Source organism: Alligator mississippiensis, chromosome 1, assembly GCF_030867095.1.
Source record: "Alligator mississippiensis isolate rAllMis1 chromosome 1, rAllMis1, whole genome shotgun sequence".
In the NCBI taxonomy this organism is placed as follows: domain Eukaryota; kingdom Metazoa; phylum Chordata; order Crocodylia; family Alligatoridae; genus Alligator; species Alligator mississippiensis.
The window spans coordinates 465,601,233-465,743,821 of NC_081824.1; the positions used below are offsets into that span (position 1 = coordinate 465,601,233).

Here is a 142,589-nt window from a genome sequence, read left to right on the forward strand (position 1 = left end):
TTATAGTCTTTGCCCGTGGCCACCGGGCTCCTGGGACGGGGTACTCACTCAGACCTCCATGCCCCTGGGCTTCTGTCCTCGAGCCAGCGTTCAGCACAGACCGGTGGGATGGGAGACAGCTTTATCTTTATTAGGAACAGGATTCAGCAATGCACGCGCTCACAGCTTGCGGGGAGAACAACAACAACCCACCACCCGCACACCGCACCCACCGGGCATCGGGGGGAAGCACTGGAGCGTGCCACCGCAGGCCCCTTCCAGGCGCGCGCCGTGGACCGCATCCCCCTTCTTCACTCTGGGAGCTCCCTCTCCCGTAGCTGAAAGTCTACCAGCGGCTACTTTAACTGGGAACATTTCAGGACTGCGGAGCTAGAGGTTGCTAGCACTTGGCTCACCAAAGGGGTCTGGATCCCATTACATAAACCTTCTACTTCACAGGCAACCTCACCTCCCATTCACTCTTAGTTTCCGTGGTGCCATCAGGTGTCTCCGTGGGTACTGGTGGATCCTCTGAAATGTAACGAAACTCTTGCTCTCGGTGATCTGGTTTCACTTCCGATGCTTGTTCTGCTGCCGTCTCCTGGGGCGCATCAACTTGTTCTGCTGCTACTGAGGACTGATCTTTCCTTAAGTGTCTTCTGTTTCTCCTGTAGACATTACTGCTGGGAGTTTTTACCACGTAGGAACGTGGTTCATCTGCGACCACGTGGATTCCTGGAACGTCCCCAAAAGCGCTCGTGGTTCTTCTGTGGGAATACTTCGCTAGCCGACTCGACACCAAAGGGAAGGCGACTGAAGTGGTACGCAGCTCAGCTGATTCCTCGTCCGGTTTGACTTGCCCGTAGCCGTCCTCTTCATCAAGAACGGTAAACAGCTTTTTACCTGACGAGCTCTTTTGCACATCCTCTACAGCGGGAATAGAAAAGTGCTGCCTCGATACTGCCTCGTTGAGGTCTCGTGGGTATAAACCAAGCGGTAGCGAACCATCCTTCTCTTGTGCGATCATGAGGCTATTGACCCAGGGTGTGTGGGCTTAGTCACCTTCATAAGGACTCTCATAGCTTCCAGCGTTTCGAGGGCAGTCTTCTACGTGCCTAGGGTTGCACAGGGAATTTTTCTACACCCGTGCACCGCTGGTGGTACTGCCGGGTCGACACAGATGTGGTAGGTACCGGGAAATTGGCCCACCCCTTCGAAAACGTCCGGACATAGTTTGAGAAGGTCCGCCTTGGTTGTGGGTATTGCCAGGGCCATTCCGTGGACTCGTCTGATGAGGTCTCACGTGGTGCATGCCACCCTACCAGGTCTTGGTGGGTCACTGTTGTCGGTTAGGTAGAAAGGTACATCAGATTCATTAGCACCAGATTTGCAGCCTGCAATGCCTGCACCTTTTGGTTTCATGGGTGCACCGCCAAACACAACTAATGTAACATGAGTTTGAGCCTTGCATAGTTCTCCCTGCAAAGCCTTTGCTACAGCTACTGGAATAGCGTTTGCCTCCGCTCCAGTATCTAACTTCCAATAAGCCGGCAAGCCAGTGGTCGTGGCTGTGCTATACCAGGGGTGTAAGTTGTAGCCGTGTTGGTCTAAGGACATAGGCAGACAAGGTTCCTTGGGTGAATTTGGTATCTTTTATTAGACCAACCCAAATAGCTGGAGAATAGTTATTAAGCAAGCTTTCGAGTTCAAAATCCCTTCATCAGGCTAAGGAGGTTTCAGCAGTTGGCGTGTGCTCTTCCTGGATGGGATGAAAAGTCAAGAAGCCAGGGGCTGGGCTGGGCTGGGGAGTCAGTGGCCAGGCAGACTGTAACGTATCAAAACTCCTGTGCTATACCTGCGCTATACCAGGCACTCTGCTTATCAACGGTCGGTGAGTGCTGCTTGGCAGACACTGCGCCCATATAGAGGGTACTGACTCCTTTTGCAGATTTTGGAGCCTCTCCCTTTGATTTGCACATTTCTGCAAAGTGGTTCGCTCCAGAGCATTTGTAACACGTTTCTCCAATAGCTGGGCAGGATCTAGGCTTGCGTGTGCTTCCGCATCGTTTGCAAACTTTGCCCTTTGCAGCTTGATGGCCCTCCTGTGAAGCAAACTGCACCGGTGGTTTGCTTTGCTTTTGCAAAGTGCTATGGCAGCTTTGCTTCTGCTCAACTGTATGCAAGCTTGCTTCTGCAGAGAGCTTTTGGTCTGCAGATATCCCCAGCCTGTGCTAGGGTGAGGGAGGGGTTTTCCAGCAGCCTTTCCCTGAGTTTGCAGTCAGTTATGCTGCAAACAAGCCTGTCCCTCAACATAACATCCTCAGCAGACCCAAATTCACAATGCTGTGCTCTGCTTCTGAGCTCTGTAACAAAATCATCTCTGCCTGCAGCCTCCGTGTAGCGAAGCTGCCAGAACCGATACCTTTCAAAAACTGATACCTCTTTTCTGGGTTCATTTCTCTTGAATGCTGCAAGCACCTCTGCCAGGGTTTTGTTACCAGGGTCTGCAAACACCCCTGCCATGGCGGTGTTGTAAATGTTTAGGCCTTTATACCCTCTGCCTCTTGCCCGGCCTTTGCGACTGCAAGGTGTAATCGTAGCTTCTGCTCCCACCTCCTCCAGTTCTCCCCAGGATTTCCAGCGGAGGACAATGCTGGCGGAGGTTTGAAATGCTCCATATTTCTGCCTTCTGAATGAAAGCTGTAACCCCCTTAATCAGGCTGCTGGTGACGCCACCGAGAGGCAGGTCACTTCTGACACCATCTAGCGTTGCCCTTGGCCACGGGGTCCCTGGGACGGGGTACTCACTCAGACCTCCACGCCCCTGGGCTTCTGTCCTCGAGTCAGCGTTCAGCAGAGCGACTGGTGGGACGGCAAACAGCTTCATCTTTATTAGCAACAGGACTCAGCAACACACACGCTCACGGCTTGCGGGGGGGAGAACAACAACCACGACCACCCGCACACCGCACCCACCGGGCATCGGGGGGGAAGGACTGGAGCGTGCCACCGCAGGCCCCTTCCAGGCGCACGCCATGTACCGCAGCCATCCCCAGCATCCTCTGGCCCCGTGAGCCTGCACGACACCCCTCCCGCAACGTCTCCTGCCCAGCGAGTGCAAGGCACCGCGGTGCCCCTGCCCACCCAGGCAGTCCAGAGGCATGCCCAGATTCATTGCCCCCGTCTCTCGCTGGCTGCCAACCGGAGACAGAGGCGCCAGATTTGCAAGGAAGCCTCAGCCCCACGATGGCAGCGTCTCGCATCAACCCTCTCCAGTCCAGCGGGGCCCTGCTCCCAGCGACAGCTCTCTTAGCGGCACACAGGCACGCTGGGAGTCCTTCCCCAGGGGCAGGGTTCAAAGGGGCAGCTGCTATTAAGCTCTAATCCCTGAGGAGGAAGGGAAGGCGCGTCACTCGTCTATGCAAATGTGCTTAAACGCTGCGTGTAAACGTGTTTCAACTGCGCTTGAACGCTCTTAAATCGCCGAGTGTGAACGCACCTAATTGCATTTGAACACGCCTCATTGAGCGTGAACATGCGTTAACTGCTGCCTGTGAACGAGCTGAGGATTGAACCAGAGCAAAACCTTTCCAGTTTCGCGTGTGGGGCCTCTCCTCTGCTTCATCTCGGTTGCTCTCAGCGAGCTCACGCCTAACAACAGTTAGACCGCTCGCTGCGGCGCGTGAACAGGCTTTGCTGTTTGTGTGCACACACTTCGTTGTGTGACCGCGTGCTTCACTGCTGTGTGTGAACGTACTTCATCACGCAGGGTGAATGAGCTTTGTCACCGAGCGTGAACACGCATCAACGCTGCGCAGGAACGAACCGAGAACAACTCGAATGCAGCGACACCTTTCCAGTTTGGGGCGCGGAGCCTGTGCTTTGCCTCGTTTGAATCGTGCCCAGCGTGCTCGCACCCGACCGTCAGACGAGAGCCCCGCTCCCTCGGCTGTCACAAGCAGCCTCCGGCCCCAGGGAAAACTCCTTCCGGCAATGCCGCCCCCCCGGGGCCCACAGCACTGGCATCTGCCTTGCTCATGTTCCCGTCCCCTCACCGCCTCCCTGCCTCTCTCGCCTCCGCGCTGGCTGTTGGAGCACAGGAAGCGGAGACGAGACGCTCTCGGCAGGAAGGCGGAGAAACGCCCCAGCGTGATGACGACATCCTGACTTGAACCCTGCCCCGGCACTGCTCTCCTCCGAACCGCAGCGCGTGGCTTCTGCCCAGCCCTGCTTCGTCCAGGGAGACGCGGGATGGACGCGGGAGGCTGCCCCCGCACAGGAAAACTGCCCGTCTTGGAACGTGCTGCCAACAAAGGGCTCGTTAAATCCCCAGCGGGAACGGACCGACCGTCAGGAGCCCTCCGTGGGATAAGAGGCTGTCAGCATGCCCGCTGCAAGCACCGCGGCACTGCTAGCGCCGTAAGCCATGCCCAGCGCTATCGGTGATAACGCCAGTCCGGAAACACTCCTGGGAGCCTTGAAGACGTGTGGAGCTTGTCAGTTCAGGGGCTGCTGCTAACAAATGCAACAGCCGCAGCAGCAATGCAATGGCACAACTAGCAATGGTTGTGGGGCTGGCAATACTAAATAGCGTGTAATGTCAACGGGAACGCTTTGTCACACGCTCCGAGAAGTCGCACGTTACGGTGTCCTAAATAGCAGTGCTGACCCGCCCTGTGGTTTGCCGACAGAAAAACATGCGATCTCCCCAAAAGTCTAGACCCACTTCACACGTATCGGGGGAGGGAAAAGCCATGAGAAGCTTATCATATAATAGAAAAAATCAGCTCTAAGGACATGTGCTGTAAGAGGTACTTTTCAAATGTAAATCGTGGAACTCACCAGGCTGCGTAGATGAAAACAGGATACTTTCCCCACAGTCATCTTAACGGGTACGCTTGTTTTACCGTCAGGATCAACCTAGGAGATGTTTCGAAAAAGGAGTAAGAAAAGGAAAACTCAACGAGAACTCAAATGAATATAGGGACAGCACATAAGGAGAGTAAACCACGGAAAGCCAACCAGTTACGGCCATCTGACTGGCGGCCTGTGGGCTGCGTGCAGCTCCCACGCTCCCAGTCCCGAGTCTGCTTGCCCCATCGCTTCGCTGCTGCTGCTGCCACCAAAATCCCCTTCCCTAACCCAGCATCTGCTTCCTGCGTGCCCACTTCCCCCCGCCACCCCTTCTGCACTAGGGCCAAGGCAGGGCGGCACAGTCCTGGTGCAAGGGAGTCTGTGGCCGGGGAGGTCCTGCAGACCCCTTTCAGCTCGTGCAGGAGGCGGCTCTGGTGGGCATGCAGCCCCTACAGCATGCGGATAGGGGGGCTGCAGCCCCAGCCACTCAGAAACTGGACGGCTCTGTTGTCAAACAAGACGTTTCAGGAAGCAGCGGTTCTAAACAGAGAGCAGTTACTGGAAAACAAAGGGTAGGGAAGGGAGGAAAAAGAAAGGGGTGTGAAGCGAGCTAGCTTACAAAAGCTTACGCACCTCTGATTGACTTAGTCTAGGAGGTGAAAGCCTACCCTGCCCTGTAGCATGAGTCTTTCGATGTAGAAACAACGTAACAGAAGCATCTACAAAGCCCCAGCTGAAAAGGAGCTATAAGAGGGGGTGGCAACCTCCAACCCACAGGCTTAATCTGGCCCACAAAGAGGTCTGATCTGGTACGTGGGATCCGTCACACAGGGTTGAGCGGCGCTGCCCCTCCGCTCCGCAGCAGCGCGCTCCGCGACCGACCCTGCTGCTCTACCGCAGCGGTTCTCAGTTCGCGGGTTGTGTCCCAAAAGGGGGTCACAAGTGCCTATGAAAGGGTCACGAACAAACTTTAAAACTGGATCAACAAACTTTAAGAGTGGATTGTCTTTTAATGGAGGAAAACGTGGACAAAGGTGGTTTTTCCCTTGCAGGCTGGCAGAGGTCCAGGGATGCTGGTGGACTGTGTGTTAATATGAATCTGGAGAGGGTCTGGGTCAGAAGTACAATAAACCAATTTAATCTAAATCAGTTAAAGTCTAATACTACATCCATCCAGGCTTATTTTAAACCCGTTTCGGCAATCTTGAAAGTGGCTTATGTGCACCATCCTTCTGTTGTGTTCCAGATCTGAACCTGTTTCCAATCTCTTAGACCAGCTTGTGTGTAATTTCTGTCCCAAGCCTAACAGAGGAGTCAAGAATTTAACAGCTAACGACACTACTTGCTTGAAGAACATACCAAAAGCATCCAGCAAATGTACTTGTGCAAAGCGTTTGCACGTAACAATATACGTTTATATTTCATGCCTTTGAATGGATACGTTCCTTAGGGAACATGTGCACATTTGATTTTTCAGCAATGAAGTTCTTCAAAACTAAGATGGGAGCCAGGTTGTTCCCTCCAGCCTGTGCAAAGTGGAGGATGAATGCCCCGATCTCTCTGCCAGGGGCCACAGAACGGTAAATCTAGTATTAAGTAACATCAGCATCAACCACTCTTCGGCCAACTGACTACCAAGCAAGGAAGCTGCTCAGACGTAACCCACTTGTTTCTCCAAATCATTTCAATTTGTTGCAGTTTACCTGCGGGGAACAGGCTAGAGAGTCATCCTTCCTCCATGCATGAACTGCCCAGGAGCTCATCCACTGGGAAAAGACAGGGAGACACACACTACTCCTGCCATGCCTCAAGGGGAATTCCCTTTGGCTAAAAACAGACCCAGGACTCTTCCTCCCCCTCTTGGCTCCCTCAAGAGTCTTTCATTTGGGGATCCTAGAGGTAAAGTTCCCCACTCCCTACCATAAGTACCTGTGACCTGAGATAACAGGACTCCTGGGACAACTGTGACTAATCCATGCTAATTTTCATTCAAGCCTCATGTTTAAATGACTTCTCCCTCACTCCCCTTTTGATAGGAGTTAAAGACCAGTGATAAAGCCCTTGTTTGCTTTCTGCCTTAGGTACTTACTAGTGCTCCTCTCTCACTGCACCTTTGAGGAGCCTGGAGCATTAGCTAACAGAAGAGGTTCTGCAGACTAAACAAAGTGTAGGATTTTGCAGGCAGCATGTGTGCACACGCACACACATGCACACGCACACGCAAGCTTGCAAGGTTTTCCAGCATAGCTCCAGCAGAAGGACACTGTCAAAAAGTGGGATGCAAGGAAGGGGGAGGAAATACAGAGAATTGCACGGTCTGTGGATTCCACAAGCTCAAAATGCATGATATTTCTTCACTATAATTGAGCCGGTATTGTTCCAAGGACTAACTTAGGAAAAACAGGTGCAAAAGAAAGACCGATTCCTAAAGTGAACTGAAATTATTTCCTCCTCCGTAAGTTAACAAAAATAAAAGGAAAGAAGAAATGCCTTTCAACTGCAGTTTTGACTGTAGCATAACAAACTTCACAGGTGGCCGTGATGTTTCAGCCTAGAGAGAGTGAGGACTATTTTTACAAAGAATGATGTTATGTCTGAAATATAACTGCCTCATCATTGCTGCAGATATACATTGCTCCTTGTGATGCCCCTACTATAGCACTGCTATATGTCAAAATGGTGAAATATGCCCCCCAAATTTAATGAGAATATTTACATACTGTATTAGCAGGGGTGCAATACCTCAGCTTTGCATAATATTTCAGAAAGTTTTAACCTCTACAGACTAAAAGAAACAGACATAAGGACAGTTCTTAAAAAGCCACTCCTGTGCCCCTGGCTCTGGCACAAACTCTTCTAGTTTCTATGCGATGCTCTGTGCAAGCACGTAGACTGTAACATTTGTGTCATTACATACTCTACCCAGGGTCGCAGATGTCTGTGTATAACACAGTACAGTCCTCAATCTGCATATCCCGCACAGACGGAACGAAGTAAACAGCCCATTTTTCAAAAGTACATAAAATATGGTATTGAGAGTTCTTTGCTTTAATGTCAAAAGCTACTGAAAGAGGAAAAGTGCTCTTTACCAGACAAGCTTTCTTTTTGCAGAGATCACATCCACTATTCCTTCCTTGGAAGAAATCTGGGCAGGGTGGCACACTGGAGACTACCTGGTTCAATGACGCAGCAGCTTTCCTTCTTGGGATGCAACGAAGGCACTTACAGAAAGCAAGGGCTCTAAATAAAAGAGAATTTAAATATAAACGTTAGACTGAGGTACATTGAAAGGCTCAGTAGAGAGAAACAAGGTGAACAGGGGCAGCAAACAGGGCAAAGGAGACAAGGGAAGAAGAGCCAGGCACCTGACCCTAACTCCTGGAAGCAACATGAGCTGGGGCTGCCTGTACGTCTGGGCACGTGCTCTAAGGAGCTGGGAGTGCTGCAAGCTGGGGGACTGCTACCTCTGTCTGACAAGTCTTAACAAGGCCCAGGAGGGGAGAAAAGGATACTCTGCGTGACCAGGGGCAGCGAACGGGGCAGTCTGCAAACAGTTCATAAGTCAGTTTGCAGGTTTCAATGTGACGGTGCCGGGTGTGCACACTGCACAGTACAGTCTTTGTAACAAGACTAAGAGCGGTGTAACTGTAAAAGTGTGGTTTGGACTGTCAAGCGAACCATAGCAGTCACAAGGCAGGCTGTCAGAGCAGTGCTTCCCAAACTTTTCCTCAGCGCGATCCATTTATGGCCCCATTCCTCAGCATGACCCCCTCACTCCCCACCCATAGCCCCCCACCCCTGCCACCCCATCCCGCTGATGTTTCAAGCCCATTTGGGGTCGTGACCTACAGTTTGGGAACCACTGTGTTAGAGGTACAGTTATATAGATATGTATCTATTTATATATAGAAATAATATGTTTTTTTAAAGTTAGTTCACAGGTCAGTTTGCCCCCCGTTCTTTAAAGGGGAGCCTTTAATGTAAGACCTTTCTTTAATTGAGAGTACCTAATCTATTTAGTGTAAGTCGCTAAAACACAGCAATTAGACCAGTTCTTGTGCTCCTTGCTTAACTGGAGTCCAGAGCGAGAGGGAAGCTGGAGGCGGCGTTTGCTAGGTAATTTATCTGGAAACTCTCCCTCACCTTCCTTCACCGTAAACTTGGAGAGAGGAAGCGGGTTAGCAGGGGAAAGGGAAGCTTTTGGGACCAAGGAGCAGCACAGAGGCCAGTTTACAAGGCAGGTTGCTAGGAAAGGTCTGGTTGGAAAGAGGGGCGAGCAGAGAGAGGTAGCGGATTAAGAAACCCAGCGACACGGCTGGAAGACATCAAAATCCCCGAGCCACTGCCACTGCCAGCTCTCTCTGGGCTCCTACCTGTGAGGTGTCCACCCAGGCAGGAGCGCTCACCATCTACCCCACGGGGTTTGCCGCTGGCAGGTTCCTTTCGGTGACAGCGAGATGGGGGAGCCTGTGATGTGAGCCGCGCGTTCAGGTGGTGCCCCTCGGGAAGCAGGCGAGAGAGCTACAGGAGGAGGTGGCGAGGCTCCAAAGCATCCTCCACCATGACAACTTCATCAATTTGATGCTTGAGGATACTTCTACTGTGGTGACAAGACTGCCAAGGGCGGCACTGGAGAAGGAAGAGGACTTGAACGCCAAGGAAGGCAGAAGCTGAAAGCTTGTGACCTCTTGCAGCAAGGAGAAATATTCACGCCCACCTGCAGCGGTTTGCCTGGAGAAGAGACACGAAGCCCCAGCAGCAGAGGAGGAGCATGTTCCATCGGTGGCAGAGGCCAGGCCAAGCCTTTCCAAGAGAGGGAGGGTCGAGACCACTGCCACCAAGAGGAAGTGAAGGGTGGGGGTGGTTGGAGACTCCCTCCTCCAGGGGAAGGAGGCATCCGTCTGCCAGCCTGACCTGTTGTCTCAGGAGCTCTGCTGCTTCCCTGGAGCCTGGACCTGAGTGGTCACGGAGGAGTTACCCACACTCATCCAGCCCTCTGGCTATCTCCATGCCGCTCATCCATGTAGGCACCCGTGATACTGCCAGGGGCGACCTTGAGCAGATCAAAAGTGACTCCAGGGCTCTGGGTGCCAGGGTGAAGAGGAAGGGGACTCGGGTGGTGTTCTCCTCAATACCACTGGTCAAAGGGAAGGGCCTGATCGGAAGCAGACGCATCTTGCAGATCAATGCATGGCGACACAGATAGTGACACCAGCAGGGCTTTGGCTTCTTCAACCAAGGGAAGTTGTTCCAAGAAGGATTGCTAGGGAGACACAGGACGAAGAGAGGGAACGACATATTTGCAGACGGGCTCGCTAACCTAGCGAGGAAGGCTTTAACATTTAAACTCTGTGCGCTGGAGGATGGAGACCAAAGCCCTGAGGTAAGTGGGGAAGCAGGTGACCTGGAGGAAGTGCAAGAAAAAGGAGGCAAAAGGAAAGCCTCTCATTCTTCCTGAGAAAGCAGAGCAATCAGCTAGGTCCTCAGGTGTCTGTACACACATGCATGAAGCTTGGGAAATAAGCAATACGACTTGGAAGTCCTTGCAGTCACAGAACCATGACAAGACTGGAATAACAGAGTTGGTGGGACGGCTCGCACGACTGGAGCACTGCAATGGATGGATATAAACTGTTCAGGAAGGACAGGCAGCGGAGGAGAGACGGAGGAATTGCACATGCACAAGTATCTGTACAACGGCTCAAAGCTCCGGTCTGAAACTGGAGCTAGGTCTGTAGGAAGTCTCTGGGTTCGGGTCAGAGGGAAGAGCAACACGAGTGATGTCATGGTGGGTGTCTGCTACAGACCGCCAGACCAGCAGGAAGTGGTGGATGAGGCTTTCTTCAAACAGCGAGCGGATTTACCAATCGCAGGCCACGGTTCTCATGGGGGATTTCAATCCCCGACATCTGCTGGGAAGGCAATACAGCAGCGCACAGGCACACCAGGAAAGTGCTGGAGAGTGCCGGGGACAACCTCCTGGTGCAAGCGGTGCAGAGGCCAAGTAGGGGCCATGCTCTTCCTGACCTCCTGCTGACAAACTGAGAAGAATTGGTGGGGACTCAATCAGTGAATGGCACCGCGGGCAGCACCAACCACGAGATGACTGAGTTCAGGATCAGGAGGCAGACAGGCAGCAGGGTACGAACCCCGCCCTTCAGAAAAGCAGACTTCCCTTCACTCAGGAACTCCTGATGGGCGGGCTCCCCTGGGAGGCCAATCGGAAAGTAAAAGGAGTCCAGGAGAGCTGGCTGTATTTTAAAGAAACCTGACAGAGGGCACAGGAATAAACCATCTCAATGCGCAGAAAGACTAGCAAGAACGGCAGACGACCAGGTCGGCTTAGCAGGGAACTCTCAGCACGCTAAAACACAAAAAGGCAGCGTGCAAGAAGTAGAAAGTTGGACCAATGACTAGGAAGGAGCATAACAGTACTGCTTGGCATGCAGGGACGAAATCAGGAGGGCCAAAGCACACCTGGAGTTGCACCTCATGAGGGGCTCGGACTAGACGACCTCCCGAGGTCCCTTCCAACCCTCATTTTCTCTGATTCTGTGAACTCTTCCACTGCAGTTTCATCCACCAGTTTTGTTCAAATGATCGAAAAGACTAGAGACAAATTGTTTCCCGTTACAAAAGCTGCGCTGGCTTGTCCCCCTTTTTTTATCTGTTTACTTCTTCAAACAGTTGAAGATAGCGCTCGTCTATGGATTATGGGTTTATAATTGCCAGGACCATCATTCAGCCCTGTTTTAAAAGTAAGGTATAGTTTACAACCCTCTGTTATAATAGGTGATTTTAATGAGACTGTATTTTTCTTAGGAGAGAGGCAAGAGTTTCTTAGGGTGATATTTTTTACTGGATCCACTGTGTAGTTAAGATCAAGTTAGACAAGCTTTTAAATGCCAGACAATCTCAGTCATTTCATTCTTTACAGCTCCTGAATGAATGCTACGTGCTACTAATGATTTAATGGTCTTTAATATACCGCTTTATTCTAGCACTTGATCTCCTGGCACCAAAATCTCCAAACTCATCTCCTCCATATTATCTAAAAGGAGTAACAGAAACCTTGACATCCTTTGGGATGAGAACTGATGAGCAGAAGTTGTTTTATTTTATTTCTTTTTAATTCTCTCTCTTCCTTAATTGCTCCCTATAGTGCCAGGTAGCGTGCAGGAGTGGGAGCCACCCCTTCCCTCCCTGCCACCCTCGGACGATGCACCCTCTTTATCGGTGCATCTTACTGCTAGTACATCATCAATAATAAATGTACAGTTTTGAAAATATCAATCATGACAGAGCACAATTTCAGAACTCTATAATTAACAAAGGTTGATAAAATAGTCTTGCATGTTAACACCAAAACCTTGGTGAAGCTATTCATTAAGAGCACAGCACAACACGTATTTAGGAGGTTACACTCAAACCTAATGTACGCTTGGTATCACCAAAAGGACAACTGAATCCCATCCACTATTAAACTGGTCAACTGACATATCTGGAGGGGGAAAAAGTTAAAATACAAGATTATTTTTTGTTCTTATTTGAAAATGAGCAGTCTCTCAGCTAATACATTCTGATTTTTTTGAACTGTAACTTGAAAGCAAAAGTACTAATTAATAGCTGATTATGAAAAATCTTTATGAGGAAAATTTGGAGAAAGAGCAGCACAAGAACTACAACTTTGACAAACAGGATGTTAATATGCAGGCCAAGTGTCTGTTTAATTCGCATTTTTACTTGAAAGGTTATAAGAAAAGTTCCTACACATCAAAAGCTACTCAGCACAGCTCACAAAGACATTCTCAAGGACCCAGAGGGACGGCCTTCCATCTTCAGCTCCCTCGGTGCAAAAATGAAGTTTCTGTCCTACCTATGGGGACTTTTTACCATCTTGTACCATCTACACTTTTCCCAGAGCCTAATGAAGGGACTTTGATCCCGAAAGCCTGCAGAAAAGGACAGTTTTCTTGCCATTTTCCAGTTGGTCTAATAAAAGGTATCATTTTGGAACCCAGAGTTCTAGTTTTTTGTATATAAGAAAAGTTAGCAACTTTGCAGTCATATATGAAAGCCTAGAGGTACAATAAGACAGCTTGTGATTTGCACCACTTAGCAGCACTGTGAGCGATCATATAAACTAGAGGTGCACTGATACCTTGGTCTGATATCGGATCGGTACCAGTACAAAGAAAACTGGCTGTATCGGATATTGGCCCGATGGGGCTGATTAATTGGCTGATAAATGCCTGTGCTGTGTGCAGTCACAGCACAGCACTCAGGAAGCAAGAAGCACAGCTGGCAGCGTGGAGAGCTGCCTTCAGCTGGCAAGTCCGGTGTGGTGGAAGGGGAGGGAAGCGGCATGCGGGGGGCAGATCAAGGCTCTTGCTGGTGATGGAGGGGGCGGGGGCAGGTGCTGTCCAGGCGGGGTGGAGAGGGGGAGCTGCGCTTGTGGTGGGGGGAGGTGGCTCCCACTGCTACCTGCACTCTGGGAGGGCACGGGCAGGGGGGTGCCCCTTGGATCTGTGCACGGCAGGGTGGGCTGCAGCCGGGGCTGCGTGGAGCTCTTCTCGGTGGAGGCTGGGCTCGGAGAGGGCGCCGGCGGCATTGGGTGGATGCAGCATCCTCCCCAAATTTCACCACCGCTGTGCTCCCAGTGCCACCGCTGCCAGCAGCCCAACGCAGGCCCCGGTTTTCCCGGTGCGTGGGTGGAGGTGGGGCGTTGAGCCAGGGCTGCACCGAGGGCTGGCGGTGGTGGTGCTGGAAGCGGAGCCCTGGCAAAATTTGGGCTGGATGCAGCATCCTCCCAGCGCTGCCAGCACCCACTCCAAGCCTAGCCCCTGCCAAGAAGAGCCCCACGCGGTCCTGGCTGCAGCCTGCCCCATCCCACACAGATCCAGGGGGGCACATGTCCCCCCCGGTGCCCTCCCGGGTTGCAAGCAGCGGTGACAGCTGGCCCCCCATCACAAGCTGTGGCTCCGTCCCCTCCACCCTGCTTGGGCAGCACCTCCCTCTGCCTCCTCCCTCACCACAGGCGGCGTTGATCTGCACCCCCGCCACGCCCCTTCTCCTTCCCCTTCTCCTTCCCCTTCCCCTTCCCCTTCCACCAGACCGGACTTAACCAGCTGGAGGTAGCTGTATTGGAAACCAGATCGGTATCAGCCAATATGCCTCCTTAAATATCAGCTATCGATATCGGCCCCAAAAATCTCTATCGGTGCGCCCCTAATATAAATTCATAACTTTTAAAAAATATTTTAAAGGTATTATTTTGTTATTGTCCCAAATTTCATTAAGCTTTTAATAAACTTAAGAGTATCTTACTACTCAGAAAGAGCTTAACTAATTTCCTTTTTCTCTAAAAGCTGTAAAATGATCAGCAATTAATAAAAAAGCACAGGTTTCTGCGCAAAGTCTTCAAAAGCCAGAACAACACTGCATGTTGTGGTAGAGTTTGATTGAGTATGTCAGGAACTCAGCTAAAATGTCTTTATTAAATCCAAAAGCTAATAGCAGATACATAGTGACTTTAAGCCAGTAGTTTTCAACCTTTTTTTTAGTAAGTGTACCCCCGGCAGCCCCCTTTTTAAAAAGTGTACCCCCAGGGGGGTGGGAGCAGCCGGATGCGGAGCAGGTGGGGATGGCGAGCGGTCAGATGTGGCGGGGGGTGGCGAGGGCCAGACACAGAGCAGGGGCACGGTGAGTGGCAGAGCAGCGGCAGTGCAGCTTCTGTGGGCCCTGCTCTCCCTCCGCCCTGGCCCTGCTCCTGTGAGGCAGCAGGTGTGCTACATCTGCGCCCGCCCCTGTACATTCCCTGGGACCTTTCAAATTACCTCCAGGGGTAGGCATACCCCAGGCTGACAACACCTGCCTTAAGCAAATGCTCTAAAACACTGACAAAGAATGTTTTGCGTTTGAAAGCTTGTCTAACTTAATTCCAACCATTCAGTTGGTCCAATAAAAGTGATCACACCCAAAAATCCTTGCCTCTTGCATACTTCCTGAATCATCACACGTAGAACATAACTCTAAACAAACGGGTGCTCAAACCAAGGGGTGCTCAAACATCACTCTAAACGAAGGCATGCCAGGGCCCCATCCATCTGTGCAGAGGGAGGCAGGGGGCACGCCAGCCCCAAGACAGCGCAGAAAGGGGGCGTTGTCAGCCTCAACCCGAGCCCAAGGGGCTTGACAAGGCCCCACTACAGCGGCAGGTTGGGGGTGTGCCCATCCCCATGGCAATCCCATGGAAGGAAGAATGGCCAGGCACCAAACCAGCCATGCAGGGGAAGAAGGCAAAGCTCCAGAAGAGGAAGAAGTGCAAAGTCCTGAACTTAAGACAGAACTGTCTCATGCACCACTACAGGCTTGGGACCAACTGGCTAAGCAGCAGCTCCACAGAAAAGGACCTGGGGGTTACGGTGGACAATAAGCTGAACAGTGTGTGCTTGTTGCCAAGAAGGCTAACCGCATACTGGGCTGCATTAGTAGGAGTGTTGTCAGCACTGAGGGAAGTCATTATTCCCCACTTTTCTGCACTGGTGAGGTTACATGTGGAGTACTGTGTTCAGTTTTGTGTCCCCTACTACAGAAGAGATGTGAACAAGTTGGACATTAGGAAAAACTTTCTGACTAAGATTGGTGAAGTACTGGGACAGCTTATCTAGAGGGTGGTGGACTCTTGGAGGATTTTAAGGCCCGGCTCGACAAGTCTCTGGCATGATCAAATTAAGGATGGTCCTGCTTTTAGCAAGGGGTTGGACTAGATGAGTTACTGGAACCCCTTTCAACCCTAGTTTTCTATGATTTATTAGAAACATTTGGAAAAACAGCAGTATAAGAAACAAAACTGGCAATGTAGCATCCATGGGCATCTACACGCAAACAGCAGCTACGTCCCCATTGCAACACGCTCCTCTGGTATAGCGCGCCACTACGGTGAAGTAGCGGCTAAAAATAATCACGTGCCACACATACAGCACAGTAAAGTTGCCATAGTGACACATGTAGATGCGCCCTGTATGTTGTGTTAGAATTTGATTGAGCGTGTCAGTAATTCAGTTCAAATGTCTTTATTAAATCCAAAAGCCAATAGCAGAGATACAATTACTTTAAACCAATGCTCTAAAATAGTGACAAAGAGCCTTTCAGCTCAGCTCTGGTGGTGCACTGGGTTAGCATGTGATACTTGTAAAACAGTCCTGGGGAAGTGATGCCAAGGTTGTGAGTTCAAGCCTCACCGAGAGCATTTGACTTTTAGTTGGGATGCTGAAGCAAGCATGTGTGTGCCCTTCGCACCTGTGCAGTGGTAAGGAACCAGCAGCAGCAGTAAGGTGAGCTGGGCCAGCTGTAGGGAAGTGGGAAGGGGTTTTCTCCCATCCCTATTTAGTTGAGGGGAGAGCAGGAGGAGTCTGAACTCTGCGCATCAGCATCACTGGCTTCAGACAGTGTTCAGGTGAGTGCACAGAAGGGAGTCTTAAGAGAAAGTTAAAGCATTGTGGGTTAGGACACATGGAGGTCAAGGGGAAAGGGACCTGGTGAGGGGGGTCTGCTACAGACCACCACATCAAGGAGGAGAGCTAGACTGGGAATGCTTGCGGCAGCTCTCAGAGGCCGTACAGTCTAGGGACATGGTTGTCATGGGGGACCTAAACTACCCTGACATCTGCTGGGAAGAGCAGTCAGCCAAATCCAACCGTTCACCTAACGCAGGAAGTATATGGTCCCACTGGAGTTGGTGTTGGCTATGGGGGATGACCTGGTAGGGGAACTACGGATTCGTGGTCACCTTGGGGACAGTGACCACCACTCACTCAATCAAATTCATCATACGGCGTAGAGTGGGTAAGATAATAATAGGGTGGAGGTGCTTGACTTTAGGAAGGCTAACCTCAGCGTGCTCAGTTTAATCAGCGATGCACCGCAGGATAGGAGTATTGGCGAGATGGGAGTCCAGGAAGGGCGGTCGTTCCTAAAGGAAGTGATCCTTCAGGCACAGAGGGAGATGATCCCAGTGCGAGGGAAAGGGGAGAAAGGGGCCAAAAAACCTCCTTGGCTAAACACAGACATCCAGAAGAGCCTAAGGGCAAAAAAAAAAAAAAGGCATATAGGAGGTGAAAGCAGGAGGAAGCTACCAAGGAGGAGTGTATCTACTTGGCCCGCACTTGCGGGGCGGCAGTTAGAAAGGCCAAAGCAACTACAGAGCTGAGGCTGGCAACACAAAGACAACAAAAAGTCTATTGTTAGGTATGTAGGGAGTAAAAGGAAGGCGCAGGGCAGCACAGGACCCCTACTGAAGAAACAGGAGCAACTAGTGACAGACAGGGGGGACAAGGCTGAGCTATTCAATGAGTTTTTTGCCTCAGTGTCCTTGAACAAGGGTCAAGATCAGTCTCCTAACAGGTTCTTAGACGGGATCAGAGGGATACCAGCCTACCAACTGTCAACGCTGACGTGGTGCAGAGTCACTTGGATGGACTGGATGTGTTTAAGTTAGCAGGCCCAGATGCGCTGCATCCGCGAGTACTAAAGGCATTTGCCGGTGTCATAGCAGAACCACTGGCACGGCTGTTTGAGCACTCGTGGCACTCGGGTCAGGTCCCAGAGGACTGGAAAAGGGCCAATGTGGTCCCCATTTTCAAGAAGGGGAGGAAAGAGGATACAAGTCATTCATTATAGGCCAGTCAGCCTCACCTCCATCCTTGGAAAAGTCTTTGAAAAGATTATTAAGGATCATATTTGTGGGAGTCCAGTGGGAAAAATAATGCAGCAGGGCAACCAGCATTGATCCGTAGCAGGTGGATCATGCCTGACTAATCTGGTTTCATTTTATAACCAGGTCACAAAATGCTGATGCAGAAGTAGAGGTGGATGTTGTTTTTTTGGATTTTAGGAAGACCTCCGATACAGTATCTCATCCCATTCTCTTAAATAAATTAAGAGGCTGTGACTTAGATGTTTACACGGTCCGGTGGGTGGCAAATTGGCTTGCGGGTCGCACCCAGAGAGTGGTAGTAGACGGGTCAGTATCAACCTGGAAGCATCTGGGTAGTGGGGTCCCACTGGGCTCAGTCCTCAGACCTGTACTCTTCAGTGTCTTCATCAGTGACTTGGATGTGGGCGTGAAGTGTCCTCTGTGCAAGTTTGCAGATGATACTAAATTGTGGGGTGAAGTAAGCACTCTGGAGGGTAGTGAATGACTGCAGGCAGACCTGGACAGGTTGGAAAAGCAGGCTGAACACAACAGGACACAGTACAACAAGGACAAATGAAGAGTACTGCACCTAGGACGTAAAGATATCCAGCGCACCTACTGGCTAGGAAATGACCCTCTCAGCAGCACAGAAGCGGGAAGGGATCTCGGAGTCCTAGTGGACTCCAAGATAAGCACGAGTCGTCAGCGTGACGAAATCATCAGCAAAGCTAACTGCACTATCAGCAGATGCATGACAACTAGCACCAAGGAGGTGACACTTCCCCTCTATGCGGTACTGGTCAGACTGCAGTTGGTGTACGGCGTCCAGTTTTGGGCACCATACTTTAAGAAAGATGTGGACAGCTTCAAGAGGGTCCAGAGGAGAGCCACTTGTATGGTTCAGGGTTTAAAGGCTAAGCCCTATGAGGAGACTAAGGGACCTGGACCTCTTCAGCCTCCACAAGAGAAGGCTGAGAGGTGATCTTGTGGCCAAATACAAATTCATTAGGGGGGTGCAACAAGGAACCAGAGATGCTCTGTTCACCAGGACGCCTCTTGGGGTAACAAGGAACAATGGTCACAAACTGACAAAGAGCAGATTTAGGCTAGATATCAGGACAAATTTCTTCATGGTAAGGGTGGCCAAAATTTGGAATGGGCTTCCAGGGGAGGTGGTGCTCTCCCCTACCTTAGGAGTCTTTAAGAGAAGGCTGGATAGGCATCTGGCTGGGGTCATCTGACCCCAGCGCTCTTTCCTGCCTAGGCAGCGGGTCGGACTCAATGGTCTGTTGCGGTCCCTTCCAACCCTAGCATCTGTGAATCTATTATGAATCTTGTGTTTGAAAGCTTATCTAACTTATAGATTCATAGATGCCAGGGTCAGAAGGGACGTCAATAGATCATCGAGTCCTACCCCCTGCATAGGCAGGAAAGAGTGCAAGGTTTAGATGACCCCAGCTAGATGCCTATCCAACCTCCTCTTGAAAACCCCCAGGGTAGGGGAGAGCACCACCTCCCTTGGGAGCCCGTTCCAGACCTTGGCCACTCAAACTGTGAAGAAGTTCTTCCTAATGTCCAGTCTGAATCTGCTCTCTGCTAGCTTGTGGCCATTATTTCTTGTAACCCCCGGGGACGCCTTGGTGAATAAAACCTCACCAATTCCCTTCTGTGCCCCCGTGATGAACTTATAGGCAGCCACAAGGTCGCCTCTCAACCTTCTCTTGCGGAGGCTAAAAAGGTCCAGGTTCTCTAGTCTCTCCTCGTAGGGCTTGGCCTGCAAGCCCTTAACCATAAGAGTGGCCCTTCTCTGGACCCTCTCCAGGTTATCCGCATCCTTCTTGAAGTGTGGCGCCCAAAATTGCACGCAGTACTCCAACTGCGGTCTGACCAGCGCCCAACAGAGGGGAAGTATCACCTCCTTGGATTTGTTCATCATGCATCTGCTAACGCACGATAAAGTGCCATTAGCTTTTCTGATGGCTTCGTCACACTGCCAGCTCATGTTCATCTTGGAGTCTACTAGGACTCCGAGATCCCTTTCCGCTTCTGTGCCACCCAGCAGGTCATTCCCTAGGCAGTAGGTATGCTGGACATTTTTCCTCCCTAGGTGCAGCCCTTTGCATTTCTCCTTGTTGAACTGCATTCTGTTGTTTTCTGCCCATTTGTCCAACCTGTCCAGGTCTGCTTATAGTTGTTCCCTGCCCTCCAGCGTGTCCACTTCTCCCCACAGTTTTGTGTCATCCACAAACTTGAACAGAGTACGCTTCACTCCCTCGTCCAAGTCGCTGATGAAGACATTGAAGAGTAATTTAATTCCAACCATGCAGTTGGTCCAATAAAAGTCATCACACCCAAAAAATCCTTGCCTTTTGCATACTTCCTGGATCATCACAGCTAAAACACCACTCTTAACAAAGAGCGCTCAACCTGTTTGTCTGGTGAGACGGATGGACAGTGCCCAATCCACATGCAAGCAGTATGCAATCAGTGGTTCCAATCTGGGGCCCAAGGAGCTCACGACAGGGTCTCACCCAGCTGTCCAGAGCGGGGTAGGGCCCAGCCCAGTCCTGATCCAGCATGAAAAGGGATTTTTGGCCAGCCCCAAACAAAGCCCATGGAGGGAGGAAAGGTACGGGCATGACAAGAAGACAGTCCGTCGGCAATGGGGGGGGAGGGGGGTGCCTCACCGAAGGAAAGAGTTTACACAGGTGAGAAACCGCCAAATATCTCAACTGTGGGGAGCCCAATGGGGCAGATATCATAGCTCCACAGGCTGCAAGTGGCCCAAGGACCAGAGGTTGAGCACCCGTGCTCTAACACTATCAGCAAAACGCTATAACAATATTTATTATGCTTGCAAGCATTGAATCCGAACGCTTACAGCTGGGCTCGCAGGAAGATTCTAGCTATCCCACGCTGCCGGACTCCCAGGGAAGCTCACTGGCAAAGAATCCACCTCTCCCCCTCCACCCCCAATCTCTCCCGATGTCATCTTCTTCAGAGCTAGCCCTTAATTCCACACACATCTAGCTTGTCATTCCCCAGACACATAACCTTCATTCCAGCCTGCCTGCAAGTCACTGCTTTGGGTGACTGGAGGCAGCAGGCACACGTGTGTCTCTGCACACACATCCCCATGGCCTGCATGCACCCAGGCAGGGTCCTGGGAGTAGCACCAATAGCTGGATGCAGGTAAGTGTATGATCAGTGGGGGTTGGAGGTCCGGGACTTGGGGACTGTGTGTGTGTGGGCAGGGGGGATGGGTACCTGCCAGATATGGGGGAAGATAGCCGGGCGCCAAGGCTGCATCAGGGCAGGGGGGACGAAGAGAAGGAGGCATCGGGGGGGAGCTGCATAGCTGGGCTGGTGGCACTTGGGCTGGTGCTCATACTTGTATGGGCAGAGCAACTGGGAGATGCTGCTGGGGGACGGGCTGGAGGGACCGTGACCAGGCTGCCTGGTGAGGCATGGCAGCCCCAGACCAGGGCAGGGGGGGCCGCCACAGGCCTCCCCTCCTCCCTCCAGCCTATGCTGGGGCTGGACTCTCTCCGCTGAAATCCGCACGAACTGCGGGACTTCGGCCCGAACGGCACAGGGGCAGCTGGGGGCTCCCTTTAGCAGGGCTGGGGGAAGGCAGGTCAGGACTGGTCACTGATCTTCATAAACAGGTCCTGGTACAAAAAAAGTTGAGAACCACTGTCCTAGACCTCCCATCTCTTTAACGGGTATTTATTTCCTTGCCATTGTACACCCACCTTTTCTCTTACATTAGCATATCACTTCATCCTGCCAACTGAAGCATTTGGATTGTCTGGCTGGCTGCCTCTCTCAAGTCATACTTTCCTGAAACTGTCCTGCTTGAACCTGAGATGATAAAATAACACACTACCTATTACTTTACAGTTCTTAATTCCTAGATGTTTAATTTTTTTTTAAGTTACAGTAATCAAATATCCAAATAAGAGCTATGATGCTATGCGATTGCCAGGTCAAGGTTAAGTGCAGTTTTAGTAAAAAGAAAACCCTTCTTTCTCTAAATCAAATTTGCTTAGTATATAAGGGAACAGGTGGAAGAAATGGGGTGTTTTTTTTCATCCCAGACCTACACACTGCTCCTGAATTTAAAAGCCAAACTGACCTCTTGCCATCATGACACGTGGTGAAAGAAGATATTCTTACAGAATCGTTTTTCAGATTTTGTCCTCTTCAATCACTTCCCCAAAGTCCACCCCTCCCTGTGTTTTTCCTTTTTGGTCCAAATCCTCCAACCAAGAGAGAAAGAGAACGGTCCCAAGGCTTAAAATTGTAATTTATCAGCATGAAGCTCATGTGTGTTTGCACAACAACCAGTGCAATCAGTGGGCTAATGTGGCCTACAAACAGTACCAAAATAAAACTAACCTGTAAAAACTCTAATATCCCATGCTGTATCTATTAAGTCTCATTACCTTTGTTTGGTTTACTCTAGCTAAGCAAATGAAGTCACAATACTAGACTGATTAGCCGCTTTAAAGGTAAGACCTGCCTTAGCTTTGCTGTATATTTGTAAAACTACAGTTTCACACCCCACTTCTGCAAATGATTATGCATACATTTAGCCTCATGCGCTAATAGTCTTACTGAGTTTAACAGCTCATTTGTCGAAAACTATGCACACACAGACTTGGCCTTCGAATACAAATGGAGCTTTTTCAGACTGTATCTTTTCAGGATAAGAACTAACAAACAGGCCATAGTGACAAATGCAGTCGCGTCGACATAAACGGGAATTTTCATTTCATCTACACGCACCCTAAGTCTTTATTTGCATTTGTACAGCATCTGCTACAACAGAACTTTAGTCAGGATTGTCACCTCTCTTCATCGAAGGACATACAAATAATTAACACAGTAATCAACTATCATGGTTATCTAGCATACAGAATATGTAGCAGGGCACTGGGATGTGCCTGATCCTTTAGGAGAGCAAGCAGCCTGAGAGGCTGCTTTTAGGGGGCAGGGGGGAGCTAATGAGGGACTCACCTGGCTGGAAGAGGGCTCAGGCTGGAGCTACATGAGCCCAGAGTCTGCACCAGGCTGTTCGTTTCTCCCCAGCTACTGCACAGTGCAGAACTCCTGGCTCCAGGGTCCCTGAAGGGAACTGGATTTTGGCTGAACAACTCTACAAGTCTGGAAACAGAAGCAAGTTTCTTGGACTGAGGAAGACTGGGTTTACAGGCAAGTGGTCTTTATGTTACACCTCTAAAGACTGAGGTGTCTGCCAGACGGCGGTGATGTTTCTTATTGATTTATGTTTAGCCTTGAACCCTGGGGGTGCAGACTCAAGGCTTGCTTAGACAGCCAGTATCCCAGGAGCCCTCACACTGAGGGTGGGACCCAGGGAGGGGTCCCAGAACTGAAAAAAGGCTGAGACCCAGATCACGAGGTCCAAGAGGCCCAGAGCCACCTGTGTCCAGGGCTGGGCAGGGGAGGGGTCTGAGAGCTCAAGGGGCCAGAGTGTATAAGAAGGAAAATCAAAGGGAGAACATCTCTGAGGCTTAGGGCGTGGAGTAGGGGAGGAAAAGGAACCACACCGTTTGCCCTTAAGGCTAGGTCCCTGTAGGGCACCTGTAGTCAGGCCGAGAGGAACCTACCAAGGTTGGATGTCTGGATAGAGGCCAATGGGGCCTCAGACCCAGTGGAAATTTACTGGATTCGGGCTCACTCTAAGGCCTGCTGGCAGCCTCCTTGAATCAACCTGTACTATTAAGAGCGAGGCACGGCTGGTGAACAATGAAGAGAGAGTGACATTAGAGCTGGAGCCAGGCAGGAGCAGCAAGGCCGCTAGGGGTGTCATGGCAGCCCCTGTGGCTGTGAGCCTGTCACAGAGTACTTCTATTTTTTCCTTTGAAAGGAAAATATAAAGTAGTGATAAAATTATGATCGCATAATCTGTGATTCCATGACTTGTTTATTTAAAATTGGTTTAATGGACCACCGATAGTACAGTGCAGCCCCGTTTTCACACGGCAGGCCAGACTGTCAGTGGCCAGTACATTCATGGGCTGGATCCAGGTGTTCCTGCTCTGGCACGTGAGTGGGCACCATCTGGCCAGGTGGGGGACAAACTGGCTTCAACACAGCCCTGATGGGGAAAGGAGCTTGACCCATCCTTGTCAAGAGGGAAAGAAGGCTAGCCAGGTGACCCTGTAGGGAGGGAAAGAATGCGTGGCCTGGCCCAACCCGGCCCTGCAGGAAAGGAAGGGGACACGGTCCAACCCTGATCCTGAAGTGGGGGAATGTGGCCCAGGCCCACGGGAGAAAGAGGCATAGATAGCTTGGCTCAGACCAGCCGTGCAGGTATTGGGGCTTGGGGATTTGGCAGGGGAAAGTGGGGGGGAGGCTGTGTTCATGGCCACCGCTCGCTTGCTGCCAATTCCCCAGACCCAGGGGGAGCCCCACAAGCCAGATGTGATGGCTCCATGGGGCTGCATTTGGCCCAGGGGATGGAAATTGAGCAACCCTTGATGCATAATACGTCAATTTATATTTGCTTACAGAGATAATTAATAAAACATAAATATCAATGAAATGTTAGTTAAAATCTCAAAAGATTAAAAAATACCTGTCAGCATTTTCATTTTTACACTCAGCCTTGTATGGATAGCCATTTTAATAATATAACATTAGGTATCGTTTTCAAAAGATCCTGCCTGTTTGAAAATATGCATAAGTGGAGCAGCTGTAAATGCTTCACAACAAGTTGTAGCGCTGAAAGAAGAAAAAAAAGTTAATTTCTCAATTAGTGAATTAGTTCACATTTTGGACTCTAAAAATACCCACAGTTAGTTCTGTAGACAATACAGTTAGAAATCCTTTCCAAGAGTTACAAAAGTTCCATGTCCAATACAAATCACCATTTCCAAAGATACTAACAGAGCCAGCAAACAGTCTTCAAAGCAACCTTGAAAACAGCACAAGAAAAGCTGGAAAGTAGGGTTTGATGCTTTTCCACCACAAATCATACTAGCCTATCTTCAAAAAGGCCAAAAGGTTCCCAAACAGTTACGACTTTTATTCCCTACCAGCCTTTACTAGACCTGAACTAGCAGCTTAAAAGTCAAAACTTTTCATTCTATTTTTAATCTGTCTTGTTTTTTACTTATTTTTTAAATCTATTTTTAATCTTTCTTGTTTCCCCAAGAAAAGCCATTTTAAGGATCCAATCCAATTGACACTGAGATGAATGGGAGTCTTTTCACTGACTTTACAGAGTACTGAATCAAGCCCAAAGCATTTGTAGTGGATGATTTCCTCTTTGGAACCCCACCCCCCACTCCACAAGGGAAATCACCTATCAGTTATGATACCACATACCAGTGTAAAAGCAGAGACTCGCCAAAACAAAAGCAAAAAACCCAACCTCCATCAATCATTGTTAAAACAGAAACATGTTTCTAAGTATGTAAATCAGGAAAAAGAGGGGCTTTTTTCAGCATAGAGGAAATCCGGACTGTTAGTCTTAACTTTACAAAGAAGAGCAATTTTAAAACTATCCCATACTAGATCCTAAGATTAATGTAAAAAGATGAAACTATCTCACCAGAGGAAAGAGTTTAGACAGGTGAGAAACAGAATCTAGTATTCATGGAAGGGTAATTATTGGTTTGGCTAGACACTTTTGCTTCTATTTGCTCTAATATAATTTCCCAACCTTCAAATACATTGTACCTTCTCTTTGGGTGTGCATCATACAGTATTTCATGACACTACTTTACCCATTTAAAAGGTAAAAATCCCAGTGATACAACATGCAAAATTGGAAGATTTAAAATTATAGCAAAAACTAGAATAAATATTCCCCACCACAATTCTGCCTAGATAAGTCTTTTGGTTTCTATTTAACAAAAGAAGACTGATACATATAATTCTTCCTACACGTTCAAGCTAACAGGAACAGAATGATTCATATACACTACAGTACTAAAATAACTGCATTACTGGACTCGTTTTTGGCATCTAATCCTATTACTTATGTTCACTTGGAAATTTTAAAAGCCTTGGTGGGGTGATATAGTTGGAGGTAGTCCTGCTTCAAGCAGGGCATTAGACTAGGTGACCTCCTGAGGTCCCTTCCAACCCTAATTTTCAATAATTCTGTTTAGCTTTGAAGCATGGAAAGTTTCATTCAAGAAGTGAGAGTTTCTAGTCAAGATTTTTCCCCTCCCCCCAAAACGCAGGAGCATGTGAAATCAGATTTTACTGTAAGTATTTTTAAAGCGTAATTATAACTGCTATTGTTAAATGAATAGCTCCTACTAGAAAGGTAAGCCAAGCAACTTCCTGTGTCAGGGAGCGGATATGTAGTAACTTAAATGGAATCAAAGTGGTTCCGTAACTGCATCAAGCACTTTCTCCTTTCTTTTCCCATGCGCATGCATGACTATGCAAAGGGTGTAGGAAATAATGTTTCAGGCCTCACCTAGCCAGATATTGTGCCTATTTAATTAAAATTGGTTTTAAAAAGTTATCAACACAAGCTACACCAAGAAAACCACCTGTGAATTGGTGTGCACTACTTAAATTGACCAGATTGAGTAAACCAGAGTTAAACTGGTTCAACTTTTTGTGTAAGCAAAGCCAGAGGCATAACCAGGAACGTCAGTGCCCGGGGGAAGACAGCGCCGAGCGCTGGAGAGGGAGGTGAGGCGCGTCAAGCGCTGGAGAGTCCCTGAAAACTGGCAGTTTGTTCAGTAACGAACTAACTGCAACTTGAGGCCTGTAGGCCTACAGTGAATAAAACAAGGAGACAATTTCAGTCCTACTTAATGTCTTCACTGGAGCATTTCTGAAATCAGTCCCCATTAACAGGCATGAAAAATATATCCAGTTGCTATTGAAGATGCTGTAGAGAAAGCTATCATCATGGCTTCCTGTACCTAGTACAGTGGTTTCTCCGCCTTTTTCAGCTCCAGGCGCCCTTCTGTAACTTGCCTGAATTTTGTGGCACCTGCATTTCAAAAATTAATTTCACTCATTTTTTCATTATGAAAAATAGTAGACTGACTCCCGCCCCTACCTCTTGCAGAAAGCTTAGACCACAGCAGATACGAACGGCTTCTGATGCTACGGCTTCCTACCTGAAACCTCGAGGTTTGTCTTGTGAATCACATGCAGGTGTTTACATGCCTCATAGAGCTAATATCACACAGGAGCCCAGCTGAGACTTACTTATTCCATGCAGCCAGACAATCTTATAAGGTCTCTTTATTTGGGACGCTGCTGGAAAGAAAAGTTTATTTTTGCCAGATGCTTACAAAAGCTGACGCATCTCTGGTTCAGTGAGTCTACGTGGTGCGTACCACAACCAACACCATTGCTAAGGTCACTGCAGAAACCCAAGTGTTGAACCAACCTTAACTCTTACACCTGGGCCGCGTCCAGCAGGGCAGGCAGCACGGGCCAGGGGAAATGAGCAGTGCCAGCGACGCCTGCACGTGCCCACGAGCTTCCAGGGAAAGGGGTCGCCCGGATTCACCTCCCTGGGCCAAACGGGATCTCATTGCAAAGGGCGACTCCACCAAACGCTGTCCCCCGCACCCACCGCTCTGGGGATCGAGTGCCCAAATCCACCCGGTGCTCGGCTCACGCTCACGCACTTGGTATGTGAGCCCATGCAGCCATACACATGCGTGTACGTGTGTGTACGAACACGCATGCACACGCATATGTATGTGTAGGTGTATACACACAGTGCAGTGTATGGGGTGCATATGCATCCCGTGAGTGTGCATAGTGTGCACGTGTTTGTGTGCGTGCATGCAGGTGTGCGCAAACAGGCAGAAGTGTATGTGCACTGCCACACCCACTCTTTCCATGTATGTATGCTGATGTGCACACGTAAATGTATACGTGTACAAGTGTATATGTGGATATCCACACCCCGCCCCCCTGTACCAACACCCGTGGGCAACCCCACCTCGCAGCCGAGGACAACCCTCTCTCACGAGGCCAGTCCCGGGTCCCGGACTCTAGCGCAGCCGGGCCGCGTGTCTGCGCGGGGGGGGGCGGCTCTGGAGTGCGGACCGGCCACAACGGGCTGCTCCTTCCCCCCCCGCTCCTCCGGCTGTGCAGAGACCCGGCCTCCATCGGGGCGGTGCCGGGGGGTGTCGAAGCGGGCCTCCGCGTCCGCCTCCTCCTCCGCCGCTGCTGCTGCCGCCGCGCGCGCGTGCCCGCGACACACCCGCCGCCGCTCCTGCCGCGTTTCCGGGGCGACGGACGCAGTCCCGGCCCTACCGGCAGCGGCGCGGGGCGGGGGAGGGGAGGGGAGGGGAGGGGGGGGCGAGGCCTGGGCGCGGGCACGTGACTGCCGCCTCCCGCCACTCTGCTGCGCTCCCACCGCCCAGCCTGCTCTGCGCTGCGCACGCGCGAACCCCCTGCTCCTCCCCCCGCCCCCCTCCCGCTGTTGTGACGTCCAAGCTCCCCATTGGCCGCGGCGCAGGTGGGCGGGCTGAGGGCGGGCGGGGCGGGGCGGAGAGGCTGTTGAGCCCCTTGGTGTCCTGTGGGCGGTGGGCGCGCGGGGCGCGGGGGTGGGGGTGGGGGCGGTCAGGGGGAGCGGTCGGAGCAGGGCTGGGAGAGAGAGGGGTGTCCGTCCCGCGCGGGGTAGAAGCGGACAGGGCACGGGGGTGCAGAGCTGTTGTAGCACAGTGACACCGAAAAGGGGCAATAAGTCACAAAGAGACCTCTCCGACGTTGCAAAGACACGCGTGCCCGAGCAGGTCCGCGGGGGCCACTTGCCTCGTTTTGTTTTGCCTGCTGCGAGGAGCACAAGGCCTGCTGTCTCTGGGACCCCGCTGGGCGGTTTGTTCTGTCTATTCTGCACGAAAGGAGCCGTCACTGAATGCTTTCAGCTAAAATGTGTTGTACTCTGACAAGTGCAATACAATCCGGACGTGCCTGGCTGAGGAGACTGCTATTGCAGGGAAGTGGTTGTGCGTTACTTGGGTGTCACGAAACAGCGTCTCAGGAAGGACGGTGGGGCCACAACACGTGCTGGTGCGCTCTGTCCTGTCCAAGTGTTTCCTTTTGTACAAGTAGATGGTGAAAGGATTGTGACTTGAGCTGAGACGTGATCCATGCTGGTCCTCTGTTAAGTCGTCCATAAATCAGTACTTACGAAGCCAAAAGATAAATATTGCCTGAAACAATCAAACTAGGTAATACATATTTCTGAATATTCATCAGAGGTACCAGTTTCAGTGGCCAGGGATTAAGGCTGCTGACACATGTTCATGTACATGTTAATCACACCATAAATAGGAACAGCGCCGCACATCCAGACATCTGTGGTGCTATGAAGTAGCAAACCAGCCACAAAGGTAAGACATAAAATGTGGACCATTTTTGTGGCTGGTTTGCGTGGCGCCATGAATTGAGCATGTGATGTGTGTCCCTACATGAGCTCTGAGGCCAGGCAGACAACCAGTCCAGTTGCAGGCAGCCCCTCAACTCCCCACCCTGGTAATCTTGTAAAAGCAATTGATTTGCAAGGTTCCTGTTAAAGTAATGGTGTATTTGGGATTGGTCCTCGATCCAAGCAGTTGCCCATCCTGCTATGTGTTTGCGGCCTGGTAGGATAGGTGGGTTTTTTCTTTTTCAGACTGGGGATGAGATACCGTGACACTATGTATGTGTCTGCCAGCGCTCCAACAGCCACAGCTTCAACGTCACGGTTTTGTTGAGCTTCTAAAGAAGGGGTCAGCAGTGTTTTTGCAGGGTGCCAAAAACACCTACAACCTTGACTTGTAAAATGTTAATGTGACGGTAGGGAGTTGCAAGGGGCCGGATCCTTGTTGTGGCAGCATAGCGCCACCCCTTTCTCCAAGGTCTGCGTGCCAGACAGAATGGCTTTGTGTGCCACACTTCGGTATGCATGCTAGGGGTTGCCTACCCCTGTGCTGAAGGGAGATGTAACTAAACGTTTAGCAGCCAAACAAACGATGATGGATCACTAAATAGTATATACTAGTTAATCTTGTTGCCTGCCTTTTTAATATTGTGCATTTCTGGGGAGGGCAGCAGCAGAAAATTACTTGTCACATGATACAAAAAAACCCCTATGGTTTTAACTATATGCAATAATTAGAGGTACACCCATACATTGGTCCAATATCGGATCAGTACCAATATAAAGAAAATTTTCTGTATCAGATATCTATGCAGTTAGGACCCGGGCTGTGGGATGCCTGGATGCCTGGACTCTCTGGGAAGGGGAGGAGAGAGCATGGGGGACTGGGAGCCTGGACACCGGGGTTCTTCCTGTTCTGCCGCCAAACCCCCACCCTGGAGGGTGTCAGAGAGGGACTCCAGTGCCCAGCCATGCTGCCTTGCACTGCATCTGTGCCAGGGCCTGTTGTTTCCACCCACCCTGGGCACCGGGTCACACCTGCATCTACCTCCAGGCTTCCAGTTGCACCCCCTTCTCCCCCAGCACCCAGCTGCCCCGCTTTTCTCCCATCATAGTAGTGTGCATGTGATGGGAGGCAGCAGACATGGGCGTGGGAGAGAGGTGGCTCTCCCCAGAGCAGAGGGGAGCACATGCATGCAGAACCATGTATCCATGGACAGGATGAGGGGCAAAGGATATGTGCATTGGGCAGGAGGGGTGGTAGGGCAGAGACCGCCCCCAAGCCCCTGCTGCCCCCCAGCTCCAGCTAGTGACTCCCTGAGGGAAGTGGATGGGGGGGTCTCATGCCTCTCTGTGAACCTCCCACTGCTGCCCCCCAGGTGGGGATGAGCTCAGGACCCCCAGCCAACTGCATCTGGGAGGTAACCGGGAGCCTTCAGCCATCAGCCACTCAAGGCTGTGGCCCAAGGGGGGCAAATCCACTCCCCAAACTGGAACTGACCCCCTCCACACACACACTGGAGCCCTCCACAGTGCCAGTAGGCCCAGGGCTGGGGCCTTTGGGTTCAGAGGGACTGGGGGGGCTAGGGTACAACCCCCCCAAACACCTGGATAAATCAGGGTGCAGTGATTGAGTATATCCCATAATGGGGCTGTGGGTCAGGAGTGAGGAGCACCAGCAAGGGTGCTGGGGCAGGGGCTGTGGGTCGGGAGTGAAGGGCACTGGCAGGGCTGGGGGTGAAAGCAGAAGGGTCCATTAACACAAGAGGGTGGAGGCTGGATGTGGAGCTGGATCCTGAGCAGGACAGAAGTAAAGTTTTGTGTTAAAGTGCTTGAACTTTTGGCAAGGCAGAAGTTGAGAGTCCCAGGGGGCAAGGACCAGACCCCCAGGCATGAGGGCTGGGTGGGCAGTGACTGCAGGGACTCAGATGTCCATGTGGGGAGAGTCATGGGGTGCAGGGACCAGGCCCCGTCACCCCCCTGGTGCAGGCAGGGTTTGGGCTGACTGGGGCACAGCGCTGGTGGCACCTCTGCGGCTGCAGTGGGGCCCCTGCTCTGGGCAGCTGCAGCATGCCCTGCTCGGGCTCTGCTCCCGGGCCTCGCTGCCCCGTGGGGAGGCTGCCCGGTGCCGCACTGCTCCCGCACAGAGAAGCACCGCTCTGGGTAGCAGGAACAACACAGACCCAGGTCACCCAGCGCAGGTGGAATGAGGATAAGGCCATTCTTTAGCATGCAGGAGCCTACCTGCAGGAGACCTGCATGGAGTGGCTGCGGCAGTACCTGCAGCACGGGGAGGCAGCGCTGCAGAGCAGTGAGTCCCAGTGTCACCGCCCAGGACAGCACTGACCGGGCACGCCCTCACCCCAAGGAATGCCTGCCCCATCCCCCTGTGTCCAGGATGGCGACCACTGCTTCTTGGTCTTGCTGCTGGGTAAGACCCCAGCACAGCTGTAGGACACAGTGCCTCTGTCCCTACCCTGGTCAGGCCTCCCAGCTGGGCAGAGCCCACATGGTGTCCGTGCCCTGGCCGCGTGTCTGAGAACCAGAGATCAGCTGTGTCAAACCCCGTTCCTGCAGCCCTGAGCCCAGTGCATCCGTGTCTCTCGTCCCCCGCGCTCCTTCCCCAGCACTGCCTGCTCCTGCCTCAAATGGGCGCTGGAGCCAGTTTGTGTGGCCCGGTGCAGGGCCCAGCCCGGGCTCCTGGCAGGGGTGCTGAGGGCCCAACAGGACAGTCACTCTAGCAGGTGTCTCCTCCCTCCCAGAGCGTCCCGTGGCACAGGTGAGCAACGAGCCATCATCCTGGGGCGGACGCACCACCCTAGCCTGCCAGGTCCATGGCTTCTGCCCCAAGGACGTGGCTGCTGTCTGGCTGAAAAATGGGGAGGTGCAGCCCCAGGAGACGAGCCATGCAGGGGTCCTTCCCAGCAGAGATGAGACCTATCAGACCTGGGCCACCATTGAGATTGACCCGAGCAGCAACCACAACTACGCCTACAGCGTGAGGCACGAGAGCCTGGGGGCAGCTCTGAGAGTGGCCTGGGACAAGGGCCGGAGGGGTGAGTGACCCCCGCACAGGGAGGGAGAAGAAACGTGGTGCTCAGGAGGGAGGAGCTGACTGACCCTACTGAGCGGGGAGGAATTGGGGGGTCAGAGGATGCAGGGGTACTGATGGGGAGGGGGCACTGGGCCCATGCAGCGTTGGAAACAAGTCTGGGGGTTCGCCTCACTCACAGACCCCTTCCCTCTTCCAGAGTCCAATCCAGTGCTGACTGTGGGCATCATTACTGGTGTTGTCTGGTTCACTGCAGGTGTTTACTGCCACAGTAAGTGCTAGGAAAAGCCCTTGGAGCCAGGCTGTGCCCAGGCCTTGGTGCAGGGGAGCAGGAAGGGCTCATCACTGCTGTGCCTGGGACCTGGGAGGACAGTGGATTCTCCAGCTGCTCTGGGCTCCCAGGCCCACATGACCCGGGGGTGGCAGCAGCTGGGGCTGGGGACAGGTCTCACCCTTGCTCCCATGGAGCTAGCAGCTCTGGCTGGTGTGGGGCCACGGAGCTCCTTGGTGTGAGCTCTGGGTGAGGGGCAGGACCAGGCCAACTTCAGCTAATACAATCACCACTTCTCAACACATCTGGAGGGCGCAGACCCCGGCCAGGCTCAGGACCACAGTCCCATGCATGGTCCTGAGGTTGCTTGTTGCTCACCCAGGGACGCACACGCTGCACAGCCTCTGCCTGCTGTGGCTCACAGCTCCCCAGCCTGCAGCTTGTGCAGCATCCACATTGCTGAGGAGTGTTTGGCCTCTCCCCCTCCCTGCCCAGATCCTAGGTTCCCCTGCCGCCATCACCCTCCAGGCACCCACCTTCCAACTCCTTCGGGCACAGCCCCGAGATGTTGGCAGATATGATGTCCTGCAGTAACCCGACATGGGAGAGAGGCAGAGATGACCAGAGTCCCGTGGCTGCACCAGCCTCAGGCTCAGATGCCCATGGCCCACTCATCCCCTGGTGTGGGCAGGGCCTGGAGGACCTGGGGGAGGGAGCAGGGGGTGTGCGCTGGGCCAGCACCTGGTTCTGGGCACTGGGCACCAGCTACACAGCAAATAGCAGAGAAAAAGGGGCAGGAGCCACAGTGTCAGGTCCAGCAGGTCAGCGACAGAGGTGATACCCAGGAACCACTACTTAGTGGACCAGAGGACTGTGGCAGGGGCAGTCCTGGGCATCTGGAGGGCCATGGAGACCTCTTCAGATGGCCAAGAGGACACACCATGGGTAGAGCCATGGGGCAGGAGGGGAGGGACTCACCCGCTCTGTCTCCAGTGCACAACGCAGGCATCCAGCTCACTGCTTCAGGCGCAGGCTGGGTCACAGCTCAGGATGCAGCCGTGGCAGCTGCTGTACTGCTCACAGGCCACGGTGTTGACCTGGGTCACATCCATGGAAGAGCCCACGTACAGCCAGCTCTGCACTGGGGATGCACAGGCAGGGAGGGACTGGTGTGACGGGGAAGCCACGTCGGAGGCAATGTGCACATGCACATGATAGGAAGGAGAGGGAGCAAGGCCTGCCTGTGCTGGGCTTGCTAGGAGCTTGTTTGGCGGGCTGGGTGTGTGGGTCCTGTGCCCTGAGCAGCAGTTTTGCGTGCTGCTAGCTGAGTGGTTGCTGAGCTAAGCACAGACAGCCAAAGAGCCTGAGGATGAAACAACGCAGTCAGTGCTCACCTGTCAGTCGAAGCTGCATGGACTGAACTGAGAAGCAAGTGAACAGACATTCAGTTTTTTTCAGGAAAGGCAGCCACATCCCCCCAGTGGCGCAGGGGGGCGCTAGAGCCAGGGGGCGCTAGAGCATGGCTTCCTGCCTGCCAGCCACTGCCAAAGCAAGGGACTGAAGCTCCAGCGGAGGGCACGGGCACCAGCCTGAGGAGGACTGCCCCACAGGCAAACCCTGGCTGTGGGCTGGGCCGGGAAGGGGATTGTGGGATGGGCGGAGCCTGGAGCTTGGGGGCAGGGCTTGTGCAGGGGGCGGGGCATGGGACTTTGGGGCGTCCTCGTTGTGCGGGGGCCCCTTAGGGTTGGGGGGTCGGCAAGGGGGGCTCTGGGGGTGCCTGGCCTGGTTGGGGTTGCTAAGAGGGGGTCTGCCCCCTCAGCCCTGCACTTACCCCAGTGACCCCGTGCAGGCAACGTGATCCTGGAGCTGTTGAAGGAGAAGGTGAACAAGCAGGTGTGGAGCGCCAGGCCACGCAGTTCAGCACCGCCGCACAGAAGGTCAAGGTCAAGCTCTCTGCCCAGATCCTCTACAGCACTCAGGGGCAGGGCAGGGGGGCGGGTAGTGGAGCTGGGGGCTGGGGGTCTTGGAGGTCTCCTGCCCCTGAGTGATGATGGGGAAGCTGCACGAGGGCATGAGCTACTCAGACAGGAAGGACAGCCAGCTGGCCCCCAGCCGCGTGGACTATGACCACCTCAAGCTGGGCAAGCTGTCCTGCTCCTGGGAGCAGAGGCTGGAGCTCTGACACACTCCAGCATGCCACAGACATGCCCCGACATGCAAAGGACATGCTGCAGACACACTCTGACACCTTACAGACACATTCTAACATGCCATAGACATGCAATGTCATGCCACGGCCCCGGGGCGGCTTCTCCAGGTGTCAGAGCATGAGGAGATGTAAGGGTTGTGTGAGCACAGGGGATTGCAGAGGTGGCAGAACATGCCCCCACACAGCAAGGACATGCCTTGACATATCATGGACATGCTATGAGGGCACTGGGACATAGGAGGATGGCACTGGGACATAATGGGAGATCCTGAGGGCACAGGGAGATATTGGGAGGGTATTGGGAGATAGAGATACTAGGGGTGGCATGCAACTCATAAGCCATAGTTTAGAACTATTTAAAAGAAAAGTTTCTTCTGAGTTATTTGTTTTATGAGCAAAGAAACGGGAGGATGCATGCAAGCCCCAGCGCTCAGGAGGGACAGCTGGGCAGAGCGATCAGACCACTATCCTGCCTGGCACTGATGAAAATACAGAGGGGAAGGGAAGGGGGGCCAGCCCCAAGGGAAAACATTGCCCTTATTTTGTGGTGGACCCAGCACCAGACCCATGCTCCGTGGGTGCCTGAGGGTTGAGCTGGGCCTCTGCTCTCACCCCCCAGCCCCCTCCCTGTCCCCTGCCAGCGAACCCAGGCATCCCGGCCCCCAGCCCCCTCCCCTATAGAGAACCCAGGCATCCGAGACCCCAACCTGCCTGCTCTCTCCCGCACCCAGCGCCCCCAAGAGAACCCAGGCATCCGGCCACCCAGCCCCGCTGCTCTCCCCCAGCCCCTCCCTGCACAAAACCCAGTGGTCCGGGCTCCCAGCCCCGTCCTCTCATCCCCAGGCCTCTCCCCTCCCAGAAGAGCCAAAGGTGTCGGGGGCTGTGTGTGCGTCCTCTACACACTTTCGTTGCATGTATGAACGTTGAGCCACTTGAGTCACAGGACACTGAACGCGTGTGCAGTTTCTGCGGTACTCTCAAAACCCCACAAAACCAGGTGCTTGTTTCCTGGTCCATGTGCAACAGAAACACATTTCTGTGCAAACACTGAACACAGGTCAGCTCTGCAACCAACACACACAGACACACCGACCAGTTCCCTGAGACGCACACACACACAAACCAAGTCTCTCTCATGCACCCCCAGTGTGTCTCTGACACCCATACATCTCTTCTATTCCCCCCTCCAACTCTCTCTCTCTCTCCCTTTCTCTCTCTCTCTCACACACGCACACACAGATGCACAGCTGTTTACGGCTGGAAGAGCCCTGGTGAGATCATCGGGTCCAGCCCCCTGCTCTGGGCGGGAAAGGCTGCGGGGATCAAATGACCCAGCAAGGTGTGCGTCCAGTCTCCTGTTGAAGCGCCCCAGGGCAGGTGCCTGCCCCACCCCGCTGGGAGACCAGATAATGTCCGCTAAGACCTGGACTCCTGAGGGCCCTGTTGCCCCACGGCTCCTGCATCGTTACCTCACAGCCGAGACTCCTCTCGTTCCGTTGTTTTCCATAGCAATACTCCAGATTTCCAGGCAATACCCCCTGCATGGCCAGGAGGACCCGTGGCCCCATATCTCAGTCCATAGAGACCATGCACAGGTCAGCTACATCAGTGGTACCATTTACTTCTGTGCCAGGCCTGAATGCCAGCCCTTGGACCCAGCAGTGGGAGAATTGCTGAAATATCTGTAGTCCATCTTGGATGCGAGAGGTGGGATCACAGGGAGATTCAGGGTGGTGTAAAATTCCTGTCCCAATGAGTGAAGCCCAGCAGGGGATGAGCGTCAGGGGCCTGGTCAGACAAAGCCGAGGGGGAGCTGGTGCTTTGTCAGCCCTAACCTGTGGTGAGACTGTGCCAAGCTGGGTGCTGTGGGGACAAGCCCATGGGCAGACCCCCACTTAGCAATCCCAGGAGCTGCCCCAGGCTTGTGTGTGTGTAGTTGTGAGATAACAACGGTCAGACACACAAGCACCGAGACACGCAGAGGGGCAAGTCTGGGCTGCTGGGAAGGGAGGGCTGAGAACTGAGGCCCCAGAGGCCAGGGCATGGAGAAGTGATGGCTCCACGGTGACACCGACTCCCCTGGTAAGCTGCAATGTGGCAGCAAAAGCTCACCCAGAAAGGACCGCGGCCCCGACTCCCCCTTGCCCCAGCTCCGGGCAGCCCCAGGGGTTTGGTCACTGGGAAGAGCAGGCCTTGCCTGTGTCTGTGCTGGGTCCTGCTGCGGTGTCTCTGCTGTGTGAATCCTCACCTCTCTGCTCTTGATTGCAGGATAAGAAGAGTCTGAGGACACGCAGGTGAGTGACCCTCACCCCGTACCAGTGACCCCAGGCCCCTTCCCTGGAGAGCTGTGCTTCCTGCAGCCACTTCTCCCACCACCGCAGTGCCTCACACATGGACTTTGAGCCTGTGTTGAAACAGAGTCACCACATTTCTGCTGCCTTCTCCCCTCCACCATCCCTGGACTCTGGGACTGGCACAGACTTAGCCTACAGGGTCCCCGGGTGGTGGTCTTGGCTGCTTACTCCTAAAACCAGCCCAGATGGCTGTGGGTGTGCAGAGGTGCCCCTGCCTGTTTCCCTACATTAGTGTGGCCAGCCCATGCATGCGTGCCATGAGGGACATGGGCAGTGGCTGGGTCTGGCATGTGAGCCTGGGTGCAAGGTAACGGGAGGTGCTGGGACAGAGGCAGAGACACGGGCATCACAAAGATCAGAGCAGCACTCAGGGAAGGTCTAGGCCAGAGTGTCTCTAGTGGGTTATGGAATAGAGAAAATCCCACACAATTTACTGATTAATTTGTTGCACTGGCTGGGTGAGTAGTTAGCTACTTGCACGATTTCACAATGATTACACACTTAATTCATACAACACAATTTTATTTTAAAATTCTTTGCTACATATATAGCACTGCTTAGCTTTGAGAAACACCACAAACATTAAGAACACAATAATTACGTATATCAGAAACAATGCTCCGAATGCACTTCCTTCCCAAACAATGCTATAAGAATTAGGATTACAAAAACAATTACCATTACAACTCAAAGTTAAATTTGAATCAATACTATTATTTTTCATAATATACTTACAATCCTAGAATTCCGAGAAGCCGAACACCTAAATATAGTTTCATTCCTCAGTAGTACAATTTAATGGGTTGGCCTCAGTAGTACGGTTCAATGGGCTCGCCTCAGCAATACGATTCAATGGGCTGGCCTCAGCAGTGATAGGACTAAGTCCCCTTCCTTCAGTCCCTTTCGGGTGCTCCGCGGCTTCAGCGTGAACTAAGAGATTCGTGTTCACGGAGAGGGTGGTTCAGGTGATCAGTCTGATCCAGCCTACACTTGCGATTCTTCCTTCGTTGTTCTGCAAGTGAGGTTACCTCCAAATTGGAAGAGTAGGTTACAGTTTTTATTAAGTGAGTTGCCGTCCTGGGCCCCTCCTACCCAAACCTGTCGCTACCCCCAAATCTGGGCTCGGATCTTACTCAACAGATTGTTTTGCTTGGTAATCAGTTTCTTTTGTTCATCATTTTAATTACTTTGGGGAACTTCCATACCACTGCAAGCGACCTTTTCTTTCCAATTTTTTTAAAAGGCTCTAGGGTTTGAGCTCTCAGAATTTGGGATATTTGCTTAAGGGTCATTTTTAGGTTCTCTTTGTTAAAGGCCTCTAAAGATAAAATTCAAGAGTGAAGAGTTTGAGCAAAGTCAGGACTTTCCGCACGTAGACCAAAACAATGGCCTAGATAAGAAGATAAATCTTGTCTTCTTCCTGAAACTGGCTAATGGGCAACCATTACAAACATTTAAACTATTTAATTCAATATGACATCCCCCCGTGCCCATTAGGCAGTTTGATTACAATTATATTTCATTACTAAGCCTTGCAAACTTATTACAGTAATTCCATGACAACATACACAACTTCAATTTTCCTAAAATGATTAACCCAAACAATCCTCTGATACTACTTATAACATATATCACCCATTTTCCCGAAAATACAATCTTTATGGTGTTGCATAGTTGTTGTCCTATCGATCCTATTTCGTGTATAGTAGAATTTAACACCATTCCCCACTGCATTTCCGATCGTGGCTAGTCATTTAATTTTACTTGGTTGGTATTTACTTGCGTGCAATTATGCTTGGTACACCGCATGGTGGGTAATGTACCTGTATGTTTTCCCCCAATGCGGGTATGTACTGTCCAACCCATTAGTGGGTTCACTGAACAGAGCCATTGTACACTTCCCTGATTTTCGTGACTAAATAGCATAATTCTTTGACTATGACATTCTACATGAGGTATATGTCCAGCATCTGTGAATTTCTTCTTTAAATGTGTTACAATAAGTTGTTCAAAGGTGCTGGATTCATGAAATTGTGTACAGGTGATGAACTGTAATCTAGCTTGGATTTTCCTCATGTTAGAATTAGTGATCTTTTCATTTTGTTCAGTTAATGTTAGGAAATTTTGCATTCTTTGTGTAATGTTTTTTGTAATGGTCACATGTGTAGTGGCAAATCCCAAAAGTGACATGAATTCAGGTTTTACTGTTTCTTCCCATTCTCTATCTTGATTTTGCTGTGCCCAGTCTGTCCAGACTGACCTGCGCTTTCTTTGTGGTTGTGTGCAGTTAATGTTATATGTAATGCGCATGGCAGTGCGGGAATATTCAGGAAATTTTAAATGCCAGGCTACTGTGCTTTGTTCTTGGTGTGGTGGATCCTTTATCATTAAGAGATAAGGTAATATCCCTTTTCTAGTATGTACTATAGTCCGACACCAAGTACTAGTGGTAAGCCGGCCACTGTTCTGGACAGTGTTAGGTTTCCAGAAAAGTTTATTCCACTTACATTGGATGATACCATAGGGGTCTATTGTAGCATTTTCAAATAACCCTACTGGGATAATAGTTAATTTTACCCCAAATACACCCTTTTCTGGGTGTGTTCTCACAAAACCCCATGGTGTTGGATAGTACTCAGTTTCATTTATCCCTGCTTCTGTTAATTTAATGCCATATGGATATGGTCCATTAATTATATCACGAGGATTTCATAATTTGGAGGGGTTCCATGGTCCTTCCCAAGGAATATTACATTTAAGGGAATAAACTGGTATTGTGAGATTCCATACGTCATAATTATATCCCAGAATCACATTGGGTGGTCTAGGTACTGGTCTGCATAATGTTGCATTGGTTAGCCACATCCAGTGCTGTCCTTCAATCCAGTTGGGCGCTGTTTGTGCTGTGCGCTAGGATGCAAACCTCAGTTCTGGATTCGGACAGATCCCAGGCAGGTGACATGACACAGGCTCTTTAATGTGCCTTTTCTAGTGCCCTCCACACACAGGAGAGGACAGTTCATCTGAAATAGGCCTGCTCGGGCATAATTGCAGCTGCCTAATCACACTCCTTCCTCAGTTCCAAGTACAAAATAACCATCGTACCGTCATTGTCTCGGTATGCAAAGGTCCGTGACGAGAAGCAGGTCCGTGACTAGGGGCTTCGGGTAATTGCTAGAGTGTGCCTCCATCGCCACTCACCCATCACTGTGGGACTTGCTATTGAATCAAGAGGCTTGTGCATGTCTTCTCTTAATGTGGGGATGAAAAAGTGAAAAACACAAGCTCCTCTCCCATGCCAGCCACAGCCTTCCCACTGTAAGCATTGGTCACAGCTTAAACAGTGTCCCAGTGTCCCTCCCCAGCCCACTTGAGGGATCAATGCATGCCCGTGTGCAGGGTGGCACTGGCACTGGCAGGGCTAACTGCCCTGCCCAAAGTCTGGGGCCTTGCGTTGCAGCACCCCACTATGACTGGGATTTCCTCAAACTCCCCATGCAGCAAAGTGCATATGAGGAGAGAGCAAAACGGACAGAGGATCAGCCTAGACCTGCTGTGCTCCTTCAAGCTCTCCAGCCTACTTGGGAAGACCTGAGACACTGGGCAACACTCCCTCTCCCCAGCAGGTCCTGTCCTCCATGATCAGGTCCATGTTAGTATGTCAGCGTAGGAAATACTGTATTTTTCAAAATACAACATACCCGCTTTCCAAACAAAAAACCAAAAACCCAACGCTGCTGGCAATCCCACTGCTTGTTACGTGCAAGCCAGAGAGTGAGAACCGTTCCTGCCAAAAGCAAAAGTCCACTCTTCATGTGATCTACGGGGTGCGGAGCAATGAGTGGGCTCAGGCTCTGTACTGTGCTCCCCAGTTAGGTACTACAAGTCACGATTTTTATTTGCACCATCCTGCCCAACTTGAATGTCACTCATTCTGTACGTGAACCTTTCCAAATGAAAAGACCAGTGTCGTGGAAACACACACAGCATACTTTTGGGTCAGGTCAGCAGAAGATTTTATTCAAAAGAAACTACAGCTGTAGGGGGAGTTCCAAAGTGACATGGATTTCCCAAGCGCTTGGAAGGGGTTCCCCCCAAGAGCAAAATCAGCAGACTTATATACTTTTTCACAGTCGCTTACAACTCATGTGATCATATAGTGAAATTAGCATGAAAAGCGGCTATGACATTACTTCATTACTTCTTTGCTGTAATCAGGATGGGCACTTATGGGGGAGGCGAGGTTAGTTCACAAACTTCCTTCTTGCACCTGCAAATCAGAGTTGTACATACTTTTTGCTATCTTCAAGGCCGTGGTGAGTGAAGCAGTTGCAGAGGAGTCACAAAGAACAAACACTTTCCCTTATCTGTTCTACTGTGCCAGCAATTCTCCACAAAGCGGTTATGTCATCTTATAACTCAAATGATCAAAGTTTAAGGCATTTATTTTTTTTTTGATTCCAGTCCCCACTTTGAGACTCTTTAGTCTCACTTTAGCCTTAAACTTCCATTCTCATGAGCCCCTCTATTTCCTCATGCAGCCTTTCATGTTTTCTTTCAATCTGCTCACACTTTTGTAACACCATTATTCTAGACTCTGCCGTGGGTTTTCTTGCCTTGCTAAAGCTTCTATTGTGGCTGAAATGTTAATTATGGCTAATTCCAATTCTCTTATTTCAAGCCACAGTATGAAGGCTCTCACAAATTGATGGAACCCTGTGTTTCTGGTAGCTAAGGGGTTAACCGCCCTTTTCATGTGATGGTTGAAATTTTTTACTTGTTCCAGATATATTGCACTATGCATTTCAAAACCAGGGATAACACGTCCAAGAGTGCATGCCCCCACCCAATTCCAGGGCAAGATTTTATGAGCCCTGTTTCCGCAGAGCCAGTAAAGGCCTGGGGCAGAAAGGGTACTCAAATCTGGACAGGTGTTGTGCCATTACTGGCACTTTCAATTGATATGCATCGTATAGGACGGACCACGTGCGGCTGCTATCCTGCTGGACCGAGATATATTACAAGAAGTAAAATTGGAGGGAATGTCAAATTCTGATCTGTTTGCAATGAGAGCAACATGAGGTTCCTTAGAAAAGTTGTAGACCATGAATCCTGTACAATTGAGAGAGGGTAATTTACCCAACAGGATTCCACTGGTGCTACTAGGGCTATAATCTAGAGTAGTTAGGCAATGAGGGTAGTGTCCTACAGGTGTGGCTTTATTATAAACTCCGGTATTGTTGGATCTGTAACAGAAAGGTACTTCTACTCTTGGGGAGATTATCCAGTTAGCAGGGGCGGCCCTCCTTTCCTTAGGAGTGGACCGATGGGCAGCTAACGAGTAGTGTCTAAGGAAGCCGCCATTAATTTTTCCATATTCCTGGAGGGATATTGGCACTCCGATCATTGGGATTCCTTGGTGCAGGTGCACTGGGCTGTGAGAGCATATCCAGCAGTCACTTTTATTTCCACACTTATCTGCGGGACCTGCTCTTCAAACTGCCTGGCACCCATGTGCATATGTACGTGTGCACGTGCACATGGTGCCCTCTGCCTGACTGCCGTCCTCCCACTCCCCCCAGCCCCTCGTAGGCTGGAACTCTGTCATCCTGCAGAGAGCTCTTTGCAAAAGTGGAAAATCCATATGTTTCTCCATTAAAATGAAAAAAAATCCATGTTTGGAAAACTTCGTCCCCTGGTTTGTTGGGCGGAGGCTAGATGAACAGGCCAATTGAATTTTAAAGACTTAGTTTAAAAAAGAATGCATTCCTGGTCAGCGTCATACACGAATTCAGAATTTTGCCATGAGGTCTGACTCTGAACATAGGCAGTGAGGGGGTAACATAGAAAATGTGACGTCATAAGCATAGCAACAGCTGAGGTGTTGGGTTCAGGGGAGAGGTTACTAGCACTTGCACCCTGATGCTCCTCACTTGCCTGAGTGAGGTCCCGAGGGTCTTTGTCCTTGGCCTCAGGGAAAGGTCCCAACCTGGGTTGCAATTCAGCTGCTTCGGGGTCTAATGGAGGTGATACCTTCTTGGAGTGCGAGGCGTGAGTCCACGTTTGGTGACCTTGGCAACGAACAGCAGAATTAGTGGTCAGAAGTACCTGGAAAGGTCCCTTCCACCTGGGTTGAAGTGCATTTTTCCGTTGATAGACCTTTACGTACACCCAATCTCCTGCTTTGAGGTTGTGACAGGGAACATCCGGTGGTTGAGGTAAGGCTTCTTGGACCTGGGCTGCAGCCTGATGTTGAACCGGTTGTTGCTGATGTGGGAGTCCCAGGAGAGCAGGGTTCGAACAAAGCTCAAGGATATCCTGTGCTGGCTCCCGCAGTGGGGGCGCCCCGGGCAATGCTGGATACATCGGAGAGGTGGCCGGCGTGTAATTTGGGGGAGCAGCCAATTTCTCCTGAACAGCTTTTAACTGCTGTTTTAATTTTTCTTGAGAGTCTTTTAGACTTCTAGTTTGAGATTCTGTCCGCCTTTTGGACATTTCATCATACCAATAGAAGTACGTGTCCCACTGGTATTGTGGTGTTTTGGATCCACGGGACTCTAAAGCCCCTCTTAAGTGCACTATTTTATCCCGATCCAATGTTCCTTCCTGTGGAAAATGCTTCAGGGGATCATCCCTAGTATCCCAGTTCCACTTATCCAGGTACTTGCAAGCCTCGGGAGAATAGCGTGTGTACATGAAGTACGCCGGAGTCCCCTTAGGGGGGACGGGAACTTGTTTAGACTGACTTATTCCCATTTTCAGTCACACAGGGAGGCGTAGGAGAGGCTTATTTAGGATGTCCGGCCGCTCAGCGCCTTGCCTCACAGTTTTTCACCGCCCAGACAAAAGGCTTCTGACCCGACACCGGCTCATAAAATGGAAATGGGGAGGGAAACACAAGAGGGATCCTTTCACTCCTGCTCTCAGCAGAAGCTACTGGGACAAGGGGTTTGGAAAAGACAAAATCACTCAGACGCCCTGTCCACTGGGTCACGAGGTTCCAGCTGGGCCCTTGCTTTCGACGCTACCTTTGCAGGCAGAATCGGGGCGGCTAGACCCAGCCGTAGTCCCAGACCTGGTCAGTGGCTCATTTTTCTAAATACACACACACACGTTCATTCAATAGCCAGATAGAAAAAGACCAAATCACTGGGAAGCCTTGTCCACTGGGTCACGAGGTTCCAGTTGGGCCGCCTTGCTTTCAAAACTGCCCTGTCAGGCAGAATTGGGGTGGCTGAACCCAACCGTAGTCTCAGACCTGGTCAGTGGCTCATATTTCTAAATACACACACACGCACATTCATTCAGTCAGCCAGACCTCCTCCCCCACACCGCCTTAGCTAATTAACTACAAGCCCGATGTGCTGTTGGATGAAGGTGCTTCAAACAGTTTCTCCCTGAATAAAACGTACGTTACCAGACACAAAATTGGATCCTTTACCAGACAGAAAAGTTTAGCCAGCAGTAAGGTTCAGACTGACCTGGGTCTTGTCATTACCCCTGGTGACATGTCGGTATGACGATCTTGTCTTTTCTTCTCTCTTAGGTGTCTGGTGAGACTTGAGACCCCAAGCATTCTGCTTCTGCCTTTTATGTTCAACTTCACAGCTCAACAGGTAATGGAAGTTAAATGGCTCATCCTGGCCAGCCAAGTAAGGCAACGATGCTGCAGAAGCCAGATGGCTTTGAACTGTTTCCCTGAGCATGCTGGCCTTGGGGAAAACCACCAGATCCCTCCTGGCTGGGAACAGAGCATCTAGCAAGTTGGCAGTGTCCCAGTAGAAGTTCCCAGGGATGCCTCCATCTGCAAGCCCACTTTTCACCTGGTGCAGCCAAGCCCTTGGCCACTGGGCGAGGCTCCACTGTTCGCCGTGACACTGGATGCTTGAATGTCGCCGGGCCACCTGAGTGGCAGTGCTGAGGTGAGTCGGGCGGGGGCCTGTGACAAGGTTACATGAGAGTGAGGGGGCATCTCAACATACGGACTACCAAGCCCCTCTGTTGGAGTGCGCGGGCCCAAGGCAAGGACACAAGAGAAGAGGCTGCAGAAAACTACAAGGAGTGAGAAGCCACTTACATGCTCAGACAGGCAGAGGCACTGACGCTATCATCCCATGGACCCATCCCGGCAGATCGGGCAGGGGAGGACGAAGAGAGGGGACGACAGGGGTGGAAGGGGAGGGGAGGAGTGCAGGGCTTCACCTCCTCAAGGTGAAGCAGCACGGGAGCAGCCAGGCGAGCTGGAACCTGCAGGAGAAGGGCAGAGTCAGGACACGCTCAGTGTGGGGTCCTTCCGCTCACCCCCGGGAACAACCACGGGGTAAAGGAGCGTCTCCCCAGCAGGGAGCAGGATGTGGCTCTCACACGTGTGGCTTTCTGTCCCAGCAGGCCTGGCCTGGGCCAGAAGCTCTGATTCCTGGGATGAACCCCTGGCAACAGGGTCCTCAAGCCCAGAGGTGGGCAAGGAGGGGCCAACCCAGGAGATAGCTGGTCCATGCAGGGCACTAGGGCCCTGGCAGAGAGGTGGCACGGGTCATCCTGAGTGGCCTGGAGGCGGGGGGTACCCGATCATCATGTGGGCTGGTGGAGGGGCAGCCCCTCAGGCCTGGGTCTGGGTGGGGTGCAGGGGGGAAACTCACCTCCTTGCTGCCCCCGACCTTCTCCTCCTCCCCTCTGCCACAGTGTCAGCCCTGCAGGTGGGAGGCAGAGACCCTGGTCACCTCCCATTTACCCCAAGCCCCCAGGCTCCGGCCACTGCCACCACCCCATGCCCAGGCCTCCCCTCTCTCCATCACTGCCTTTGTACCAGGGACCGGCCCTGGGTGTCCTGCTAGACCCACCTCCCTTCCTCCCACTGTGCTGCCTGCGCCTAGGTCTGGTTCCTGGCTGCCGTCTGGACATACACAACAGGGACGGCTCCCAGCACAGAGAGCTGAGGCCTGCAGCGCCCCTGTCCCAGCCCTGCCCCACCTAGACACTCAGGGCACTGGAGGGACTTGCGGGCAAGACACTTACTGAAGACACACTAGTCATACCCCTTCACTCACCTCTTCCCTTCATGGGCTCCTGGCCCCCACCCCGTCCTTCTCCCAACCTGCGAGACCCTTCTCAGGACCAGGAACGGGCTCCTGGCTCCAGCCCTCCTTCAGCTCCCCTCACTGATCCCACGTTCACAACCTAACGCTAGTGAAAGCATCATGTTTGCTGGCTGTAGGGCCACTTATGGCTCTGGACTGGTTCACACAGCTGGCTGATTTGGCTTGGAGCATGAAACATTTCTTTAGAAAATACCCCAAAAAACTAGGAACATCATCATACCTTTCCCCCTGTCTTGTCGTCTTTGGACCCTGCAAGGCTTTGGTCCACAGGGGCAGGGGGTCACAGCCCACGTCTACCAGGCAGAGGGCCCTTGTCTGTGTGGAGGCGACCTGATTTTGCGGGCCCTCTGCCTGGGTGCTGGCTTCCACAGTGGGGGGAGCACTTGTCTGCGTCCTGGCCTCAACCCCCTGGGAGGGGTGTTTCCTCCTGATTGCACAAGAAGCAACTGGTCAGAGATGGATCATGGACTGAATTCAAACCCAACAGGCCCTTTGACGATGAACTCCCTGACCTGCACAAACGCGTGGAGGCACCTGCCAGGAGTCCTGCGTGCCACATGGGCAGGGCCTTCCTCCACAGGGGTCGGGTGGGAGTCCGTCCGGGGAGCAGGACCTTGTCCCCTCCCCATGCAACCACGCGAGTCCCTCCACCGCTCACACCAGTCCCAAACTCACAGGGTGCAGGGTCCCTCCTCTCCTGCACTTGTCCAACGGAGGGGACAGATGGGGACCCTTTAATGGGGGGCAGTTTACTTTTGGCCCATCCTTCTGTGCCCAGGCTGGCATCTGGTGCTGAGAGGACATGAGGGCTGAGCGTCAGGCTGAGTGGCACTGAGCACCTCTTTTAGGATGGGGATCCCAGAGCCCGTATGAGCGCCACCTTACAAGGGAGCAGAGGGCAGCAGGGCCATTGCCAGGAAGAAGGCTCCCAGGGCTGGGGCATGGGCAGGGGCTGCAGGGCCAGGACCTGGCCCAGCGTGAGGAGCCCATGGGGGCCAGTCCTGTTCCCCTTCCCCAGGGAACTTGCTGATGAAGAGCAGGGGGTGACAGTTTGGTGGGGGTGGCACAGGGCGGGGGCTGTCCAGATTGCACCATGGACAGCGTGGGCTTAGCCTGCCAGCCAAACCCTGCCGGGAGGGGAAGCCACACAGCCTTGTGGACTCTCGTGCTGCCCAGCCCTTCTTGCTCCCATGGCGGGGCACGTACCCAGGTCTCACCCAGGTTGCTGGAGCGCAGGAGCACGGGGGGCAGCTTCTCCCGCCGGAGCATCTGCAAAGAAACACAGCCCTGAGCTGAAGGAGGGAAAGAGGAGCCGGACTGCCGAGAGCAGGGACGAGGCATGGGGCCGAGTGCTGGGACCTTGCCCAACCTCAGCCCCCGCTCACAGCTTGTCACATCTCCCAAAAGTCCCCGGGACGGACCCGTGCCGTGTCCCCAGGGCCACCCCCACGGCTGAGTGAGAAAGGGCACTCATGTCTGCAAGTGGTGCTCGCCTCCGACGCCCGGATAGGAGGATGGACTAAACCTAACTACCTAACTAATGCCTAAGGAACTACTAATCTAACTAAGAAACAAACAAACAACTATCTAACGAACTAATGAAATAACTAACTATTGAACTATCTAACGAACTAACAAACAACCTATCAACTACAAACTACCTACCTAACGAACTAAGAAACTACCTAGCTAACAAACTAACAATCTAACTGGCTAACGAACTAAGAAATTACCTAAAGAACTAACAAACTACCCAACAAACTGCTAAAGTAAGGAACTAACTAACCAACAGAGATAAGGCACGAGGACGAGGAAGGGCAAGTGGCGTGGGCGAAGGGTGAGAGAGCACTGGGAGGAGCCGGTACCTGAGAGTGAGGCTGGGCATTGTGATGTCACTGGGCACAACAGCTCCTTTGCCATGGCAACCAGGGGTCTCCCTCCCACCCGGGCAAGGTGCTGAGTGCGGGGCTGTGGGCACCTTTGGCCTGGCCTGGCCTGGCCTGGCCTGGCCTGGGGGTGCTCCCACCCCAGATCACCTGAGCCCCTGAAGTCTTTGGGCGCATTGTCTGTCCTTGTCCGTGTGGCCCAAGCAGTGACCGCCCTGGCTGGAGGGTCACAGCAGTGAGCGCCCTGGTGCAGGGGGTCCCGGTTAAACAGTAGCCCCCTCTGATCACTGCCCGGTGGGGTGGGGCTGGGAACACAGAGCCCAGCTCGGCTTCAGCCCCAACTGCAAATCCAGAGTTACAATGGCCTCCGAACCCTCCAGCCCTGCTTCTGTCAGAGAGAAATAGCTCCCATTCCTCTTGCCTCTGCTCAGATACAGCTCAGCTCCCCAGCACGGTGCGGTCACTAGGAGTGGACTTTCTTGATGGTCCTCTTGCCCACACTCACCCCCGCCACCAGCAAGGGGACGGGGCGAACTCGTGCAGCTCAGGGGGCCACTCCCTGGGCTCTGTTACTCCACATGGGGAAGGGGGAGCAGGGACGGGCATGCTCATAGTTGTGGCACAACCGAATGGCCAACAGGACACTTGTGGGCTCCTCACATGAGACCAAGTGCCAGGGATGGGCCCAACGATAGTGCTTGCTCTATGGCATGGGTCCCAGGGATGAGGCACTCACTCAGACCCCCATGCCTTTGGGGTCTGTCCACGAGTCACCATTCAGCTGAGACCGGGGCGGGCAAACAGCTTGATCTTTATTAGGAACAGGATTCAGCAACTCACAAGCTCACAGCTTGCAGGAAGAACTACAACTACCCACCAGCACAAACCACACCTGCAGGGCATCACGGGGAGAGACTGGGTCATCCCACTGCTGGCCCCTTCAAGGGACCTCCCATATACCACATCCCCGTCCTTTACTCGGGCAGCTCCCTCTTAGCTACTTGGATGTTCATCAGGTGCTACTTTAACTGGTGTGGAAGAAATCAAACTTCGCGTTGTGGTTGTATTAGAATTGGCAGAGCCATCTAGGTTTATTTAAAACTATACAAGTGATCACAGGGAGAGTTCTCAAAGGAACTCTGATCTCTACAAATTTACAAGCGTACTTATACTTTAGACAGCGAGAAAAGATGCAGGGCTCAGACAAAGCAACCTGGGGAGAAACAGAAAGATGTTGATCATTCGTTTGTCACACATAAGCAGTTTATTTATTTAGAAAAAAGCACTATGTTTTGGGAACAGTTCTCAGCTTCTGGTTCGGCGGAAAGGAGGAGGTTAACATCTGCACACAGACAAAACAAGGCATGAAGTTTTCTCCTTATCTTAGAACATGTTAAAACACATAGCATCAGCATCAGCACCTTTTTTCTTCTCTTTCTCTCTCCTCTTAGTCAAGGAAGAGGCCTGGTTAAACTTATTTCCACTTTCCCCCTTTTGGGCCTTTTTGCACCAACATATTAGATATTTATAGCCATGAGCCTTTTAACTTCTAATTTTTCTTTCTTTTAACCTTTTCACTATTTTAATATATATATCACAAACGTCGTCCAATTAAGGGAGAAAGCGATCATGGGCACCCCTGTCATTGTACTAGGAGGCAAGTGGGGACATACCCAACATTTAGAAACATTTAAATCCTTTGCATATGGATAAGACAGTTGAAGAAAAGCAGAGAAGTAGGTCCAATATTAATAGTCTTAGTTGGGGAACTATTCAGGTTAGATTGCCTATGCATTTTTCTTTTTCTTTCTTTCTTTCTTTTTTTTTTTTTTGGATCACTTACTGAAATCTAAGTCTTCTGGGTTGAAATTACCCAGGCTTCATTTCTACCTAAGCCTGTATATTATACGCATGTACACTATCATTTAATTCTGGACTGACTTGGCAGGGAATTCCATGCACAACTGGATCAATTTTATAGAGTCCCAGTATAAACTTTTGCAATGCAACTTTATGTATTAATAAATAAACTGTTACATCTGCCTGATCATCTGCACAAATACACCAGAACCACTACAGCGTTAACCCTGCATTATTCAGTGTCAGTCAGGGCAGTTCAGCCAGTGTGCACCACTGCAGGCTGTGCCCACTCCTGAACAGCTGCTGCCTTTGTTCTTTTCAAAACAGCTAAGAAGTACCTTTGTGCCTACCCATAATCTCAGTCTTTTTTGTAACCCCCTTCCCCCACCCCCATGAAAACAAACAGCTTCAATGGCTGGCTAGGACATGGGGGTGGGGGTTTGGAGTGGGGGCACAAGGGAAAGGTGGTTTGTCCTACACCCTATACGACTTGCGGCTGAGCATTTTCCCCCTGGGATCTAGGCAGCACCGTCCTGAGACATCCAGCTCTCCCCACGTACTGCTTATGGAGACTAGGGACCCAGGTCTCCTTCCACCTGCTGGGCACTGCCATGGATTAGGCCACCTAGCATCCACCTAGTCCATGCTGCAGAAGTCCCAGGAAAAAACACTAAAGTAAGAGGTAAGTGAACACTCTTTCTGTTTTTCCTGATTAGCCTTAAGGCAAAGACAACCATGTGTTACATATGTAGATACCTAGCAGGGGAAAGAAAAATCTGGCCCTAGGTGCCTAGATCGCTGTTCTGGATTCCACTCCATGGGCCGGGCGCCCGCAGGGAGGCACTCTGCAACTCAACAGAGCAGCATCTAAGGACTACTTCTGAAAAAGGATTAAATGTTTTTGCCAATATAATGGGGGAAACCCGTGGTGGAAATGAAACACGAACCACAGTCTCTCAACCCCCTGGTTAGCACCCTTAAAACTGAGCCACCTTTGTTCTTCCTCCATTCATAATCTGACTAGTCCTTTAATTAAGATTCAGTATTTTACACCTCAGGGTTGCTGTCCCGGGGATTACTTACCATACCTAGGGCTAGACTGTGCAGCCTTCAGCCCAGGACTTGGTTTGCTCAAAACTGTACCACAAAAAATACAAAAATTTGCAACAAAAATCCAACATTTTTACATTGCCTTTTTGAAAACTGATGGCTTAATTCAATTCAGTATCATGCCCTACAAGGTACGCATCCAAAAACTTACTTGAATATATGGATTATCAGTTATCAGGTCTCCCTTCTCATCATAAGTAAAAACTGGTAAGTCCTTGGCTATGAACTCTCTAAAAACAAAGATAAGCATTTGATGGATTAGAAATGCAAATGCACATTATTAAAGACAGGACACTTACTCTAATTCTCCATACGTGTACAGAAGGGAAAACAGAAAGGAAAATTAAGCAAACTGGCAGCATCCATGATGAAACAGTGGCATTTCCTGACCAAGTCTGGAGAACCCGCTGCACTCTGGAAACAAGGTGCAGCTCACCAGGATGGCTGTGGGGATTATCACCAGATCCTTGTGCCAGGAAGGAAGGCTCTGGGGAGGGAGGGCAAGGGGCCCAGGAGGCAGAATGGCAGAGATTTCCAGCAGGCCCACCGCTTTCACAACACCGTCTCATCTGCAGAAGGAGAATGCAGTTGCTGCTGGCCCTGCGACTGGCACTGTCCCTCATGAGCCCCCACTGAGTCTCCCAGCAACCCTCAGCCCTGAGGACCCTCACCATCACCGCCTCAGCATCCATGGCTGCAGGACAGGTCTCCTCAGGTCCATTTGGACAGGGGTGCACTCTGTACTATTCCTGCAGAAAACTTACATGACCCCACAACTGAAGCCAGGTGGCAGCTGGAGTTGGGGGACAGGGTCTACTTCAGCCACCCCACAGAGACAGGATGGGGCAACCCTGTTCTCCCCAGGGCTGCAGATGGAAATCCTGCAAATGGCTGAGGCGGTGCTGGCTGCCTGGCCCATCTCTGGGCCCAAACGCAGGGGCTATCTTGAACCTGGCTAAGGTCGGCACCCCCACTCACAGCGCTGATCAGCAAGAACCCACTACCTCAGCACCCTGAGTCCTCACAAGTGCCTGGTCCTCAGCGGGCATGTTTATATGTCCATGTGCACGTCTTAGATACTGTGCATTTATTGTAGTACTTGCTTAATAAAGTACTGACTAAATGCTCAGTACCTGGAGTTACTGTGCAGTAGTGCCAGCGCACGGTTATTTAGTGATGCTTACTGCGCATTAGCCTCATAGCACAGTAGGTGCAGTAGGTGATTAGCACGGTTTGTGCTGTGATGCGCTACTGCGCAGTGTTATTAGGCTAATGTGCAGTAAGCGTCTTGGGTAGATGCGCCCCATGAGGACTTCAACATGAGACTGGACCAGCAAGAACTTGAGCATAGACACCACAGACATCAGCTCGCCATCTGCTTGGGAACTGATTACCCAGAATAATTTTGTACCATATGCAAACTTTCATATTTCACTGCACACTCCAGTCTCAATTTTTTTGTTTCACTGAGATTCAAAAACTAGACTGAAAATGTTCTTTTCTATGGTCTGGGAAAGCGTCAAAAGTAGCAGTGGCAAGGGGGTAGCTGGAAGTTGCCTGGCCCCAGTGCAGGCACAGGCTTGGCACAAACAAAGCCCTGGGATTCTGTGGGCCAGATCCAGATCCAGTTGCTCCACAGGCCAGATCCAGCCTACTGACCCCTGGTAGGATCCTATTACAAGAATACTGTGTTCTTGTTAAATGACCACAGCATGCTCAGTGGAAATGTATAATCACTTGTTGCCAGTCTGGGCCATTTTCAAGAGGCCTGTACCAAGCTACAGAACTGAAGCTTAAGCAGGAGTGAACTTTTGCAGACATGACAACTAGCCTGGTCAATGAAAGAAAGCAATTAATACGTCCAGAAAAAACTAGAGCAAAGAGTCACAAAGATGACATAATAGTAAGGAAGGCTTACAACAGATCATTGAAAAGCGATATATCACACCTTTAGTTTGATAACGTTAGTAGGAATGACTGTTAGAACCAAGAGCACTCAATATACCAGTGGCTTTGCTATAATAGAGGCATTTATTTTAAATGTCTTAGATAAACTTTAGAAACAAAGCAGCCTGGTCAGTGAAGCCCACGAACAAAGGCAAAAAGAAAACAGGGGGTTTGCAAACAGTGATAGCAAAGGAGGAGATAAGGAGGAGATAAGAAATCCTCTGCTGCGGAGTTGTAACTTCACAAGGACATCAATCCCAGCTAACTGACATCTTCTCCATCCACCAGAGGACTGGTGTCATTCCAGGTGCTAAAGTTTCAGTGAAACAAAGAAATCTGAATGAATGTTTTAATGTTTATTAAAACATTAAAATAAGCTCCCTGTAAATATAGGATGTGAGCTGGAAGGAAAATTGGAGAATTCCACAAATGAAGATGACACGCTGCACGTCGGCAAGCTGCTACCCCACTTCCGCTCCCCAAATATCCCCAGCTGATAAAGGTGAGAATCTATATTGCACTATTTTACATAGCTAGATAGGCACTGAAAAAAGTGTATATTCTTTGAATTTTGGGGTGTGAACAATAAAAGGGCAGGCTGTAGATCTGTCTTTTGCCTCTTTTCTGACCTGAGCGGCAACCACTGAGGGAACTGAAGCTGTACCTTAATTCTGTTAGATTGCAAAAAAGGTCCTGGTCACAGACAGGCTGAAGTCTGTGTCTTTCTAAACACTGAAAGGTCACCACTTTGGGGTAACAGACTGTAAGTCACTTGGGACAGATTTCTTGTTTTTGTTTCTCTAACTTGCCACGTGCACTTATGCTTTCTACAAAAAGAAAGGAAAGGTTGAAAGAAAGCACTTGCATGTTTTGTTGTAGATGAACAATATGATGACTTCCTGCTATTTTGATTAAATAGGACTCCTCCGCCTGTAGCAGACAAGACAGAAAAACATACAATTTAATATTTTTTTAAAACTTTTGGGCAAAGCAATTCCTACCTTTCATCAAACAAAAATAAAATTGGCAATATTCAATCAGTCTGTGTTCAGAGCATATCTTTCTTCTCTTATCTGGAACCCTGGCTGCAAAAGACACCACAGTTGACAAGGAGCCCCAAAACAGACAAATCTAAAAGCTTGATTAAGAATGTGTTAACATTACAATTTTACAGTGCTGCGATTCGACTTATAAAAGAAACAGGACCCCACACATGGTAACCACATAGGTATGAAGTTGTGGGATGTTAAAGTGATTTTTATTGTTCAGTTAATCATGAAGCCTATGGGCTTTGTCATACACTATACTTGGGGCATGTTAACTGCACTTTAAACACTAGTGTCTGAGATGTCAAGCAGTAAAACACGTGCTAAGGGCCATCACAGAATAACGAAGGAGGTTCTCCAGATGGTGCAATCTAACATGCGTTGAGCTAATGTCTGACTGCCCCGGGCATAATACAGTCAGGAGACTCTGATGTGGTGAGGAGGCCAGCACCAACAACTAGCTGTTTGTGCTGCAGGGCCTGGGACTGACAACACTACAGCGTACAGCAGTCTTCAGTGGCTCCGGCGCTTAGGACATGTTTCATTTAGATCGTAGCAAGCATTACTGCCTGTTTGCTCAGAAAACTTTCTACCTCATTTTATTTTGATCGTAATAAGCAAAACTATGAGTTACGAAGTTTTCTGAGCAGTCACAAGGAAAATACTTACTACGCACTACATCAAACGTGTCCCAAGTATAAGCATGGAACGATACTCATCCAGAATAGAAATGTGCTTGGAAGGGATATGACCCCACATAACCATCTTACTCCATAGTTGTAGGATTGTAAGGCAATCTTAGGCACTGACTTCAGCATCGAAAATGAGGTCAATTCTCCTTAAGTACAGCTATGCATCCCACAGAAGTTTTGTTTTATGAAAGATTTAAAGAACTCAAAATTTGGCTTTTTTCAGAATCAAAATAAAAACCACAGATTTTGATTTTCTTGCAGAGGGAAAGTTGAAAACTAAAGATGCATCTTTTTTAATGCTTAAAATAATTAGTTTTAACCTTGAAATTCTACGCAGCAGGAACATAAAACAAGCTTTAAGAAAGTCTGAACATACAAGGATCTGGCCTTTGTAGTAGCGGGGAAATGCCCTTCCAGATTATACAGATCTAAATATGATTTGTGCAGAAGTCACCGTCCTGATCAAGGGCCCTTGGACTTCACTACAGAGCTGAATCACTGTTTGCTCAAGATTGGGACGAATCCTCCCCGTCCAGCAATCCCAGGCACCCGAGACAAGGTTTATACACCGCTGGTCTCTCAGGCCAAATCGGCTCCGAATCCTGTCGAGGGAGCAGGACTCGACCGTACGAGTCTGTGCGGCGCGACCGGCTGCAAGTACTCTCCTGCCCAGACTCCTCAGCCCGGGCCTGCACACACTCCCAAATCCATGGCAGGCATCCTACGTGCGTGCCCCAAGCCCGGACCCCTGGGCTACCTCAGGGCAACAACGTGCATTTTCTTGGCGAGCGGTAGTGCATGAGTGCCTAGCCACCCCTTGCTTCTACCGTCCCTGCACCGTCGCCTCGGGAAGAGAGACCCGAAGTCTCAGAAACCGTGAGAGAGTCATAAGCTGGGAAAGCAGAATATTTTAACAGTGGAGACTGACTGGGCAGTGTCCTTCCCTTTTGTGCAGTCACTCTGCAGTTTGCTGCAGACGACTAGTCCAGGAGGTACAAGAGGCCTGATATCCGGATCTCAATTCAGTAGTCTTTGTAAGCCGATTTCCCTGCCTGGCTCCTCCCTCCATTTTCATTCGCTGTCCCGTCCCCAAAATTATTCTCCAGTTCTCGTCCCGCCCCAGCAACAGCAGCAGCAGCCCTCTGCCTCCAGCCCCGCCCCCGCCCAACGGTCAACGCCCCGTGCCCAACGGTCAACGGTCAACGCCCCGCGCCCAATGGTCAACGGTCAACGCCCCGCGCCCAACGGTCAACGGTCAACGCCCCGCGCCCAACGGTCGCCAAGCTCCGCCCCCGCCCCACCCAATGGTCAACGGTCAACGGTCAACGCCCCGCGCCCAACGGTCAACAGTCAACGCCCCGCGCCCAACGGTCGCCAAGCTCCGCCCCCGCCCCACCCAATGGTCAACGGTCAACGGTCAACGCCCCGCGCCCAATGGTCAATGGTCAATGCCCCGCGCCCAATGGTCGCCAAGCCCCGCCTCCGCCCCCACCCAATGGTCAACACCCGGCGCCCAACGGTCACCAAGCCCCGCCCCCACCCAATCCCCATGGCCCAGCAACCCCGCCCCTTCCCCCTGCCCATGCTCCAGGCCCCGCCCCCTCACAGGGCGGACGGGCCCATTTCACAGCAGGAAGATCGAGGCGGGGGAGCACAACATGAGCAGGCGGGCAGCGGGCGGGAAGCACTGACCTGGGGTACCTGCTGCAGCTGCCCCGGCTGCCCACCGGGGCAGCTGCAGCCTGGTGCTGCCTGGTCGTGGCTGCCTGGTCCTGGCTCCTTGGGTGCATGGGCTCGGCGCTGCTCCTTCGGGTGCATGGGGTGGGCACGGTTGCTTAGTGTGCATGGGGTTGGCACCACTCCTTGGGGTGCATGGGGTGGGCGTGCTGCTTAGGATGCATGGGGTCAGTGCTGCTCTTTAGGGTGCATGGGGTCAGCATGCCTTCTTAGGGTGCAGGGGGTCGGTGTGCCTCCTTAGGGCGCATGGCGTTGGCGTGCCTCCTTAGGGTGCATGGGGCCAGTGCCCCTCTTTAGGGCGCATGGGGTCAGCGCTGCTGCTTAGCAGGCCACGCACAAGTCTGCCGGGCGGTTGTGTGTCTTGGAGCCCAACGCAGCCAGGCCCCACGGGTGTCAGGAGCTGGACTGGAGCGTGGTTGGCTCTGCAATGGTGCTGAGAGGTGCTGAGGGCTGCAGGGCTCTGCCCATCCTTGGCTGTCAGTGGGAGCCATCTGGCTGTCAGCTATGCAACGATGTTATGGGCTCTCATCCTGCAATTCAGGGGCTGAGCTAAGCCCCTCTGCCCCATGAGTGGCTGTCCTGCCTCCCTCTGCCTCCTGGGCACAAATTCAGCTGGGATCCACCTTGCAGGGCAGGAGCAAGCAGACAGCAATCAGGATCCCAAGCTGCAAGGACACCTGCAGGGACGGGGGGAGAGGGAGGTTGCACCAGGGCAGCAAGGGAACAGGGTATCTGCGGTGAGGGCTGTGCATCCTTATGCTGTTTCAGTGCTAGGTTTGGCTGGTGCAAGGAAGGGATGGAGGGGGAAGCTAGCATCCCTGCAGAGTCCCAGGGGCAGGTAGGAGAGCGGTGTGGTGGGCATGCCCGTCCTCGTCCTCGTTCTGCACAGCTTTGCCCAGGGGAGCTCCTTGCCAGGCTGCTCCTACCTGACAGGCACAAACAAGCCTCCGGCTCAGCACCGTGCCACAGAGGACGGGCGGTGTGGCAGCAGGGTGGGGGGACTGAGCAGGGAGGGCAGGATTTGGAGCCTCTGCGGGTATTTGGAGGGGGGCAGTTGGGCACTTCACATCTCAGCAACCTTGAGTCAGTGGGTGCTGAACCGAAGCCTCACCAGCGACCAGGGGCTTAGGCATCCAGCTGGCAGGGACGGCGTGGCAGGCACAGCAGGGCAGCGAGCCTGCTAAGGAGAGCACCATGGTGAGTAGCGGGCATCCTCTCCATCCCGGCTGCATCGGGGACCTGCTCCTCCCGGCCCACCATCCGGACATCTTCCTCGAAGCATCAGTCTCCTTGGAGAAAGGTCCAGCGGTGCTCAGCAACTGGACCTACTCTGAAGGGGTCTCTGGGCAGGGCTCCTGCTAAGACCTGGCCCTGGCCAGGCCTGCCTCGATCCATGTTGTGGTGGTGCTGGCCCCTCCTGGCATCGCAGTAGCTTTTCCCCTGCTGCATGCCCACATCCTCCTCCGGCCGGCTGCCCCAGGTGGTGGTGGTAAGTTGGGGACACCTTCAAAATTTTGCCCCACTTCTATGCAGATTTCTCAAGGTCCCTGCCCCCTCCCAGCCCAGGAGCCCAGGTCTCCTGGCTCTGAGGGACCCTGGATAACGCAGCCCTCCACCCAAGCTCTGTGCACCAGGGACTGGCCCCTGCACCTGGGTGTTGTGGGTAAGGTGTGACCACCCCGGCCACGGACAGCGCTCCCCAGCAAGCTGAGCATCGGCCCCACAGCAAAGCCCTGCCCTGTGAGCCAGAGAGGGGGCTCCACTCGCTGGCTGCAGGAGGGGGTTGTTATCCTCCCTGTGGAGCAGCCCTTGGAGGACCCCTCTGCGCGGTGGTTCCTGAGTGTGGCACCCGCTGTTTATCCCTTTCGAGCCAGCCTTGCTGCCTCCAGCCCCTTGCAAGCTGGTGTTGCAAGCTGTGAATTCAAGTGCGCCTGATGGAGACGCCAGGGGAGTTAATTAGCCAGGAGGAAACAAGTCTCTGGCACTGAGCTGCTCCTGTCAAGCCGGGAGCAGCTGCTTCTGAGCCCCGAGGGGGAGGAAGGCATGACGGGCCCTCAGGTTGGGCCTTGCCCCTGGTTGTGTGCTGGAGCCAGTTGCCTCCGGCTGCCTCTGAGCCACGGCTCAGCGGTGACCGGGACAGCGACTCCCTGAGGGGCTGCCGTGGAGAAGGAGACCCAGACCCTGAATGACAGCCAGCAACATGGCAGGATTGAATCCTAGCCCCTCTCCTGGAGGGACGGAGGAGCTGGGATCCAGGACTCCTAGGTCCTCTCCGCTGGCTTGCAGTGGGACAGCAGGGCGTGCGGCTCGCTGAGTGGTCACAGGCCCCAGGGGCAGGCTCAGCCCCTGGCCAGGATGACCGGAGATGCTTTCTAGCCCTGGCGAAGCCTTGGGGTGGGCTATCTAAGGGGGATGGGAGAGGTCATCCTCTTCCTCCGAGGTGGTTCAGAGCAAGTCAGGGTGGGCAGGGGGATGAACTGCAGGGTCTCCCCTAACCCAACCAGCTCTGCTTCCCCAGCAGCAGCCCAACTGGAGGGAGATCGTCAACAGGAAGCTGAAGTTCCCGCAGGGGCTGCTGAGCGCCATCCAGGACGGGAACCTGCCCGTGGTGCAGCAGCTGCTGCAGGTGGGCGATGGCATCCTGCGGCAGCTGGACGAGACCGAGGACCGGGCATGGCGGGAAGCCCTCAACCTGGCCATCCGTGCGGGCGGGGAGGAAGTGGCCAAAGCCTTGCTGCGCTACGTCAAATTCGACTTCCGCCAGGTCCACGAGGCCCTGCTGGTGGCTGTGGACACCAACCAGCCCCACGCGGTCAAGCTGCTGCTGGACCGGCTGAACCAGGAGAAGGGACTCAAGATGGACCTCAAGTCCTTCTCGCTGGCCTTCTTCGACAACACCATCGACGCCTCCCGCTTCGCGCCCGGCGTGACGCCGCTCACCCTGGCCTGCGAGAAGGACCTCTACGAGATCGTGGACATGCTGACGCAGAAAGGCCACACCATCTCCCACCCCCACCGCGTCTCCTGTCCCTGCCTGGAGTGCACCAACGCCCGCCAGTACGACCTGCTCAAGTTCTCCCTCTCCCGCATCAACACCTATAAGGGCCTCGCCAGCCACGCCTACCTCTCGGTTGCCAGCGAGGATGCCATGCTTGCTGCCTTCAAGCTCAGTCACGAGCTCAAGCGCCTCTCTTGCAAGGAGCCCGAGTTCAAGGTCAGGCACTTGCCGGCTCCCAGGTCTCCATCTGTCCTGGTTCTCCTGTGGGCCGCAGCTCTCCGGGGCAGCAGGGAGCCAGGGGGTATCGGAGGGTGAAACTCTATTCCAGCAGCTCTGGGCTTGGACCCAGGGGGCTCAGCACCATCCTGGACTCCTTTCTGGTCCCTACCCTGTGTGAGCCAGGCAGGGGGCACACAGGACCCCCCACATTATGCCCAGGCTGGGCAGCATGGAGGTGTTACTATTATTATTATTTAGCTTCTATCCTGCTCTGTGCAGAAAGGCTCAGAGCAGCTGACCATAACTGACAAGCACCAACACTAAATTCTCCACACGACAATTCAGGGTCTCGCTGGGAAATTTGGGCATGTATTCCAGTGGTGCAGTGATTCAGTAGTGCAATGGTACAATGTCCTTTTGTTCCCAAACTATTTTTACATCTATCTTTTTTTCATATTCATTATTCTTACTGCTACACTCCATGCTGCTGGCTACTTATAGACTACTTCTATGAATCTATGAATCTATGAATCTACTTACATAATTGATTTCTTACTACTGGGCATTTTTGAAAACATATGCATAAACATACCCATATCATAACCACCCCTCCCTGCAGACATTTCTTATCACATACCCTTCCTCTCTGTTCATTTTTCTCCTCACAACCATTAACAATGCTCATGCTCTGACAAAATCTGTAGGTGCTTGCTCAGGTTTAACCAGGTAGTGTGACCTTGCAACACCTCACAGGTGTGTACCCCAGCACGTTATGGTTACAAAAGTATTAAATGAGGGTTATAATTTAGTGTTCATAGTAGCATTTTTAGGAACCTTGCACCCATCCTGCGAGAGGAAAAGCTGCCTGATAGGTGCTTGCGGGTCGTGGGACTGTTGTCTCCGAGTGACCACCTCCAAATGCAGCTGTCACGCTGGTAGGTTTACTCCTGACATTGCTGTAAGTCTTGGTTCACATGCATGTGATGCTGCGTTGGGCGAGTGTCAGTGTCTCAGCTCCCTGCAGCAGTGAGTTCCTCTGCTGAATCATCTGCCTTTGGTGCTGGGGTCCCATCATTGTGCATTCAGGTTGTTACAGGATAGGGCTCCCAGGCAGTCCTCTAGGCTGTGTTCTTCCTCCCGCAGCCCGAGTACCTGCGCCTGGAGCAGCTGAGCCAGGAGTTCGCCTTCGAGCTGCTGGGGATGTGCCGCAACCAGAGCGAGGTGGCGGCCGTGCTCAACGACCTGGGGGACAGCAGCGAGGAGGAGGATCTGGGCAGCCAGGCCTTCGAGGAGGGCATCCCCAACCTGGCCCGGCTCCGCCTGGCCGTCCATTACGACCAGAAGAGGGTGAGTGCGGGGCAGGCTTCATAGGTAGGAGGGTTGCAGCCCCCCCTTGAGCCAGTACTAGGGAAGCCCCCCACCAGGGTGCTGCAAGGGTCCTTTCTAACGAGGGATCATTAATGAACTCTGAGTGCTTCTGGCTGGGGTCGGGACATAAATCTTGGCATCCTGGTTCCAACGTGCTCCATTTGATTCAACCTCCCTAAACTCCCCCCTGCAGCAGCAGCTGGGATTGGAGATGAACTTTTGCTTCATGCTCTCACCCCAGTGTGGGCATGGGAGTCTGTTGCATCCCAGAGTCAACTGCATTTTGCTGGTAGGCAAAGGCTCCCTTTGCATCCTGAGAGAGCTCCTGTATATTCCTGGGAGCAGTATTTGCCTAGCAGGAGGGGGAAGCAATGGGTCACCGTGAGGGCTGCTGGTACTGACCCTCTGATCCCCTTCTCTCATCTTGGCCCAGTTTGTCGCACACCCCATCTGCCAGCAAGTGCTGTCATCCATCTGGTGCGGGAACCTGTCTGGCTGGCGTGGCAGCAACACCCTCTGGAAGCTCTTTGTCTCCTGCTCCATCTTCCTTACCATGCTCATCCTGTGCCTGCTCTACTGGGTTGCTCCCAAGTCCCGGGTAAGTGGCCTTGCTGCAAAGGGAAAAGGGGGCTCAGGGAAGAAGGTTTCCTGCACCACCCTGCTGCCGGCTTCTTACAGCTGCCTCCAAAGCACCTGACTCTGGCCCCTAACAGATAGAAGGCCCCCCAGAAAGACCCAGCCTGGTAATATCTGTCTCCCATAGAAACCTGATGGCACTTCTAATGATCTCCCTTCCTGAGATCATCAAATCGTGTGTGTGTGTGTGTGTGTGTGTGTGCGCGCGCGCACGTGCACATATGTATGTGTAATTACCCCCATGCATTTGGTCTCCACCAAGTTCTTGCCCCTTCTCAGTGCGTTCAGAGAGAGGCTGAGGGGCAATGATGCTGGGGATCCCCCAGGGACAAGGCAATGGTCCAAGACTTAATGCTGTCCTTGGCTGTATGAAGGGGGACACCCAATGCGAGCAGGCTCTGCTTCTTCTTTCCCTGGTGCAGCCGCTGCTGGATTGCTGCACCCAGGTGTGGGCTTCCTACAGCCTTGGACCACTGTAGGTTGGAGCAGCGTCAGAGAAAGGAAAGAAAGAATGGCTGTAGGGAAACTGAGGCTCATACCTAGAGACTGCAAGAGCTCAGTTTGACCAAGAGAGGATGGAGGGATGATGGGATCCTCTCCCACAGGAGCACAATTGGGATGATGAGCTTGTTCCTCCAGGTGACACAAGTCCAATGAGGTCCAACAGCTGGATGTTGGGGCTAGGTAAACTGGGAGTGAAACTGAAGTGTGGACTTTTAGCACCAGCTGCAACTGGCCAGTAAACCTGCTTGTTGGGGCTGGATTGTCTGTCCTGAGCACTTTTAAAATCAAGGTCGTTTTAGCTCTGGCTCCAACCAGTGCTAGCTCAGTGCAGCTCTGCAGTCTGTTTTACACAGACCAGAGGGTGCTGCATCCCCTTTTTGCCTGATAATGGATGAATTCTCCCTTCACGCGCCCAAGCTGGAGGTCTGCTGGACCGAATCCTCATGGAGATTGAAGTCTGCTCCTAAGCACTTGCTCCCGTTTAAGTCCCTGCTGCCTGGTGGGCCCTAACCATGCAGCCAAATGGCCTTGAGTTTTGCTCAAGGCGAGACAAAGTTTCTCCCATCAGTTGGGCAAAATGCTGAAGATCCCAGTGATCAAGTTCCTCCTGCACTCTGCCTCGTACCTCTGGTTCCTGGTCTTCCTGCTGCTGGAGTCCGTGGTGCTGGAGCGCAAGCACAAAGACTTCCTGGGCCGGAGCCAGACCTTGTGGGGCAACTCCTGGCACATGATCTGGGTGGCAGGTAGGTCACGCGGAGGGAGCCCTGGCAGGGTCCAGAGCTCCAGCAACCTGGCAGTGAGGGGTGCTGGCAGGAGCCCTGCCCCAGGAGCCTGGATACTCTTTTGGGGCCTGGCAGGGCTCTGATGTGCTCAGGTCCAGTGCTTGTTGCCTCTGGTTGGGGCTGATTCTGGAGGTGAGATGGGATTTAGTCTCCAGGGCCCAGGCAGTTCTTGGCCTCGGATGTGTCTGTACAGGGGCAGTGGGGACGGTGGTTTCTGTACAGGAACCCACCCATGGGACGAGGCAAAGGCAGCTAGTTACACCAGAGCCAGCCACAGGCCGAGGGCTAACGATCCCCTGGAAAGCTGTACGTCCCCAGAGAAGGCCTTGCCACTGGGGCCCTAGGCAGAGATTTCAGGCCTGAGAGATTTAAGGGACAAGTCACCTCCAGTGGCAGTGTCACCCCAAGTAGCAGGGTCCTGGCAGTTAGGAGAAGAGAAATCACGAGGGTTGAGCTATGTACAAGGGGTCTTGTGAGCCAGTGGGGATTGTGGGTGTGGACAGAAGTAGCGGATAGACCAGCAGTAAATTATACCGGTATAAGATGCACCGATATAACTGTTCCATCTGTCCATTCCCATATTGGTCTAACAGTTCCAGTACCTTCACCCACTTAAACTGGGGTAGGAGTGGACAAACATTACAGTTAAATCACAGCAGTGCAAGCCCTCGCCTCCCCTTTTTCATATGGTTTTGACGACCTGCCTTTCCTCAGCCTTGGGTGGCTGATTTCCCTTTTTAAGCAGGGACCCAGTAATTAATTATCTCCGAGGGGAGCTGCTCGCTCCTCTAGAGTCCGGTGAGCTGAGTTAATAGGGTCGGAGACTGCCAGTGAGGACCAGCACTGGACCTGGTGGATGCTCCCTGCCCGGGTGGCAATGATTTTGTTTCTGAGCCTGCTGGAAAGGGCGTTGTTGTGGCCATAGGGAGGCCTCCATGGTAGATCATGGGCTGGGGTCTCTGCCCCAGCAGGGGCTAGGCTCGCTCACACAGCTGGTCCCTGCCAGTCCTGTGCCTCTACGTATCCCCCAGGCCCCCACTGGATGCTATACAAGCCCCTAGTCAGAAGCAGTCTCTGTCCCAAGGAGTTTCCAGCCCAGGCAGACTCACACCAGAGGAAGGCTGGATCATGGCCCCCATGTTATAGGTGGGGGATCTGAGCCCAGCCCTAGCCAGAGCCTGAATTCCCTCCCTGGAGAGATGCCAGAAACAAGGGACCCCTTGCTCCTGCCCATCCCCTCACCCTGCCAGGCTTCTTCTGGTACGAGTGCAAGGAGGTGTGGATCGAAGGGCTGCGCAGCTACCTGCTCGACTGGTGGAACTTCCTGGACATCGTCACGCTCAGCATGTACCTGGCCTCCTTCGTGCTGCGGGTGCTGGTCTCCGTGACGGGCCAGTACCACTGCTGGGACGCCCCCTCCTCGCCCAAGTGCTACTACTTCACCAAAGCCGGTGAGCTCCCATACTGCTGCTGCTGGGGCTCCAGCCTCTCCCCCTGGGGGACATGCCACCCCCCGCCCTGTCCAGCAGGCCCCCTGGTCTGGGACGGCAGCTGCCTCCAGTCACTTCACTCTTGCCAACACAGAGGCCAGCGAGTACAAGCCAGGACAGTGCTTCCTGTGCAAGAAGGGGGCTGAGACCCAGCAAACTCATTCCCAGGGGCAGTGACTCTGATGACTTCCAGCCAGGCCTGGGCTCACATCTACAGACTCTCTATCATTACCCAGCCCCATGGGGCACCCTGTTCCCTCGGTACTTCTGCCTCTTATGGGGAGACCGAAGGACCCCAAAGTCCCCATCTATCCCACATTCCTACAACCCGTGTTCAGAGAGATTTTCTAGCACAGATGACCTCTCATCTCCCTCCCTCCCCTCTCATGCCCCAGTGGGGTTCATGGTCCCCCCAAAACACTCCCGACCATCCTTTCCTGTAGGTTATGTGGGAAATCAGCCAAGATATCCTGGGCTCAGCCTGTTCCCTGCCCTGAGCCCCCATTGCCAGGTTGTGTAGGCTGGTGATGCGATTGCAGGGACATTTATCAGTGATGTGCAATGATCCTACTACAGCAAAATGCTGAGAGCTTGCCCTACTGAGCCAGAGCATTGCCCCTACCTGCCACGAGGCGTCAGGGCAAGCCCGTGTATCCAGCCGTGAATCTCCCCAGGAATGCCCAGGAGCAGGAGAGGATGCTGGCAGTGTGTTAAGACAAATCTCAGCAATCCTCATCCTGGGGATGAGCCTGAGAGAGCAGCTACTTCAGCGCTAAGCAGAGGGCAGCTGTGGTGCTGCAGTAACAGCAGTCGTGATAAAAGCTCTTAGCTCTGCGGGAAAAGTGCAAGACGGGAATGCAGGAGCAGCCCCCTTGGCCAGCGAGCCCAGCCCCTGCGTGCTGCCCCACGAGTTCCCCCCACACCCTCTCCCAAATAACAGGGCATGAAACCCAGAGCACCTGTAACAGCCCAGAGCTGAGCATTGGGATGGCCAGTGCTCTGGTGTTGCAGCCGCAGGGTCAGATCCTGTCCCAGCTACCAACAAAGGCAACCCCCCGCCTTGCCAAAGACCCTTATAAAGGTCAAAGGCTCTAGGCTTCACCTGGGTGTTGGAGACACCATGGGGGAAGGATGGATGCCCATCCTCACACCATGGTTTAGCGAGAAGGGTGTTGAGCAGGCCCCTATGCTGTATTGCCAGAATGGGATCACTTCAATAAATACAGCAGAGCTGGGCAGAGCTCTGTGCTGTCCTGAGCCGGGGCTCCTCACCCCTCAGGTCTGAGCTTGGGAGCACGGAGCAGGAGTCTTGTGAGGAGCAAGGAGGGGCCAAGGCTATGGCTACAGGGACAGCTGCCCCAGGTCCCCAGCCTGGGGGAGCTCTCCTGCCTGGCCTGCCCCTGGGTCAGGGCTCCAGGAAGCATGGAGTGGGAGCAGAGGGCCAGGGCGTGCTTCCTAGCAGCCTCTAGAGCAGCATGGAGCTGGCATAGATGGACGGGCTGCTGTATCCCTGGCAGATCAGGCTCTCCCCCCACGTGCCAGCCACCAGGTCACAGCGCTTGAATGTCTGCAAGGGTGAAGGCCAGCAGCTGAGAGGCTAGATGGGACCATACTGAGCATCCCTGGGGCCTCCCAAGACAGGGGAGAGCTTTTGGAGACAGCAGCCTGGGAAGGGGAGGAAGGAGTTGTGTCTCTGGTGCCACAGGAGCCAAACAATAAATGCTCATCGCTTTTCCTGCCCTCTAAGGTTGGTGCCTGCAGCTGCCAGTCCCTCCAGCAGGCTGGTCCTGGCAAGGGCCCAGCACCCCCCAAACTTGGGGACCCAGGGGAAGCAGGGGGACTGGGTGGAGGCCTTAAGGAGATGTGGCTACATGAATATGAGCAGGAGGCGTGCAGCAGAAGAAGTGCTGGCTGCAGCAGTTGGAGATCAGGGTTTCAAGCAGAGCAAGGAGCTGGCAGAGAAGAGCTCGGCTGTGAATGGGGAAGGGGTCTCCACAGCCAAGGGAAGCCTCGGGCTGCTTGGGGACAATATCCATCTGGAAACTCAGGCAGTCTTTCATGGTGGAAACACTAACCCCAGCCAGTGAGCTGAGGTGCCCAGGATAGGTTCAGCCACGGTGCCCAGCTGGCAGCCTTCAAGCCGCCTCCCCCTGCAGTCTGCATAGCTGATCATGTTTCCCCCCTTAGCTGTGTAAGTGTCTTGGGATACGTTACACTTAGAGCATGTTAACTGCACTTACAAGGCAAGCTTCCAAGTATTCAAGCAGTAAAATGTGCTATGGACTTTTCCGGCAAGGGGTGTCAGCGGATGGTATTACCTAACTCATGTTGAACAGACGTCTGACAGCTCCACAGAGGTAATAGAGTCACAGAATCATAGAAAACGAGGGTTGGATGGGACCTCGGGATTACATCTAGTCCAACCCCCTGTTCAAAGCAGGACCAGCCCCAACTACATCATCCCACCCAAGGCTTTGTCTAGTCAGGTCTTCAAAACCTCCAAGGATGGAGACTTCACCACCTCTCTGGGTAACTCGTTCCAGTGCTTCACCACCCTCCTCGTGAGAAAGTTTTTCCTAATACCCAACCTCAACTTCCCTTGCTGCAGGTTGAGCCCAGTGCTCCCTGTCCTGTCATCTTTCCCCACTGAGAACAGTGCAGCTCCATCCTCTTTGCAACCCCCCTGCAGGGACTCGAAGGCTGCTATTAAATCCCCTCAGTCTTCTCTTCTGCAGACTCAATCAGCCCATTTCCCTCAACCTCTCCTCACCAGTCATGTCCCCACAACCATTTTCATTGTCCTCTGCTGGACTCTCTCCAAATTGTCCACATCCTTTCTGTAGTTACTGTGCAGTTAGTACTTCATTGAACACATACTGAAGTAAATGCACAGTAATTCGGGCACATAAATGAACAAGGTGACACACCCTGCATTATTAAACTATGGAAATTGTGTACGAGATACAGCTATTCAGAATATCACAAGTACCAATAGAAACGTTTTTAAAAAACCTGGAAAGGCTCTTAAGACCATCAGACTTTAGGGTATAACCCAAGCTCATCTAAGTGGGGACTAAAGAGTAACCATTTCCTTAGGAAGAAGCCACTCATAACTGCACAGGTCCTGCCCTTTCCTCTGAAACCTCTAGCGATCATCACTGTTGGATTAGAGCAGCGGTATCGCATTCACCTTGCCCCAGGGGTGCTGGAGTAGGTTGGATCCAGTGTGGAGACACGTTATCTGCCCTGCGGGGCTGCTCGCAGGGCCAGAAGTGTGGTGGTGGGTCAAGCAGCATTAATTGCTGTGGTTCCTGGAGCCACGTTGGCTGCTGCTTGTCCTGAAGTCACATTGTTGGCCCACAAGCAGCCCTGCAGGCCAGGCGACACAGCGCTGTGCTCTGGATCCAGCCCATGAGGCTGGAAATCTGGCAGTGGGACAAGTGGCAGCAGCGTGAATTGCCACAACTCCCAAAGCTGTGGATATTAATGCTGCCACTGCTCACCCCACCACCCAGGACCTAGACCCACTGGCCAGACAACATGGCTCCGCAGGCTGGACCCATGCTGCTGTATTTTTGACATGCTGGATTAGAGAGACTACTTGTATAGTGTGGTGGGGCAGTTCTTATATTCCTTCAAAGAAACAAAGCCAGCTCTGCAGGCACAGAAAGTCTGAACTCTCCTCGTTTCAGATGCAAAAACCCCACAACATCCCAATATTGGAAATAGCAAGTTTGGTTACATAAATGAAAATGCGTGCTAAAACTTTCATAAAAGCTGAGGAATGTGCATTTAATACTGATGCTAATACACATCAGAAACACTATCTACATAGTCTTACGAAAATGAAAGACTATCTTACAGGAGTAATTGTGCACGGTCAAAGTGTACGCGGGATTTAAGGAACCGTCTAGCCCATGGAGTAAAAACAGTGAAAAGCATGGTCCAGTCAATGAGTAACTGTTATGTGGTCCATTTCTGTCCGTGTCTCAGTTCCAGTCAGAGCAATACAAAGATTAAGTGTCTTGTACATATGCAAATAGAACAAGCATTAAAAACAAGGTGCCATCTACTTGTGGGGTTTTATAGTAAATGATTGCCATATACTCGTGTTGATGATGTTTCAGAGACCTTCTGCTTGACCCAAGATCTTTCTGCAGTTTGTTCATGTATATTATTAGTTAGAAGAACCATATGGACTACAGAATATATATTTTCATTTGTTCACTTTATTTGTTATACCATTTCTCTTCACATAAGATCTTCCTCTGCCCTGGTAGTTCATGATTACATTCCCTCATGCATTAACACATTGACATCACATGCATGCAGTACTCGGGAGGGGAGGAAGTTTGTGGGGCAAGAGTAGGGAGCTGAGGTGTGCATATAAAATGGGGAAGGGGCTTGCCATTAGCAACCAAAAAATAAACATACTGGAAGTAATTAAGTAGCTCCCAAATCAGGCACTTGAAAGGGGCATAAGAACAAAAGATGTGCCGTACTGGGTCAGACCAATGGTCCATCTAGCCCAGACCCTGCTCCAGCAGTGGTAGAAATGCTCACTACAGAGGTAACAAATTGAACTGGATATAGCTAGTGCAGTGGTTCTCAACCTGGATCGATTGGAGGAACCCCTAAGAAAACATCAGCTCTTCATTTTTACTCTTTTTTAACTACTGAAAAACAACAGCAGTTTTCTGTTGCAAAGAACTCAAAAAAACCACAACTCTGGATTTCTGTTGGAAATCTCTGGGTGCATCTTGCGAATCAGATTTGCCCACCTAACGGTGCTGATAGGTGTGGTACCCCCGGCTCCCTCGAAAGGATCTAGCGTCCTGGTGGGGAAGATTTTGAGGGGCTCAATGTGAGTACCCTTTGCTATAGATAGGTTCATAAGTGGGATACCTAGGAGAGCAGGGTGAGTTGATATTAGTCTTTTAAGTTTTGCTGCCGATGTGGCACACTGCACCTGAAGGTCACTGAAGAGGCATGGAGGGAGCAGGAGGAGGAAAGCAAGAGTCCCAGGGAGAACAAGGGAATGGCAACGGCACAGGAAAAACTGAAGGGAAGCAGTCTGCTGTGCTGGCTGGGACATGGCACTCCTCCCTCTCCCCTGTTGGCTTAGAAAATGGCATTTAAAGGTTTGCTTTTTGGGAATTGGTTTATAGGTATCTGTGTATGCATGAGAACGGTTCAGAAAGGGCAGCAGGGGTTACCTGGTCTCTAGGAGTGTGGGTCACAGTCACAGCTGTGGGAGCAGACAGGTTGTCTAATGCACGAAGGCCAACAAGGAGGCAGGGTCTCAACACCGCTTGGAAACCCATGCCAGGGTTGGCTGTAGGGGTCCATCAGGTTAGAGACCAAACAAAACTTTCTGGGGAGTGCCAAGGAAGAGCTTTCCTTGGAAGAGGCTGATTCCTTACATAAGCTCCTAAGTAGGAACTTCAAGTCGGGATGGGATCCTGAAGTTTGCTTGCAGGTCTCAAGTAATGAGACAATGGAGTCAGACAACCATCTGCCCCAACCTACTGTAGCAGTTGAAATTCAAGCTGTTGGGAAAAGGTTAAACAACTGAGAGTGGTTAGGCTGTAGAAAAGGAGATGCAGGGGAGGTATTATTGAAATTTATGGGACGAGTCATTGGACTAAACTTTTAACATGACCAGTTGGTTGAAGCACAAAGTGGGTACCAGAGCAGAAGGGAGGCACTGAGAGCAGTGCCTCGGTTCACAAGAAGTGATGGCTCCCAACAGCAGGACCTCGAACGTGTGTCACACAGGACGGGACACTGGCAGGAACCTGTTACGATCCCCCAGATCAAAGGAGAGAACAGAACGAGTTGTTCCTGAAGTGCCGATCTGCAAAGTGAAGAAAGGGAATAAATATGCATTACCCACAGGATATACAGAGACAAGTAGGAAAACTAGTTCTGAAAATTTGAGATCATTTTCTAAAACAAAAGATATCTCATCCATTACAGAGTAACATGGTTTTAGACCACATTGTGATGATGGCTGGAAAGAGGTTGTTGGAAACATGCTGGCTACACACCATGACCTCACTACCATGATTTTGGAGGAATGGAAAATGTGTCCAAACTCCTCCCAATGCTAAAAAAAGTAAATTTATGTTTGGAAAATGTGGGAAAATGTTGGGAGTTTTTCAAAAAGGGTTACTATAAAGTCTTGAAATCTCATTTCCCCATTACTTCCCTTAAAAGTCCAGCTTGGTAAAGAGGAGAAATGGATAATACAGGTGGCAGGGCAAAGGAACAGTAAGGAGATTTTAATGCTCGAAGGAAAAGGAAAGAGAGGAATGAGGACGTCCCGTTATATGACTGTTGACAATCATGCAGGGAGCCGGAGGCAGAGGAAGCCCTTGGGCTTTAAAACTGTATTGACTTGCCCCAGCTTCTGTCCATGCTGACAGGAGTCAGGGGCAGTAGGACCAGGAGGAGCCTCAGCTGGACTAAGTAGCGCAGCCCGTCCCATCCCCAGCAATTGCACTCCCTGCCTGCAGCACCCCCCTGCTAGGGGGTGTGTGTATCTGGTGTGGGTGTGTCATGGGGGTGTGTGTGGGGTGTGTAGCCAGGGGCAGAATGGGTGGATGGGTGTGGCTGTGGAGCCAGGAGCACAGTGTGCGGGTTGGTGGGTAGGGGTGTGCAGCCCAGGGCACAGTGGGTGGGCGTGTGTGTGTGTGTGTGTGCAGCCAGGAGCAGAGTGGGAGGGTGGGTGTGCAGCTAGGGACATAGTGGGTAAGTGGGTGTGGGTTTGCAACCAAAGGAAGGGTGGGTGGGTGTGGTTCTGGAGCCATGGGTGTGTGGGTTGGTTGTGGGTGTGCAACCAGGGAAGGGTGGATGGGTGGATGTGGGTGTGCAGCCAGGGGCACAGTGGGTAGGTATCATAGTATCATAGTAGCTAGGGTCAGGAGGGACCTGAACAGATCATCTCGCCTGACCCCCTGCCACAGGCAGGAATGAATGCTGGGTTCACAAGACCCCAGACAGGTGATCGTCCAACCTCCTCTTGAATTTGCCCAAGGTAGGGGCGAGGACCACTTCCCTGGGAAGCTGGTTCCAGATTTTGGCCACCCTAACTGTAAAATATTGCCTTCTGATCTCCAACCTAAACCTATTCTCCATCAGCTTCTTATCATTGTTCCTCGTCACCCCAGGTGGTGCTGGGGAGAAAAGGGCTCTGCCTGTTTGCTGTTGATCCCCCTTGATGAGCTTGTAGGCAGACACCAGGTCCCCCCTCAGCCTCCTCTTGCTGAGGCTGAACAGGTTCAGGTCCCTCATTCTCTCCTCGTAGGGCCTGTCCTGCTGCCCTCTCACCAAGCGGGTGGCCTCCTCTGAACCCTCTCCAGGTTTGCCACATCCCTTTTGAAGTGCGGCGTCCAGTACTGGACGCAGTACTCCAACTGCAGCCTGACCACAGTCACATAGAGGGGGAGGATCACCTCTCTGGACCAGTTTGAGATGCACCTTTGGATGCATGACAAGGTATGGCTGCCCTTGCTGGCTGAGGTCTGGCAATGGCAGCTCATGTTCATCTTGGAGTCAATAATGACTCCAAGATCCCTTTCCGCCTCTGTGCTTTCAAGAGGGGAACTCCCCAGCCTGTATGTGTACTGTGGATGCCTTCTCCCAAGGTGCAGCACCCTGCATTTGTCTACGTTGAACCCCATCCTATTCTCACCTGCCCACTTTTGTAGTCTGTCTAAATCTAGTTGCGGCCTCTCTCTCCCTTCAAGTGTGTCCACCTCGCCCCACATCTTAGTGTTATCAGGTAGGTATGGATGTGCAGCCAGGGGCAGCATGCATGGGTGTGGGTGTGCAGGCAGGGGCAGAGTTGGTGAGTGGGTTTGGTTGTGGACCCAGGGGTAGAGTGCGTGGGTGGGTGTGCGTGTGCAGCCAGGGGCTGAGTGGGTGGGTGTGGGCATGCAGCCGGGGGCTGTGGGCGGGCAGCCAGGGGCAGAGTGGGTGGGTGTGTGTGTGTACGTGCGCACCCAGGGGCAGAGTGGGTGTGTGTGTGTGTGTGTGTGTGTGTGCGCGTAGCCGGGGCAGAGTGGGTGGGTGTGAGTGTGCACCCAGGGGCAGACTGGGTGGGTGGATGTGGGTGTGCAGCTGGGGGCAGAGTGGGTGGGTGTGGGAGTGCAGAGAGGGACAGAGTGGGTGGGTGAGCGTGTGTGCTCATAGGAGGAGTCCCACACGCACTCCCCACCATACAAAAGCACCCACACTCCCCTCATACTGCCACACATGCTGATCCCCACATCCACGCCCCCTCACACAGCCCCCCACAGACCACATACCCACCCACACCCCACATATCCACACACATACACCCACATGCTCCCTCACCCCACATGCCCACACACCCACAGCCCCCCACAAACCTATATGCACCCCCCAATATACAAAACTAAAACTGCATTTCAAGCCATTCTGTAATCCGCTCTGTGTGCACGACACAAACACGTGTAAACCAGGACAAAAACAGTTGGAAATCGAATTCATGAATGCTGTAGAGGTTTCCATTTTCGAATGGAATTTGATATTTTGCTGGCTCCAAGACGGTGCAACACCTCGCTGGAAGGGTACTTCCGGGGGCAAGGGGACTGACATCTGGTAACGAAGGTCAGGGGTTCGGGGGCAGGACTTCCAGTCACAAGACAGTGGCCAGGGGGTGGGGCACCTGCCAGGGGGTGGAGCTACCCATGCAGCTTTCAACAGCTTGCCAAAACTTGATAAGTCATCCTCCGCCCAAAATAATTACCCCTGGTTTACATGACCGGCCCCAAAGAGTGTGGGGTGGGGGCATGTCAGGTCCCCCTGAAATGCTCTATCATTCACGACGGGAGATTGGCTAGTAAAGCATAAAACAGCTCTTACTGGAGAAAACCCTTTTGAAATGAGTAGGGCTGGATACCCTGAACCTTGTGATATTAGAGCTGACTACAAAGACCTGCATCCTGTTGCTGCTGTTAATTGGTAATATTTTAAATGGGACTAAAATAAGATGGAAAGAAAGCTTGTATTAGTCCATTTTTTAAGAAGGGCAATCAGAACAAGGAGGAAAATTATAGGTCATTTAATATACCAGCAATCTCAGCCAAAATAATGGAAAAAGGGGACTAAAGGGTTTTTAGTTTTTGCTTGGTTTTTTGTTTTTTAATTATAGGGGAGACAGGTAAAACAAGAATTAAGGTTTTGCAGGTTAAAACTGGGCTTTAAAACAACCCCAAAAACCAAGGTGGATTAACCAGTAAACCAAAGAGAAGTGGTAGGGTCTCTATCCCTTTCTCTTTTCATATCTAGACTGGATGCTCGTCTCAACGTTACCCTTCAGTCAATTATTCCCCAATAACTGTGACCAGTCGTAGACAGCATACCAGATTAGACAGACCACTGGATTAGCACAGAACGGCAACTCTTCTGCTGTTAATATTTCTCAAACTAGTAGTTCAGATGAAAAGAATAGAAGAACAGTTTTTCATTTACAACATATATTTAGGAATTAACTTAGTGTTCAGTATGCTGGTCAAAAGGAGCACTGAGTTTAGCACCTTGGTTTCATTTTCCTCAAGCCTTTTGTACTGCAAGAAGGAGAAGAAACCCACAAAACACCTCTGGAAACACAGCACTGACCAAAGATCCAATTTTCTTTTTAGTACTTCTTCTTGTAATAGTGTGATTATGCATCTATTCTGTATCTCTATGATGCAGGAAAACTCTTCAGAACCTGCCTCTGTGGTTTCCCACTCAAAATCCAGCTTTTCACATCACAAAACATGTGCAGAGCCCAGGCCCATGCTGGGACTTATCACACATGGGTCACAGCCACATAGGGAAGGAGGACTTGTGTCTATGTAGTGGCTCCTAGGGGACACCACGCCTGTCCAGGGAGAGAAAACATACACTACACTTCCAGAAATACTGAAAAAAGATGTGCTTAAAAGGAGACGGCAATTACTTTTCTTCCAAAGATATCACCTGCGTTCCCCTACCTGATGCTCAAAAAGGCTAATGCCCGCAACTCTCCCTGGTTGATCTGGGCACGCAGAGACTATGCTGACCGATTGAGTGCCCCTGCCTTCATGCTCTCATAGGCTGTCTGCATTTGGAGGTGACGTCTGCACAGTTATGCTGAGAAATGGCAGAAGGGGGAGCATCATCTGCTACTTCCCCCTCTAACACACCTCTATTCAGGGGCCATTAGTCAGCCCCACGTGGCACCTTATGGTTGGTGTGGAGTGCCTTATTGGTTGGTGTGGCTTCCTTGCTCCTGCCTTGGCCAGTGCGAGCAGTGTCTAGTTGTGGACAATTCATTGCAGTCTCAGTCACAAGCTCAAACGTGTCTGTGCTCAGAGGGCAATCCCAGCATGTCTCAGCCCTGGAGCTCAGGGGACAGGACTCCTTAGGACTGGGAACAGCGGAGGGTGTGTGACCACTGAGCCGCCCTGCCCAAGACTTCAGATTGCTTATGGGCAGGAAATGCCAATGCCCCGTATCCAGCGTGCAGCATTTTGTAAATGCCTTTTACGTTTGCAACTTTCCTCTAAATATCTTCTGATTGAAATGTGACAAGGGAAAACTCCTGGTAGTAAAAATGATTTCAAATAAAAAAACCCCTAAAACAAATGAGTTTTTGTTTTAAAACCAAAGATTCCAACGTGAGCAACACACAATTTTTCAGTGAAGAGTTAAACTTCAAAAAACATACTGCCCAAGTGAATATACTAGTGTGGAATCAGAAAAAATATATGCCTTAAACTTTGATTATTTTAGTTATAAGATGACATAACCGCTTTGTGTAGAATTGCTGGCTCGGTACAGTAGAACAGATAAGGGCAAGTGTTTGTTCTTTGTAACTCTTCTGCAAATGCTTCGCTCATCGCGGCCTTGAAGGTAAAAAAAAAAAAAGTATGTACAAAGTAGATTTCCAGGTGCAAGAAGGAGGTTTGTAAACTAACCCTATCTCCCCCATAATTCCCATCCTGATAACAGCAAAGAAATAATAAAATAATATTATAGCCGCTTTTGATGCTAATTTCACTATATGATCACGTGAGTTGTAAGCGACTGTTAAAAAGTATATAAGCCTCCTGATTTTGCTCTTGGGGGGGACCCCTTCCAAGTGCTTGGGAAATCCATGTCACTTTAGAACTCCCCCTACAGCTGTAGTTTCTTTTGAATAAAAGCTTCTGCTGACCTGACCCAAAAGTACTCTGTGTGTGTTTCCACGACAATTCCTGGTGCTGTGACTCGGATCCAGAACACAGGCTGAGGAAGGAGGACCGCAGGCTACCCCCCCCCCCCCCACCCGAACCCTGAGGCGCCAAACTTGAGAGGTAAGAGACCTAATTCAAAATCTCTATTGGGGTTTCGGAGGAGGACTGCCTGTAGGCTCCCAACTTGGCCGTGGTAACTGGATCTGAACCTTGTTAAAACAGGTCAGTCTGAACCTTACTGCCGGCTAAAATTTTCTGTCTGGTAAAGGATCCCATTTTGTGTCTGGTAACGTACGTTTTAGGGAGAAACTGTTTGAGGCACCTTCATCCAACAGCACATCGGGCTTGTAGTTAATTAACTAAGGCGGTGTGGGGTAGGAGGTCTGGCTGACTGAATAAATGTGCATGTGTGTGTGTATTTAGAAATATGAGCCACTGACCAGGACTGAGACTACGGTTGGGCTCAGCCGCCCCAATTCTGCCTGACAGGGCAGTTTTAAAAGCAAGGGGGCCCAACTGGAACCTCGTGACCCAGTGGACAGGGCTTATTGAATGAATGTGTGTGTGTATTTAGAAATATGAGCCACTGACCAGGACTGAGACTACGGTTGGGTTCAGCCGCCCCAATTCTGCCTGACAGGGCAGTTTTGAAAGCAAGGGGACCCAACTGGAACCTCGTGACCCAGTGGACAGGGCGTCTGAGTGATTTTGTCTTTTCCAAACCCCTCGTCCCAGTAGCTTCTGCCGAAAGCAGGAGTGAAAGGATCCCTCTAGTGTTTCCCTCCCCATTTCCATTTTATGAGCCGGTGTCGGGTCAGAAGCCTTTTGTCTGGGCACTGAAAAACTGCGGGGCAAGGCACTGAGCGGCCCGGACATCCTAAATAAGCCTCTCCTACGTCTCCCTGTGTGACTGAAAATGGGAACAAGTCAGTCTAAACAGGTTCCTGTCCCCCCTAAGGGGACTCCGGCGTACTTTATGTACACACACTATTCTCCCGAGACTTGCAAGTACCTGGATAAGTGGAACTGGTATACTAGGGATGATCCTGTGAAACATTTTCCACAGGAAGGAACATTTGATCAGGATAAAATAGTGCACTTGAGAGGGGCGTTAGAGTCCCGTGGATCCAAAACACCACAAAACCAGTGGGACGCGTTCTTTTATTGGTATGATAAAATGTCCAAAAGACGGACAGAATCTCAAACTAGGAGCCTAAAAGACTCTCAAGAAAAATTAAAACAGCAGTTAAAAGCTGTTCGGGAGAAATTGGCTGCTCCCCCAAATTACACGCTGGCCACCGCTCCAATGTATCCAGCATTGTCTGGGGCGGAGCCAGCAGAGGATATCCTTGACCTTTGTTCGAACCCTGCTCTCCTGGGACTCCCACATCAGCAACAACCGGTTCAACATCAGGCTGCAGCCCAGGCTAGTGACCCATTAGCTGAAGCTCCTTCACTAAATCCATCCACGGAGCTTAATAGTCCGGACTCATCCACCATATCTGCCACTCAATCATCACCAGTGTGGCAATTTACTCCTGGGTCACAACCCACCACAGGTGTATTTAGAAGAATGGGAATAGGCATGGAAAGATCTCCCATCAATCTGAGATCCCGAGCTGCACAAGTTTACCCCCTAAGACAAATGCCAGGCATTGACACCGATGGACAAAATATAGTAACTGTGCATGCACCCTGGACTCCAGGTGATCTCTACAATTTAACTCAAAAGTTCCCAAAAATCAGGGAAGACCCAGAAAAATTTCAGGAAGAATTGCAGACTGTTATAAATTGTTATAATCCAACATGGGCTGACATTAATCAGCTCATGCGATCCATTTTGCCCAAGGAGACTATGCTACGTCTGTACGCTGCCTGTACTTGGCCAGATCAAAACCCAGGGATTGGCCAAGACTTTATTGACAAGAGAAATGCTTTGGTTCAGGCAGTTCTCACAATTTGCCCAAAAAAGGCAGACTGGACCAAAATAAATACCTGTAAACAAAACAAAAATGAACACCCCAGTGACTATTTAGAACGCCTCAAACAGGCATTTGAACGATACTCAGGAATGGATAACCCAGTCGGAAATGCTAAACAAGCAATAGTGGCAGCATTCATCCAGGGACTTAACCCTAAAATTGCTGAGAAAATTCAAACAGTAATTATTGGCTGGGAAACTAAAGATTTGACTGAAGTCCTTGCTGCGGCTAACCATTTTCATAACAAATTGGAACGGTCTAAAGACAGTGCCGAGTTTAAGTTAATGGCCTTACAGATTTCTCAGTTGCAGGGTCCAGGTAGAGGAAGGGGACGAGGACGGGGAAGGGGAGGCCCGGGTAGATTCAGGGGAAGAGATAGATCCTTGAGCCCACAAAACCCAGGCTATGGGAACCAATGTCATTATTGCAAGCAAGAAGGACATTGGAAATCAGAATGCCCCAACCGCCCCGGCCAAGGACCCAGACCCCAGCCCCCACCTCCACTTCCTGTCAATTTTCCCAGTGTTGAATAGGACAGCCTGAGGGACAGTGACATCATTGCTCCTTTGCTTGCTACTGACCAATCTGGTCCGTTTGTTAAATGCCTTATTTCTGGTAAACCTGTCTCCTGTCTTGTCGACACCGGAGCGTCCCGCTCCACGCTAAAGGCTGCTGAGTTTCCTTTTCTACCTTATTCTCCTGAAACTGTAAATGCTGTCGGTATAGGCGGACAACCTATCCCACATCCCGTCTCTGAACCTGTCTCCATCTCTATTGGCCCTTTGTCTGAAAATCATGCCTTTCTTCTTAGCCCCTGTGCACCTATCAACCTTCTTGGTAAGGATTTGCTGTGTAAACTGGGATGCGTGATTTATTGTAGCCCAGATGGTGTTTACCTTGAGGTACCGAAACATAGAGAAACCGAGCTTGTGGCTTTGCTAACCCAGGAGTACTCTGATTCTGACACTTCCTTCTTGCAAGAGGAACTGTTGGCACGAGTACCTCCACAGCTGTGGTCCACCCATGCGAATAAAGTGGGGCACATGCTGAGTGCTGAACCAGTGCGTATCATCCTGAACCCTGCCAAGCCACTTCCTCGTGTCCCACAGTACCCCATCTCAAAGGAAGCTGAGAAAGGAATCAAGCCTGTCATTTCCTCACTCCTTGAGCAAGGGATTATTGTCCCAATACGCTCCCCTTACAACACACCTATCCTACCTGTCAAAAAACCTGATAAAGATACGTATCGCTTTGTGCAAGATCTTCAAGCTATAAATGCCGCTGTGTTACCCGCTTTCCCCGTGGTCCCTAACCCTGCCACTATTCTTTCCTGTATCCCTTCAGATGCTACATATTTCACAGTAGTGGATCTTTGTTCTGCTTTTTTCTCTATCCCCGTTCATAAGAATAGCCAGTATCTGTTTGCATTTACTTATCAGGGATTTCAATATACCTGGACAAGACTCCCTCAGGGATATACAGAGTCCCCAACCCTGTTTTCCCAGATCCTAAAAAAAGATTTGGATCCTATCACGTTCAAAGGGGGGTCCACCCTTGTTCAGTACGTTGATGATCTATTGTTAGCCTCACCCACTTTAGAGGCCTGTGAGCAAGATACTTTGACACTCCTCACAGCTTTAGCTCAAAAAGGCCACAAGGCCTCAAAATCTAAATTGCAGCTCTACAAGTCTAAGATACATTATTTAGGACATGATATCTCAACAGAAAAACGACACCTTTCCCCTAGTAGAGTTGAAGCTATCCTCAACATTCCCAAACCTATGACTAGAAAACAGATGAGGGGATTCTTAGGTGCAACGGGTTATTATAGACAGTAGATCCTGGGTTATGCTGCTTTCACAAAACCCTTGCAAGCATTCACTCATGATACCACCCCGGAACCCCTCCCTTGGACTCCTGAAGCCGAACAAGCATTTGTGGTCCTTAAGCAAGCCCTCACTCTTGCTCCTGCTCTTGGACTTCCTAATTATAAAAAACCCTTTACCTTGTTTTGTCATGAACGGGAAGGAATCGCTTTAGGAGTACTCACTCAGCAGCATGGTGAAAAGCATCGCCCAATTGCATATTACAGCTCTGCCCTTGATCCCGTAGCTGCGGGACTTCCTCCTTGCCTCCGTTCAGTTGCAGCTGCTGCCTTGTTGGTTAAAAAGGCAGATTCTCTAGTTTTGGGACACTCTTTAACCGTTGCAGTTCCACATGCTGTGATGGCCCTTCTGCTCAAGGGCAAAACTCAGCACATTTCCAATTCCCGTCTTACTAAATATGAGAAACTTCTACTGTCAGCTGCAAATATAACCTTAAATCGCTGTTCAATTCTAAATCCTGCGTCACTTCTGCCTATTGCCTCTGATGGTGAGCCTCATGATTGCCTGTCTATCACAACTCAATTGTTAACCCCTCGAACTGGCCTCAAGGACATTCCTATCCCGAACTCTGACCTTGTTTTGTTTGTTAATGGTTCCTGTCTTAGAAATGATGCAGGCAAATTAGTTGTGGGATATGCAGTATGCACTCAGTATGCTGTTTTGGAAGCCTATTCTTTACCCCAAGCTCGTTCTGCTCAAGTTGCTGAACTCATTGCTTTAACACGTGCTTGCATTCTTGCAAAAAATCAAACCACAACCATTTATACTGACTCTAAGTATGCTTTTGGTGTTGTTCATGATTTTGGACAAATCTGGAAACAAAGAGGGTTCCTCACTTCATCAGGGACCCAAATCAGTCATGGTTGTTATATAAAAACGCTCTTAGAAGCTGTTCAATTGCCTCTTGCTATTGCTATTGTTAAATGTAAAGCTCATGAGAAACCCTTTGATGATGTCACACGAGGAAATGATCTGGCAGACCGTTCTGCCAGAAATGCGGCCCTTTCTGGCCCACAGGCTCCTAACTCTGTTTTTGTGTGTTTTTCAGCAGACCAGTCTCCTTTGGCTAGCCTTTCAAGTCTGGCCCTTCTTCAAAATCAGGCCCCAAAAAAGAAAATAAATGACTGGCTGCGTGCAGGATGTTCACTGCACCCCGACTCTCTCTGGCGCTCCCCGGACGGCCGCCTGGTGGCGCCTAGAGAGCTTTTGCCACATCTTGCTCGTTTAACCCACTCTGTGGTCCATACGAGCAAAGGAGGAATGATTGCTACAGTACAAAGAAATTGGTTTGCCCCAAATTTTCCTTCCATGGCACAACAGTACTGTAGCTCCTGTCCCATCTGCTTAGCTCACAACATTGGGCAACGGGTAAAAACGACACCCGCAGCCCATCCCCCTCCATGGGGACCGTTTGTAAATCTGCAAATTGATTTTGTGCAGCTACCTAAGTGCTGTTCTTATGAATACATTCTTGTTATTATTGATGTGTTCTCTGGATGGGTGGAAGCCTACCCATGCGTACGTGCTGATTCCATCACTGTAGCAAAAAAATTGCTCAAAAAATTCATCCCTAGATTTGGATTGCCCCTCACAATAGATAGTGACCGTGGCACCCATTTCACAGGACAGATAATAAAAAACATCTGCCAAGCACTCAACATACAGCAACACCTACACTGTAGTTATCATCCACAGTCAAGTGGTGCTGTAGAACGTAAAAACTCTGATTTAAAAACGCGCATTTCAAAGATTTGTGCTGAAACAGGCCTCAAATGGCCTGATGCACTGCCCATTGCTCTTATGCACATTAGAAACACTGTTAACAGAAAACATGGCCTAACCCCTTATGAAATACTCATGGCACGACCCATGAGGATGCCAGCTACACCACCTGTTGCCCCTCACCAAACAGACCTACAATTAACTGATGAAACTGTACTAAATTATTGCAAGGCATTAATGAAATATGCCAGGTCTGTTCATTCACAGGTCCAAGAAGCCTTACCTCAACCACCGGATGTTCCCTGTCACAACCTCGAACCAGGGGATTGGATCTACATAAAGGTCTATCAACGGAAAAACGCACTTCAACCCAGATGAAAAGGACCTTTCCAGGTACTTCTAACCACTAATTCTGCTGTTCGTTGCCAAGGTCACCAAACGTGGACTCACGCCTCGCACTGCAAGAAGGTATCACCTCCATTGGACCCCGAAGCAGCTGTATTCCAACCAAGGTTGGGATCTTTCCCTGAGGCCAAGAACAAAGACCCTCAGGACCTCACTCAGGCAAGTGAGGAGCATCAGGGTGCAAGTGCTAGTAACCTCTCCCCTGCACCCAACACCTCAGCCCAGCCGGATTCATCAGTTAAAAAACGAAGATATCATCTTCGGCCTCGAAGAAAGTGAATGCTCCCATTCGGAAGATCACCACCTCGATCAAGACCAAGAGCCGACATTATCAGTGCTTTAGATAACTTGAGCCCAGAGGACGAAGAAAGACTTCGGCTGCCATCCTGGGTTTGGCTGGTAGTGTTCTTTTTCTTACTGGTGCTGGTTATGTTTGTTGTTAAGATTCTTTGTCCCTCCTATATCTAAAAATGACACCGATATCCTTATATATCACACTTGGGTATCTCAGTATCACCCAAGGGGGGTGAAAAAAAAATTTGTATTTGCAGATCTCCCATGCGGTGGCTCAAGCTGGAAATAAAAGTGACTGCTGGATATGCTCTCACAGCCCAGCACACCTACACCAAGGAATCCCAATGATCGGAGTACCAATATCCCTCCAGCAATGGGGAACAATAAACGGCGGCTTCGTTAGACACTACTCGTTAGCTGCCCATCGGTCCGCTCCTAAAGAATGGAGGCCCCCAAGAGTAGAGGCGCCTTTCTGTTACAGATCCAACAACACCGGAGCTTATAATAAAGCCACACCTGTAGGACACTACCCTCATTGCCTAACTACTCTAGATTATAGCCCTAGTAGCACCAGTGAAATCCTGTTGGATAACATACCCTCTCTCAATTATACAGGATTCATGGTCTACAACTTTTCTAAGGAACCTCATGTTGCTCTCATTGCAAACAGATCAGAATTTTACATTCACTCCAATTTTACTTCTTATAATATATCTCGGTCCAGCAGGATAACAGCTGAACGTGGACCGTCCTATACGATGCATATCAATCGAAAGTGCCGGATAGGGCACGACAACTGTCGAGATTTGAATACCCTTTCTGCCCCAGGCCTTTACTGGCTCTGCGGAAACGGCTCATAAAATCTTGCCCTGGAATTGGGTGGGGGCATGCACTCTTAGACGTGTTATCCCTGGTTTCGAAATGCATAGTGCAATATATCTGGAACAAATAAAAAATTTCAACCATCACATGAAAAGGGCGGTTAACCCCTTAGCTACCAGAAACACAGGGTTCCATCGATTTGTGAGAACCTTCATACCGTGGCTTGGAGTAAGAGAATTGGAATTAGCCATAATTAACATTTCAGCCACAATGGAAGCTATGGGAAATGCCACTGCGGATGCAATTCAGGCTCTGCAAAAAGAGATCTCCCAGATCTCACAAGTAACTATACAACACCGCATAGCCCTAGATTACCTATTGGTATCCCAGGGAAGAGTATGTGCCTTAATAAACTCCACCTGTTGTGTCTATGTCAATCAGGACATGTGAATCGAAACTGACATTCACAAAATCCAAAATCAGTTAAGGGTCCTACATCAAGTGGCCTCAGAAAATACTGACTGGGGTCTAAAAAAAATGTGGTCTTGGCTAACCTCCTGGCTCCCAGATTTCGGGGCCCTTGGCAAGAAAATCCTGTATGGAATATTGTTTGTCTTGATAGTTCTGATAATGTTCTATGTCTTAATGCAACTGATCCTTTGCTGCGTGAAAGCCAGCAGGGGAAGCTTTAGCAAGGCAAAAAAACCCACAGCAGAGTCTAGCATAATGGTGTTACAAAAGTGTGAGCAGATTGAAAGAAAACATAAAAGGCTGCATGATAAAATAGAGGGGCTCATGAAAATGGAAATTTAAGGCTAAAGTGAGACTAAACAGTCTCAAAGGAGGGGGCTGTGGAATCAGAAAAAATATATGCCTTAAACTTTGATTATTTTAGTTATAAGATGACATAACCGCTTTGTGTAGAATTGCTGGCTCGGTACAGTAGAACAGATAAGGGCAAGTGTTTGTTCTTTGTAACTCTTCTGCAAATGCTTCGCTCATCGCGGCCTTGAAGGTAAAAAAAAAAAAAAGTATGTACAAAGTAGATTTCCAGGTGCAAGAAGGAGGTTTATAAACTAACCCTATCTCCCCCATAATTCCCATCCTGATAACAGCAAAGAAATAATAAAATAATATTATAGCCGCTTTTCATGCTAATTTCACTATATGATCACGTGAGTTGTAAGCGACTGTTAAAAAATATATAAGCCTCCTGATTTTGCTCTTGGGGGAGAACCCCTTCCAAGTGCTTGGAAAATCCATGTCACTTTAGAACTCCCCCTACAGCTGTAGTTTCTTTTAAATAAAAGCTTCTGCTGACCTGACCCAAAAGTACTCTGTGTGTGTTTCCACGACACTAGACTAGATCTTTTACTTTGGTTCAACGTGAAAATATTTACTTGGAAATATCACAGCTTTAGTATTTAAACACAAAGCACTTTTTTTTTTTTTTTAAATGACACCGGCTTTCCCAGGACAGAAGGGGCAGCTAAGAGCTATAAATATTAAAGGGGTGCTTGTACATGTGACACAGTTTAATCCTCATGAAATTAGACCGGTTTATTAAATTTAAAATGACTTGTTTTAAATCAATGCATCAGCATTTACAGGTGATAGCCTTTCAATTGAACTAAGCTCAGTGTACTATTCACATTAAATTACAGCAGAGGGAAGCACATAACTATGCACCCTGCTGATGTTTTTGGTACTCGATTAGAGCCGGGGGCACCGTCGAACCAGCAATCCCTGAGCCAGCGGGGGCAAGCGCTGTCCACCCGCTGCAAGGGACCCTCCAGCCATGCTCTACACCCACCCATGCCGGCAGCCCTTGCCCCAGCTCTAGCCCCAGTTTCTCCTCACACCCCTACTGCACCTTCAGCCCATGCAGCCCCCCTCCATCCCACCACGTGCCTTGCCTTGTGCCTGCACCGCACAGCTTCCCCCACCCGCCTGTATAGGTGCCCTGCACCTTGCAACCCCCCAGCCCCACCCAGCCTGTCTGCATGTGTGCATGCATGTGCCTCTGTGTGCATGTGTGTCTGTTCATGAAGGGAGGGACAGTGTGTTTGTGTCCATGTGCATGTGTGTGTCTGTGTTTATGGCAGGTGGGAGAGTGTGTTTGTGTCTGTGACCATGTGCAGAATGACACAGACCCACACACACACCCCCCCCCAATGCAGACCCACATAGACAGACCCACACATGCACAGACCCACACTTGCCCCTCACAGGACCTTCCCCCTCCCCCACTCTTGATCACATGGAGGCAGCCCCCCGCCCTCCCTCCCCCTGCGCCCCCATCCCTTGCCCCGAGCTGCCCAAAGCTCCGTCTCGCTCCCCGCCTGGCCCGTTACACTGACCTGCAGGGAGCTGCAGCCCGGCTGTCCCGTGCAGCTAGGCAGATGTGCCGTGTCTCTGCGGGCGGGGGGCAGCACCGGGACAGGGGGCTAGGATGATTTTTTAGGGCTACAGCTCTCAAGGCCCTCCTAGTACCACTGCCCACAAAGGTTGGGGTACAGGTGTCCGTACAGGCGAACAAAGATTGATTCACATTGGGCTGGGTGGACCGCATCATCTGGTGTGCAACGCAACGTGTCCACAGAAACACATTACACCCAGCTACTGAAAAAGTGCAGGTATCCTCTTCCCCGTCAACCTCCAATTTTGGAGAGACATCTGGGGGACAAAGGGGTGAATGACACAAAAGTTGCAGCACCGTCTGGGGGACAAAGGGGCTCATTACAAGTCTTTGAGTGCATTTCTGTTTTCATGTGATGAATCCATGGATGCATCGGTTTAATTCCTGGAGATCCAAACTAAAATACATCGGAATGCATTTTACTTTAAATCGCCAAAAAGACTTTTAAATCACCAGAAAAATCCACACGTGCAAACTGTAATGCCATTAAATTGGCAAAAAAAAGGCAAATTTCATCATGGGAATGAGCATCCTAGGAAAGAGAGCTAGGCTGGGGCGTTCTTCAAGGAGGAGGGTCTGTTTTTATGCTGGTTCTCAACTTCCTTTTTGACCTTGTTTTGCTCTCCTGGTCTCTTTTCTACATTATTTTATTACCTGATGATTAGCTGCTCTGAGCCTTTGTAGGAAAAGTGGCCTCGTTAATGCCAAGTGGCCGGGGCGCCCTACTGTGTAGAGCCCAGTGCCAGAATGGCGCAGGTACAAGGGCCGGAGGGCCCAGTGCCAGAGGGGCACAACAGAGAGGGACGTGAAAGGGACCCAGCTTCAGGCTTGGAAAGGGCTCAGTGAGTCAACCGTTCGTATTATATCTGCGAAGCATGGGGCATGGTAAAGGGGAGGATTTGGAGCCACGCAATTATCCCATAAGGCTTGAGGAACCGTCTGGGAGCGGGGCCCAGTGAGCCAGTATGGTCTAGCAGGGTTTAGCGGGACGGGGAACTGTGCAAAGTCTTGTGGGCATCCTCCCTATTTATCACTTTACCAACAAGGCGTGGCGGGAAAAATAAGGCACCCTTGGGTTGGAGCTGGCCCTGTCATGGGAATGTCATGGCCAACCCTAGGACCCCCGCTTGCCAAACTGGTCTGAAATTTTCCTTCTAAAACTTCTTTAATCCCAGCTGCTTCTGTGCCGTGGCCCTCACGGGCTTGGGGCTTGCATGTGGGATGCCTGCCATGGATTTGGGAGTATCTGAGGCCCCAGGCTGAAGAGTCTGGGAGGGAGGAGATTTGGCAGGGCAGGGGTAGCAGCACGCACACTTGAATGACTGAGCTGTGCTCTGCTGATAGAATTTGGAAATGGTCTGGCTGATTTGGCCTGAGACAAGAACGTTTAAAAAATAAATTAATAATAATAAAAATGCCCCCACCTCAGCTAAGCTTTGGGTCAGGATCAGTGTTGCTGAGTTTTTTTCCCCCTGCCCAAGGGGAGCCTTTTCCTCCCCCATAAGCATGCAGAGCTGCTGGTGAGATCAGCTAACATCAGTGTGGGTGTGTCTACATGTGCAATTCATGTGCACAAAAAAATCCAGGGCTTATTGCTCCAGCGTGTTTTTGCTCCTGGGCATGCTGTGTAAAATGTGCACCCTGGAGCAATAAACTCCAGGGGATGTTGTCCCAGGGCTTATTCCTGCACAGCACATTGAGCCCGGTCACAACAGCCCTGGCTGGCAGCAGCCCATGGCTGCTCCCGCCCTGTTGCAACGCGCTGCAGAAGGGCTGGGCCGGGCATGAGCGTGCTTCATTGCAGGGCTAGCTGGCAGCCAGCCGCAGCACCGAGGCACCTTCATGCCCAGCCAACCGGGCAGCATCCGCATGTGTGTTTCTGCACACAAAAAATGTCTGCTCCCTGTCTGGCCCGTTATACAGACCTGCAGGGAGCTGCAGCCCGGCTGCAGTATTTGTATTTACAAGTACTTGCCTGCTCCAGAGTTTATTCATTTCAGGCACCCTAGGAGTGGCGCCTGTGTAGACACAGACACATTTACTGCAGAGCCACGTAGACAGCTCTGCAGTAAACGTCTTGTGTAGATGAGCCCTGTGGGGGGCAAAACTGGGCCTTTTATGGCCTCATCCCAGCGGGGCAGAGGGCTGTGGCTGCCTGGGGGCTGTAGTGGGCTCTGAGGGCAGGTCTCTGGTGCCCAAGGGGCAGGAGGCTTTTCCCCCTCACTCCCACCTCAGCCCCTGGGGTCTGCCCCAAGGGTGACAGAACAGACAGATCTACCAAACCTAAAAGGGGGGCAAGGCTAAAAGGGGAGCATATAAAAAGTGGAAACAGGGAGAGATCACCAAAGAGGAGTATACCTCCTCTGCTCACGCTTGTAGGAAGGCAGTTAGATGGGCCAAAGCTACCATGGAGCTGAGGATGGCATCCCAAGTGAAGGATAACAAAAAAATTGTTTTTTTTACATATATAGGGAGTAAAAGGAAGGCCCAGGGAGGAATAGGACCCCTACTCAATGGGCAGAAGCAACTGGTGACAGACAGGGGGGACAAGGCTGAACTCCTCAATGAGTTCTTTGCCTCAGTGTTCCTAAGCGAGGGGCAGGACAAGTCTCTCTCTGGGGTTGTAGAGAGGCAGCAGCAAGGCACCAGACTGCCATGCGTAGACCCTGAGATGGTGCAGAGTCACTTGGAGGAACCGGATGCCTTTAAGTCGGCAGGCCCGGATGAGCTCCATCCGAGGGTGCTGAAGGCACTGGCCGACATCATTGCAGAACCGCTGGCGGGCATATTTGAACACTTGTGGCGCACAGGCCAAGTCCCGGAGGACTGGAAAAGGGCCAGTGTGGTCCCCATTTTCAAGAAGGGGAGGAAGGAGGACCCAGGCAACTATAAGCCAGTCAGTCTCACCTCCATCCTTGGCAAAGGCTTTGAAAAAATTATCAAGGCCCACATTTGTGAGAGCCCGGCAGGACAAATTATGCTGAGGGGAAACCAGCATGGGTTCGTAGCAGGCAGATCATGCCTGACTAATCTAGTCTCTTTTTATGACCAGGTTACGAAACGCCTGGACACAGGAGGAGGGGTGGATGTCGTATACTTAGACTTCAGGAAGGCCTTCGATACGGTATCCCACCCCATACTGGTGAACAAGTTAAGAGGCTGTGACTTGGATGACTACACGGTCCGGTGGGTGGTGAATTGGCTAGAGGATCGCACCCAAAGAGTCGTGGTGGATGGGTCGGTTTTGACCTGGAAGGGTGTGGGCAGTGGGGTCCCGCAGGGCTCGGTCCTTGGACCAATACTCTTCAATGTCTTCATCAGCGACTTGGACGAGGGAGTGAAGTGTAGTCTGTCCAAGTCTGTGGATGACACAAAACTGTGGGGAGAAGTGGACACGCCGGAGGGCAGGGAACAACTACAAGCAGACCTGGACAGGTTGGACATATGGGCAGAAAACAACAGAATGCAATTCAACAAGGAGAAATGCAAAGTGCTGCACCTAGGGAGGAAAAATGTCCAGCACACCTACAGCCTAGGGAATGACCTGCTGGGTGGAACGGAAGTGGAAAGGGATCTCAGAGTCCTAGTGGACTCCAAGATGAACATGAGTCGGCAGTGTGATGAAGCCATCAGAAAAGCTAATGGCACTTTATCGTGCATCAGCAGATGCATGACGAACAGATCCAAGGAGGTGATACTTCCCCTCTATCGGGCGCTGGTCAGACCGCAGTTGGAGTACTGTGTGCTATTCTGGGCACCGCACTTCAAGAGGGATGCGGATAACCTGGAGAGAGTCCAGAGAAGGGCCACTCGTATGGTTAAGGGTTTGCAGGCCAAGCCCTATGAGAAGAGACTGGGGCACCTGGACCTCTTCAGCCTCCGCAAGAGAAAGTTGAGAGGGGACCTTGTGGCTGCCTATAAGTTCATCATGGGGGCACAGAAGGGAATTGGTGATGTTTTATTCACCAAGGCACCCCCGGGGGTTACAAGAACTAATGGCTACAAGCTAGCAGAGAGCAGATTTAGATTGGACATTAGGAATACTTCTTCACGGTTAGAGTCACCAAGGTCTGGAACGGGCTCCCAAGAGAGGTGGTGCTCTCCCCTACCCTGGGGGTCTTCAAAAGGAGGTCATCTAAACCCAGCACTCTTTCCTGCCTGTGCAGGGGTTCGGACTCGATGATCTATTGACGTCCCTTCCAACCCTAGCATCTATGAATCTAGGACTCTATGATGCAAGCAATAGGAGGGGCTAATATTGCCACTTATGGACAAATACAGAACAACAGGGAAGAGATTATTGGTGACTACATCGATATAAAACTGAACCTCATTAGGAAGGGGAGAACACAGACAGTCATTTCCAAACAAGCTGTCTCTTCCCTTTTCTGACCTGTGAGCAGAACTGTGGGACAGAGGCAGGGCCCAAATGGACTGGAAGCTGATTAGGGATGACTCTTTGATAGCTGTTAATCTAAAACTGGGATTTCCCTTCATCACTAACGGGCCTGTGGACTCAGCTCCTGGTCTACAGAAAGGGATTCCTTTTGCACAGCGGAGCACACATCACCAGGAATCAGAGCGGAGAAGATTTTGTCAACTCCATGGCTCGAACGACACTATTTGCAGACACTTCTACCCGAGCTAAATTTTATGCAGCCTAAGGCTATTCCAGCTGGGGAAATATATTTCTGACCTTTTAGGCTTTGGCAAAGGAAGACAGAAGGTGATGAACAGGGATCCACAACTCAGTTCAAGGAGCTTCCAAGAAGGAGCGCTCTAAAGCTGCTTTGCCCCTTGCCAAAGGATGTGGTGGCAGAGCAGGGCAAGAATCTCCATCCTTGGAGGTTTTGAAGACCTGGGTAGACAAAGCCTTGGCTGGGATGATGTCGTTGGAGATAGTCCTGCTTGGAGCACGGGGCTGGGACTCGGTGACTTTCAGAAAGAGAGAAATTGATCTCAAATGAATGACTTACAGAGAATCAATAGCAGCCCCCTGCTCCTTGCAGCCGCTGCACCCCCACCTGCCACCACCCCCCACCGCTGCTTTGCAGCTCCAGGTCTGGTCTGGCCCCGGGGGAAGGAGCACGCTGGCACTTCAGCCCCAGCCCAGCCATCCAGCAGTGGTAGCTCTGGCCCTGGCCCTAGAGCGGCCACTGAGGAGCTGGGCCGAAGCGATGATGTGCCCTGAAGCTGGAGCCTCAGATGCTGTCGGGGAGGGAGCAAAGACGATGTGGGAGGCAGCCAGCCTGGGGAGCAGGCATGCGGGGAGCAAGTGCTAAGGAAGACGGGCACTGAAGGGGGCAGGGGCAGGGTATGCAGGCACTGGGGGAGGGGAGAGCAGGTGGCAAGTGGGGGCAAGCTGGGGGGAACAAGTAGCAGGGGGCCAGGGTCAAGTCACTTGACTCTCCTGCTGCCTGCCCCACTCCCCCCGCATGCCTGACTTTCCTCACATCAGCAATGGGGAGGGGGAGAAGAAATTTAAGATAAACCTCCAGTAGTCAGGTGCCATACATGGAAAATTATAACCAATTTATAAATTTCCCATGTCTAGAATCGAACTAGGGCTTGTCTTAAATTCAAATGTGTCTTGAACTCGGGTAAATATGGTAACTACTTGGATGGATGGAGGGGATGTAGTGGATAGTGTGAATCTGGACTTCGGCAAGGCTTTTGACCAAGTCCTGCATGACCTTCTCACAAACAAACTGGAGAACCGCAGGCTGGACAGGACTGCTAGACAACTGGCTCAACAGCCACAACCAACGGGTAACCATCAACAGATCCATGTCAGAGCGGCAGACGGTTTTGAGTGAAGTCCCACTGGCATCTGTCCTGGCTCTGGTGCTGTCCAGTGTGTTCAGTGATCATGTGAATACTGGCATAGACAGCTTCTTGAGCAAATCTGCAGACAACACAACACTGGGAAGGACTGGGAAGTATTGGAGGAGGGGAGCCCAATTCAGAAGGATCTCACCAGATTGGAAAGCGGAGCTGGAACGGGCAGGATGAAGTTTAGTGCAGACAAATGCAAGGTGCTGCACCTCGGGGAGAAGAATCCAAAATACCAATTCAGAATTTGACACCTAGCTGGATGGCAGCACTCAGGAGAAGGACTGGGGAGTCCTGGTAGATCAAAGACTCAATACGAGTCTGCAGTGGGATGCAGCTGCACAGAAGACCAATGTATTTTTTCGACGCATCAACTGAAGCAGTAGGTTCAAGTCACGGGGACTGATAGCGATAGTTAGGCTTCTCTACTCAGCACTGGTTAGGCCTTATTTGAAATACCACGTGCTGTTCTGGGCTCCGCATGTTTAAAAGGATGTGGAGAAGTTAGAGAGGGCCCAGAGGCGGGCGACAAAGAAGATCAAAGGGCTTGGAAAGCAAATCATACGAGAAGAGGATGAAGGAGCTAAGCATATTCATCTTGCCGAAAAGGCACTTAAAGAGGGGGCGTGATAGGATGTGGACCAGTGGCCTGAACTGGTGCAATGGTTTAGACTGAATCTCAGGAAAAGCTTCTTTCCAATGAGGCAGTGGAACAGACCCCGAGACAAGTTCGGGACTCTCCATCCCTGGAGGTGTTCAAGGGGAGGCCAGGTAAGTATTGGTCAGGGAGGATCTAAGCATAGCTATTCCCATGTTCTGCTCTGGGTATTTCCGAAGCTGCTGGGCTTTCCTGCTTGCCACATAGGGCCAGGAAGGAAGTTTTCCCCCCTCCTGCTGCTACATGTGTCACGAGGATTTTCTTCAGCTTCCTCCGAAGCACTGGCTGTCAGCTGCCGCCCAAGCTGGGGATTTTGACTGGGTCTTAAACCTGGAGGTTTCTGACTAGAGGCTCTTGCCCATCCTTCCAGGATCAGACCCATTGCCACATTTGGGGTCAGGAATTTCCCCCATTGTCAGGTTGGTATGGACTGCAGGGTTTTGCCTCCCTTTGTAGCAGGGACTGGGGCCCGCTGCCTGGGATCTCTGTAACATATCTGAACAACCTTGGCAGGAGCAGGGCACAGAAAAAGAGGCAATGTTAAGGTGCAGCAGTGAAAGGAGAAATGTCAGGCTGGAAGCAGATTACTAGCAGAGTTCCCCAAACATCAGTTGAGGAACTGGTCTTGATTAATATTTGTATTAATGCCAACTCCGCTATCCTTTCATCAGGATTCTCCAGCATTGTTGTATCAAGAGATAATGAAAAAAAGGGTTACATTCAAACTTAGCTTTACTCACGAGAGTTTTGATCTCATAATGCATCTTTCTTTGCAGCCAGGGCATCGACAGAATCTGGCTACATTGCCGGCTTCATCATCATGTCCAAAAATGAGAGCGTGGCCAAGCTCATGAGCCGAACCAGCTGCATTATATACGTTCTCGTTATGGCTGAACTGTACACAGTCAGACACAACACAAAGATGAAAAGCACTTGGAAATAATTGCATATTGACTCGGAAAGTCTCGGGGAGAGCTCAGCTCTAAAAATATGTAAGTATGATTTCCACAGCAAACATGATGGCTGCATGAGCAAGTGGCCAGTTTGAGTAATTACAGAATCCCACGGGAGAGCTCGCACAGAGAAAGATTAATTCTTTAGTGGTGTCCTAGGACATCTCTTGGCACAGGAAGCCTCCTGAGCAAGTTTGCAGACCTCCTCTTTCCACAGTCCTGTATCTGTTGTTGGTGAAAAGCAAGGGCCTTTTTCTGGTGATCTCTTTTATTGGACCAACTGTACAGTCAGGAGAGACATTAGACCAGGGGTGGGTGAAATACGGCCTGCTGGGACCCACAGCAGGTCTTTGTCTGGCCTGTGGCGGGTCCCTCCATCCTGCCTGGCTCAGGCACAGTCCAGTTATGGCGCGTCCTGCCACCCCCGGGCATGCAGCGTGGCTGGGGCAGCTCCGCAGCTCCACTGCCTTTCTAGGCAGCCCAGCTTGCAGCGGCAGCTCTTTCCGGCTGTCACTGCCACTGCCCTCAGCCCCGTGTTGCCAGCGGGGACCAGCACTGCACAGTCCCGACACGCTCTGCCCAGGCTCAGCAGCAACACACCCTCCCCACTAAACCACCATACCCACCCACCCACATCCACACACACAGGTCCCTCACAAACCCCAGACCCCATGCCCCTCTACACCCCCACAATATACAAGAGTAAGACTTCATTTGAGCCATCATACCATCACCTCCATATACGCCACACACACTTCCTGCATGCAGCAGACACTCAGTAATACTGAGCACTCTGTGAGCTTCACTACTATGGGCAGCCCCTGCACGGAGGGCTCAGAGCGCTTGGTTTTCAGGAACACCCAACAAATGCATCTGCTTCTCGACCTGGGACCAGGCAGTATCCAGTATCCAGGGCTTGCATTTCCAGGCAAAAGCCATCAAGTGCATCTTTCCAGGGTTGGGAACTTCACGCCTATTCAGGGCCCTAGTGTCAAGGCAAACAAACTTGTTTCTCCGATGGATAACTCCTTAGGTAGATGAAGAAAATGCTGTGGATATAGTGCACCTGGACTTCAACAAGGCTTTCGACAAGGTCCTGCAGGACCATAAACAAACTGGAGAAACGTGGCGTGGACAGAGCTACTAGGAAGTGAATAGACAGCTAGCTCAGCAGCCAAAGCAAAGGGAAATTATCAATGGATCCCCGTCAGAATGGCAGGAGGGTTCACGAGGAGTCCAACAGGGGTCTGTCCTGGGCCCGGTGCTGTTCAACACATTTGCTAATGGTTGGGACGCTGGCACAGGAAGCTTCCTGAGCACGTTTGCAGACAACACAAAACTGGGAAGGATTGTGGACACGTTGGAGGATGTGAGGGAGTGCAATTCAGAAGGATCTTGAAAGATTGGAAATCTGTGCTGGAGCTAACTGAATGAAATTCAGGGCAGACAAATGCAAGATACTGCAACTTGGGAACAAGAATCAAAAGCACAAATGCAAAATGGGCGACACCTGGCTGGATGGCAGCACTACAGAGAAGGATCTGGGAGGCTTGGTAGATCCCACACTCAAATGAGTCTGCAGCGTGATGTAGCTGCCCAAAAGGCACATGCATTTTAGGGCACATGTAGTTTAGGGATTCATCAATACAAGCATTAGGTGCAAGACCCTGGAGGAGATGGTGCCTCTCTCCTCAGTGCTGGTCAGGCCTCGTCTAGAGCACCGTGTGCAGTTTTAGGCTCCATGTTGTGACAAGGATGAAGTTAGAGAGGGCCCAGGGGTGGGCGACAAAGATGGTAAGCAAGTCATGGGAGGAGAGATGGCCTGACGCAGCAGGAAAGTAAGATTAGCTTGGATAGCAGGAAATTCTTCTTCACTCTCAGAGCAGTGAGACAGTGGCACGGACACCTGGAGGAGCTGTGGATCCTGTCACTGGAGATGTTCGAGAAGAAGTTGGACACCACGGCTCAGGAGTGATCTAGGTGCAGGGATGCCTCGTTCTATTATGGATATTTCCCCGGCTTCTGGGCTTTTCTGGTTGCCACATGGGACTGGGAGGGAATCCCTCCACCACCCCACTACCCCCTCACCCACCCTTTCTGCTATGTGCGTCAGGCTTTGTCTGATTTTTGGAAGCTTTCCTCAGAGGCATTGAGTGTTGGCTACAGTCAAGGCTGGGGGTTTTGGCTGGGGCGTGCCAGTGCTGCTTCTGGAGCTTAAAGCTGGTGGGTTCTGCCTAGAGGTTCTTGTCCCTCCGCTCACGGTCACACCGATTCCTATTTGGGCTTAGGAAGGAATTTGATCCCATGGTCAGATTGGTATGTGGGGGCGATGGGGGCGCGAGAGGGTTGCCTTCCTCTGTAGTAGGGGGCATGGGAGATCTCTCGAGTGAATATTAACATTTTGCAGAAGCAGGAGATTGGCCGCCACGTCCCCCATGCGTTACCTGTGGCAGGTTAGGGCCTTATGGCTTGTGTGGTGTTAGGGTTGGGGTAGTTTTACTGAGAGGTTGCATTATGGATCTGCATAGGGGGGCTCAGATAAGGACGATTTGCCTCAGGCAGGGAGTTGGACTAGGTCACCTGTGGAGATCCCTCCTAGCCCGAGTTCTGTTCTGCGAAATCCAGGCAGGGTCGCTACGCGTTCAGCCAGACTGGGCCAAACTGGACAGGTTTAAAACGTGACCTGAGGAAGGGCACTTGGGCAAGAAAAGACTGTTCAAAACCGCAAGGCTGAATTGATTCAACCTTGCAGATTAGACTGAACCAATAAGCAAGTGAACAGATGTTCATTTTGATTCTGGAAATGCAGCCATATGTCTGCAGTGCTCAGGCCAGAAACCGGGGGAAGCTACGGGATGTTTCCCTGCCTGGCTGGAACAGACAGCCTGCACAAGGCTAGCCCTCTCACCCTGGGGGGGTAGCGGGGTGCAGGGGGGGTTGAGTTAACTTGAATTGGGAGGGGAACTGGGAGAGAAGTTCAGTAAACCAATTTCACCTAAATAAATTCAGACTGATATTACATTCATCCAGGTTCATCTTAAACCGGTTTTGGCCATTTTGAAAGCAGTTTACGTGCACTGAACTTCTGTCGTGTTACAGATTTGAACTGGTTTCCAATCACTTATAACTTCTGTCCCTAGCCTCCATGACCAAAGGCTTGTCCAACAGGTCTGCCAACTATGCACTGGCCCAATAAAAGATATCACAGAAATCCTTGACTTTTTAAAATGAAACGTTGGGTTTAATGAACAACCATGTTTAAGGAAACTCTTGGCTCAGAAAATTTCCAATTGTCTGTATTGAAAAACTGCAGAACTTGGTATACAACCTATTTTGCTTCACGATGCTACTGCCAGACATCTGGAATGGAGAATACCAGTATACGGTAGGAAAATTTGGGAGGAGGTGCATGTATCAGGTAGACTCTCTAGCATGAGAACTGCATGTCGTGGACGCGAAACAATAGCCTTACAAATGCCAGCTGTGGACACACAAAGCATACAATCTGGGATAGGTTTTTACCCCTGTAACAGAACGGGCCTTCAAATCTAGAGAGACAAGGTTCTTTAGATAGATGTGATATCTTAAGCTATCAATTTAGTTGGTCTAATAAAAGATATGACGCCTTCCACCCAAACAACCTTGTCTGCCTGTGGCCTTAGATCAGCATGGTTACAGTCAAACCCTTCAAATCTAGTCTCCCAACTTGGGCCAACTTATTATAAGTTTGACTGCTTTATTTACCCAGTAACGAGGCCAAAACTGAACTTTTTTTCTTTCCTCAGTCTCTCCCCACCTATTTTGTCAGAGCCAACAACACCATCGTCTTCCTCACAACCGGGCCAGGAATCGGAGGCATCATCCACCATTCATTTCCCTGTTCCACACGGCCAAGACGTACCCCCATATTACTACTTCCTCTACAATACCTCCAAAACCGGAACCGGAGTTTTCCCTGCACAACTAAGTCTGTTATGAAGACATTCAACATCGGGAGCTGTAGTGCTTTCTACCAGCACATCTCACTTGAGTCAGCCACACTTCTTTCTAACTTGCAAACCAGGTCCTTTATTTGAAAGCTTCTCAGCAAAGGAAGTCAAACAGAAAAACTTCCCTCTTCCCTCTCCAGGCTAATAAACAGTACTCAGCCTTTCTCCCTCCAAGCTGTAACACAGGCAGTGCCTTCCTCAAGGCTACCAAGGCTCTCCAGCCTCATCAAGTTCCTTCTGCCTCCCTCATCTCGTTCAGCTAGCCCTTGTCAATGTTTCCAGCTGGGCATCTGACCCGTGGCCTGATCCCCTCCAGCGCCACATCAGCAGCAAGCTGGGCTCGCTGCAACATCCAGGTACTTCAAGGGTCTCCGCTGTGTCATGGCTTCACCCATCTCCATCACTGCAAAAATCTTCTCCCTAGCCTTTTTCAAAGTGTCAATGATACCTATCCAGGTGTTTGAAGCACAGCTACTACCACGATCTGGCTGAGCTATCCCCTGAGAGCTCTGACTGGACCAACTGCTCTCTCTCTTTGTATTAAAAATGAAATGATTAAACTGCACAACACCTAACCCACTTAACCAGAAAGTGTCCTTGCCATTTTCCTTCCTTTCCTCCTACAGTTTGTCACAGTGGATTAAATAAAAAGTTGAAGAACCAAAACTGTAAGTTCCCAAGAACAGGAATAATGTGAAAGCATCTCAACTGGCCATGCATTTGATACAACTCAAAAATCAGGAAAACCCAAGTGCCACACCACATGGAAATGCCAGTTCAGCCTGGCTGCAGAAAAGATTTGAAACAATCTGGTATCACACGACATGTTGCAAGATACTCTTTACTTACCCTAATAATAGATGTTGAGGCGTCTGTGTTGTATACAGTTCCTTGTGTCACCAGTCCTAGTGTGCCTCGATAGTGTCTGCCTCTGTTGAGAAAATGCATTACAAAATATTGAATGCTACTACAACCTGCAGTTGCCATAGATTTCACAGCATCAATCAGTGAAGAAAAATACTTGTTTTACCTACAGAAAGAACTTTTTCTTGTTCTTCTTCCCTGAAAATTTGTCCTCTTATACCCAAGGTCTTCAAACCTAGAGTCACTATTGATTACAATTCCCCCCTCAGGACCAATTATACTTTTTCAGGGGTGCAGTAACAGTATTGAAAGGTGAAAGGCCGCAGGAGTCAACAAAGGACATTTTAAATGGTACAAATGAGGTTCAGTCAGAAAGTATTGCTTCCTAATTTTTCCCTTCAAAGCAAACCAGTAGCAGCCAGTGAGAAAAAATTCTGTCCAAGAACAGGAGCCTGCACTTCAAGCTGAAAACTGCATGCGAGCCTGTTTTAATGTGTCCCAAGGGAGACATGCCCGAGACGCTGCTTCTGCGTGGCAGTGCTCACCCACACAGCAGTTTGCACACCTCAGAGACAACGGCATCAATTGAATGGGCTGCGCTGCCCCATCCTCGGTCCAGCCCAGACTTGGTACCCTTTGATTGCCATCTTTTTTTTGCCTTGAAGAACGAATTATGAGGGGGACATTTTCGGGGTGATGGCAAAATGATGCAACAGCTGTGCAACAGCAACTGTACAACAAGGACAAGGACTTTTGCAAGGTCAGGATACAAACCCTTGTTCACCACTGGAAAAAGCCACCGATGGAGAAGGAGAGACTGTGTTGGAAAACAACTGCATGTTTAGCGATACCATGCAAGTTTATTTTTCAAAAATATTTGCTGAAAAAGAAAAATAGGAGACATTACTTTCTGACTGGTCATCGTATTTTAAAATGACTTGAAACCATTTTAAAAATGAGGAGTTCTTCAGATTAGGCATTTACAATATGTAAAGGTAAGCTGTGCGGGCCAGAGTGAAACTGTTCCATTTTCTCATGCAAGCTGCCCACCGTTAAGGAGAACTGGCTTGTAGCTGTACAAATAATGGAGGAAGCCATATTAATTAAAAGTGATAGCGTAGAAAAATTCATGAGTCTATGTATCAAGATGCAACATTGACATTCACTGGGATGAAATTCAGCGACACTTAGATATCACCCAGAACATCTTTTAAGCCCTCAGTCTGGAATCACATTGAAATCTAAATGAGTTTTACTAAAAAAGTGAGAAAACTTTCATTTTATTTGCCAGTTTATTTATTCAAGCCCTAGCCTCAGCCTTCTAGTTCTTGCTGAAACCTTCCCATCATCTGAAAGCTGTTAAATGCAAGGTGGAAGGGTAAAGACTTCCAATACCCCTTCTGTGTGCAAGACTGATTTGTTTTTAATTTAAATGGTTACAGACAAGGAAGGAAATGAACCACAAATAGGAATATAGGATGCCAAACCATATGACACAAGGCAAAGAATATGATTATAATGCCTGATGAACACAGGCAATGAGAGTCCATGCACAAGCAAGGCTATGCCTTTTAATGCTTGCTGCACAAGTGGCTCAAGTCACAAAATACAGATTCATAGGTAAAAAAAAGTGTGTCAATGTTCAAGAAATGTATTCAAACCTCTAGGTTTTATCTAGTAATCAGTTATAACTAAAAGGGAAGACCTAAGAAAATCTGAAATGTTTAGTGACATATCTGAAATGTTTCACCTCCCAGAGCTTGCACAGAGTTGAGGAAGCAAACCTTCCCCAGGCTCTGAGCACTGGGGATATGGCTTGCTCATGAAACACGTGCAGAGTCCTTGGTATGGAGACTGCAGTTGGTTTTAGGGAACTGAGAGGAAGTCTCAGCGGATATCGTGACCGATGGCACGGAAGAAGTCATAAAGGGCAAATAGGAGGACTGAGAGTTTGAGGTAGCCTGTGGCATACTTAGAAGGGCTGAAACTTTAAGGTATGATAATTGCACACTGGCGAGACTGAGACCGAGATCCCCAAGTGTTAACCTGCAAAGCTTTCCGTGGCTGTAAGGATCGCCAAGAAGCCTCTTCTCACAATCTGGGATAAGCAGGATCTATATAATTTAGTGTCCTCCATCTGCACTCCCACAGGAAGCAGAACGTGTGCAATCAGGAGCAGAGCTGGGGGAGTCACTGGGTCTTGCAGCCAACTTCTACAACACTTGCCTTCCTCCTTGCCTACACTGGGAGTGCGGGGGAAGGAAAGGAAAAACCACATGCAAACTGGATGTGATGGGGGAACTGCATGCTACCCAAAGAGAGGCTCTATATTCCAACGCCCGTGAAACAAGGACATTAAGCAGGAGACATTTTGTCTCAGAAATTTCTTGGCCTGGCACTAGCCCTGAGCCTGCATGGGATGCAAAGCCAAAGGGCAGTCTCATTTCAAGCTCAACACAGCCCTAGGATATGGTAGGGGCTCCAACTTCCAAAATGTTATTCTAAATTTCTTATTTGAAAAAAGGTGGCTTGGCAATGTCCTCAAGCAAAGCTCTTCAGCAGAGAAGGCGATTCATAGATTCATAGATGTTAGGGTCGGAAGGGACCTCAATAGATCATCGAGTCCGACCCCCTGCATAAGCAGGAAAGAGTGCTGGGTCTAGATGACCCCAGCTAGATACTCATCTAACCTCCTCTTGAAGACCCCCAGGGTAGGGGACAGCACCACCTCCCTTGGGAGCCCATTCCAGACCTTGGCCACTCGAACCGTGAAGAAGTTCTTCCTAATGTCTAGTCTAAATCTGCTCTCTGCTAGCTTGTGGCCATTGTTTCTTGTAACCCCTGGGGGCGCCTTGGTGAATAAAACCTCACCAATTCCCTTCTGTGCCTCCGTGATGAACATATAGGCAGCCACAAGGTCGCCTCTCAACCTTCTCTTGTGGAGGCTGAAAAGGTCCAGGTTCTCTGGACCTTTTCAGCGATGCAGCCTGCCTTTCATTTTCATTAGCCATATCCCTTCTGCCATTTAACTGGCAGGTCTAGTTCAGGCTGCAGCTGCAAGCAGGTTCAAGTAGCCATTGAAATGAATCTGTAAATACAGTGCACAAGGCTACCAAATCACGTTTGCAGCCGCATTGGTAATTCTTCCGTTTCTGAATTGCTTTAACATTTATCTCTTGAACATGAATGTGCTTTTAACAGTGTGTGGACAGAAAGAATAAGAGGATACTCAGAATGGAAAGACAATATATGTTCTGGTATCAATTGTAAGTACTACTTTAGCACAACGCGGGCACGTCTACATAAGTTGCTTACTGCGCATTAGCCTAAAAACACTGTGCAGTAGCACGGCTGTTCAAAACCATGCTATCAGCCTGCTGTGCGGTGTTATTAGGCTAATGTGCAGTAAGTATTGCAAAATAACCGTGTGCCAGCACTACTGCACAGTAACTGTAGTTACTGCGCGGTTAGTTAGTACTTCATTGAACACAGACTGAACTAAATGCGCAGTAATTAGGGCGCATTAATGAACATGGAGACACACCCTGCATCATTAAACTATGGGAATTGTGTACAAGATACAGCTATTCAGAATATCCCAGGTGCCAACAGAAACATTTAAAAAAAACCTGGAAAGGCTCTTAAAACAAACCATCAAACTTTAGGGCAGGGGTGTCCAACCTTTTTGAACGTGGGGCCGGATCACAAACGTTTTATCACCCAGGGGGCCGGCGAGCCGTATTCAAAGATGTCATAGGAAGTGGTATCATATCAGGAAGTGATGTCACCTGGCCTTTGACACCAACAAAGTTGCAGGGGGTGACATGGTGCTGGTTGACAGGCATGCATGCCTGGGTTGACACGGTGCTGCAGGACCCGCCTGGGCAGAACCGTGTCGGCACCGGCCAGGAAAAGCAACATGCAGCTGAAGCCGGCGTCCCACATGCTGCCGGGGATGGGAGGAGGCCGGCCAGGTCTGCGCCAGCCAGCAGAAGCGACGGCAGAGCCGTGTGCCGCTCGGGACTGACCGGTGCAGGCTTGTCCCGTCCCGAGGGGCACACGGCTCCACCGCCGCTTCTGCTGGCCGGTACAGACCCGGCCGGGCTCCTCCTCTCGTCCCCAGCAGCACACGGGAAGCGGCCCCCTTCGGGCCGTATGTTGTACAAGCCTGCTTTAGGGTATAACCCAAGGTTATCTAAGGGGATTAAAAAGTAACCATTTCCTTAGGAAGAAGCCACTCATAACTGCACAGGTCCTGCCCTTTCCTCTGAAATGTCCAGTGATCTTCAGTGTTGGATTAAAGCAGGGGTATCGCATTCACCTTGCCCCAGGGGTGCCGGAGTAGGTTGGATCCAGTGCGGAGACGCGTCATCTGGCCTGTAGGGCTGCTCGCAGGGCAGAAGTGTGGTGGTGGGTCAAGCAGCATTAATTGCTGTGGTTCCTAGAGCCACGTTGGCCGCTGCTTGTCCTGACATCACGTTTGGTCCATGAGCAGCCCTGCAGGCCAGGCGACACAGCACTGCGCTCTGGATCCAGCCCACGAGGCTGGAAATCTGGCAGCGGGACGAGCGGCAGCAGTGTGAATTGCCACAACTCCCGAAGCTGTGGATATTAATGCTGCCACTGCTCACCCCACCACCCAGGACCCAGACCCACAGGCCAGACGACATGGCCCCAAAGGCTGGACCCATGCTGCTGTATTTTTGACACCCCTGGATTAGAGAGATGACTTGTATAGTGTGGTGGGGCAGTTCTTATATTCTTTCAAAGGGACAAAGGCAGCTCTGCAGGCACAGAAAGTCTGAACTCTCCTCGTTTCAGATGCAAAACCACAACAACATCCCAATATTGGAAATAGCAAGTTTGGTTACATAAATGAAAATGCGTTTTAAAGCTTTCATAAAAGTGGAGGAATGTGCGCTGCCACTGTGGCTGTGCTCTGCGGCATCGGTGCTGCCGCCACGGGCCAGATAAAATGGCCTGGCAGGCCGAGTGTTGGACAAGCCTGATCTACAGTCATATGAAAATGGAAGAGTACCTTACAGGAGTAATTGTGCACAGTCAAAGTGTATGCAGGGTTTAAGGAACTATCTAGTCCATGGAGTAAAGAAGTGAAAAGCATGGTCCAGCCAATGAGTAAATGTCCACTTCTGTCCACGTCTCAGTTCCAAGCAGAACAATACGAAGATTAACTGTCTTGTACATCTGCAAATAGAACAAGCATTAAAAATGAGGTGCCATCTACTTGTGGGGTTTTACAGTAAATGATTGCCATATACTCATGCTGATGATGTTTCAGAGACCTTCTGCTTGGCCCAAGATCTTTCTGCAGTTTGTTCATGTATATTATTAGTTAGAAGAACAATATGGACTGCAGAATATGTATTTTCATTCGTTCACTTTATTTGTCATACCATTTCTGTTCACCTAAGATCTTCCTCTGCCCTGGTAGTTCATGATTACATTCCCTCATGCATTAACACATTGACATCACATGCATGCAGTACTCGGGAGGGGAGGAAGTTTGCGGGGCAAGAGTAGGGAGCTGAGGTGTGCATATAAAATGGGGAAGGGGCTTGCCATCAGCAACCAAAAAATAAACATGATGGAAGCAATTAAGAAGCTCCAAAATCAGGGATTTGAAAGGGGCATAAGAAGAAAAGACCCACGGTCCATCTAGCCCAGACCCTGCTCCAGCACTGGCAGAAATGGTCACTACAGAGGTAGCGAATTGAACTGGATGTAGCTAATGCAGTGGTTCTCAACCTGGATCGATCGGAGGAACCCCTCAGAAAACATCAGCTCTTCATTTTCACTCTTTTTTAACTACTGAAAAAAAAACCCAGCAGTTTTCTGTTGCAAAGAACTCAAAAAGACCACAACTCTGGATTTCTGTTTGAAATCTCTGGGTGCATCTTGCGAATCAGATTTGCCCACCTAACGGTGCTGATAGGTGTGGTACCCCCGGCTCCCTCGAAAGGATCTAGCGTCCTGAGGTATAGATTTTGAGGGGCTCAGTGTGAGCACCCTTTGCTACAGAGAGGCTCAGAAGTGGGAAACCTATGTGACCTTCTCACTTAGGAGAGCAGGGCGAGTCCCCAGGGTTGATATTATAGGCTTTTCACAGTTTTGTGGCCCATGTGGCACACTGCACCTGAAGGTCACTGAAGAGGCACGGAGGGAGCTGGAGGAGGAAAGCAAGAGTCCCAGGGAGAACAAGGGAATGGCAACGGCACAAGAAAAACTGAAGGGAAGCAGTCTGCTGTGCTGGCTGGGACATGGCACTCCTCCCTCTCCCCCGGCCTCCACAGCCAGCGCAGACACAGCTCCCTCAGGCGCCTCCAAACGTCCCGCGGCCCCTCGGCTTCTAGGTAGCGGTAGCCCTGGCAGTGTTGGCACCAGGTCTCTGGGGCGGGGAGCTCATCCGCGGTGCAGCTGGGGGTCTCTGAGGAAATTGGCCTAGGGAAGGGGGCTGCACGGTCTGCATCGTCTCCTGTCCCTGGGTCTCCCACCGTTGGACCAGCTCCTCCTGCAGCTGCTGCTTTACTGCCTGTGGTGCTGACCACCGTGGGGACACCCCCAAGCCCATCTCAGGCGGGATAACACCAGGGACCTTTCCTGCCCCTTCAGCCCTTGCTTGATGCCCCCCTGGGTCCTGATCCCCCAGCCTCACCTCAGGCTGTAGCAGGACTGCCAAGGGAAGGGCCACGGCTGCCACGGGCTCCAGCACAGCCACCAGGACAGGCCTCCCCGCACCAGGGCCTGGGCTCTCGCTCCCCCTACGCTCACACACGGTGCCGCACCACAGCGTCCAGTCTGCGGGGCCTGCGGGCAAGGAGACAGCAGGGACGTCACCATGGGATGGGAGACACGGGACCATGCCCCCGCCCTTGCCCCAAGGTCTGCCCAGCTGTGACCCCCGACTGTCCCCACGCACAGCAGCCTTGGGGTTGTCCTCACTCCCCTCCTGCCCCGCACAGGCTTCACGGACTAGAGCCCCCCCCACCCCAAGCCCCTCACTCCCCACCCGCAGTCCATGTCCCGCCAGGCCACACGCTGCCCCGCACTCCCCCCGCAGCCCCTGCCCCTTCTAGCCCTGCTGGTGCCCCGCACTGCCAACCCGCAGCTGCCCTGGCTCCTTTCACCAGGTGACATCAGAGACCCTCAGGTGGGAGTCATTCCTGCTGCCGCCCCACCCCGCATTAACCCTTTGGTGGCAGAAGCCACTGCAGGACCCACAGAGGGGGCGGGGCTGCTCCAAGGGCAGGAGACACGTCCACCCCTGGCTCCTGCCTCAACTTGCCCCCCACCCCCCACGCCTCCAGTTCTGCCAACCCCCTCCAGCCCCTGCCTCAGTTTCCCCTGAACCCCTCAGCCCTGCACCCGCTCCTGGGGAGACCCCCCACGCCTGGAGCCCCCTGAGCTCCCAGCAGTGCTCCCGCCCCAGCTCCAGCCTCAGTCTCCCCAACCAACCCCGGGCCTGCAGGCCCTGTCCCGCACAGCCCCGCGCTCCCGAGTCGCAGCTCTCCCACCCCGACCCGCAGCCCCGCCCATGCCGGAGCCCCGCCCCTTCACCGCAGCCCCGCCCCTTCACCGCAGCCCCTGCCCGCCCAGGCAGGCCGACTCTGCACCCAAAGCTGCTGCACCGCAACCCCCAGCTCCTGCCCCGCAGCCCCTGAGCCGTGCACTGCCCCGCCACACCCGGAGCCCCGCCTCCGCCCATGGCGCCACACACGTGACGTCACTGGACGGCACTCATCGTCACTCCCGCTGCTGCCCCGCCCCCGCGTTAACCCTTTGGTGGCAGCAGCTGCCGCAGGACCTGGGGGGCGGGGCTGTTCCGCGGGGAAACTGAGGCAGGGCCCCGGCCCCTGCAGCGTCCTGCTCGGCCTCCCCTGCCTCCGTTTACTCCGCCCCGCGCCCCACACACGGCTCCCGTCCTGCCGGACCCTGCCTCAGTTTCCCCCCGGCCTCCAGCCCGGCCGCGGCTCCCCTCGTGCCTGCAGACCCCCGCGCCGGACCCCTCTGGGGGGGGATTGGGGTCCCTAATACTGCCACCCCCGCGGGGGGGGTCTCGGGGTCCCCAGCACGCGGCTCGGGGGGTGTCGGGTCCCCGGGGATGCCGGCTCTGGGGGGTCTCGAGATCCCCCCGCCCCCGGCTCTGGGGGGACTCGGGGTCCCGATGCTGCCGGGTCTGGGGCAGCTTTGGGGGACCTCGGGGGTCCCTGATGCCACCAGGCGCGGAGGGATTTCGGGGTCCCTGCACCTGCGTCTTGGGCTGGCTCTCAGGATCTCCCCGCACCGCACCCAGGTCTGGGGGCTCCGGGGCGGCCCCGCTCCCGACCGCCCCCACCGCTCCTTCCTGCTCCTTCCCAGAGCCCGGCCGGCCCCGCCCGGCCTCGCTCCTCGGGGCTCCAGGAGGAGGGGCAGGGCGTGCGGGGCCAGGGGCAAAAGCTGCTTTGATCCACAGCAGTGCCGACACCGCGCCCCGCTCGCCCGCCCGCCCGGCACTGCCGCAGGGAGCGCTGGCCCCACCGGCTCCCCTCCCCTCCCCCCCTGGCCACAGCCGCCGCCGCCGCCCGCGACCACGAGCACGTCCCCCGGGCCGGCCTGGGCGGTGTCTCGGCCCCAGCAGCACGGCAGCAGGCTTGCCTGCACCCCTGAACGTGGGGCCCATTGCCCTTCCCCACTGGGAAACATGCCCTTCCCACAGCCAGCACCGGCCCCGGGGACCCTTCGGCCATGTGGGCGCTTTGCACAGGCAAAGGGGAGGGGTGCCAGGGGAAAAGGGTGCTCAGGACACCAGGGACCTGTGGCGCGTGCAGCACGGGGGATCCGCGCGGCAGCACAGCAAGCACCAGCACAGCAAGCAAGGGTCCCAGCTGTGCTCACGCGTCCTGACCCCTCAGTGCCCGTCTCCCTGCAATACACCCCTGGCCACAAACCTCCCCCAGGTCCCTCCTGCCCTGCCAAGAGCTCTCTTCCCCTGCCCTGCTTTCCTGCCCCTCCATCCTCCTGCCCCGATGCCCCTCCACAGGGGTGGGGCACTTCACACCCCGAGCTGCACCAGAGCTGCGCACCCTCCTCCTGGCTCGACCTCTGGGCAGGACACCACAGGGCACTGCCACCTCCTAGCGTCATCGGTTGTCAGGGGCCGGAAGGGACCTCGCAGGGTCTTCGGGTCCAGCCCCTGCACTGGGCTCAGGGGGGCCCGGCCAGGTGACAGTCCAGTCTCCAATTGAGATTTCCAGGGGAGGCGACTGCGCCAGCTCTGCAGGGAGTTTGTCAGTTGTTCCCTCTCAGGATCAGGCCGGAGAGACTGGAGACAGAGGTTTTGTGAGGCACGTGCCCCACAGGTGCTTGGGCACGCTCGTCTGCTAGACCCGGGTGAGCAGGGTGGGGGCACTGGCCAGTGGTGGCAGGTTTTGTGTTTGGAGCTGTAGGAAGTCGGCTTCAGTTGTGGTGAGGAGACTCGTGCACTCATCATGGACAGTGCAACTGTGACACGCCACAGCCTGCCGACGTCCGACCCCCCGGGGACCTCTGCACGTTTACCCGCGCTGCTACATCCCCCTTCCCTGCCTCGAGACGGCGTCTAGCGCAGACCATCGTGGGCCCGGGAAGCGGCAAGTGGGAGAGCCAGAAAAGTCCTCGCATTGGGGGGTGTTTTCATAACAGCACGAAGGGTGATAGGATGAGTCTAAAATGTTAATGCCATGCGTATACATCGACACCAATCAGTCACCACAACCACTCCTACAACCGGTTTTAAACTAGCACCTATTACAAAACAAAGCCCCAAATAAGCACCCTCCAAATCAAACAAACCCGAAAACCTCAACACACGACTCTCAAAAATGTCAAGTGACTTCTAAAAAAAACAAGCCCAATTTTCTGCTTATTAGAAGAGGACGTGGCAACCTTGGTAGAAACCTTGAGCTGTTCGTGCATGCCGTACCTGGTGTGACATCACCCAAGCCTCGTCCAATGAGGAGTGCCGCAGTCCAGCCTCTCTCTCACTCATCTGCCAATGAGGCCAGAGGGTTTTACATATTTTCCCAGATGCAGGGCCGGGGCTGCCGTGTGCTGAGCACATGGCCAGAACAACCGGGTCGTCTTGCCCACACACACACACACACACACACACACACAATGCACAATGCAGCGTGCGTGGGGGCATTACACCTGCTTTGCACATTCACACACCCATTGAGATGAGCTTTCCTGCGCCTCCTGCCAGGGTCTTGCAGAGATGAAGGGTGAGAAAACAGAGACTGTCCTGCACAGACACAGAGCAAAGTCTGTGAGGCGCCGCGCGGTGGAGCTGCCGCATCTCCTGCCTTCCCAACGCACAGCGGGACTTCAGCGGAAGAAGAGTGCCGACGGCCTTTCTCGAGCAGCGCGCCCAGAAGGAGACTATAAACGCCACAAATGACCCCTCCATCCTTGGCGCGCATTGGCCTGACTGTGCCAGAAGGCATGTCCTAGGAGACACGCTCTCCATGCCCTTTCGTCAGCTGCTCTGGGCAAACCGTAACCCCCAGACCCTCTCTGGGGAATGCTCTCCACCCTTCCCCCTGGCACACGTTGGCACAAGGTGGCAAGCAGTCACCTGCAGGAGGGAAAGGGCTGATGATGGAGCATCCTCCCTTACTGCATGTGCCTCCCGATCCCGCTCATGGCAGAAATCTCCACGGGCACCTTCGAGGGAGAGGGCAGCCTGGGCCAGGCCCGCGGAAGACTTTGCACCGTGGGACAAACATCCTGCATGGGCCCCGGTGCCCAACCGGGAGTGAGGCAGCAGGTAATGTGGTCCCCGGGTCTGTGGCACCGAGCTGATGGGCTGCTGGGGAAGGTCCTACCCACCCACATAAACCTTTCTAGCCTGCGATTCCTCCTGGATGTGAGGGAGCTGTCCGCGGGGCTGCTGGGGTGAGCCCCTTGGCCCTTCCTCAGTGCAGGCCCTTCCCTCACCTTGTAAGATGTCGGCGTGCCGGGAGCAGATGGTGGGGAACAGCACAGGGCCCGATGCTTGTTGCAGCAGTGCCACTGCAGAGGCAGTCCCTTCCCCACCATCTGCCCTGAGCCCTGCATGCGCCCGCTGCCGGCAACAAGCCAGGCCGAGGTTGCAGGGGCCCTGGGGCACCTGCTTGCAGCCTCCCTGCTGCCTGCTCAGAGCAGCCCAGGCTCTGTGATGGGCAGCAGGGGCCCGCCCAGGACCCGAGCCGGCTGTGGCAGGCAGCCAGGATGCTGCAAGCGGCTGCACCGGGGTCCAGCTCCCCAGCCTGGCTCCCCCACCACGCAAGATACCAGTGCCCTGGCCCCACTCCCCCTGCCTCCTCCTCGCCCCTGCCTCCTGCCCGCCCACCTGCCCTGCTGCCTTCCCAGCACCACTCGCTTCTGCTGTCTGCCCCAGGAAAGGAGGAGGAGGAGGAGGGGAGGAAGGGACTAGAGCCTAGCGTGGCCGGGAGCCAGGCTGGGGCTGCACCCAGTCAGTCTTCGCAGCCAGAACGAACAGAAAGACCAAAAGCCCCAATTCTGGCAATACTAATGGTAGGAACAGAGAACCGGGAGCCAGATGGAGCCCAGGCCCACCTCCCCTCTGCCATGTACAGACCAGAGGAGCGCTCCAGCCTCTTCAGGAGCTGCCTCGTGGCAAGGCTGTTCTAGGCCTTGGAAAGCAAATTGCAACGCAGACTGTTGAGCTTCTTATCCCATCTGAGGTGAATCACAGCCGTAGCAGAGCAAGTTTGTAGGAGAAAGCTCACAAGTCTAGCATGGCTGCTTCCTCCACATTTTGGATGAGACGAGATTGGGAGGATCAAGGGTGGATGAAAAATGGCCTTGTGTCCAAGCGCAGAGGAAGGAGGAAAGCTCAGTCCTCACAAAGGATATAGGTGGCAGATAATGACTCCACGCAGAAGTCTGCAGCAGTGCTGTCTAACAGCAAACTCCATTTATTTTCTGAGATGTACAAAAGCCTAATGTTCAACTGGGCAAAGCAATCCAGCAGGACCGACGGTTGAATGCAAGTGCATCAACGCCACATGGCACACTGAAAAGACAGAGAGGAAACACGTCCGAGGACGCTGCATCATTCTCATGATCATTCTTGTCTTTGAAGAGCTGCACCAATATCAAGCCCCCTCCAGCCCTGCAAGCCAGCACACTTTGCAGGTGGAAAAGCTGGGAAGAAAAGCAGCAAGCCAGGAGCAGAGCCTGGATAGGAGCTGAAACCCCTCACTCTCTCTTTCCTCTCCACAGATCGCTGGCCTACGCCTTTCTCAGCTGTTCCAAATAGGAGCTGCCTTGGTCCTTATATCTGCACACTGTTAGAAATTGTGCGCAGACAAGAGGGTTTCCTTCTCTAGCAACACAGGAAGCACAGCCTGCACCTTCAGGTGCCCACAACTTCCCCCATAGTAACTAAGCATGATCAATAAGCTTAACGGCAGACCTGTGTCTTATTTGGTAAATTGTATTGTGATTGGAGTTTACGACCGCAGGTTGAAGAAGAGTTATGGAGGAAAAAAGGGGGGAACCCAGGGAAATAACTGGGCTGCAAGCACCGATCCTACAGACCCCTGGATCCAAGGCTTGCAACAGGACATAGATGACTCCCAATGAAATGAGGGGGGACTCTTCCACATGATGTATCTGGGGGAATCTTCGTCTTTTGAGTATACCTGTGCCCCTTCATCCCCTTATGTCCCACTTCAAGTAGCAGGAAAAATTTATAAGTGTCTTACAGATACGGGAGCAGATTTATCCTCACTGGGAGACTCTCCAAAAAGGGCAAGAACTGCGGTCTCAGGAACTGAAAAAAAAATTATGGGAGTAACTGGGAAATCTATGCGAGTGCCCCGTGGCGCTGAGATGCAAGTGCAGATGGGACCCTTTACCTTATTCACTCATGAGAATCAAGGCATTGCTTCAGGTGTCTTAACTCAGCTGTGGGGAATTTCCAACCATCCCATAGCATACCGCTCTGCTCAGCTAGATCCTGTAGCGAGGGCAGCAGTTCTCTGTGTCAGAGTGCTAGGACACCCTCTTGTGGTTCAAGTGCCTCCTGCGATAAAAGCTCTCCTATTACAACACAACACCCAACATTTTTCTAACCAGCGTCTGAACAGATATGAAGTACTGCTGTTAGCAGCAAAAAATGTGTAACTTCAGCGATGTACAGTTCTAAATCCAGCCACTTTACTTCCAAATCCTGAGGATGGGGACCCTCATCGCGACTGCTGTCAGTTGGTAGAGGCCCAGGAGAAACCTCATTCTGATTTATTAGATGTCCCCTTAAGTAATCCTGATTATGTGCTTTTCACTGATGGCTTTTCATTCATTCGAGAAGGAATTCAGCACGCAGGATATGCAGTTGTTACCCATCATTGGGTATGGGAAGCGCAACCTGTGCCAGCAGGGACCAGCGCCCAGGCCGCTGAGCTAGTGGCACTCTGACGTGCACGCGAATTGGCCACAGCCTCCCGGGTCACTATCTATACTGACTCTAAACATGCGTTTGGGATCTGTCGTGCAATAGGCCAGTTGTGGCGACAAAGAGGTTTTATCACGTCCTCTGGTCATGCAATCAGTAATGCTACCGAAGTCCAAGAACTGCTAAAGGCTATCATGTTACCGGCTGAAATAGCGGTAATACATTGTCCCGGACAGTCCAGAGAGGACTCCGAAATTGCTAAAGAAAACCATCTTGCAGATGCTGCCGCTAGAGCAGCTGCGCTACAGACTAAAGAAAGCCTCCTCGCATCTCAAGTTGTTCTTCCACCCTTGTCCGTAGTTTATGACAAAGTCCCAGCAGATAAAATTTCCACGTGGACCCAAAAGTGGCAAGCTGTGCAAAGAAAAGATGGAGTGTGGCGTGTGCCAGACGGTAGACCAATTGCTCCTCGCACCTTGCTCCGAACTCTGGCTCAAGATGCCCACAGATGCAGCCACTCGGGAAAAGGAGAAATAGCAGAACAGGTCCTATCCACCTGGTTTGCCCCAGGTATACATCTAGAAGCTGAACGAATAACTTTGCAATATTCAGAGTGCAGAGCCTTCAACAAGTACAGAGGGCACAAAAAACTACGAGGAGCCCGACCGTGGGCATATTTGCCCTTTGAAAAACTTCAAATTGACTACATGGATTTGCCCAAGGCTGAAAATTTCAAGCACTGTCTAGTAGTAGTAGATCAACTAACAGGATGGCCAGAAGCTTTCCCCACTCGAAAAGCAGATTCAGTGGCAGTAGTTAAACACTTGTTAAAAGAAATAATTCCACGTTTCGGCATTCCAGAAGAGAGAAACTCTGACCGAGGAACTCACTTTACGGAAACTGTTTTAAAAGAAGTCTACAGAGTCCTTGAAATAACAGCCCACTTCCACGCACCCCAATCACCCCCAGTCCTTGGATCAAGTAGAGCGTATGAATCAGAGTATAAAATCCCTTTTAGGAAAGATCTGCTCCCAAACCAAATTAAAGTGGCCAGATGCATTACCAATAGTGCTGTTCGCTATAACAACTAAACCCAAACGTCCTCTTAACCTGTCCCCCATGAGTTGTTGTTTAGTCACGCTCTTATTATATAGAAAAAATGGGAAAATCCGCATGTTAGTCTACTCGGCAGAGATGAAGCTTTAACTAGTTATGTTTTATCCTTACAGGAGTCTCTCGTGTTTACACAGGTCAGCTGCTTTAGCTCAATCACTACCTTTAGACTGTAATCTTCACCCCTATCAACCAGGAAGCTAGGTTTGGGTAAAAGAACATCAGTGAGAAAAAAACGCTTTAGCTCCAGTCTGGGAAGGTCCATATCAAGTTCTCCTTACTACGCACACTGCTGTGAAAATTGCCGAGAAAGAAAGCTGGATTCATCACAGTCACCTCAAACCTGGCACCGAACCCAGTTCTGAAAACGAGACATTGGCAAGTCACGACCAACCGACCTCTGTGCCGCTCCTGCGGCTACAAAGAATTGGAGAATCGTGGACTGTCCAGACTCCTTAACAGGAATGCAAGAACATTTAATATATGTGTTTTTAGGATTGCTTTGTATTACCTTTCTTGTCATATTTTGTGTTTGTATTTCACTGTGGAAGCAGGAGAAATTATAAGTTAATAATGGCATTTCAGTGAGTTATCCTGACAGGATTATTGATCGGGGCACATAGGACAAACGCCTATTTGTGGGAAAGTGATATAGAACAGGAAAGTCAGTGGAAAGATAATAGTTACCTGATTTCCACTATAGCCATAGCGCAGGCCCTAAATTTATCTGATTGCTGGATATGTGGCAAACAGCCCCTTCCACTAACTTTCCACCCTATCCTTTAATCCCCTGGGAAGGAAACTTCTCCAGTCCAGAATGGGCTGATACAGATAAGATTGGAGTGAGTACCTGGCAAAGTAACCCTTACTTTAAAGAAGTAGTGCTCTCAGATGCCATGTTATCGGCCCAAGTGTGTTGAGAAAATCCTCGTGGAAGAGGAAAGAGATTTTTAAGATGGCAGCCAGGCTGTAAACTAACCATTAACACCACACCCCTAATATGGCCAAACAATACTGCGGTAGGGGCCAAAGAAGCTAAAAGAAAAGGGTACCTCCCCTGGAATGTCTGCAGGTCGAGGGTGAGGGGCACGGGCAAGGCTCTAAAAGAATAAAATAAAGTACATATAAAAAGGCAAGCTCCAGGCGGCCAAGAAAGTAACTGCATTCCTTAGCTCTGCATGCGCCTGTGCCAAAGAAAACTCATCTCAGTGGTACTAGTCAGTCCTGCTCCTCCCAGCAGCTCCCAAGAACCCCCCAAAATGCCCTGAGATTTAAACCCGAGCTGCTTCTAACCACCCCCCCCGCACCAAAAAAACCCACCGCGGGGCAGAACGGATCGTGCCCATGGACAGGACCTGACTTGCTTTTTCAGTTGACACCAACACAGTAAAATAAGGCAGAAAGAAAAGCAAAGCCCTGAACGCACCAGACCAGAGAGAGAAGCCAAGCACGTCTCGGTGGGATGCCACAGCCCGAGGCTGCAGTGGGACCAGAGGTGCTGCCCGCACTGACCCCGGCCCAGCCCCGGGGATGCGCAGGACACGCAGGGACCTGCCTGGTGCGGGCAACACAGCTCCGCCACAGCCGCCTGCCTGCACCCACCTCGTCCGGCCCGGCCCGGCCCAGCCCGGGGGCACTCGGACTGTGACCCGGGCGGGACATGGGTGGAGGGGGAGAGATATAGATACATGTGTCTGCCTGCATGCAGGAGTGTGTGCGTGTGTCTCCATTCATGTGCACGTGCGTGTCTGCATGCATGCATGTGTCTGTGTGCATGTTTGTGTACATGCAAAACTACGTGCACTTACGAATGTGTGCTTGCATGTGTCTGCATGCGTGCATGTGTGTGCATGCATGTATCAACACGCATGTCTGTGAGTCCATGAGTGCGTGTACGGGTGCGTGTATGTGTCCGCCTGCACATGGGCATGTCTGCATGCATGTGTGTGTGTCTTTGTGTGCATGCACATGTCTGTGTGCATGCTTGTGTGTGCATGTGTCTGTGCATGTATGTGCGTGCATGCATGTATCTACATGTGTGCGTGCACATGCGTGAATATGTTTTTGTGGGCATGCATGAGTCTGGGCATGCATGTGCCTGCATCCATGTGTGTGCACGTGCATGTATCTGCATATGTGCATGCATGTGTCTGTGTGTGTGTCAGTGTATGTGTTTGTGCATGCACATGTGTGTTTTCATGTGTCTGCATACATGCATGTGTGTTTGTTTGTGTGCGTGCGTGCATGCACAAGTGTGTGTGCATGTGTGTGCATGCCTGTGTGCGTTCATACATGCATGTGCCGGTGTCCATGAGGCTGCGTGTGCGCATGTGTGTGCCTGCCTGTGTGCGCGCCTGTGTGCTGTGTGTGCATACGTGCATGTCTGTGTGCATGCACTCCTCTCTGCATGTGCGCCTGCCTGTCTGCACGTGTGTCTGTGTTCATGGCAGGAAGAGTATATTTGTGTCTGTGTCCATGTGCAGAGAGTGTGTCTACAGTGCGCTCCCGTCTGCATGTGTGCGTGCATGCATGCATCTGTGTTCATGGCATGGAGAGCGTGTTAATGTGTCCATGTGCAGAGTGAGTGAGTAGAGCGCACACCTGTCTCTGCGTGTGTGCATGTGTGCGTCTCTGTATGTGTGTGTGTTCATGGCAGGGAGAATATGTTTGTGTCTGCGTGCCCATGTGCAGAGAGATGGTGCGTCATGAAGGACACGTGTCCATGGCAGTGATGGGAGCATGACGCGGTGGTGGGAGAGTGGCATTGCTAAGCGGGAGCTCCCACAGGCGGCACTGGCGCTGTCAGCGGTTGGAGGGTTGGGGGAGGTGGCGAGCGCTGACCAGGGGCAGCAACCACCCACAGACCTTGCCAGCAGTGTCGGCGGTGCGTTTTTGTAGGGGGTGCGGTGCCACGCTCAGGGGGTGCATGTGTACATGCGTGCACCCCTACACATTGCCCCTGTGGTAAGTAGAGTCACACAAGGAACAATGGTCACAAACTGACAGAGAGCAGATTTAGGCAGGATATCAGGAAAAACTCCTTCACAGTAAAGGTGGCCAACATTTGGAGTGGGCCCCCAAGGGAGGTGGTGCTTTCTCCCACCTCAGGGGTCTTTAAGAGAGGGCTGGATCGGCACCTGGCTGGGGGCATCTGGCCCAGCGCTCTTTCCTGCCCAAGCAGGGGCTCGGACTCGATGATCTGTTGAGGTCCCTTCCCACCCTAGCATCTGTGAATTTGTGCTTAAAGTATACCGTTTTATCAACCTTCAGACCTAGGAGACTTCACATTTTCTCATGAGAGCACACTACCAATATCCAAGGTGTTTAGCACGTGGGCACTGCTTTATAGTTATTTTTTTAAATGTTTGCATGAACTGATCTCCCCAAGCTCACAAAATGACTTTTTATTCTTCTACTTCACCTTCCTTTTCCAAACGAGGCCATGGAGCCACTATAACAAATGTATCTTGTGTTTCACTCTTATGTGACAAAAGGGATTTATCTAATCTTCTTATGCCGCTGCTCCTGTCCCTGTAGTAGCACACCAAGAGTTCATCGAATCATCAAACGTGGGACTGGAAGAGACGTCGGGGCTGTCTAGTCATCCCCTGTTCAAGGCAATATCACCCCCTACAAACCCGGCCAGCCAAGCATCGACCCTGCTCTCACGCCTTGGCAAGCATGGAGATTGCACAACTCTCCGGGTAGCCCGTTTCCGTGCTCAAAAAAAACCTAAAAAAATCGCCCTCATATAGTGCGAAAGGTCTTCTATCGAACCTAAATGTCCCCTGCTGCAATTTTTGATTTCCTCTGAGTCTGTTTCTATGGCTGAAGAAAACAGGACACGTCTCTGTCCTCTCCATGGCCACCGCTCAGGGATTTGAAGACATCAAGCTCGAGGACTAATCTCACAACACAGTCGTTCAACCAAGATCGTCCATCTTCCAGTCCGTTCATCTAAAATGAAAGAGATAGCACCATTATCATTAAGGAACCAGGCAGGAAAGGTAAAATGAGGATGGCAGAGAAGGAGCATTACCTCGAGGCGCAGTAAGCACATGATATCCATGAAAGAGCCTCTTCAGCCGCAGCTTTGGTGCAAGGGCTGTTTGACCAAAGGCAGAAGAGGGAGATCCAGGACACGGATCTGGTTAAACAGTTCGCCCTCCAGAAAGGGAAAGGGCTTGAAGCGAAACTGGGGGAAGTTACCCATGAAAGCAGTGCAATGCTGAGAGACTGGGAGGATCCACACCGTCAAAGGGCCGACAGTAGGCAGCAAGTAATACAGTGTATTCCCCAGCTCAGAGCTGGGAGCAGCGGGAGCCCCCCGGCCTACAGACACAGAGGTGACAGTCACTGCAGGGAGCACGTGTGAGACAGACCTGGGCCGTCTGTTCTCGTGCACAGACAAGAAATGGTGTTCGTTAGGATCTGTTGGTGGAGTCCCTTTCCTCAGCCACTGTCACAGTGTCCTGGAGGGAAACCCTGGCAGGGGCCAGTCCTGGCTGGAGTCCCTCCTTGTGAGTACCATCAGGTCGTGTGCAAGCCCAGCCCTGTCTCACACCTGGAGGCTGATGTAGCGGTGCGGCCGGACCCGGCCGAGATGTGCACGCGGGGAGACCCGGAGAAGGTGACGCGCATCACAATGGCCCCTTCTAGAACCAGCTCGGTGCCGTGCGGCTCCTGGAGACGCGCACAGCAGTTGGACGGCTCCCGAGCCAACACTGGTTGCTGTCAGGTCACACCTGTGTCCTTGGTGTCACCCTGACCGCAAGGGTAAGTGTGGGCAAATGAGGGGGTGTTTGCACCCACACTTGGGAGGTCCTAGGGGTGGGTGACTTGTGGCTGGGGGAATTGTCACTTTTATGCTTTCATTTCTTTCCTAAACATGACTTCAGTCCGCTTCAGTACAAGCCAAGGGCTGAAGACGAGGTGTGCTGGCCTGACATGGGGGAGGCGGGGGTGCTTGGAGCGATGCTATTTGGCTGGGCAGGCAAGGTGAGGGGTGCAGCAGAGGAGGCAGTGAGGATGCGGATGGTTGCTTTAGGGTTTCCATATTTCCAGGTCCAAAATGCAGGACACCTGTCACATGGCGGAGGGGGGACGGGGGATATGACAGTGGGGGCAGTGCCATGCCAGTGCCCTGTCCCTGCCCATGCTGTTGCCCCTCAGTGCCAAGCCAGAGCCCCCGCCAGCGCTGCTGCTGCCCCTCACTCCCAACCCACTGACCCCAGCCTGCCAGTGCCCCTCACCCCAAAACTGCAGTACCCTGCCCCCCGGCCATGATGCTGCCCCTCACTCCAGATATCAAGTACCTGGGAATTACTGGTTGTGGTTTCAACTTGCTCTTCAATATTTCTTTCACACAGTTACAGAAGACTGGACAGTCTTTTATCCCTGGATAGAAATATGGGATCGTTTGGCGACAGAGGAAGGTAAATCAAATAGAGATGCCAATTCTCGCTGTCATATGCTCTTTTTGCCTTGCCTAATTTGAGAGATTCAGGTGTTAATTGAAGAATGCAGTGCTCAGCAGATCTTCACAGTGCGTGGTAAGGAAATGAGTAGTGCATGTGACCAAACACCCCTGTCGCTGTCGACAGCAGCACATGAAGTTCAGTGTGATTAATGCCATCTCCGTGCAACACCTCGGTTTTCATGGTGAGAGGAAGGGCAGGGAGTGGCACTGGAAAGAAGACGGCCCAGCCAGGTCTCTGCGCATAGCGGTGCAGTGAGCGCTGGAGCAGGGCCAGAAAAGACAATATGCTTCACGCAGGATTCAGAGAGAGCTCGTGCAGAAAGACAGAGCCCCGAGGCCCGCAGACAGACAAGGAAGCCTTACTTCACTTCCAGTCCCCTCTTTACTCTAGGGAAGGAGAAGATGATATTGCTGCTAACTTTGCCCTGGTTGAGCACTGAGGAAAAGGGCCGAGGGCTCAACCCAGCAATACCAGTTTTTCTGTTGGCTTTTTTGGTAAATAAACTGACCCCTAAATTCTGCTTCCAGTTTCATTGGTTGTCGTCCATGGACTCTGGGGAATTTACATAACCAAAACCTGATTATTAAAGTGTTTTGTGTTGGATGTTAGCCTTGAAGGGTCTTCTTTGGAGTCTTCTTCTCCTTTAATGCCTTAGTAGTCCGACCGATGCACTGTTTCTCTTACAAGTTTCCTGCTTAATCGATTTTAAAAATGTATTTCTATGCATTTAATTGGGTGTCCAGACTGGAAAAACTCCCCGCAGTGGTGGTTCATAGCTTCATAGATGCAGGGTGGGAAGGGACCCGAGCAGATCATCGAGTCCGACCCCTTGCCCTGGGCAGGAATGAATACTGGGCTCATATGACCCCTGGTACGTTGAAGCTCATGTGACCCAGCTGGGTAGTTATCCAGGCTCCTTGGAAAGACCCCCAAGGTAGGAGCCAGCACCACCTCCCTTGGCAGCTGGTTCCAGATCCTGGCCGCCCTGACTGTGACCCTGAGGGGTGCAGTCACCTCCCCTGGAAATCTTCAGGAGGAGACGGGAATGTCACCTTGCCACAGTCACTTGACCCCCAGTGTCTTGTCCTGCCTGGTGCAGGGGCTGGACCCGAGGATCAACAAGGTCCTTCCAGGCCTGACAGTCTATGAATCGATGAACAGTTTGCTCCCCACGTAACATCCTGGTCTCCCCTTTTCATGCTGCACTTCAGGCTCTGTGGGCTTCTTTTGGATTTCAATTTCCATTTTCTAAATGAGTTGATGCAAACGGTCTCCTACAACTTGCTATTTAATATCATAACACTTTTCTTCTTGCCTTCCCGCTTCCTTTTTTTGTTAAGAAAAACTGCTCTGTGGCAGTGTGCTCATGGTCCATGTCTCCATTATGGCATGCTTGTGAAATTAAAGTAAGGATATACATTTATTTAATTGTAACTTTAGGATCTTCCCCCTTTTTCTGTACACAATTCCTCTTTCTAAAACACAAGACGACGGCACTAACTTGAAATATCTTTCTTTAGAAGATGCTGACATGAATCCTGTGGTATTAATACCGTTGGACTAACTCTGGGTGTCTGTCTTTGTACTGCCTGCTGGAGCGCGGTGATGTCCAGGCTCTGGCAGACTCAGTTCATATAGTTTGCTCCAACGTGCCACATGTCCAGCGTGTCAGAGCAGGCTCCCTGCACAAGTATAGGAGCTCGTAGTGACTCACTGAAATAATAGAAATGTTTTGGCATTTTGCTTTTAGTAATGCATGCTTTTGGCAGTATTGTGCTCACCTTCTGTATCCATTTCTTCAGCTTCCATTTTAAGGGTTTTTGTCTTAACAATGATACATTTCATCTATCACTTATCAAAATTAGACTATATGCCCTTAAGAGGAAAAGAGGATTCATTCATGAGATGCTGCAGGAGATTTTCAATCGAAGACAGAAAAATACTGTGTCCTAGGCAGGCATTTCTAATTCGTCATCCTCTCAGTGTTGCCTAGGTGCAAAGCTCTACTTTATAAATCCTGGGGCAATCTCACATCTTCCAGCAGTTTGGATGAGAGGTTTTTTCATGGACTCCTCCGCTCCAGTTTGCTGTGGCACAGGCTGCTTCCCTCCCATCCACGTTACACCCTTATGGTAATGCAGACCATTGCTCACATGAGAAAAGATGACCAGGACAGCGGTTACTAGAACTTCATTTCCCTGCAATGCAAGAAGTGTTTTCTCCTGCCTACAATGTAAAAGCAAAACACAGAAATCTTCACCACTGTTTAGTCTTCCTGAAACTTAGGTCAACATATCTCAGCTCAGAGGACACAGAATAAAGTAGAAGAAATGAAGTTAAGTTAATAATCCTCTCTTTTTTTTTTAACTTCTCGCTCTGCCATTGACATGGATCTTCTGCCACCCTGGCTGCAACGCTTGTGGTTCCCCTGTCACTTGTTGTGCACATAATTCAGCACCAGTCCTTCACTCCTAGAGAGACTGTCCAGTCATTTCAGACCTGTCCCCTAGATAAGGTCTTTCCATCGTTCCCCCTCATTCTTCTCCCCCAAGCCCTGGTTCTCCGGTGTGCTACGTGTCTGTGTATCTGCTGGGGGTGGCCGAAGGTCAGTGGTATGTCCAGTCTGTATTTTGGGAAGCACTTTGCAATCTTTCAGAATGAATGAGGATGCATGGATATAAAAGCAGGGCACAATCATTAGGAGTGTGTCTCCACATTCAGGGGCATGCAGTTGCCACAGCAAAAATAGAGGTGACACAAATTTCCTTTATGCTGCGGTGCAAGCCCTTGCACATGGGGTTGGTGCAGGGCAAGCTGTCTAGGGTGTTTTTTGACACCAGGAGCTCCCACTTTCAAATTTGGGCACCACACTATAAACCTGCAGCATGGCAAATGAGTGCATGTGTGCCACGTGTGGTCTATGGGGCCTGAAATGGGTTTGACATACCACAAACTGCATGTGCACGCTCATTGGGACACGCTTGATGTGTACAAAGAAATGGCACAATGCATGTTGATTTATTTTTCTGTTTTTGTCTCTCTGATTTATTTCTGTTTTCTTTTGAAAGGTCTAGATGTGCTTAGCACCCAGAGAGTGGTGGTAGCCGCATTGTTTTTGGGCTGGATGGAGGTGGGCAGTGGGGTCCCGTGGGGTTTGGTCCTTGGACCGGTGTCATTTCATATCTTCATCAGCAATTTGGACAAGGGTGTGAAGAGCACCCTCTCCAAGTTCGCAAATGATACCAAGTTATGGGGAAAAGTTAATACACTGGAGGGCAGGGAGCAGATACAGGCTGACCTGGACAGGTTGGATCAATGGGTGGAACAAAATAGGATTCAGTTCAACAAAGATAAATGCAAGGTCTGCACCGAGGGAGGAGGAACCCCCAGCACACCGCCAGGTGGGGGGATGACCTCCTCAGTAGCTCGGAGGCTGAGAGGGATCTTGGAGTCACAGTTGACTCCAAGATGAACGTGAGCCAGCAGTGTACTGAGGCCATCACCAAAGCCAATCGCACCTTGTAGTGTATTAGCAGATGCATGACCAACAGATTGAGGGAGGTGATGCTCCCCCTCGATGCAGCACCGGTCAGGCTGCAGCTGGAGTACTGTGTCCAGTTCTGGGTGCCGCACTTCAGGAGGGCCACGGAGAATCTGGAGAGGGTCCAGAGGAGGGCCACTCCCATAATTAGTGGTCCCTGTGAAAGACCCTATGAGGGGATGTTGAGAGATCTGGATTTCTTCGGTCGTTACAAGAGACAGCTGAGGGGCGACCTCGTAGCCGCCTATAACTTTATCGGGGAGGATGGCAGGGAATTGGTGATGCGCTGTTTATCAGAGCACCCCAGGGAGTAACTCAGAAAAATGGGTGCAAACTAGTGGACAGTAGATTCACGTTAGACACTAGGAAGACATTTTTTCCAGTAAGGGTGGCCAGAATCTGGAACGGGCTGCCAAGAGAGGTGGTGCTATCACCTAACGTGGAGGTCTTCAAGAGGAGGCTAGACAGGCACCTGCTGGGGTCGTCTGACCTCGGCCCTCTTTCCTGCCGGGGGCAGGGGGTCGGACACGATGATCCTTCGTGGCCCCTTCCGACTCTACAGTGTATGAACCTATGACTCTTAGCACCTAGCCATCTTGGCTCCTTACGCCACTGGAAGTAATAATTTCCAATTAACCAGGTTTTGACCTCCTCAACAGGGCAGATCAGGAGAAGGGACACGGGCGCAGATGCATCCCTCTGCCTTCTTTCCTCCAGCGCCGCCGCACCCGAGAGCTGATGCCCCAAGCAGGCATCCAGGACGGGCAGGAGCAGCTATGTGAGAGCACAGACTGGAGGACCTTGCAGGCTCAATGGAGGCAGCAGCTGCAGCTGCAGGTAAGTCTGTGGAAGAAGGGGACAGGGCCGTGGGTGGGGGGCAGATGGAGGCCCCAGCAGGGCTCTGGGGATGGGGGGCAGCAGCCACCCCAAAATTCACCATAGCCCCCCAGTCCCCCATCCAGCAGCACTGCCACCCTCCCCGAGCACAGCGCGACTCAACGCCCCGCCAGGAGGAGCCCGGCATGGCCCCCGGCCGCAGCCCGTAGCAGCAGGAGCGGCACCCCCGACTTGCACCCCCAGCTGTGCAGCGCCTAGAGTCCTATTTGAATCTCTGAATGTATCTTGTGAATCACGTACAGGCGTTGCACACATGACAGTGCTAATCACACCTTTACCTGCACGCGTTGAGGGGGCCCGAGATACACACGTACCGGGAATGGTGGATGTCCACACGTATCAAACCAGGAGGCCTGTTGGGGACTGTGAGCAGGCATTATCCAGAGGGCTATAGATTTACATTGACTCGTGTGAACTATCTACGTATCTCCAGGGAAACAAGTGTTTTTGTTCATAAAAGTCTGTTAGCGCTGGTGGGAGGTCACTGGGATGACAACGCTTGGAGAAAGGGACTGAGGTAAGCTCTTACCTCGGTCCTGGGTAAGCTTTTCGAGATAACTCTCCTGGCGCACGTCCGCGAGGGGCCAGCAGGGAAGATTATGCTTGGGGGCAACCAGCACAGGTTCATGAGAGGCAGGTCCTGTCAGACCAACCTGGTGGCCTTCTGTGACCAGGTCACAAAATCATTAGACGCAAGTGTAGCAGTGGACGTAGTCTTTCTGGCCTTCAGGAAGGCCTACCCTAGCTCCTACCCTGGCTCCTACCCTGGCGTCTTTAAGAGGAGGCTGGATGAACACCTTGCCGGGGTCGTTTGACCCCAGTAGTCATGGCACGGGGTCGGACTGGATGATCTGCACAGGTCCATTCACCCGACCAACTATGAAATTATGAATATTCCTAGTTATAACTGGACTATTTAAAAACACAAAATGGGAAACATCCAGCTGTCCTTGTCAATATACCTATTTGCATCTTTTATCTGTCCAGAACTTTCCATCCCCGCTGTCTTTCCACACAAGTACCTGAATCACTCCCAGGGACCATTTCCCACTAATAACATAATAATATGCCTCTCGAATAACAATGATGGCTTGTTCCCATTAACTTGCCTGGGCTTGGATCAGGCTCCAGCCAGTGCATGGGCAAGTCTAAAAGTGACAAGAAATATTGCATCCAGATGTAAAACTTGAAGAGAGACAAAGGGAGACCAAATACATTGCTACCTCTGGGATATGCCTGGACTCGTGGGATTAACACTCTTCCTTCACAAAACGTGTCTGATTCCCCATGGTCAAGACTTGGTTTCTATCTCCTCTACCGACATGTACTTCTGATAAGAGAGCTCCCTGCTCCAGCGCTGGGTGGACGTGGGGTTTGGCACTGGTTCAGAGGAGGGGCACTGCGGACTCGTGCTGTTTCCTCTGTCCCGGACATGTTTCTCCCCGCTCGTGCGTCCCAGCGCTGGTCTGGTTGGGAGAGGAAAGATCTGCTTGTCTCTGGGCTGCAGTTAGCTACTGACACGGTGGGGGGAGGATGTCAAGGTAACACTGTGTAGAAGGATCACCGGTTCTAACGAGTTCGTCATTGGAGCCATCTTTAGACCGGCAATCAAATAATGACATGTCAGTAATTTGTGCTATACGATCATCTGTGTTCGCAAAAGGCAAAATTGAACTGGCATTTCAGAGTGGGGAGACTGCTTGTTTCATGACTGATGTCAAGATTTTCACCGTTTTTTCACAGGCCATGCAGAAAAATGTGGATACTCTTCTGGAGGATTTTGAGAACATCCATGCATTTTTCTCGACATACAGGACCTTTGCCTCTCCTGGCGAGGTCCTAGAAATGCTCCTCAGCAGGTAAGAGCCAAGAGCTGTGGAGGAAGCTGTGATGGTGTTTAGAGGTGGGACATTGCAAGAGATGAATAGTTTTGAAGATGGCATACTTAAGAAGTTAATGCTATGCATGTATTTCTAACAAGCTTGAAAAAGTCAGTGTTTCAGTTGAAACAGGGTTGAAAATGCCTCCTCAGAGCTGAGTACTTTCTCAAACAAGGAGACCAATAAGTAAGTTGGACTGCTTGGTTCCTTAGTGGAAAGAGAGGACAGCTGGAGGCAAGCAGTCCTGCGAACAGCTGAACACACTGCTGGGGAAAGCCCGAGTTAACAAATCCATGCTGTCGCTGTCCCTCTGCGTAACTCTTTGCTGCATGAATCGGCCTGTGCTGGATCAGGACCTTTCTATCTCATCCCCCTGCTCTCTGCAAGTCTGTTCGTAGTGTCTGAGGAAGGCCGACAAAAGTCTGTAGCTCTCTGAACAAGTTATTCTCCCAGTGCCGCCCTGCCCTGCCTTGTGCCTGCCCCTAGCAGTGGTCTCCAGAACTGGTATAAAGCATACCATTAGGCACCAGGTCTCAGCATTAAATTCTCCCACAAGCATATTTCAATGGAAAATGTGGTCAGCCTTTAATATGCATAGATTTGCAATGGCCACGTTTTTCCCTACAACAGTTGGTAAAAAAGCCTTCTATTTTTACTAGCAGCAAATAATTAACATCTTTATGTTGCAACTAATTCTTCTAATGTAATGTAACAGGAAAGGGTGGGCCAAATTGTACTATTTAGTTGCTGGCAATGCCCTGGTGTAGAAGGAAGCAGAAGAGGGAGGGGGACAGGGCTAAGACTTGACCTCCTTCCTGTCCTCTTGGTGGTGATATGCCATTGAACGGTGATATCCATCTGAGAGTGAACAGCAAGAGCAGTCTCAGCACTCTCACGACTTCAGAAAATGCGACAGCCCCTCTCCACGTATGGAGAGCATGAGGGGCGGAGGGGAAATCTTATCACAGCAGCCCTTCCCCAAAAGGCAGTCTCAATCTGGTCCTCAGCATGATGAGGGTGGGCTGGCAGCCAGAGAAGAAGTCATGTTAAACCAAAGTCCTGTAGAAAGAGACTCTGTGGGGTGCTAGGGTGCTAAATACAGGGGCTGCCTGCCTCCTCACCCCACACTGTAGCACCTTTGTGCCCAGGCAGCCCCTCCACCGCCCAGTGCTGCCCCCTGAGCTGGGACTGATGCTCCCTTTCAGCCCGGGACTCTTCTGCCCTGGCACAAAGTGCTGTGGTCCTGGGTGCACGTGCAGATGCTGTGCCTGGCAGCAGTTGACTCTGGTGCCGAGTGCACCAGAGTTTATGGCTCGCCTTAATGTCACGTGTAGATGCACCCGATGTGCAACGCCCTCTCTTTGGCGCTGGACTAAGCCAGCAGCCCTGGGGTGGGAGCAGGTCTAGTTATCACCGATCTATATGCAGGCTTCTCCTTTCTTCCAAGCCCTCCCACCTTTCCAACGATGAGTTCTGCTAATCTAGCTCTTCCATTTAACCAGATCCCCACTTTGCTGTCCAGCCTCACTATCAGAAAAACCCATTTTATTTGATTCTCAGTGAAAGCGTGATGTAGCCATGACAGTCCAGGAATTATGGGAAAGGCAGGGATTTCTGAAGAAAACTCTCACATCTTTTACTCTGCTCAGTGTCGCAATGTGGTCCTTCTCCCCCTAAACTGATCAGGCTTGGTTTCCTCTCTGACTTGGGGAGTGGTTTTCCTGCTGCTCTTTTGTGCTTTTGCAGACTAATCAGAATAGTGATAGGAGCGTAAATGAATACGACAAGGACATTTTACTAAGTCGTAGTTACGTTCTTGTGCGTCGTGATCTCTGATCACACCTGCTGGTCCTGTTACCCTGATGGGCTGTGCAGTCTAGTGGTGCTGAAGAGTCTAGTGGTGCTGCCCTTCCAGGTATGTTGAGCTTGTTTTTTAAATAACTCTCTAAAATATCCATTTTGATGTTTAGGCATGGAAAGCTGGAGACCTCGAGCTGCAGAGGAGATGAAAGTCCAGCTTTCTCAGCAGACTCCAGGGCAGTCCTCAGGAAGTAAGTGTGCTGTACAGCAAAACCTCAGTCAGGATTCAGAGGATGTGGTAAACCTGATCACCTTTAATATATATATATATATTTACACACACACACACACATACAGTCATCCTTATTGGTATCAGCAAAGAATTCACTGTATCATGCGTACATTAATCGACAGAGACTGGGATGCTGCCCCAAAACTGAACAGAAACTGTCTTTTATTTTGGGGTCAGTAATTTCTGGGGGACAAAGAAAGCATGCTTGTTGCCCTTGCTGCTTTTCACCACATGTTATGCAAATATGCATGTTATTGTCTGTTATGGATTTCATTTTCTATTCTGGAAATGCCGACATACTCTAGGGGGGTGTAGCCCTGATTGTGCTTGCATGTGATGCATGTGTGTATGTCTGTGTGCATGTGTTTGTTCATGCATGTGTGTGCTTGCATGTGCCTGTGTGCACGTGTACATGTATGTGCATGCATGTCTTTGGCATGCACGGGTGTGTGCTTGCATGTGTCTGTGCATGCACGAGTGTGCATGTGTCTGCATGCATGTGTCTGCATGAATGTATCTGTGTGTGCTTGCATGTGATGCATGCATGTGTGTATGTCTGCGTGCATGTGTTTGTGTGCATGAAGGTGCTTGTCCCCAAAATCCCACGTTAGAATTTTTTAAACATCGTTTAATTGGTCATTTGATTAATCATTCCTCCTTGTGGATTTTTACATTATGTTTACATTTGGATGCTCAAAATGGTGAAACTAACCTTTCTGAAATGAAAAAAGAAGTTGTCTTCTTCTGCCTCTAGTTCCATACGGACCATTACTTTGTTTTTAAGAGGCAGGAGTCTAATGAACCTTCCCTCAGCACATCTAGACATTGACATCTGCATGCTCTGAGGTTTAGTATGCATTGGCAATATAAAGGACTTGAAGGATTATATTTGACCCCCGCTTGTTGATCCCGCTGACTCCCTTTAGCTCTCGGCAGTGAGTGTATGGCTGTGAGTTTCTCTATAGGAGAGGTAGCACAGCTTCCGGCAAGTAAATTAGCACAGCTTCCCGCATTAAGTAAATTGTCTTAACTGCCAAGATCTTGCTTGTCAATGACTGGATTTAAGCAAGGGTTCAAGTAGCTTCAATTCTTTAATTTGTTTTGGGGAAAAACAAGATCCACACCCTTTTCTGTTATGTGCCATCTCCAGTCAGTACCCCAGAGCTAGGAAATCCGAGACGAGAGTCTAACTTCCAAGCCCTTACACAGCATTTTCCTTCCCAGAAACAATCTTTCTACACAGTTTCATGAATAGGGTTTTTAGTTTTCCTAAGTTTAGCATTGCTCATTCCTAAGACAGTCTGGCAGGGGGGTGTTTCAGAGAAAGCCCCAGGTTTTCAAACCACACTACAAAATGATTATTAATACTTACCATTACACATTATAAAATAGCTGACCTACCAGTCCCACCACCGGGAAATCCTCTTAACTGGGTGGCTGTGGGGTTGTGAAGTGCGAGTATGGCATGTTCTGGGAAGCAGCAGCTGTTGAGTCTGGACCTGAGATGGTCCAAGCTCAACCTGATCTCTAAGTCGGCTGTTAATAAAGTGCTGAGTAACCTGCTTCTCTTTGGGTTTACTTGGGAAGAAATATATATTAGTGGCTAAAGTACTGGCCTTGGAAACCAGGACTTCCTGAGTCTGCTGCCCACTCTGGAAGGGATGTGTTTTAATCCCCTATATACTTTGCTTAAGGCTTTATCAGAGCCTCTGGAAACTGCAGAGGGGAACCGCAGCCAGTCTTGGTCCCAGTCCTGATCTGGATGCATGGGGAGGGGCAGTTTGGGCCAGGGCAAGCCCAATCCAGATGTGTGGGGGAGGGGAGGGGAAGGGAAGAGTGGCCCGGATGTGGGGGTGGGGGAACAGCTGGATCCTGATGCAGACATGTGGAGCATGGGGGGAGGGAAAAGCCTTGCCCAATCTGGCCTCACAGGGGACAGCCTAGCCCATATCCCATGGCACAGGCAGTGGCCCAAGTGAGGCTGCGTCCAGCCACGTGGAGCTTGCACTGCTCCCAGCTGCCAAATGTACGAGCCGTGGGGGAGCCCTGCAGGCTGGATGTTAGGGCTCTGGGGGCCAGATTCAGCCCGTGGGCTGGAGGTTGAATGCCCTTGTTGTGGACCAAGTTCTAATGAGCCAGGAAAACCTGAACAATGGCCTGTTCTGACTAATCCTACTACAAGAAGATATCACATGTTAGACTTTAAAGGCCTTGAGAAACATTCAAGTACCATTCTTCTATTTATAGATGACCTGGGGAGAAAGCAGACTACTTTTTCAAAAAAGCCTCTAGTCGTGTGCCCCCAGCTTGAGGTGCTTCTCATTTCAGTTCAACGAAGCACTCAGGCCTCCAAATTCTCAGGCCCTGGGATTGTAAGGTTTAGTGCCGTGGTGCAGGCACCTGGTGTCGGCTGCTCCCAGGGCTGCTCCAGCACGGGCTGGGGCGAGTGCAGACAAGCGGAGGGACATGGACAGCACGGAGAGGGTCCAGAGGAGGGCCACCTGCATTATCCAGGGACAGCAGGGCAGACCCTATGAGGAGAGGCTACGGGACCTGAACCTGTTCAGCCTTTGCAAGAGAAGGCTGAGGGGGGACCTGGTGGCCATCTGTAAACTTACTACGGGGGACCAGTGGGGTTTGGGAGAGACCTTGTTCCCCTGAGGGTCTCCCTGAGTAACAAGGAATAACGGCCATAAGTTGCTAGAGAGTAGGTTTAGACTAGACATCCGAAGGCACCACTTCACAGTCAGAGCGGCTAGGATCTGGAACCAGCTCCCAAGGGCAGTGGTGCTGGCTCCTACCCTGGGGGTCTTTAAGAGGAGGCTTGACGTTTACCTGGCTGGGGTCATTTGAGCCCAGTTTTCTCTCCTGCCCAGGGCAGGGGGTCAGACTAGCAGATCTACAAGGTCCCTTCCCACCCTATATGTATGAATCTATGAATTGATGAATTGTAAAGTGGGTTTGCATTATGCAAATTTGACTGATGTGCCGTGCTCCAGGAATGCGTGTACAGCAGAAATCGAAGGAAACCTGTATTTACGGTCTCCTGATACAAGAATTTAGGGCCACCTCATTAAATGATGAGGCAGCAGGTTTGAAACAACCAAAAGGAAGTACTTTTTCACACCTCACTAATTTGTGACACACATCACCCCCGGATGTTGTGGAGGCCAGTACTATAAGCAGGTTCAGTGAAAGATTGCAACTGCCCTTTCGAAAGGTGCCAATCTGGGGCTGTCAGTCATAGGGCTTAGTGATGGCCACATGCGTGGTGACTTAGCAAGCATCGTGACGGAGGATGCATCTCTCTGTTCTCTTTCTTCTACTCGTCCTCCAGAACATCTGCTCCTTACCACTTGTGGAGACAGTGTTGTGAGATAGCCGGGCCTCTGCTCTGACCCAGATTGTGATTCTTACAGTCCTATGTCTCATGTCTGTACAGGAGAATGGGAATTATTCCTGCCTGTCTGTGGGAGACAAGGGGAGAGACTGGCAGACCTGAAAAGCTGTCGCAATGGCTTAGCTGAAGTTCACCCACTCAAGTTGGCATTTCTTGTGTGTGTGACACTAGGAGAGAAACACTGCAGAAAGTGGCCCAAAAGTAGCAAGAAAAAAAGCAAGCAAGAAAAGTAGAAAGCGAGAAAAGCCAGGCGATTTGTGTGTTGTGTAAAGGTGGTGTTTAGGGCAAGATGTTCGTGTTTTGCCTGTGTCTCCTCTACTTTGTTTGCTGTAATACTGGATCAAATTGGAGGATGGTGATATGGCTAAAAATAGTTATAACTGTCCTATATTTTGCATCTTGAGGATACAACTCAGTGTTCATTCACTAGCTTTGATCAGTAATTAAGAGTGGTAAAATGTGTGTCAGTGAGTTTAGACCATGATTACGGAAAAAGGTGCCCAGATCAGAACTCCTTGCTCGCTCATAGCAGAAGGAATAGATTCATCTTTTTATACAGGTTTGAATGACAGATATCACTGTTACAAAGACTGATTATGACCGGATTTTGTCAACGTATTTCTTTTCAGTCCAGTCATCTTCTTTTTGAAAATCTGGCTGCACTTCAGCGCTGAAGATTTCAGGGAGCCGTCAAAGCACCTCACTCTGGAGAAGGTGATAGCCCACCTTCACAAAGAGGTCCCTGGCTCTGAAACTGAAATGGAGGCGAAACATCTCCTCCACCAGTTTAAAAGCGTAGCAGAAAATGAGAGTAAGTTATATATTTTTTCAAGCTATCACTGCATCATCTCCGAAACTGCACTAAAGAATTGCATTTGCGGGGGTAAATGTTACCCATATCAAATTGACACATGGTCCTTAACCCAGTTAGAAACTTTCCTGTGGCAAATCACTTGCTGGGTATGCTTCTGGGACCTGGTGCAATGTGCTAACGTCTAGCTTTGGCACAGAAGTGAAAGGAAATGATATATGAAATAGAGGATACAAAAGCAAAGCAGTTTTTCAACCCATAAACTTGACCAGGTGGATGTTCCAGGAAGAAGGTGTTATTTTAGAAATGGGTACACCGCCAGATAAAATCAGGCATTTAAATGTGGATAAAAGATACATTGCATCCCTGGAGAAAGGAGTTCCCCGGCCAACTTTTTCTTCAGCCCCAAAAACGTTCATATCTCCAAGGTGGCTAAAAGGTGTCTAATGAGATTGTATCCTGGATTTGGTTCCAGTGGGCCAAGAAAATGTTCAGGTCTATGTTTCGATCCAACTCTTGTTCAAAGTGAGCAGAAGTTTCTAGGGCTTTTGTTCTTGCATTTATTTCTTGTAGTAATATTTGAAAAAGGTTCTTAAACTTTGAGTGACAGCCACCTCACTTGACTGAGAAGTGTCAATGAGTTAGACTATAGGGGAAATGCCAGCGGAAATTAAGAGGTTAACATCTTGTAGAAGAAGATCTGGAGTTGATTTTACTGAGTTAAGATAAAGAGAGAGAGAGGAGAGATGCCAGTTGGGGAGGGAAGGGATCAGAAATGGAGGACAGAGAGCTGATTTTTGTAAACAATTGTTAAAAAAATTCTATATCTGTGGCTTCTTTTCATCAACTATCCATACATAACTAAGGCTGGTCCAGCCATTTTCACTCACCTCATTTAGCTCAAAATACACTGGTGTATCTAGGCCAGCCCGGGGACCATCCCGAGGACCATCCCAAGGACCAGCCACAGGAGCAGCTGGGAGATCAGCCCGGGGACCTGCCTGAGGTCCAGCCCGGGGAGCAGCCCAAAGGCCAGCCCGGGGAGCAGCCGGAGGACCAACCTGGGGACCATCCTGACAACCAGCCGGGGGACCAGCCCAGGGACCAGCCCAAGGGCCAGCCAGGGGACCTGCCTGAGGTCCAGCCCAGGGACCTGCCTGAGGTCCAGCCCGGGGAGCAGCCTGAGGGCCATCTGGGGGACCGACCTGGGGACCTGCCCGAGGGCCAGCCTGGGGACCTGCCTGGAGTCCAACCCAAGGGCCAGCCCGGGGACCAGCCCGAGGGCCAGGCCGGGAACCTGCCTGAGGTCCAGCCCAGGAAGCAGCCCAAGGGGCAGCCCAGGGAGCAGCTGGAGGACCAACGTGGGGACCAGCCAGAGGGCCAGCCCAGGGACCAGGCCGAGGACCATCTGGGGCACCGACCTGGGGACCTGCCCGGAGTCCAGCCCAAGGTCCAGCCCAGGGACCTGCCCAGGGACCAGCCCAGGAACCTGCCTCAGGAAAAGGTAGGGTCTAGACCCTTTTGTTCAAAGTATTCAATAGGAAAAGGGTATGAGGAATTGCCGATATTTGTATTCTAAGTGAAAATTGAATTTCCACGTGCATTGTTTAGTCCTGTCCCCCAGAAAGCTGTTCATAGCTGTGACCAAACACAAGTGCACGGCTGCAAACAGCTTAAATGGCCCACTGGGTGAAAATCTGGCTCCTCATTGCACGTAGTATCAGCTAAAGATGTTTCAAAACGTAGTGTCTTGTGTAACGTGTGTCTGCTGGGGCTCCCAGCCTGTCGGTGTTTTCAGAATGGGAGTGGGGCAAGGGAGCAGAAGGAGCTGAGTCTTAGGGTTTTTCAGCCCCCGTCTACAGGGTGGTCCCAGTGTATTACAGGCCCCCCAAGGTGGGGTGGCTCCAACTCCCCCACTCCACCCCTCAACACCAGCTGCAGAGCCCCAAGAACGAGCTCCCTCCACTGCCTTTCCCCCCTGCCATGCTGAAACAGCCAACGCTGCACAGAGCTTGGCCCTTGTTGTGGGAACCTGCTTGCAGGCTCCCAGCAGGCAGCTAGATCCCCACCTCTCCAGACCAACACTTAACTTCTGTTTGGTCTCGGGCAATGTAGCAACTCAGAACGCGTTGCAAAAATCATTCTGACTTACAGCTGGGAGCTCCACTTCTCTCTGCACCCTTAGGGCACGGCCACACAAGCAGGCATGTGTGCTTGCACCAGTTCAACTAGGACCAGCACGTATTTGACCCGGGGATTTCTGCCTCAGCCAAATGCCTGGCCACACCCTATGGTGTGGGGCAAGTTGTGCCACTTGGGGCAAAATAACCCCGCCCAGCTCCTCTCAAATCTGCAGCCAGGGGGAGCTAGAGCCTGGGGCCAGCAGCTGCTTGCAGGAGGGCGGTAGGACAGGGGGTGGAGATAGGTTTGGGGGGATTGTGGGGGGACTGTGGGTGAGTGGGGACTGTGGGAGGTGGGTGCTCAGGTAGGGTGGGTCCTCTGCCCCGCAACAAGGCATAGCTCCCCCACACAGCACATGGACTGCCGCCCCCAGGACCACAGCATTCCCCCCTGCCAGGCCCACATGCCCCTTGCAGGGCCCACAGCTCCCCCACATGGCCCACCCCCCACAACACCTCAGCCCCCGTGCACAGCCCACAGCTCACTGGGAGCAGCAGTGAGCACTGCGGCACTTGGGGTCTCCTGGCACATCCCCACATGCGGCACGGAGCAGTGCGGCTCGGCACCGGCCGCTCCTCTGCCACATCACCTGGGCCCACTCCCAGAGACCACCTGTCATGCTGGCCCAGGTCCTGTGTGCATGGGCACCACGTGCCATCAGGCAGGGCCTGTTTCATTCACGCAGGACCCACCCTCCTCAACACACAGTCCCCATGAGGGACATGGGGCCCCGAGTGACAGCATGAGTGACCCAGAGCTACTCGAAAGCACAGAGTGCCGCACTAAACCAGGCCAGGCCCATGCGATGGGCTAGAGGCAGTGCCAGGTGGCGGGCAGCTGAGGCTGAGTTGCACTGCCCCGCAGTGAAGGAGGGATTGGGGCTGGGGCTGGGACTGGGACAAGCTGCGCAGCCGGGCAGGGGGATGTGGGACTTGGGGAGGGGACGGGGGTGGCGCAGCTTGCTCTGGGTGGAAGGGGGCAAGCAGCAGCAGGGCATAGCTCCCACTCCCGGCACTGCCACACCTGCATCCTGTGCCCCCTCACCCCGGCTGGGCAACCGGCGGGTGATGCCCTGCTTCCACTTGCCCAGCCGGGGCAGGGAGGCACGGGATGTGGGCACGGCACTGCTGGGAGTGGGGTCTATGCCCTGCTACTGCTTGCCCTCTTCTGCCCGGAACAAGCTGCATTTGCATCGTGCCTCTGCCCACCGCCCGTCCTGGCTGGGCAAGAGGCGGCGGGGCATATCCCCCACTCCCAGCACTATTGTGCCCACATCCCGGGCCCCCCTGCCCCCCTGGGCAGAAGTCAGAGGAGCCTGTAAACACAAAGGAGTGCAGGAGATGGAAGCAAAGTTTCCAGGGTTTGGGAATATTAGTTTACTTTCCATATCACAACCTTGCCCAATAGGTAATGGCAGAGAAAGGTCAGTAGGCGCATCTGCCCTGCAGGAGCTCCTTCCTAAGCAAAGCACGTTGTGTAGTTGGGAATGCCACCATTTCTTTCAGCAGACAAGGTTCTTTAGGGAAAAGTGCTATCTTTTATTAGACCAACTAAATACCCTTTTCAAACAGCCAAAATCAATGTCTTCCGTGTTTCAGGGGTGTTAATTGTAGATGGAATACTAAATATGAATACTTCATTGCAAATACCAAACCAAGTTACTCCTGTAGGTAGGACACCACCACTAACAACATTCAAGAACCAGGCATAGACCCAAAATACCTGCTTCTGGTTCTGCTCTTTCATCCCTACTGCTTCCACCATGTTTGTGACTTTTTCCCTTCTTTTATTTTTCATTATGTACGTCTCTGAATGCTCATCATCTCATTCATGCGTACCTTCCACGGCCACACCTTCATTACCTCCTCCTTCCTCCACCTCTGATCCGCTCGGTCTGCACCTTACTCCCAGAAGAACGGAGAAGCCCGAATCGTTCGCTGCACATTGCAGAGCGGCAAAGGTGCTGCATACAAAGGTATTCTGGTAAGTGATGTGGAAGAGCTGTGTAGATTTATTACTGGATGTGTGTTCACTCTGGATGACAAGTTATATGTAAATTCTCTGCTGCTCTGTTTCACACCAAGACAAAGCTTTGAAATATTAGGGGCCACCTCATGCCCTTGATTCTTAGGAGAATTGACATTGGCATTTTAGTAGTCAAAGTACATTCCACCTCCCAAACTTTTCTCTGGGCTTTCAGCTGGATAATATCCACCACTTGTCCTCAATCATTGACTAAGGTAACAAGAAACCATGCACACCACTTGTATGAATGGGCATGTGTGCACAGGTAGGCAGACAGATACACTGAAGAACAGCCTGGAGACAAGTCACGGAAAGATGCTGTATAGCAATAGACAATTAGGAGCCCAAAGGGCATACACTTCTAAATATCATAGTGTATTATCCCTCATTTTCTCTTATAGAAAAGTAGAGCTGGAAGACCTCAGGAGGCCATCTAATCTAACCCCCTGCTGACGGCAGGATGATTCCTGACTAAACCTTTCCACTCAATTTATGTCTGACCTATTCTTAATACTGCAGAAACCAACCTCCCGCACAACTACTATTCTCAATGCCCAAAACACCAAGAATAACCATAACCCATGACAGTTAAAGCAAGGAGATGGAGGCCCAATCCCAAATGTGGTGCTAGGTAGGACCCCGAGCACAGAAGCAAAATCCAGGAACTTGTCAGTTTTTTTAGTTCTCACAAGAGCAATCAGCACACCCGACTCCAAATCCCCAGCCCTAGCTGCAGCCAACAGACAGTGCTCCCAGTGCGTTTGCTGTCCTTCCCTGTCCTGTGTTGTCTGCAGCTTTGCTCAGGAAGCTCTTTATTCCTGCATCCAAATCCTCTGAACAGCAGCGGAGCCAGGACAGATCCCTGTAGGAGTCCACTCAAAGCCTCCTGCCGTTCCCACCTGGATCCATGCAGAATGACTTTTGCTTGTGGCTGTTGAGCCAGTTGTCTATCTGCTTTGGAGTCATTTGCTTTTCCCCATGTTTCTCCCAGTTGTTTGTGAGAAGGTTGTGTGGGAAACCATTAAGAGATAAACCCTGGCACTTTGCAGTGAAAGGGAAACGGTTTCGAGGGAAACCCTGGGCCAGATGCATGGTGATGCAGCTGCTGCTTGTGCCATCTCACTGGCACAAGGTAGATTTAGGCAAGAAAAGCCTTGATGGCATAGGACCAGCCTAGTGGCTTCTGGGACTCTGCTACATGTGGGTGATCACGCTGCAATGAAAGATTTCAGCGAGACAGAGGCAAAATAAAAGGACATTCATAGTGGTCTTTTTTACACCAGGGACAAACCAAATCTAGAGACGCAGCTTCGTAGAGTAAAATACACACAGAAACCGTCACCCTTTGCTAGGATGTGCTGTGCACAAGGCTATTTCCATCTCTGTAATTTCCATTCGTGCACTGTCTGTACCTCACCCATGAGACACCAAACCAACATGCCAGATAGATAAACTGAAAACAAATGTCAAGAAACAAAGAAGCAAAATCATTCATTGCAAAATGCTTTTTCCAGTTAACCAGCCAAGACAGGACTGTAGACGTCATTTCAAAAATCATGACAAAATACCATCTAGACGTGGAGGAAGCAGAAAAGTACCAGCTTGTGCAGGTCATTTCAGAGCACAAAGGTAAGAGAGCAAAACTTTTTGCAGGTTCAGATATCCTCCTCATGTTTGCAGAAGAACATGCCTATGAATCCATTTTAGAAATAGTGCTTTGTTTCATCTCATAGCCAGGTGGAGTAGACCTCCCTCTTGGTTACCTGGTAGGAGTCAGCACACCTCTACTCCCCTTTGGGATGGCATGGGTGCAGTTGGGAAAGACTGACAATTAGAGATCCAGTGCTGACGTGTCCAGTTGTCTGAAGTCAGGGCCAAATGAAACAGAAGAACGAACTGGGAGCATCACCCATACACTGACTGGTGCCCAGAAAGCCACAGGGACGACACAGTCCAGATCCACTCCCTGAAATCCATCCTGCTTGAAAATCTATGATCTCTGCACCAGGAATTTGTGATGATTTGTGTAAACTCAGCATCACAGTATTAATTCTGGTGCAGCACAGTACAGCCTCCCTCTCCTCCAGTTAGTTAAGTATTGGCTGAAGCCGTTTTTTGTCCTGATACGTCCAATCCCCTTGTGAGTGATGACATCCTTGCCTTCAATAACTTCCTGGAGAAGACTGAAGTTTACTAGATGTTTGAAATGGGCACAGCTCCTTTCTTGCCCGTGCATGTAAACTGAGTCACAGGGCTATATCCCACTTCACCTTGTGTGCCTAAACAGCATGGCCACAGCCACAGAGCTGCAGTTTTGGGTGGGGTTGTGCTCCAGCTCAGCATGTTTGAAGCCATGAACAGGTCAGGTATGCCCATTAGGCCGTACTATCATTCATGACACTTTGGCTGGGCAAAAGCTCATTGGAGAGGTGGGAAAGCTACTCATCGAGGGAGCGGGAGACCCAGTGCCCAGCCCCACCTTCCTGACAATCTCTCTCAGCAATCTGTTTCATGACTTCACCACCTGAGAGTTAGGAAGTATTTCCTCATTTCCAACTTAAATGCCCCCGTTGGAATATAAGCCCGTTAGTATACCCACTGTAATCACAGACAACTAGAGATCCTCTTTACAAGTAACAACCTTTTTGAAGATTTCTAACACCCCGTCCATTTTCTCAGGATTACATAATCCAGGTCTTCCAACTTTTCCTGTCTAGGACAATATTAGACCTTTCCTCGTTGTTGTTGCTCTTCTCTGGATTCTTTCCAGTTTCTCTGTTTCTTATAAAGCATGATGCCTTGAACTGACCACAGTTCTCCAGCTAAGGCCTCCCCAATGCTGAATATCATTGAAAAATGGTTTCCCCTACTTTGCATGCAACATGCATGTTAACACAGCCCCACATGCTCTTATTCTGTTTCAGTTTTTGTAACAATATTGCAGGGATGACTCATGTTTAGCTTCTGCTCTACTCCTGTAACTATTATACTATTCTTTCATTAATTTAAGACCATTTTTTCCATTTGGTCAAGGTCATTGAGAATCCTCAACCTATCTTCCAGATCTTCTGCTGTCCTACCTCGCTTGGCATCATCTGCAGATTTCCTAAGCGTATGCTCAGTTCCTTGAGACCTCTAGGACACATTTTATGCAGACTGAGATAAGAAGTCATTAAACACGTTGCCTTTTCCACATTGAACAATTTTAATTCCCTTTCCCCAATCAGTAATGGACCTACACTTCTTTTGGTCCTTGACATCTAACTTCAAAGGGTGCTTGTGTGTCTCATAGTAGCTGTATTGCAGTGCCTTGGTCTGCCCGGGTTTTTCCTTTATTGCCATCTGTTGTATTGTAGCTACGCTTCCACATATTGAGAGATTCCTTGTTAAGTTTCAAGTCACAAAAGCATTTGCTGTTTAGCCAAGCCAGTTGGTTGACGTGATTCTTAACCTTCCTCACACAGGGATGATGTATCCTCGTGCCCTTAATATTCCCTCGAAGGTACAACCAAATTCCCCGATTCCTTTTTCCTTTAAATGTACTGTCCCTGGGATCCTGGCCACCAGTTGTTTGAGGTTTTGCATGCCCGTGCTAACCTTTACTATTTATTTGTACTCTTGTCATGCCTAAAGCCATACTTATGGTCAAAGACCCTACTGGGGAAAGCACTGTATAAATCCCGAGCATTACCCACAAAACAGCTTCACCTTCACAGAGGGCTACCTGATTGTAGGCATTGCACTTGCAGTGTTTGGCAAGCCCTAAGCCTGCTGGGTATCTTGAGTGGCAGGAGGAGAGTCTACCATCAATCCCTGACCATTGCGAGGTCAAACTATCATCACCATCAAATCAGCAGCAGTATCAGGCCCTGCCCTGGATTTACCAGCCCTCTTTCAGAGCCAGTGAAGAGAGGGAGGATGCAAAGGGAGGGGAGAAAGGCAGGTTGAGCAGGCTTCTTTCTGCTCACCTCTGGCACCCAGCAACCCAATGCCCCAGTGTCCCCCTCCCCACACACGCACCTCTCTGGAAAACAGCTGTCTCCCATTGCTAGCAGACAGGTACCTGTGAGCTCCGGGAGCAGCAATCTCCTCTGCTGCCAAAAGGCAAAGCTCAACCCCTGTTCTTGGTGCATGAGGAGGTAAAGGGGTTGTCTCAGCTGAATGGAAAGGAATTTGCCTTGACCTTTTTGTTGAATAAAGAACCCAACACATGCAAGCTGTAGACAACCACACATGGAAATGATGCGTTAAGAAAGCAAGTCAAATGATTGCCTTTCAACCTAAATGTACAGCCCTGTGTGTATGCATCATGCTACTGTCTGTAGTCAATGATCTCTGAGCCAGAAAACTGTTTCATGTAGTGCACAGGTAAGTTTGGTGTTCTCAGACTTCCAGAAGCATGACTTTGGATGGTCCAACATCTTCTCATAGTTTTGCTGCTGGTGGGAAAGGAGGTGTTATAACTAGTAAAAACCAAATTAAAGAACCTCATTTAGACTTCCAAATGGCACGTGTCCAGCCAGCATGCACCTCTGAATGCTCCCCAGTTTTCTACGCTTGCTCGCAGTGCTACTATCCAGAGTAAATCACTCGACGCTTCTTTGCTTTTCTCTTTCTGCAGAGCTAGTCTTCCCGCAGGGAGCAAACGTGTTCTCTGAAATGAACAGCCAGGGCAATGCAGACTTCAGTATAAGAAGAAAACCAGCTTCTGTTGTCACGCCAGGGCCTGCCGAAATCAAGAAAAAGAGGAGGCGCCTACCTCGCCTCTTTAGAGGCAGCAGGCTCAGACCTGAATGAAAGCTTTTTAAAAGGGAGCTGACATAAATAACACCGTCAGGCTGGGGGACACTGGGAACCTGTGGGGGGTTGGGGTGCAGGCATGGGAGGGAGGGGGTCAGGTGGGAATGGGGAGCAGAAGGAAATATAATCTATGTTCAGGAGGGATGTTGGGCACAAGGAGTGGGAGGGATAGGGGGAAAATGGGAGGGAGGTTTGTTTCAAGGCGGGGATGGGGGTAGGGTTTTGCAATTGCAAAGAAGCAGACACCCGGGTGGGGGAAGGGGTATATACCCTTCCCCCTGCCCCCCCAGCCCTGCCGGTGCCCCTCACTCCCAACCCACAGCCCCTTTCCCTCCCACCCCCACATACCTCCTGGTGCTCCTCCCTTATCCAGGAGAATGAAAGTAACCATCAATCCCTTCTTCAATTGCCCTGATCCCCCTCAGCCTGCTCACCTCTGCCTGGAGTCCCCTCTCCTGCCCCTCCAGGGCCTCAATCCGGGCACAGCTGGCATAGGCAAGAGACTCCCGGCCCCGACGCTACCCCCAGGCCTCAGAGGTCCCGCCCAGCAACCCCCGCAGACAGGGCTCAGGGCACTGCCGACCCACCCAAGGGGCCTGTCTCGGTGGAGGCCTCCCAGGAGCTGTGGGCCGAAGGCAGCAGCAGGGCAGGGGCCTTGGCTGCGCTCCATGTCACCCCATAGTAGCACCCCTCCTCCTTCACTTCCCTGAATCTCTGGCATAAGCCCCCACGTGCTCCTGCCCACGACTGGCCTGTGAACTGCCACAAACTGCTCCGCTGTTCGCAGTCCCTGTTCGCCGGCTGCCTGGTCCCAGCCTGATCCCCAGCAGTTTGTGATGCACTCTTGGGAGATGAGGTTAATTATATGCTCAAGACCTTTCCCAGCTTGCAGTGGCATGCATAGTTTTCAAACTTTTTTTAGGAAAGCTTCTAGATCATCTCCATGTTTGTTGTGAGGGAAGATTGGGGTGTTCAGCCTGAGGGGAGCAGCTGGGGCTCGCTACGCGCCTGCAACTCCAGGGTTTGACTGCATCCTGAGTACTGCGCGATGATGTTTGCACTTGAACCTGGCCTCTTGGGCACCATGCTCATGCTGGCGCTGGACCTCTTCGTGCTGGCGCTGGCCCTCCTTGTGCTGGCACTGGGCCTCCTTCTCCACCATCTCCATTCGCTTCAGCTCTAGCTCATGCTTGACCTTGCGCTCCTCAGCTTCCAGCTGCAGCTTGTATTTGCACAAGTCCCACTCAGAGGATGGCCCCTCGGGTTCTGCATGCACGTGCGGAGATCTTGCAGCCTGGTCATCATCACACAGGATCTTAATCAGGTCTTCTCTCTTCTGCTCCTTCCTCTCTCTTTCATCACCTCTTTCAAGTTGACCACAGTCATGTCGTCATACTTGTCAGCCACCCCAGCTATCTACACTGACCACTTGACCCGATGCCAAATTAGAGATTGTTTGCTCAAGGGTTTCCAGTGACTCTGTTTCCTTCCCCAAATGATGCCTTCAAGACACAGGTTGTCGGATCCCACAGCTACCATGACACGTGGTGGGCCAGTAGCTAGTGCTCCTGCGTTGAGCCACCCACCTCACTGAGCCTGACCACCTTCCAGGCTCTAAGTGCCCCCCTGGAGGCACCTCACGTCCAGGCACCCCCACTCCTGGACCACGCCTGCAAGGCTGGGGAAAATGAAGCCACCATTCTCGATCTGGACTGATCTTGGCCCTATGCCCCATGGGAAACAAAGGCCTAGTAGTCTTTGAGGGTATTTGATCCACTGCTAGAACTTGGGGTGCCTCCCTGTCTGAAGCAGATATAGTGGTTTCCCTTACTCAGCCGAACCAAGGGGATCCCAAGGCATCATCTACACCCTCCCCCAATGAGTCTCCCATGATAGGTACACAGGAGAAATGTATTGGTTACAAGAAGTAGGTTTGGAATATGGCACAGGATAGAGCAATATCAGAGAAATCCCTTAGTGCAAACGGTGGCATGGTAGCCTTTGATCACGCATCTGAGTTCATGCAGGCTATCTATTTAGTTAGTGAGGCTGTGCAAAATTTTGCCTTGTGTTTCATTTCAAAGCTGTTTCAAAGTGTTTCAGGCTCAAAACAGTGAAACTGAAACACAACAAAAGGAGTCAAAATGAAAGAAGGGCACTTGTAACATTTCAAAAGCTTGAAAGCATTTTGAATTTTGAAACAGGGCTTACTTGTTGTCCCCGACAGCAGCGGCAGCCTTGTCATATCCGGCTCACAGATGTGGGGGCTTGCATACCTGGGAGGAGTCTGGCACAGCGCAGCAGCCCTGCCAGGGGTGTGAGCCCCCAGATCAGTGTATCACATGAGGGGAGGCTGCAGCTGCTGCCTGGAACAGGAGGCAGCAGCAATTCTCTCCGGTGCCGGGTGCACTCCATGCCCAGCGGAGATCCAGGGGCTTGCACCCCGGCAGGACTGCTGGGCTGTGCCACACTACTCGTGGGGGACCAAGCTCCCGTATCTGTGCCGGATGAGGGGAGGCTGCAGCTGCTGCCTGGGACAGGTAGCACCAGCATTTATCTCCAATGCTGGGTGCAGCCTGTACCCCCGGGAAGGCTGCCAGGCTGTGCTGGACTCCTTCCAGGGATGCGAGCCCCAGGCCTGTGAGCTGGATGAAAGGAGGCTGCCCTGTCACCTGTGACTGGTGCTGAACCCGAATAAGCCCAGCTTCGAAACGCAAAATAGTTTGAAACTTTCAAAATGTTCTGAGTGCCCTCGGTTCATTTTGAAGCTGTATCAAATCCTTTTGTTCTGTTTCAGTGTCACTGTTTTGAGCCTGAAACACTTTGAAGCAGCTTTGAAATGAAACACAAGGCAAAATTTTGCACAGCCTCACTAACTAAATAGATAACCTGCATGAACTCAGATGCGTGATCAAAGGCTACCATGCCACCGTTTGCACTAAGGGATTTCTCTGATATTGCTCTATCCTGTTCCATATTCCAAACCTACTTCTTGTAACCAATACATTTCTCCTGTGTACCTAGCATGGGAGACTCATTGGGGGAGGGTGTAGATGGTGCCTTGGGATCCCCTTGGTTCGGCTGAGTAAGGGAAACCACTATATCTGCTTCAGACAGGGAAGCACCCCAAGTTTGTGCAGTGGATTAAATACCATCAAGGACTACTAGGCCTGTCTTTCCCATGGGGCACAGGACCAAGATCAGACCAGATTGTGGATGGTGGCTTCATTACCCCAGGCTTGCAGGTGTGCTCCAGGAGTGGGGGCGGCTGGACGTGAGGTGCCCCCACGGAGGCACTTGGAGCCTGGAAGGTGGTTGTGTGCAGTGAGACACACGGCTCAATGCAGGAGCACCCCCTACTGGCCCACCACATGTGTTGGTAGCTGTGGGATCCAACAACCTGTGTCTTGAAGGCATCATTTGGGGAAGGGAACAGAGTCACTGGAAACCCTTGAGCAAACAATCTCTAATTTGGCATCGGGTCAAGTGGTCAGTGTAGATAGCTGGGGTGGCTGACGAGTATGACCACATGACTGCGGTCAACTTGAAAGAGGTGAAGAGAGAGAGAGGAGGGAGCAGAAGAGAGAAGACCTGATTAAGATCCTGTGTGATGATGACCAGGCTGCAAGATCACCTGCGTGTGTCCATGCAGAACCTGATGGGCCATCCTCTGAGTGGGACTTGGGCAAATCCCAGCTG

General features: G+C 51.3%; 2 protein-coding genes and 2 long non-coding RNA genes across 10 annotated transcripts; 3 read left to right on the plus strand and 1 right to left on the minus strand.

The window, feature by feature from the left end:
• Positions 1-55,657: 55,657 nt before the first annotated feature.
• LOC132249450 (short transient receptor potential channel 2-like) lies at positions 55,658-67,459 on the plus strand. The gene is made up of 6 exons (XM_059724609.1): positions 55,658-56,138; positions 58,662-59,392; positions 60,539-60,742; positions 61,197-61,361; positions 62,472-62,646; positions 63,936-67,459. Exons 1-6 carry the CDS (start codon positions 55,658-55,660, stop codon positions 64,319-64,321), a joined length of 2,142 nt encoding a protein of 713 aa, XP_059580592.1. The 3' UTR covers positions 64,322-67,459.
• Positions 67,460-68,384: 925 nt separating this feature from the next.
• Positions 68,385-105,554, minus strand: LOC132248615 (uncharacterized). Of its 7 annotated transcripts, none has more exons than XR_009459921.1 (5): positions 105,540-105,554; positions 103,906-104,057; positions 102,271-102,437; positions 97,218-97,299; positions 68,385-70,032 (listed from the first exon to the last, which is right to left on the minus strand). It is a non-coding gene; the product is annotated as an uncharacterized LOC132248615 (long non-coding RNA). The 7 variants fall into 7 exon arrangements; XR_009459920.1 differs by lacking the exon at positions 105,540-105,554 and adding an exon at positions 105,499-105,513; XR_009459924.1 differs by lacking the exon at positions 105,540-105,554 and adding an exon at positions 104,934-104,948.
• Positions 105,555-129,508: 23,954 nt separating this feature from the next.
• LOC132249452 (protein TsetseEP-like) lies at positions 129,509-131,463 on the plus strand. Its single transcript, XM_059724618.1, has 2 exons — positions 129,509-129,884; positions 130,808-131,463. Exons 1-2 carry the CDS (start codon positions 129,833-129,835, stop codon positions 131,461-131,463), a joined length of 708 nt encoding a protein of 235 aa, XP_059580601.1. The 5' UTR covers positions 129,509-129,832.
• A 2,449-nt stretch (positions 131,464-133,912) lies between these two features.
• LOC132250296 (uncharacterized) lies at positions 133,913-138,938 on the plus strand. The gene is made up of 3 exons (XR_009461973.1): positions 133,913-134,048; positions 135,605-135,719; positions 138,712-138,938. It is a non-coding gene; the product is annotated as an uncharacterized LOC132250296 (long non-coding RNA).
• The last annotated feature ends 3,651 nt before the right edge of the window (positions 138,939-142,589 follow it).

Excerpts from the sequence above, each read along its gene's own strand:
- LOC132249450 (XM_059724609.1), top strand. The coding sequence starts at position 55,658 with ATGGTCAACGGTCAACGCCCCGCGCCCAACGGTCAACGGTCAACGCCC. Across the intron at positions 56,139-58,661 it reads GCGGGAAGCACTGACCTGGG|GGTCTCCCCTAACCCAACCA; the intron begins GTACCTGCTGCA and ends GATGAACTGCAG. Across the intron at positions 59,393-60,538 it reads GCAAGGAGCCCGAGTTCAAG|CCCGAGTACCTGCGCCTGGA; the intron begins GTCAGGCACTTG and ends TTCCTCCCGCAG.
- LOC132249452 (XM_059724618.1), top strand. The coding sequence starts at position 129,833 with ATGGAGGCGAAACATCTCCTCCACCAGTTTAAAAGCGTAGCAGAAAAT. Across the intron at positions 129,885-130,807 it reads AAGCGTAGCAGAAAATGAGA|GCCAGCCCGGGGACCATCCC; the intron begins GTAAGTTATATA and ends TGGTGTATCTAG.